General features: G+C 41.0%; 2 protein-coding genes across 2 annotated transcripts; one reads left to right on the top strand and one right to left on the bottom strand.

Moving 5' to 3' along the window:
• Positions 1 to 44,979: 44,979 nt before the first annotated feature.
• Positions 44,980 to 101,857, bottom strand: LOC114047091 (ribosome-recycling factor, mitochondrial-like). The gene is made up of 7 exons (XM_027867803.1): positions 101,787 to 101,857; positions 94,071 to 94,281; positions 92,472 to 92,627; positions 85,573 to 85,691; positions 75,617 to 75,708; positions 58,957 to 59,116; positions 44,980 to 45,715 (listed from the first exon to the last, which is right to left on the bottom strand). The coding sequence occupies exons 2-7, from the start codon at positions 94,252 to 94,254 to the stop codon at positions 45,638 to 45,640; spliced, it is 789 nt and encodes a 262-aa protein (XP_027723604.1). The 5' UTR covers positions 94,255 to 94,281; positions 101,787 to 101,857; the 3' UTR covers positions 44,980 to 45,637.
• A 38-nt stretch (positions 101,858 to 101,895) lies between these two features.
• On the top strand, positions 101,896 to 126,206 carry LOC114047092 (probable RNA-binding protein 18). Its single transcript, XM_027867804.1, has 6 exons — positions 101,896 to 102,028; positions 104,382 to 104,500; positions 113,337 to 113,463; positions 115,677 to 115,763; positions 118,394 to 118,479; positions 124,013 to 126,206. The coding sequence occupies exons 2-6, from the start codon at positions 104,388 to 104,390 to the stop codon at positions 124,170 to 124,172; spliced, it is 573 nt and encodes a 190-aa protein (XP_027723605.1). The 5' UTR covers positions 101,896 to 102,028; positions 104,382 to 104,387; the 3' UTR covers positions 124,173 to 126,206.
• Positions 126,207 to 130,536: the final 4,330 nt, after the last annotated feature.

Genomic DNA, 130,536 nt, shown 5'->3' with positions numbered 1-130,536 from the left:
TCCCGCTAAGAGCCCTCTATAAAATCAATGACTAAAGGTTGCTTGAACTCTTCCAGGAACCGGTCCTTCAGTATCTGGGAGGGCAAGAAGCTCCTTTTGTGGTTAATTTCATGTTAAATTACTTCTTTCTGCTAAGCTGAACTCTGCCTCCCGTATCTCTCACACCTCACCGTCCCCTCTTCTATACCAGGTGGTCTGGTTCTGGAATCTTTTCACTGTCTGCACTGCACGAACTATTGTTCCTAAAACAGTATCATGGAATTATAATATTTAGAACTGAAAGGAACCTTAGAGAACATCTAATCCACCATGACCCACTTTCCAGAGAAGGAAGCAAAGGCCTAGGAAGGGAAGTGACTTGCCTGAGGCCCTCCCAGCTAGTAAATAGCAAAGTCAGGATGGAAACACAGGTCTGATTCCAAACGGACAAAATAGGCATGCCTGCTTCTCATTTCTGAACCTGACCCATTCTCCTGCCTCGGTTTCCTCAGCTCCAAGCTAGAGAATAGTGAAAAGGGCACAGAATTTGAAGTAAATAAAAGAAACCTTCAGTTTGAATCCCAGCTCTATTACTTACTATCAGTGTGACCTTGGGGAAGTCACCCTTTATGGCCTCTGTTTCATCACCTGGAAAATGAGTGGGTTTGATCACATGATCTCTTCCTCCTCCAAGTCCTGCGATCATACAGGTATAGGAACAATAGGCATCCCTGAGTTGCAGTGTGTCAAGGACTCCCTTAAAGCCAACACTAAAGATCTTCTCTCTGCTGTTCCATAGTAAACCAGTGGAGAACATTGCCACAAGAAAAGGATGAGGCACCCGCTCTTCTGTCCCCACCCAGGCAACTCCCAAGCTTCTCCCTTAAAAGCCAGTGGCTCTAGGGCCTGCACAGATTTGGGAGGTGAGACAGGAGAAGGAGGAGGAGGAGGAATGGGAGACCACAAGGCACTCACCCACCTTCTGGAGAAAACAGTGACAGCCTTTCCCTCCCATTCAACCCAGAGTAAAGTTCCTCCCTCCGAGATACTGCATAGAGGAAGGTAAGGAGGCTGTCACTTCAGGAAATGAGGCATTTTATGAGGGGGGGGTTAGTGTTTTGGGTGAGGGATTTATTATGTTCTCCTATGGAAAGGAGACTTGGAACATCCTATAGTATGCTTCCTTCCCCTTCTTTCTCATAAGGAGCCAGTGCTACCACAGAAGCTTTAAAGAATGGTGCAGGAGAAACTTGCTGCTTCCTGGCCTCCTCTGTGCCTAAAGGCTTAACAATTATCCCTAGGTTTAACAATTACCTTAGCCCTACCCTTTCTCCTCCCCAAAAAGTAACATGGCATAATCTAAAGGGAACAGGATTAAAAATCTTGAGATCTCGATTCTTCGAGTCCAGACTTTGCCACTAAGTTGTGTCATGTTGGTTCAATCCATTCTCCAGACCTGTTTTCTCATCAGATAAATGAGGAAGTTGGATCAGATGATCGCTAAGGTACTTTCTACTTCTAACAGAGAATGTTATAATGACTCCCAAGCACATCCTCACCACGCAGATTTTTATCCTCAGCCATCATCATCATCTCCCTCCACTCTCAAAATCAGACTTCACCCCTGGGTCCCCTGGCCTTATCCTGACCAGAGCCAGGCTTTTACTCCATCTCCACATTGTGTTACCTTCCTGGGTTTCCTCTCCCCACTTCTCCCTCCCCTTTAGACTTTAAGTTCTTCAAGGGAAGGAATGATCTCCCTTGCCTGCACTGGCATCCCCAGCACTGAACAAAGTAAGCACTTGAGAAATGCTTCACCTATAAGTGTTCAGAGAACTCTTCCAGCTCTGACATTTGATGTACTTGGTTCTCTTTCAATACTAAGATTGTATGTTCCACAGACTAACATTCTATGCCCTAAAGTCCTTTTCAGCTTGGACATTCTTTAATATTTAGGAGGCAATATGACATAGTTAATATAAGGAGTTTGGGACCTAAAGTCAGGAGGCTTGCATCTCACCTCAGATATTGATTCTGTGTGATCACAGACCATCAATCCCTTACTCTCAGGGCCTCCATTTCTTCATCTGTAAAATGGGGATGATAATATTTCCACTACCTGCCTCATAAGGTAATTATGAGGAAAGTGCTTTGCAAACTTTAAAGTGCTATATTAATGTGAGTTATTATTATATTCCAAGGTCCCTTCCAGAAGATTTCATATTCTATGGCATATAAATGTGAGTTTATTATTATATTCTACCTTTTCTTCCAGAAGTTTTCACATTTTATGTTATATAAGTGTGATTAATTATTATATCCTAAGGTCCCTTCCAGAAGATTTCATGGTCTATGGTATATAAATGGGAGTTTTTAGTATATTCCAAGGTTCCTTCAGGAAGTTTTCATATTCTATGTTCTAAAGCTTTTTCTACCTCTAATGACCTATCATAAATCATTAGATGTCATGGAACCTCAGAATCTTGCCAGACTCCTCAATGAGATCGGCCTAGCAGTCCAAAGAGGAGAACCTAAGGAGATGAATGCATAGTTCCCAGTTTATGAATGAACTTGGATAGGCGAGCCCACGAAGAAACAAGATCAGTCGTTAGGAAACACAAAAGAAAGCATGGCCAAGAAGGAAAAACAACATCAAGAATTGACAAAGTACTGCTGAAAAACAGATAAATTAATACTCAGAAAACAAGCCAAGATTTTCAGGGGGAAACAGGAGATGGAAGAGTTGTTATGAATTGCTACAGTGAGCCTATGCTTTTGAAAGTTGAAAGATCAGGAAGAACAGTTGTTGTTTTTCTTGAAGCTGAGAAACACAAATCAAAACAACTCTGACTTCTCACCTCATACTCAGCAAATTAGTAAAGATGACATAAGAAGGAAATAGTCAATGTTGGAGGGATTATGGGAAGATAGGCACACTAATGCATTGTTGGTGGAATGATAAATTAGTCTAGCCATTTTGAAAATCTTTTTGGAAAGAAATTATGGAAATTGAGTGACTAAAAACTCCATCTTATTTTACCCAGAGAGTCTACTACTAGGTATATACCCCAAGGAGATCACTAATAAGAAAGGACTCATATATACACCAAAATATTTATAGGAGTACTTTTGGTGGTAGCAAAGAACTGGAAACAAAACAGATGCCCATCAGTTAGGGAAACAACTAAACAAATTGTGATATGTGAACATAATGGAATAATAATGTGCTGTAAGAAATGATGAATATGACAAATACATAGAAGCATGGAAAGATTTACATGAACTGATGCAGAGTGAAATAAACAGAGCCAAGAAAACAATATACACAATGACTACAACAATGTAAATGGAAAGGACAATAAATAAAAGTGAATAATACCAAATTACAAAGAACAAGTGTGACTCCAAAGAAGAGATATGAGAAAACACTTGCTCCAACTCCTTTGCAGAGATGAGAGGTCCTCAGGTCTAGATAGATAGATAGATAGATAGATAGATTAATAGATAGATAGATGGATAGATTGATTTTGTTGGTGTATTGATAAGTTTTGCTTATTATATTTTCTCTTCCCCCTTTTAAAAGGGGGAAGGATGAGGATGTGCTTTTTAAAAGGGTGAGGATGTGCTTTCTTTTAAAAAATATTCTTTCTAATATGAAATGACACTCTGGGAGGAAAGAGGGGAGGGATGCATGGGAAAATTTATTCTACATAAAAGCAAATTCTATCAATAAAAATTGATTTTTTAAAAAATCTGCTAACCATTGTTCTGATCTCTTATAGCTCTTACCCTCTGACCCTAGTAGCTATGAAACAACAAGCAGGTCATTTTATCTCTATGAGCCTCAATTTTGTCATCTGCAAAATGAAGATAAGAATAATTCTACTACCTAATTCACAGGAGTGTTGTGATAAAGCATTTTGTAAACTTTAAAATACTATATATGCATTTGAAATATTATTGCTCTCCTTTTTTTTCTAATCCCTAGTTCTCTTGGTTCATTTGGAAACCTCATAAAAGCATGATAGTGTTTTGATCCCCTAACCTGATCACTACAAAATGAGTCAGCTAGTTAACTCCAAAACTTTGCCTTTGAACCTCCACTTTGCATTGATCTCACTTTCCTCTATATCATTTTTGTATTTGGGTTATTTGTTTATTTGTTCTTCTCCCCCAGTAGACTATAAACTAATTTAGAGCTGGGCCTGTGCCATGATCATCTTGGTAACCCTAATATTCTGTTGTGCTTTGCACATAGGATGCACTTTTAAAAATGCTTCTAGAATTGAATCCATATCTGTCTCCAGTCAGTGAGCTCCATAAGGGTGGGCACCCATATATTATTTACCTCTGTGTCCCCTTCTGCCTAGAAATTGTCCTGCACAGACCCTCTAGTCAACCATAGAACCTCAGAGTTGGAAGAGACTTAAGAACATCTCACCAGAAGAAGAATGGCTCATATTTCTAGAGCAATTTAAGGTTTCTGTTCCATTCTTAACAACCTCTGTGAGCTGGGTAGTGCCAGGAAAATCGTTCCATTTTACATGAGGAAACTGTGAATCAGAAAAACAAAGTAACCTAACCAGACTCAATAGCTAATAATTATGGGAACAAGGATTTGAACATGGAGGCCTCTTGAAACCTGGAGATGCACATTTTTCCCAAAAACACACTTCCCCTCATAGATTTCATGGCATTTTGATGGTAGTTTGCTTTTTTTTTCAATTTACCAATTTTTGATCAAAGACCATGTATATTAATTTTAATAAAGTAATTGCCAAGTAATCAAGAATGTCTTATAGTAGAAAAATTAACAGACTCAGAGATCCTAGGTTCAAATCCCAGCTTTTCCACTTAATGCCTGTGTGACCTTGAGTAAGTCACTTCATCTATCTGTGACTCAGTTTCCTCATCTATAAAAATGAGGGGGTTGGACTCAGTGACCTCTAATGTCCCTTCCACCTCTAAATCTGTTTTCTTATAACAGTAAACACAAAGAAAAAATAATAAATACAAAGCAGTTATACACAAAGTAGCTTGGGAGGAAGGCCACTAGCAGGTAAAGTGAAAAAGAAAGATCTCATGTAGAAAGTGGTGCTCGAGCTTTGATTTTCCAGACAAAAAGAGAGGGATTCGTTGAGGCAGAGGTGAGGAAAGAGTGTCTTCCAGGCACATGAGATGGTCAGCCCAAAAGCACAGAGATGGGAGGTAGGTGCTGTTTGAGGAACACAGAAAAGGCCATTTTGGGTGGTTCACAGAGTGTGAGGGAGGAGTAGTGTCCACTGAGGCTGGAAAGATTAATCAGGGCCAAGTTGTGAACATTTTGAAAGCTAAACAAAGGAGTTTATAATTTATCCTAAAGATATTGAGGGCCAATGGAGTTGACTGAGTAGAGGAGTGATATTGTCAGATCTGGGCTATTTAAGGAAAATCATGTGGGCAGCAGTGTATAGGAAGGATTGGAGTGGAGAGTAACTTGAGGAAGAGAGACCAAGTTGTGATAATGAGAGGTGATCAGGACCTGAACCAAGGTGGTAGCTATGTGAGCAGAGGGAAGAGGTCAGATTCAAGAGATTGCATAGGTAGAAACAGCAAGATTTAGGAAAAGAGACGAACTCTGAGAAGAGTCTCTCCAAAGGACAGCAGAGAGATGGCAATGGAGGAGGAGGAGGAGGAGGAAGAAGAAGAGAAGGAGGACATCAGGCCCTCTGGAAGAGAAAGAAGAGCACTGGACTTGGAGTCAGAGGTCCTGGGTTTGATTTTTGACTCTTCCACTTATAGCTCTGTGTCCTTGGCCAAGTTACAATATTTAACTTCTCTAGAGCTTGAGTGTCCTTGTCTATAAAAATGACTAGGTAATTTTTAAGATCCTTTTCAACTCTAAATCTATCATCCTATGAGCCCTAACCTTGGGGAATTCAGAGTTGAGCCAAAGAGACAAAAGACACAATTAAAAAAAATATTCCGAAATCATGTATCCACAAGTGCCCAATAACTATATCTAATCAAGTATGTAAACAGTGCGAGATTACTGAGCTCTGCTCTTAGCACAAACTCCTCTGTACCCTATGCTCTGAGTTCAGGTCTTGACTCTGTCATTTATTTGTGCGAGTCACTTAGCCCCTCAGCCCTCAGTTTCTTCATCTGTAAAATGAGGGGCTTTGACTAGGTTATCTTTAAGATCCTTATCATCGCTAATATCGCATGAGTATAGTCTGAATCTGTCAGGTTTTGTCAATTTAATGTACCTGCCAAGAAATGATTTCCTAGTGGCTTGGCCTGGGGCCAGGGTATGGACAGAAGGGTGAGATTCTGTTGGGACGTAAGGTCCCTGGTATGCTTGGTTTCCAGAGAGGAAGTTAAAGGTTTTGTAGAGTAAAACTTCTCCCTCTCCTACAGGTCCAGAGCTCAAGGCTTTTTTTTTTCCTTCTAGGCAGAGAAATTCAAGTTATGATTGTTTTCTCTTGAGCCCTCTTCCCTCACACCTACCTTTTCTCTGAACTTTTTGAAATCCATTCTCCTAAAGTTTAAGATACACATCTGTAATGAGAATTCTCTCTCTTAGTTTCCGAAAATTCTAAGACGGCAGGATAACTGTGCCATGCAACTAAAAATCTTAATTACACCTTATGAGGTCATAGTTATCTCCTTGTATTAAAATTTAAATTTGCTTTATTTTCAACCCATATTCAATGCACTGGCATAAAGAAATCTGAGGCTATAGATATTGCATTTCATTTCTTCAAGTTGTTATTTTCTCTTGCAAATGACGGGATCACAAGACTAAAAGTTAGAAGAGACCTTCAAAATAGTCTATTCCAGTCTTCATTAATTTTCTCATGTTTTATGTAAGGAAACAAGCTCAGAGAAGCTTCATAAGTTGGCTAAGCTAACACAAAGAAGTAGTTAAGCAGTTGAACCTGGGACTGGAACCTCTGTCTTTTAGCTCTCAATTCAGTTTTCTTGCCACTGCTCCATGGGAGCTTCTGATAGACCAGCTGTCACTCTGAGTTTGCAATGAGTGCCATTTAGAGTGGCCAGGTGGAAGAATCAGCCAATCAACAAGCTATGTGTCAGGTACCATAACAGGGGATGGGGATACAGAGACAAAAATGAAAAAGGCCCAGCGTGTAATGAAATATCCTTGCTTATACCCCAAGATAGCTTGGTTATGATAAAGAAAAGAATGATCAGGAGGTAGAAGCTGGCATTCGCTTATTTTCATAAGCCCAGGAAAAGGAGCAAAATTATTTCATGGTGTAGTGGAAAGATCAGTGGTGTATTTGGAGTCAAAGGGCTTGAGTTTCAATTCCAGATCTGCAAATTATGACTTGTGTGACCTTGGCTAAATCAGTTACCCTCTCTGTGCATGTTCCATTTTGTGTAAATGAAGGTGTTAGACTATTTCAGCAGGTCCCAAACTACAGTCTGGAGACTTTTGAGGGTCAGTCAGTCAGTCAAAAAACATTTATCAAGTATCTACTCTGTGCCAAGCATTGTTCTAAGTGCTGCCAATACAAAGAAAGGCAAAAGAAAGTTCCTTCTCTCAAGGAGCTCGAAGAAAGACAACTATGTACAAACAAAACAGATACAGGATAAATTGTAGATATTCAACAGAGGGAAGACGCTAACCTGAAAGGGGACTGGGAAAGGAATCCTAGAGAAGGGGAGATTTTAGCTAGGACTGGAAGGAAGTCAGGGAAGCCAAGAGGCATATCCCTAAGACTTTCAGGGGATTCGCAAGGTCAAAACTATTTTCATAATAATGCTAAGATGTTTTCATTCTAATTCAGTTAATATCAATAGATATAGCCCACATAAACAAAAGCTCTTTGGGGTCCTCAGAGACCAAAGTGCTAAAGAGCTACTGAATGAGACGGTCTCTAAGATCCATTCCATGAGTATCATCCTATGATCCTGCTGGGGTAAAGGGTTACAAAAGACTTTCTGAACCCTAGGAGCCAAGCAGGCTCAGGAGGATGGATGATGCCTCACACTGAAGTTTTTAGATAGCTATGGAAGGTTTAGAAAACAGTGAAAAGAGAACTGTCTGGGATCCATTCCAAGAAGCTGGAATCCTCAGGAAGCTGACATATTAGCAAAGCCTAAGGCCCATTGCCTAATCCTTTATAACATCCTCCAACATTATACTTCTTTCTGAGTCATCTCTTTCTATTTGCCATGTCATAGTTTCCACTTTTACAATTTTGTCTGGACATTTTTCTCCCACCTTCTTCATTTTCAGTTAAAAGTGACCTTTCCCTGCAAATACTTTGCATCTCTTCTCTACCTCTGTCATCTTTTTCCTTAATCATATTTATTTGTCTCTGAGTCTCATCACTCCTATTAATATGTAATCTTGAGGTCAGGGACTGTGTGGTTTTTCCATTTTTGAATCCTTAGCACCAAATGCAGTACTTCGAATATAGCAAATCTCTTTAAAAAAAATTTTTTTTAACTTTGCTATTTCATTTTGACTGTGGTCAAATTGTTTCGTCGTGGGTGAACTTATTCTTGATCCTGCTGTCTACTAAAATAGAACTACAGCTTCACACTTTCCTAATTGCTTTCGAGTTTTTGTTTTGTTTTGTTTTTTTTATTTTTATTTTGCAGTTAAACACCAAAATAGAACATTTCCATATACACAGCAAAACATTAAAAAGAAGTTCCCCTATGAAACTTCAAATCTCCATTTCATACTATTTACCCTTTTTTTCTTTAAAATATACAGTAAATTATACATGTAGCTCTCAAAACTGCCTTGAGTATCTGTGTTTCCTTCTGAACTTCCTTATGTCTACTTCTATGCATTTAAAAAAACAGATGTTTCAATGGGCCTTTTTTTGGCATCACTATTGCTAATCTCCCTAACCTCTTCCCCTCCCTCCTCCTCCAATTAAAAAAAAAAAACCGAGAAAATGAAAGAGGAAAAAAAAACTTCTTGTAAGAAATAAAAAGAGTCAAGCAAAAATAGTACACATTGTACCCATAGCCCAAAACGTGTCTCTCTGCACCTTGCATCCATCACCTACCTCCCTGTCAGAAGGTAGTTCTATTTCATCATAGGTCTCTGGAGACATGGTTGGTCACTGCATTGGTCTTCATTCTTGAGTCTTTAAAAGTGGTTTTTCTTTACAATGGATTGCTGTCTTTGTATAAACTGCTCTCTTGGTTGTGCTCACTTGACTCTACGTCACTTCATACCATACAGGATTCTCTGAAATCATCTATTTCATCATTTCTTCCAGCACAATAATATTCTATTACATCTACTTACCACAATTTGTTCAACCATTTCCTGATTGTCTAAAAGGGTATGTAACACACTCTCTTAGATTCTAGTTCTTTGTTTTTCTGCACTTCCCCCCCGCAACTTTCTAATCTATCCTTTAGGATCAGGAAGATTGTTTTGCTTGTGACTATTAGCTCCCCGGTATTTTCCTACTTTTTAACCACACCCTCTCCAATCCCTATTTTTTTCCTTGCTGAGTTTGATGTATTTCTATTCAAACTGTTTCTGCACGTGTTCAAGTCTCTTCTATCTGTTCCAGACACGAGTAAGGTTCATTCTAGGGCATGCTGCAGCCAGTTCTCAAGAGCCAATTGGAAATCACCAGTACTATAAATTAAAACTTGATTTATTGTTTTGTTTACTGTCTAGACTTAAGGAAGTGGTGGATAAAATATCAATAATGCAGATTAAATTTAAAAGCGTTATGCAGAACCTTTTTTTGTCAGTGAGCTGGTTGCTAAACATTTACCAGCACACCCCTACATTAATACTATTCTTACGCCCCCCCATCACTTTCCCCAGGGTTGTATACTCTTTTTCTCACACATCTCAATCATATCATTGTACAGTTCCTCCCAATTGCTCAAGCAAATTTATCTTCCTAGGTTTTTCTGGACTTTTGTGTTTGCAATTCAAAGTTCTCACTCAGCAAAGGTCTTTTCATCAAATGGTTTGAGAGTCCTCTATTTCATTAAAGATTCACTTTTTTCCCCTCTAGGATTATACTCAGTTTTACAGAGTAAGTTATTCTTGATTGTAAACCTACATCTTTGACCTTTTAGAATATCCTTCTAGAATCTCTTCTGGTTTATAGTAAAAGCTTCCAGGTCTTATATGATCCTGATTGTAGTTCCTTGGTACTTACACTCCTTCTTTGGGGATTTTTTTAGTATTTTTTTCTTTGGTATGGGAGTTCTAGATTTTGGCTTGGACATTCCTGGGACTTTTCCTTTTAAGGTTCCTTTCAGGAGGTAACTAGTGGGTTCCTTCTATCTTTATTTTGTCCTCTGGTTCTAATAAATCTGGTAAATTCTCTTTTTTTATATTATTTTATTTTTTCCAATTATATGTAAAGACAATTTTTAACATTCATTTTTACAGAATGTTGAATTCCAAATTTTTCTCCCTCCCTCCTTCCCCTCCCCTTCCTAAAATGGTAAGCAATTTGATATATGTGCAATCATGTAAATATATTTCCATATTAGTCATGTTCTAAAAGAAGAAACATACCAAAAGGAGAAAAAAAACAAAAAAATAAGGAAAGTGAAAATAGTATGCTTCGATCTGCATTTAGAGTTATTTCTCTGGATGTGGATAGCATTTTCCATTATGAGTCCTTCAGAATTGTCTTGGATCATTGTATTGCTGAGAGGAGCTAAGTTATTCATAGTTATTCATCACATAATGTTGCTGTTATGGTGTACAATGTTCTCCTGGTTCTGCTCATTTCACTTTGCATCAGTTTGTATAAGTCTTTCCAGGTTTTTCTGAAATCCGCCTGCTCATCATTTCTTATACCACAATAATAGAATTCCATTACATTCATATACCACAGCTTGTCCAACAATTTCTCAATTGATGGGCATCCCCTCAATTTCTAATTTTTTTGCCACCACAAAAGAGCTGCTATTAATATATTTGTGCATGTAGATTTTATCCCTTTGTATGATCTCTTTGGGATAAAGACCTAGTAGTGATATTGCTGGATTAAAGGGTATGCACAGTTTGGTTGCCTTTGGGCATAGTTCCAAATTGTCCTCCAGAATGGCTGGATCAGTTCACAACTGCACCAATAGTACATTAGTGTCCCAAATTTCTCACATTCTCGCCAACATTTATCATTTTTCTTTTCTGTCATATTAGCCAACCTAATAGATATGAGGTGGTACCTCACAGTTGTTTCAATTTGCAGTTCTCTAATCAAAAGTGTTTTAGAGGATTTCTTCATATGACTATAGATAGCTTTGATTTCTTCACCAGAAGACTGCCTGTTCCTATCCTTTGACCATTTATCAATTAGGGAATAGGATCTGGAAAATTTTCATTCATGACATCTCATTTCTCAACTGGCTGCATTACTTTGGAACTTCTCTCACTGACTTCTCTACGATGCCCTCAAGTCAGGTACCTTCTCTTCTCCTATACATAGCTTCTCCTTGCCCCACCCCATTAGGGGGCTCTTCCTTGAGGACAAGGTCTGTTTTTCTTTTTTTGTATTTGTATCCCCAGCACTTAGCACACAGTACCTGATACACAGTAGGTGCTTAATAAATGTTTATTAACTAACTGCCTAGAAATATAGGATCCAGTCCTTTTTCTAATAATGGCTTTCAAGGAGTTCAATTGATACTTAAATTATCTTTTTCTGACCTGTTTTCAAGTCAATTGTTTTTGGTATCTTACATTTCCCCCCTATTTTTTCAATCTTTTGTTTTTGTTTGATTTATTGCTGTCTCACAGAGGCATTGACTTCGGCTTGCTCTGCTCTAGTTTTCAAGGAATCTGTTGCTTTAATAAGGTTTCCACTTTCTCTTCTAAGCTGCTTAATCTTCTTTCAATTTTTTCCTCCAAAAGTGCTATTTCATTTTTTATCTCTGGCTTCATTTTTTCCTAGGTGTTGATGTTTTGTTTGTTTATTTGTTTGGGTTTTTTTTTTTTACTATCTGCTTAGAGTAGTTACAAAGCTACTCATTCCTCCATTTAGGGAATCTTTAGATTTGCAATAATTTTTTAGGTCAGTTTTTATTTTCTTTGGTTTACTCCTCTTTCCAACTTTATTTCCTGAATTTGGGCTTTGTTCTAGGGCTAAGCTGAGGCCCCTTCTGTTCTTTTGGGTGAGGTGGTCAGCCCTGTTTTGTTTCTTCTGAGGTAACCTGGGTTCAAGTAAGAAAAGAAATCTTCAATGAGCTTCAGAAAGCAGGGCTTCTTAACTATTTTGGGTACCATGGGGCCATTTGGAAGTCTGATGAAGCCTATGGACTCCTCAGAATAATGTTTTTAAATGCACAAAATAAAATACATAGGACAACCAAGAAAACCAAAGGTTAGTGAAAATGAAGATGTGAATTTTTTTCCCTAAGTTCCCAGACTCCTTGAAATCTAGCCATATGGGTCCATGGACCCCAGGTTAAAGTCTGCATTAGAAGGTAACTGTTCCTCCTTCCTACTTCTTGGGGAGGCAGGAGTAGACCCAAGGAAGTCAAAGTGAACAGCAGGGGCCCTAGATGACCTGGAATGCCAGGAGGCTGGTATCTTAAGGATGGATCTCTCATTAATTAGCTCAACCTGTGGACGTGATGAAAAAGACTCTAGGGGCAGCTAGGTGGTGCAGTGGATAGAGCGCCGGCCCTGAAGTCAGGAAGACCTGCGTTCAAATGCGGCCTCAGACCAAACACTTGACATTTACTAGCTGTGTGACCCTGGGCAAGTCACTTAACCCCGATTGCCTAAAAAACAAACTACAACAAAAAAAAGAGACTCTAAATGCCCACCCAGAGTAGCAACTTGCTCCCACTATAAGAGGCATACAAGAACTGGATGACTGGACGACAGCAGATTCACATTTACTTCTGAAAATCTGGTCGTTACATGGATGTGCTAATTACTCATTGAATGGAGTGGAATGGAATGGCCAATACTATTTAACTACTTAAGCTTTTCTCCCTCCTCTCCTTTTCTCTCTTCCTCTCTCTTTCCCTAGTCCCTCTTACCACCTCCACCTCTCCCTCCAAGCAGCAGTAGTGAATGGCATTTGGCAAGTTAGAGAAGTCTTAACAGAATTTCTGGTGCTCTCAGAAGATAACATACCTTCTAATCAATCAAGTCAGGCCTATGGACCCTCCAAAATGGCCCCTAGACTCTAAGGACTCAGAAAGTTCAACTTGGTCCTTCTGGGGATAAGCCTCATACCTATTGTATAGTTTCAGTGGCTCACAGTCTCAACTTCTTCCCATTCTCATCTGCCACATTCTTCCACTTGCCAGTCCCATGACAGTGGTTTCAATTCCTGCCTGCTACCCCAGAATCTCTTCCTTCCTGATTTCCTTTTGAGTTATTTCTTCCATCCTGAAAAGTAACTCTTTATCATCTCTAACAAGCCAGAGTGCATGGAGAGGTTCCTTGGACACCTTGGGCTTTTCTTTCATGAGTGAGATCAGCTTATACTTAGTACACACCTGATTGGTTAATGCCTCAGGTAGACCTAATCCCTGCACAGTCCTAATCAAGTTCCCCTTGGTTTCCCTCAGTGTTGGAAGGGAAGGGTTAGGGTTAAGCTTCTCAAGTAGATTCTAGCACTTTGTGCCTTCTCCTGAAAACTCCAATGACCATTAGACTTATAAATTCCCAGGGTGGGGACTCCTGGGAGCAGGAGCAGCAGCAGGCAATGACAAGGGCCAGTGGGTACAACAGCACTTAGCCCTCCAACTTAGACAGTCCAGGCTATGGGGCTCTTAGCCCTAACTTCTCTGTCAATACCCTGTCTCTACCTTCTCTGTCTATAATAAATGAATTTACAGTTCTCTTGAGACTGACTCTAAGTATGTGGCAGATGAATGACCATGATGGAGTTTGGGAGAGAGCTAGCTATATCCCAGAGGATATAACCACAAGAGAAAACATAAAGCTCTCTGTGGCAGCAAGAAGACAAGGAGTGAACAGCTAGTCAGTTCCACTATGAATAGTCTCCCCCTTTGTGGTAGAATATAGGGTTCTCTGACCTTGGCTGTTCCCCATTATACACACACATCATCCACTCCATTTTTTCCTGGGAAGAAATCCTCCTAGTGTTGAGGTCTAGGGGTTTAGGGGTGCTGGGATTCCAAAATCACAACATGTGGGTCCTGCCCAAAATAATTCTACCCAAGCCTTCTTTCAGTCAAAGAAAAGGTTTATTAGAACATCCTTCATATTGGGCAGACTCTTAAAAAGTCTGAACATTAGTGAGCTATTGGCTAGATTATAAGAATCTGAGCACCTTAATGGAGACAAGATGGACCTTATATACAGAAAGACTTTGGGAGGGATCTAGGAGTGGCCAAGAAGTCTTCAGGAACTGTGAGGTAATACAAGGCCAGGGACCTAGACCATGGTGGCCAAGGGAGAATGAGGCGGGTGTCATAAAGAGGTAAGACAATGGGGGGTTAGGCTAGGTTATGGGTAATGGAGAATTGGGAGATTGGGAGGAGGCAATAACAAAAGGCCAGTTGGTGGGATTATGGCCTCAGGGGACAGCCAGAGATTTGGCCATGTGCAAAAGTCCAGGGTTTTTCCTTTCTGGGGTCCAGATCCCAACCCCATCACTAGGGTCCAAGACCTCCCTCTATGTTTCATTCCAAAATCTCACAATAACTCAACCAGGAAGGAGAGGCAATATAGTCAAAAGGAGCACTGAAATTGTGATTAGGAGAACTGTGTTTGAATCATGATTCTAGCACTTATCTACTTTGTGATTATGAGAAAGTTACATAGCCTCTCTGATGACATATCTTATCTACAAAATTACTGCTTACTGTGCATACTCCCTAACTCAGAATTGTGATGAAAGTGCTTTGTAAACCTTAAAATGCCTTGAAAATATTTAAGTATTAGCTTCCTGCTATCTCACCTATATCTGCCTACAGTGATATCACAAAAGAAAGGATAGCTAATGGTGGGATTTCAGGCAGTTTGGAGAGGAAAATTGTAGGTGGAGGAAGGCACTAAATTTTAGGTCACCTAACTTAGACAGTCATTCCCTGGGCCCTAAGGGAAAGGCTGGGACTGTCTGCTCAGATAAGCCTGGACCTGTAGCTACCTGGACCCAGGGCTGCTCCCAGCCAGTTGGCCCTGGAAAGAAGGAGGGGTAGAAGGCCCATTGTCCCCTGAGCTTAGGAAAGCAAAGGGTGGGGAGACCTCATTGTTCTGGGAAAATAACTCACCAGCCAGAGAGTGGAACCGGAACAGATGTAGGATTTCTCTGGGTTCAGGAACTGGAGAACTAACCGGGCATGGGAGAACTGAGGACATTTTCCCTCACTAAGCACCACCCCCCTTCAGAAGTGTGACTTGAGGGACGGTATTTGCTGCTAAAGCATTGGCTATGTTCTCCCTCTCTCCCCACCATTACAGCCACACCTATTCACTTACCCCCTCACCATAAGCTCAGTCCCCTGGGCTGTATGGCAAGACCCAAGCTGCCCCACCCTAAGGATGGGGCCACATTCCTCACCCTTTCAGAAACTAGGTCTGTCAGAGCTCCAACTAGAACCTTCCTCCACCTCCACTCCACCCCCTAGGCCTACGTTAATATTCAGTGGGAGCAAGAACACGAGCTAATTGGAGAAATACTTCCCAATCCTTCTCACAACTCAATCCTAACCCTATGCCTCTATCCTTGGCAGAGAGAGAGTCCTTTCCCAATGACCCATGACCCCCAAACTGAGCCACTAATGCTGTTTTTCTCCACAAAATTTATCTTATACTTATGGTGTGTATGTTTTATACATATATATACATATATATATGTGTGTGTGTGTATTGTCTCCCCCTGTAGAATGTAAGCTCTTTGAGGGCAAGAACTGTTTCTTTTTTGTCTTTGTATTTCCAGCACTGTACCTAGACCAGAGGTGTCAAACTCACATGTGTCTGAACCAGATTAAAATGTAATTGGGAAATATTTATCAAAGTGAAAATATGATACAGCAGAGATAATGTTAATTTGTAGTTTTCTAAGTCAGCATGTGACCTGCAGGAATCTGTTTCTGTCTGAATTTGACACCATTGGCCTAGACCTAGACAGTCTGATTGAGTGGATGGCTTAACCATGTTCCCTTCTGCTACAATGAATGAGGCTGCTCTGGAAGGACTCCCAGGCTCCCTAAAGATCTGGGATTTAGGATTTAGATATAGAGACTATCTAGTCCACCCCCTTCATTTTACAGATGAGGAAATTAAGACCCAGAGACATTAAGGGATTTGGCCAAGGACAGACAGGTAGTAAATAGCAGAGCCAAGATCTGAACCCATATTCTCTGATGACAAGACCACTAGACTGAGCTCTGGTTGACAGTCCTCCTTCTACCCATTCCCTGTAACTCGAAGAACAGGGAATGAGCTGTACTCCAGAACTTCTTCAGAGCTTTGAGAAGTCTTAAAATAGAAAGCAGAAGAAGCACATGGCTGTGGCCTGGGTGGTCAGTTGGAAGATGGAGAACTAGGTGGTGGATGGGGAGAATCAGTAACCCCAACTCTTCTTTATCAGACTACTCTCAACTCCCTCAGAACCCTCAGGACCACAGACTCTTCCTTTTTCCTGCCTGGTTCTGGCAATAACTGTGGCCCCCAAACTGGTAGAATCTCAGAATAGTAGGCGACCTTTTAGATTCTTAAATACAAACCCCCAATCCCTCCTCTGCTTTGCAGAGAGGGAGACTGAAGCCCAGAAAGGGGAACGGACTGGAAAAGGAAAGGCCCAGAAAGGCACGTGCTTAGGGTTATTTGTCAACTTGGTGGCATAGGTAGAACAAATAAGAGCTCAAGTCCCAGACTGGAAATAGTATAGAATAATGGAAACACCACTGAATTCGTCCAAAATCTCTGGCCCCAGATCTCGGGTCAGCTGTTTACTTACCTGTATGACCTGGAGCACATCACTACCTCTCTCTCTGTCTCAGTTTCCTTTAAAGACCCTTCCAAGTCTGATAATTTATGTTTGGTACAATGTAAAAAGCATGGGATGAAGACATGGCTTGGCATTTCGCCTTCCTAATTGGCTACCTATATTACCTAGAACAGGCTTTATTTTTCTGTGCTTCTGTGTCCTTAGATAAGGAAATAGGGGGTGGAGGGAGTGTTTGAACTAGATTATCTCCAAAGAAGGGGTTCTTAACCTGGAGTGCTTGAATTTCTTTCTTTTTTTTTTTTTAAAGATTTTTATAATTACATTTAAATAGAATTGTTTCCCTTTGTAATTCTATGCATCTTATTTTATCCATATATAGACATTCTGGGGAAGTGACCATAAGTTTCACCAGAATGCAAAAGAGGGGAAGTCCACGACATAAACAAGATTAAGAACCCCTGCTTGAAGGTCTCTTCAAACTTTAAAATCCATCTGATCCTGTGGTCCAGTAATTCCTGATCCAGGGGTCTTCTTTTCCCTACATTAGAGAAGGTTTCCCCTGCTCTGAGATCCCATGAGTTTGAACCCACTGTGGGTCCTGGTCCTTGCCCTTCCACAAGGAAATGACCCTTATCACCATCCACACCCAGGCTTTAACAGCAAAGAGAACAGATGCCTGTTGCCCATAGGACAAAATCTACTTGTTCCCTATCCCAGAACGTACCCTTTTCCTAATGAGGGAAGTCACCATGTCTCACCACTACCACCAACCCACTCAACTCCAGTCAGAACCTTGTATTTGAGTAAACAGTTAAGGTGTTCCTAAAATCCTCCATCCAATCTCTGAGTGTTCTCTGGGTCCCTGTCTTATACCCCATTCCCTTCCTGCTAAGAGAAACCCTGGCTCAGCCTCCACCCTTTTCCTTCCCCTCCTTTTCCCTCTCTCTCCCTCTGATCTCAGCCTGATTTTCCTTCCTTTTTCCCCAACCACCCTTCCCCTAACCTAAAGCCCGCTCCTTCCCTGGGCAGTGTCAGAGAGGTCACAGGAAGGGCACAGTGGAAAGAACACTGAACTTGGAATAGGAAGGTCTAGATCCTGGTTCTACTATTTACTAGCTGCAAGATCATGGGTATAATAATAATAATAATTTTAATATAATATTATATAATAATTTTCTTTCTCCAGTCTGTTTCCTCATCTGTAAAATGAGGGTACTGGATTCCTAAGATGGTTTTTAAGGCACCTTTCAACTCTAACACTCCATATTCTAAGACCTTTTCCAGCTTTAACATTCTGTCTGGTTGAGGTCTGACTGGTTTTAATAATAATAATTATAACAATAAATTAGCACTTAAATAGTGCTTTAAGGTTTGTGAAGTATTTTACAAATATATCTCATCTTAGTTTTGTTGCAGTCTGAGAGGTTGAGACCCCTCAAAGACCACTGTATAGGACTGGGTTGTCTGGAGTGAATTCACAGACTCAAGCGTTCTTTAAGTCAAGGTGGCAAAGATTTATTGTTATGCTTTTCAGCGGGCAAGGATTCTTAAGGAACCTGCACGAGACTGAGGATAGAGCTAGGGTTTATATGGAAAAGGGAATGGGAAAGGAATGCCAGGGACACTGATGAGGTAATCTAAAGTTCCAGGTGTCTTTGGGAGCTATGGATGAGAAAGTACAGGGAGTATACCAGACAGGAAGGGAGATGACAGAGGTATGGATCTTTGGAGTCTGGCAGGAGGAAGAGTCCTTGGGCCGGCCAAGGACAAAACTCCTTGGGCTGGGCAAGGCACCCCTCTCCCTCTGTCTTGATGAGAGAATGCATCAGCAAGGGCAAGCTTTCTCACAAGACAGGAGCTTACTAAGAATTTCTTTGGGAGGCTTCCAGAGACATGATCTGAGGGTTGGGGCCTGAGCAGCCCAGCACTCTCTCACCCAGCTTTGTGTAGCTGCACCAGGGAGAGAGATAAGGGTCTTGCTGGGGCCCACTCATGAATGACTGCTAGGCACAGTGTCCTTGGGCTGGGGAGTGGTTGTCAGAGGCAGGGTTTCTGAGACTAAGGAGAAATTGGGGTCCAAGTACAAGCACCCAAGCACCCCATCAGTTTCACAACAACCCTGGGGATAGGTGCTAATCAATCCCCATTTTACAGATGAGGAAACTGAGTACAGAGAGGTTAAATGAGTTGCCCAGGATCAAACAGCTAATAAGCATCTGAGGCTGGATTTGAACTCAGGCTTTCCTAACTCCAAGTTCAGTGCAGTACCTACTGCCACCTAGCTACCCCTCTACAAGGGGCCACAGGCCTCTGGAGAGGTGAGGGATTAGAAGTGGACAGGAGTTAGGTGTTAGAAGTGTCCCTGAGACTAAGCCTTAGGCCAAAGGTGCCTTCCTTTTGAGTTTCTATAGCACCTTTAGATTAATAACACTGGAGAGGTTGTCATAATACTATGAGATATCATCCTGATTTTATAGTCTTCTTAGCCCAGTCACATAGCGAGGATACAACTGAGCTAGTCACAACTTGAACTTGGTTCTTCTGCTTAACTATTTTTGTTTTTTAACATGAACTAACTGAAAACAGTGGACTCTAAAATTTGAGGTGCTGACAGCTAATGGCCCCTGGGAAAATCAAGATTCTAAATGTTACCTTAGTGATTATAAATCCAGATTTGATTTGGTTGAAGTATGTCTTGAAACTAAATCATGTGGTCTCATTTAAAGTGAGATGTGTTCTCCTATTAGGATAATTTGTGGTAAATCAGAACTTAATGCAAAATACATTTATTATTTGGCATTAAAGCAATATGATGGAAAAATGCATGGATCAGAAAATCCTGAGTTCAAATCTGGTCTCAGAAATTTATTAACTATGTGACATTAGCCAAGTTTATCTCTGTTTACCAAAGTTTCCTAATCTGTAAAGGAGCTAATAATAGCACCCACCTCCTAGATTTTTTGTGAGGATAAAATGACAAAATAATTGTAAAGTGCTTATGGCACATGCTAAGCACTATATACACTTTAGTAAATGTAAGTACTCTATATTGCTCTTGAATGCGATCAGTATAGAATTCGAAAATCAATAAAATAAATGATTTTCTATGTAAAATAATTTGGAAATGCATTCAACTGAATTGATGTCATCTTACTGGTAATAAAGTTTGTTTCATGTTTTAAATACATGGTATTGTATATATTATTATTGTATTTCTTAAAAATTTTTCTTATATTATGAAATTTACAAAACCATTGTATCAGAAATGCTATTAGAAAAGTAACTTCTCTCATAATCTGGATGCTGTTAGACATGAATTTAGCCACTAAAGAATGTGGTCAAAATGTTTGGAAACTGTCAAATATTTAATTGCATATATTTTGCTCTAAAACGGACGATAACAATGATAATAATAACTTAGTGTTTGGGGGGGGAAAGTAGCAAAGACTTCTTAAGTTGTCCTTATCTGTGAAGTTTTAGGACTTTCAATTTGGGCAGGGTCTTAAAATCTTATCAGTCCTGCTGGCAGAATTATGGTTAGATTCTAAAGTACTGAAGTTTGAGGGCCACACCCAGTCAGCGGTGGGAGGGGGAGTGGGAGGAAGGACCTCACAAGTTTGCCTATAGTAAAGAGTGAGCTTTAGCTAAGGTTATTTCACCTTGGCCTATACACATTGTGAAACTGCTGCTCAGTCTTGTCTGACTCTTCATGATGGCATTCAGGGTTTTCTTGGCAAAGATACCAGGAGGAAATTAAGTGACTTTCGCAGGGTCACCTAACTATTAAGAGTCTGAGGTCAGATTTAAACTCAGAGAGATGAGCTTTCCTGAATCTAGGCCCAGTACTCTATCCATTGTGCCACCTAGGCACCTATGAAATTGTACCTGTTAATAGACAGTATGTATTGAAATTGCATCTTTGAGCCAACTTAGTAACAATAGACCTTAGATTGGAAGACTTCAATTTCACCTTAGAGGTTAATAGGTAATACAGATTGGACGCTTACAGTTGCCAGAAATTTTTTGGGGATGTTGAGTCAACTATCATGTATGTGTGAAATTCCAGAATGTGGTTATTCTGGGTGCCTACAAAGGAGGGTACACCCTCCTCCTCCTCTCCACCACACACTCCCCACACACCCCTTGTGCCAATGGCCTCCACTAGGAGGGCACCAGAAAAACTTCATTGGATATACTGTCAAACATCTCCCTACCTCTTCCCCGCCAGCTCAAGTCTCCATATCAGAGCAGCTGGGGAGCTCTTGGAAAAATGATTCCAAAATGACTCCTCTCAGTTTAGACCTGGCCCCAGTGCTAATCCCTCAAGTGACCACGTGGTGGCGACACACAGCCACCAAATCAGGAAATCAGACTCCAGATGAAAGGGAGCCCGTCAGTGTCCAGTCCTCCAGTGACCCACTGTGTAGTTTCCAATACCTCTTTTTCCCCCAAGGACCCATCAGCTCCCCACAGGTGCCCCAGTGGTTCTGAGGAAATCAGGGCTTTGCCTCAGGCCCAGGAAAAGGGCCTGGATAAGAGAAGGGCTGAAGATCATTATAGAACCTTAGTGCCAGAAAGGACCTCAAAGGTCATTTTGTCCAACTTGTACCCTGTACAACATTCATGACCAGGGGTTATCCAGCCTCACTTGAAAACCCCCTGAAAAGGGGAATTTATTCCCTGAAGCAAATCCTTCCATGTTTGAATAATAATTTTAGATAATGATTGTTAGGAAGATGCTCGGATGAAGCTGTGATCTCATCAATGTAGATATCCCCATCAATAATCCATCCAAGCCTGAGCATCCTGTGGGACCATTGTCCATGTATATCGCATTTAGATTTAGGAAGATAATAGATCATTAAAACTGTAAGCCAGGTTCAACTCCCTTATCATACAGATGATCTAACCAAGTCATGTAGAGGTTAAGTCACACAGGTCATGCAGCTAGTCAGTGATATTGCCAAGAATCAAGCCCAGGTTCCTGACTCCAAAGCCAGTCTCCTTTCCACTGCTCTTTTGGGAAACTGAAATTAGATTTACAGAATCATAGCTTTAAAACTGGAAAGGACTTTTGTTGTTGTTGTTGAATTATTTTTCAGTCATGTCTGACTCTTTGTGACCACATTTGGAGTTTTCTGGGCAAAGATACTAAAGTGGTTTGCCATTTCCTTCTCCAGTTCATTTTACATGTGAGGAAACTGAGGCCAACAGGGTTGAGTGATTTGCCCAAGGTCACACAGCAAGTAAGTGTCTGAAGCCAGATTTGAACTCAGGAAGAGTTCATCCCATCAACCCATCGAATGAACCCAGTTGGCTAGCTACTAGGGTTGGAACCCTGACATCCTTGGCTTTTAGAACCACCTTCGCATTCTCAGGGCTGAGTCCCCTATTGAGTACTTTGGTTTGCATAAGTACACATATATGTGCTGGGATTGGGGCAGGGGCTGGACTCCCTAAGGGTAGACTTGGGAATGGGGAGCAATGGAAAGATCATGGGGTGGGAGGAGATAACAGCCATAGAGTCTGGGCGTCAGAGCTCTAGGAGTTAACTGAGCTAAAATGAGAGGGGACCACATTGGGGAGGATCATGGCTGGATCATGACTTATGAATTGGGACTGGGGGCTAAAGGAACCATGGGAGCTACGTAAAGGTGTGTGGGGGGGAGGATGGGGGTGCAGGCCCTGCCTCTTTCTCATTAGTAGGGCTTTGTCCAGGACAAAGACAAAAAGCCAAACTTTGGGCACCTGAATCCCCGAGTCAGAATCACTCAATTACTCTGGATTCAAGCAAAACATCCTCTCTTTGAGTACTTCCACAGCCCGCCCCAATGCATCCTGATTGCCCATAATTGAGGCCATTACAGTCCCTTCTTTCCAGTACAAAGGGGCTGCCGAAGCTGCTGCTGTTACTGATGCTGCTGCTGCCGCCACCACTGGCCGGCCAGCTCCTTCCCCTCCCACCATTCTGCTCAGCTCTCCCAGCTGCTCAGCTCCAGTTGGAAAGAGAAAGTGCCCTAAGATCAGGAAGGGGCTGGAAGGTCAGCCCCGCACCGACCTGGCCCAAGTCAGAGGCAATTACGGTCAGAATAAGGGTTCGTTCAGTGCATACATAACACAGAGCAAGAGAATCCAGAATGTCATAATTGCAAGGAATGTTAAACTATAGAATGGTGGAGGTGAGTGGAAACTCTGATTGGAGTCCGTGGTACCCAAAGCTAGCCAGCTCTGAAGGGACCCTGGGTGTGGAGCAGTGGGGTGGGGTGGGGGTGATGCTCAGTCCTCAGGACCTCAGCTGTGGCCTGCCTTCTCTTCTCCCCTGACCATCCCAGGGCTGGGGGCTGGGGGCTGGGGGCTGGGGGCATGAATAAGAAGGGTTGACAGACAGCATTTGAAAAGGCAACCGATCTGAAATGAAAAGGCCAGGCTGGACAGGAAGTCTGGTAACTTGTAACCCTATCCCCAGGAAAGGGGAATTCAGGAAGGAGCTTTTCAGCAATCATATTCATCAGGCTCAGCCTCCTGGCTCTGGGGCAGGCCAAGTTTAGCTTGGGAGGCAAGGAGGTAGGGACCTCCTGCCCAACCCACCTAGAGAAGAGAGGGAGCAAAGAGGGAGGGAGGGAGTGTTGGTGGTAGTAGTGATGGTGGTGGTGGTGGTAGAGAGATGGATAGAGGGCCAGAGGTTTTGCTTCCAGACAATAAATGGTTCCAGGCTCCTTGGGTGGATTCCATAGGTCACAAAAGCATCTGATGTCAATTACTACCCTAGTATAGGGTTCCTTGGCTTGGGGTGGGGGAAGGAGGATATGGGGGAACAGTACCTAATATGCACACCAAGGCTGAACCCTGGAGGGCCCTGGATAAGCTCCCCAAAATTCTCCTGAAGTTGGTTTAACTGTTATGGCCTGGTGGAAAGGGAGAGAGATTTGGGGGAACAAGAAGTATTTTTCAAGTCTTTTCAGGAGGTCCCCACTCAATTTGCTCTATAACCCAATAATTTCTCTGGGCTTCAGTATTCCCAGCTATAAAATGAGGGAGTTGGACTTAAAGGGCCTCTGAGGTCCCTTCCAGCTCTAGTATTCATTTCACATTCTATCTTCTAATAATTTTATGTTCTCAGGATCCTCCAGTTCTCAGGTTTGAACTACAAGTTCAAACATTTTGTGTCCTAAGGGCCCCTTCAGATACCCTCTTAAAGTCTCTTCATGCTCTAATAGTCTATGTTCTAATATTCTGTGTTCTAAAGTCCCTTCTACCTCAAATATTTTATATTTTGCATTCTGTTTTCTTATAGCCCTTTCAGCTCTGACATTCTAGAATTCTAAGTCATTTGACTTCAGCATTAACTGGAGAGACTCAGCCTCATCCTTTTTACTTCGTCCATGATGAATTGATAATACAAAAGCACTTTGAAATCCTGGATAGAATGGTGCTATGGAAACCACAGGGGTTGCTATTTTCTTAGCTCTATTTCTCTTGTTAATTACATATTAATGCCTTCAGACTATACAGACCAAGCCAAGTACATTATAATCACCTCTGCATTGCTGAGATGTTTAACTAAATCTTTCTGATGCAATAGGTGTCCCTCTCAGTGCCAATACATTGTGCATTAATATTTTAATACTGTTATTAATAATGATAGGCTTCAATACTTCAGACTACCAGGAAAAACCAGTATGAATTAGTGAAAAGTCTGTACCATAGCAAAATCATTTCAGTCCTTCAAAATACCTTGGATTTCATCCATGAGAGTGTTCCTTTCATGGGTGTAGAGTGCAACCCTACATGTCATTGTCATCATCTGAAGAAGGAAGAAGAGGAGGAGGAGGAGGAGGAGGAGGAGGAGGAGAAGAAGAAGAAGAAGAAGAAGAAGAAGAAGAAGAAGAAGAAGAAGCACTTATATGGAATTTTAAGGTTTGTAAAGTACTTTGTACATGTTAACTCACTTGATCCTCACAGCAACCCTGTGAGGTGGATGTTATTACTATTCTCATTTTACAGATGAGGAAACTGAGAAAAATAGGAAGTGATTTGTCCAGAATCACACAGTTTAAACATCTGAGGCAAGATATCAACTCAGGTCTTATTGACTCTAAGTCATTCTAACCACTGTGCTACCAAGCTGCCTAGATAATTTCATGAGTTGTTGAGAGCAAAAAAATCTATCACCTTCTACTGATAGGTTTTTCTCTACTTATCTACATTGAACCTTGGACAGCAGACACCTACCCATAGCCCATGCTCAAAGCATTTCCAGCTTATAGAAGAACCAGCAAAAACTTGTTCTCCAATGACAGAATCATCAAGAGGTGGAGTAATCTCCACACTATGAGGCATCAGAGGAGGAATTTATTAACGTTGTTATTGTTAATAACCATTTGGATATACATATAAAGATATCTTTCAAGTTTTACAAAATATTTTCATCACAACAACTCTATGAGATAGGTAAAACCGGATTATTCTTTATTTTATAGATGAAGTCAAAGAGAGGGTCACAGAGTTACGAGGTGTTAGAAATGAAATTTGAACCCATCTCTTTTCATAGTCATTGTTGGAGGGGTTGTGAGGAGACAAGCACAACGCTATTGATGGAGCTGCAAAATGATTGAACCATTCTGGAAAACAATTTGGAATTAACTAAGAAAGTCACAAAAAACTGTTCATGTTCCTTGACCCAAGTATTCCCACCTCAAGGAGGTCAAGAACAGAAAAAAAAAAGTCCTTTATATTCTAATATATTCATAGGAACACTTTTTGTAATAGCAAATGACTAGAAATAAAATGGGCACCTACTGGTTGGGGAAAAGCTGAACAAATTGCAGTACATAAAGGAATATTACTGTGCCATAAGAAATTATGAATATAAAAGATTCAGAAAAACATGGTACTATTTGTGTGAATTGATAGAGAATGAAGTAAGCAGAATCAGGAAAACAATACACATAATAGTTACAACAATGGAAAATGGAAAAGCAATAAAACAAAATTGAATGCTAAGTAATTACAATGGTCGATCTTTGCCCTGGAGATGAAGAAATACAGCTCCAGTGTGTGAGGTTAGGCATTATGGATGGGCAATGTTGCTTACCTTGTCAGACATAGTCAATGTATCAACTGGTTTGCCCCCTGCCCCAAGGGAAGATTTATGGGGATGAGATATCTGAAAATGACTATGATGTAAAGACAAGAGGTACCAATAAAACTTTTAAAAACTTAAGGTGTTATTACTTCCAATTTGTAAAGCAACTTACAAAGTGCTAAGAAAATGTTGCCATTAACAGCCAACCAAGACTGACTTTGAAAATTAGACTCCCTTGTAATCTTTGACCTCTTAGACTATTACACTATTCTCCTAACTGCTCTATCTGCCTCATGGCTCCTACCTATCCTGCCTGAGCCAACAGATTTGGCTTCTAATATGTACTCTGAGAATATACTCCTCAGTTCAGGAATCTTCAATGGCTCCCTACTACCTACTACATAAAGTCCAATATCTTCAGCCTGGCATTCATAGCCCTCCATGATATGACCCAAGCTTCTCTCTGTAGTCTCATCTTCTACTACTCGGCTTCAAGCTAACATATGGTAAACTAGAAACCTTGTAACCCCTCTGCCCACCAATATATCCCCTTGTTTCCCAATCCTGTGTGGTGATGCCATTTTCTCCAACTATAATATAATTGCTGAAACTCAACCTATCCTTTAAGACTAATACAGATACCAGTTTTCTAGGAAATCTTTCCTGATCACCTCCCAGGTAGACATGATCTCTCCTTCCTCTAAACTCCTTAAAAACTTTGCCTCTTTGTCATATCCGCTCACTCAATCAACAAGCATTTATTAGGCACTTAACTAAGGGACCAGGCACTGAGCTGAGCACTCCAGATACAAAGAAAGGCAAAAAACACAGTCCCTGACTTCAAGAAGATAACTTTCCAAAGAAGGAGTCATGTTGCTGAATGAGTACATGTAAGACACATGCAAAATAGATGAAAGATAATCTTAGAGTGGAAGACCAGCAGCATTGAAGAAATGTCTACTGAATAAATGAATGAGTACGTTAATTATAATACCTCCCATTTCTTCTTTTGTTTAACCTCTAAGATTTTTTTTAATCAATCTATAATCCTTAATAAGCACCTGTTATATGCCAGGCATTGTCTTACGCACTGAGTTTACAAATTCGAAGAATGGCCAGGAGTGGTGATGTATGTCTATAATGCCTTCTACTAGGGAAGGCTGAGGATGGTGGATTGCTTGAGCTCTGGAGTTTTGAGCAGCACTGCAATCAGCAGTGCAGACAGGTCATTTAGAAAGGGTAACCAGGTTGCATAAAGAGGGTCAAACCAATCCAGATCAGAAACAGAGTAGGTTTATGAGAAACCATTGCATTTCCAGCCTGGGTAGGATAAGGAGACCCAGTCTCAAAAAAGAAACAAACAATGAAATAATCCCTACTTACTTAGTATATTACTATATCCATTTGACAGATAAGGAAACTAGGGCTCAGAGATAGGAAATATTGCCTAGACAGACAATCTGCAAAGAGTCTGACAATAATTTCTGCTAAAGTTCTTGAAATCAGTTGACAGAGGTCCTTTTAGGCCTGCTGTAGTGATAAATGAAGCATTTGCAATTTCCAGACTAATTTGTGAAAAGGTATGCTGCAAAAGTCCTCCTTGGAAACAGCTGGTTCTGTTGAGTAGGTTAAACTCCACACTCCATTTCCCCCACTCACCCCTGCCAGCTCCCACCCTATCCATCCTTCCCTACCCTGCAATCCTAACCAAGAGTACAATGGAAAGATCACTGAACTGGAAACTAAACAGGTTGATTTCTATTTGTAGCTCTGTCATTTACTAGCCATGTGACCTTAGATACATCCCTCAAGCTCTCTGAGTCTGTTTCCTCATCTGTAAAATGGGGATAATGATACTGAACTGTTCCCCTCATAGGACAGAGAGCACAACTCCAGTGGGCTGACCACACTGTTCAAATGCCAAATGTACATTTGCCTAAAAGACTATTTTATGGAGAACTTATGTGAGGCAAGTTCTCACATGGAGGGCAGAAGAAGTAATACAAGGATACTCTCAAGGTCTCTCTGAAGAACTTTGGAATCAGTTGTGAGACATGGGAGACATTGGCACAGGACCACTCAGCATGGCATGCCCTCTTCCAAGAAGGTGCTGTGTTCTATGAGCAAAGCAGAATTACAGAAACGTGAGATGTGCAAATTTAGAGACATCACCACTCACCAAGTGTTCATATGGACTATTTGTGCCCAACCTGTGGTAGAGCCCTCTGAGCTCATATTTGTTTTCTGACCAGCCACAGTTGGACACACTGTACCTTGACCCCAACATAGTGATGTCATTTTGGTCCTCTTCGAGCACAAAGGACAACAACCACTACCATTATGAGGATGAAACAAGACAATATATGGGACTGTACTTTATAACCATAAAGTACTATACAAACATAAGGAATGATTGTGACTATCATTAATTTCCTATATGGTTCAATGGAAAATTTGAGCTCAGCCTCATGTGTATCCTCACAAAGGTAATAACAGCTCACATTTCTCTAGCACTTCAGAGACTTACCAGTTGCTTTCCCCAAAATAACAAGTGGGAAACTGCTTTGACATACTGAAAAAACCAGTAGAAGTAAGGTCAGAAGACGTGCCTTGGGTAAGTCACTGGGTTTCTTGACTAGGAGTTGGACCCAAAGTCCTCTAAGATCCTTTCTGACTCTGAATCCTCTGATACTAGGTGGTTAGTATAGCTATTGTTATCCTCATTAGATGAAATCTGAAACTTAGGCCCAGAGTAGTAAACTGCTTTTCACTAGGTCACACACCTAGCCAGAGTTAGAAACCAGACTCCAACTTGGGTCTTCAGTCTCCAAGAGTAGTGGTTTTTTACCACTGTACCATGATTTGAGCAGATTAAAGAGGGTAGCCTATAATTGATTAATGACCTGGGTTCCAAGTGGCCTACTCAGCTGAGGGAGGAAGCCACCCCTCCCCTCCCTGCTATGATCTAAATGTTTGGGGAACTGGTAGGGGATGAGGGAGGAGGTGAATAAAAAGGATGGAGATGCTAGCTGAGGATCAGGGTCGGGCTTCCTCCCTGAAAGGCAGACGCCCCAGAGCCCCACCGGCCTTGGGCCAGCTCCCCTGACTATCTCCTTTTATGTCCAACGGGGCAGAGGGAACTCCCTGGAAGGAAGCCACACTTCCCCTCCCTGTCTCCCCCCACCCCCCAAGTGAACAATGCTGCATTTCCTCCTGCTGCCTGGCCTAAGGAATCTTCAGCCCTCCCAGGTCCCCCTGCCTGGCCTGCACTGTCTCTCTAGGGGCAGAAGGTCCTCATCTGGCCAGGCCTGCCCAACCACCACGCTTCCCTCCTCTCCTGTTCAGCTCCTGTCTCCAGCCAACAGGTCAGAAACAATAGCCTTAGAGGGGAATGTTTGCCCAATGAGACCCAAAGGCCTCTGGCTTGGGGTGGGGGGAAGAAGTGAGGAAACCTGGCCAGGGCCCAAGGACAGCTGGGTGGGGAAGGAGGGTGGAGGGAGGAAAGAGGCAAAGATGGGGAATGTGGGCCTAACCACATGTGATGGGAGTGGGGGTGGGAAGTTCCTCTCATAGAATCTGCCTGTCTGCAACCTCTGGTCATCAGATTTTACAGTGGGAAGGAACCTTTAAGATCATCTCTTCCAACCTGCATATTTTACATAAGAAGAAACTAAAATGCAGAGAGAAGTAACTTGCAATATGGAGTTAATGACAGAATTGAGACTTAAACTCAGGACGTGTGACTCCAAACCCAGTTTTCTTTCCATTATGCTGTTCAGGTATAGTTTATGGGAGGCCAAGTCAACGTTTGCCTCTATCTGCCTTTCCCACAAAGCCTCAGGACTGTGAGTAAGACTTGAATGAGAACAAGGCTCATGGGCCTAGCATCATCAGGCTAAAACCCTGAGAGTCTCATTTACACTCTCTCTCTCTCTTTCTCTCTCTCCCTTTCTCTCTGTCTCTCTCTTTCTCTCTTTCTCTCTGTCTCTCTGTCTCTCTCTGTCTCTCTCTCATGAGGACCAGGCAGGCTGCTCTTTTACCACCCTGCCTAACCAGCCTACACATGTAGTCCCTATACATTTATGTATATATCACATAAATATACATCCCATTAGCTTGTGAATAGGGTTCACCCATGTGCACGTATCAAATACATCCATCCGTCTCATGTTTATGTATGATATCCTCCATGTATCACATTCATCCACTCATGAAAATTTATCACAGATATGTCCTGACACCCAAAATCTATCCTTAGGCAGCTCTCTTACTCAATTTTGCTATAATTCTACATTTGCCTACAGCCCATGTAGTTGTATAATATGCAAACACCCACCCCAACATATTTATTTTACATCTATTATTCTCATGGGTCACATATCCAAATCCCCATAAGACTGTATCAAGTGCATATAAATCCCTTTTCCACAGATCACACACATATATACTGTTAATATATACCACATTCAATTTACAGATATGTCAATTACAAAAGCAAAAAAAAAATCCCTTCACATACAGTTCATGCTACAGATTATAGCAATGGATGAATAACATATTTGCATCTTATATTAGTTTACTTCATACTTTCGCTTTCATTATCAGAATTGTAGAATTGCAAAAGCTGAAAACTGAAAGAGATCCCTGACATTGTATAGTGTGGCCTATATCTGAGTAGGAATCCTTTCCACAACATTCCAGACAACTGGTTCTCCAGCCTTTAGATCTTGGAAGATCTAAAAAAGGGGAGCTCACTACCTCCTAAGGCATTTCATTCCACTTTTAGAGAGCTCTCATTAGAAAGGTTTTCCTTACATCAAGCCCAAATTTGCCTCTCTGCAACTTCTCCCCATTTCCTGTAATTCAGCTCTTCTGGGGCAAGCAAATCAAGTCAAGTAAGTCCTTAATCTGTGCCAGGCACTGTGCTAAGCACTGGGGATACAAAGAAAGGCACAAAACAATCCCTGCCCTCAAAAGGTTCACAGTCTCATAGGTGAAGACAACATGCAAACAACTATGTATGTAGGAGATGTATACAGGGCAAATGGAGATAATCTCAAGGGGTGAGGCACTGGTATTGAGATTAGGAGGGAATTGGAAAGCCTAGCAGAAGGTGGGGTTTGAGCTAAGACCTGAAGAAAGCCACGGAAACCTGAAGGCAGAGATGAAGAGGGAGAGCATTCCCTGAATAAGGGACAGTCAGAAAAGCCAAGGGAATGGAGTACCATGTGCAGAAACATCCAGGAGGCTAGTGTCACTGGATCACAGAGTACATGGAGGAAAAAAAAGTTTAAGAAGACTGGAAAGGTAGGAAGGGGATCAGATTATGAGGGACTTCAAAAGCCAAATGGGATTTTATATTTGATCCTGGAGGTAATAGAGAGCCTGTGGACAATACTAAATAGCAGGGTGACATGGCCATAACTGAACTTTAGGAAGATCACTGACAGCTGAGTGGAGGATGGATTACACAGGGGAGAGACTTAAAGCTGAGATACTAACCAGAAGGCTACTGCAATAATCCTGAGGTGATAAAACCCATGATAGCCCTTCAAATACTTGTAAATACTGATTCTGTCTTCCCTATATCTCCTCTCTTCCAGGCTATACATCCCAGCCGAGCTCTTTCAACATACCTGCCTACAAGGTGCTCACCAGTTCATTCATTGCCATTTTTAATCCTCACAAATGAGGAGGACCTAAATGGAGAATGTATTATTATGCCAGTCTTACAGATAAGGAAACTGTTAAGTGACTTGCTCAGTCATACATCTGATAAGTAGAAGAAATGGAATTTGAATCCAGTTCCTGATTCCAAATCCTATGCTCTTTCCACTATTCCATGATGCTACACATGCCTTCACATGTATATATATATATGTATGTATATGTATGTATGTATATATCTATATCTATATATAGATATATAGATATATATACACACACATATATATGAAAAATACTCAGCCTGCTGGCAAATCAGACATAGTAAGCTAGGCTGGAAGGAGGGGGATTTTGCTTTGGGTTCAGAGGGACAGATCTTACTCCACCCACCAAGGACCCCAGGTCTTAGGTAGCCAGAAGGCTTCCTCCCTGGAAGGAAGGAGTCATTGAGCGTCAATGCCGGAAGCCAGGAAATTGTAGCAGACACCAAACCAAACCAGTCCTCCTCCCAATCCAGGTAATCAGGCCTTTCCAGGATTCGGATTGACAGTTTAAATGTTTTAATTCTGTTTCCAAGGTTCCCCTCCCCCACCAACCCCCTACACTGGCCTTCTCCCCAAACCACTCTCAAAGGAGATCCAGCCATAATTGGACACATGTTGCATTACCCTGAGATTAGACAGGTTACCGACAGGGGACATGAGCAGCTGGAAAGGAACAATCTACCTTATGGACTTATTTACCTGATTATATAGTTTATTTTATAGAAATTGCTTCAGTGTTCAAGTGTCCCCCAGGCTGGGGTGGGGGTGGGGATAGGGGGTGAGCAACATACCCAACTCTCAGGACAAGTGGTTTCTGTCTAATGTACTTAAACCTACCAAGAAGATCGCTCCCCCTTCCCCTGCCAACTTCCCATGTGGCTCCTAATTGGAAAGAGTTTTGTTCCCATTAATTAAAAAACACTTAAGAAGATTAGAGCATGGAGTGTCCGGCTGCCAGACCTCTCTGCTTCCTTTCCCAGGTGAGCAGTTGTTAGGAGGGGGCCCTGGGCAGAGGACCAGAAGAGAATCTTGTCCTAAAGCTAGGGTCTGTGTCTGATGTAATTATTCTCACCTCTGTGGGGTCACTGTTTCTCCCTGGGACACCCTGTACTTTCCTCTCAGTCAACTAAGCACATCTTCAGAATCCCACTTCTCTCTCTCCTTCTAGAAGACCCTCTTAATGGAGCCTTGTGAATCCAGAAAACATTTGACAAACCTTGGGATACTTGATGATGCTTGACAATGCCCATCAGCTTCCCCATGAAGAATCTTTTCCTATGAATTAGAATTTGCCAATAAGCCAACGGGCAGCTATGTAGTGTGGTGGATAAAGTACTGGGCATGGAATCAGCATGACTCATCTTCTTGAGTTCAAATCTGACCTCAAACACTTATGAGCTGTGTGACACTGGGCAAGGCACTTAAAAAATCTTTGCCTCAGTTTCCTCATCTGTAAAATGAGCTAGAGAAGGAAATGGCAAACCACTTCAGTATTTTTGCCAAGAAAATCCCAAATGGGGTCACAAAGAATTAGATATGATTGAAAATAACCAAACAACAACAAAATAAGCCAAGGTTGAAGCCAGAGTTAGTTTATACCATTAGTCTATTATATGAACTTGGAGGAAGTAGCTAGGAGGCACAGTGTAGAGAGTGCTGTACCTTGAGTCAGGAAAACTTGAGTTCAAATCCAGCCTCAGACACTTATTAGCTGTGTGACTCTGGGCAAGTCCCTTAATCTTTGTTTGACTCAGTTTCCTCAACTGCAAAACGAAGATGATAATAGCACTTACCTTGTAGGGTTGTTGGTAGGATCAAATGAGATAATATTTTTAAAGTGTTTGGCATATAGTAAATGCTTAATCTATGCTTATTATATTCCAAGTTATTTGCCCTCTCTGGGTCTCAGTTTTTCTTTCTGAAAAATGAGCAGACTGACCTAGAATCTAGATTAAAGGTACTTAACCTATTGCTTTTTTTTTCCTTTTTTAACTTCTGATCACTGTATTTCAACATAACTAGTTGCTTTTGTAATGCTATATATTTTATTTTATGCATTTGAAAAACATGATTCTAGGAAGGGGCTGACAGGCACCAAACTTCCAATGGGGTCCATGACACAAGCAAGGTCTAGAATAATGATCACTTAGGCCCCTTCAACCTCTAACCATCTCTTTTCTAAGGTCACTCCCAGTTCCTACTTCCTATATTCTAATATCCTGTGATCTAAGAACTCAACATTCTGAGTCCATCAATTTTGCTTTAAAATGTGATAAAATTTTGGCTGAGTCTTTAGAAGTCATAGGATCAAAGATTTAAAACTTTAGTTTGTCAAATCCAATGGCTTCATTTTATAGATGAGGAAACTGGGGCCCAGAGAGAATAATTAATGACTTGCAGGTAGTAAGTGGCCAGGTTTGGAGCCAAAGCTCACTCAATTATGCCATGCTGCCCTTCATCCAATAGAATTTTAGAAGTCCTTGGAAAGTGTTCCCTTTTATACCCTTGTCCTAAAGAGGTAGTATATAGCACAGTGGATAGAATGTGAGTCTTGTTGGGGAGTAGGGGTGAGGGGGGAGAAGAATCTGTGTTCAAATCCTGCCTCAGATGCTTACTAGTTATACAATCATGGGCAAGGCTACTAATTTCTCTCAGCTTCCAGGGCTGGTCCTGACATTATGTGCAGACAGCACCATATAAATGTAAATTATTATTATCTCACAATCCTCCAATATTCATACCACTCCAAGGGTATCCAGGGACATCATTTTATCCCTCCTCCTGCCTTTAGTCAGGAAGCAAACACTCTCTCTAGTCTTGTGCAGGTGTATGTCTTTTAAAGTCACCAGGAAGACAGTATTTGCCTGCCCAGAAATCTCTCTGTGGCCCAGTGATATAAGATCAAAAGTGGTTCAGGAAGTAATGGAACCAAATCTACTGTCCTTGGGGGATGGACTTTTGGGCTCCCACTGAGCCTCTGCTCTTGGAGAGGCCAGACAGAAACCTACCATTTCCAATTATTCACACTAATGGCCCCACCTCCAGTGGCATCAAAAGTAATCAAAAGTCGACCCTATTTCTAATCCTATCAGTGAACAAATGTAGTTTTCTCCCTTGAAAGGGAAACCAGTACCTCTTGGATTTTTCTACAACCTTATATTTGATTTCAGGCTCTCAGACTTAACTTGGTCTACCCCAGAACAGAATATCTTGGGGATTAATTTAATCAGGCTCTAAGGCTGGGCCCTATCCTAGGTCTTATCCTAAACTGTCTCTTCATACTGCCTGATTCTGCCTGCCCTCCAGTTCTCCAGGCTCTGGGAGAAGTACAGGAAATTGGAAATTAACCACTTCCCTAGAAGGCCAGGTCAAGCTGCCACTGATTCTCAAGACCTTAGTCAAGGAGGGAAGGAACTCCAGAGAAGTTAGTTAGCAAACAATCCTACAGAGTCCAGTGCTATTGTGGCCATTGTCAGGAGTTTTCAAGCTGGAAGAGACCATAAAAGGTAGAACATTGGAGCTGGAATGGCCCTCAGAACATAGAATAATAGAATGTAGAAAGACAGAGCTAGAAGGAACCTCAAAATCATCTCTAATCAACCTCTGGCATTTTCCAGCATGGAATCTGAGCCCTAGTACAAAGAAGTGACTTGTCCAAGATCACACAGCCTCAGAAAATTAGAAGATAAGGTCCTTGTTCTTGAGTTGCTTACTGTTGGGGAGTTTCAGGGCCGATTTACTCATTCATTTAACAAGAATTAGTATCTTCTATGTATTCAGCCCTGTGCTTGGATATACGGTGGACACTAAAGGAGAATATACAGCTGCTGCCCTGAAGAAGTCACAGACTAGCAGCGAGGGGGGAAGGTAGGTGTGGAGAGGCAGGGACACACATAACTATGATTCAAATGTGATATGTACAAATAGGGGTATGAGGCACCTGAGGAGGAAGTGTCCACAGAAAAAGGGACATAAGAGCTGGATCTTGAAGGATAGATAGGTAGAGTGCATGAATGGAATGAGGTGAAGAAGGACAGATCAGGTAGAGAGAACGGTAGGGTTCAAAGGCAGAAAAGCCTGGGGAGGAAGGAGTGAAGGGGAGAAAAAAAGAGGGAGTAGAGAGTGTTGGTTGGTTTAGCCTTGAATGGTAAGTATGCATAAGAGAACAGTAAGCAGTAAAGCCTGAAAAGGAGAGTGGGCAGATGGTGGATGGCCTTGAAATAACATCAGGATCATCCCTACTTAGAGGCAGCTAGGAGGTTTGGTGGATAAAGTGCAGGGAAGGAAGGAAGACCTGAGTTCAGATCCAGCCACAGACATATACTAACTGCATGACCCTAGCCTGTGTCCTTATCTATAAAATAGGGATAATAACAGCTCCTACTTCCCAGGGTTGTTGTGAGGGTCAAGTAAGATGGTATTTTTTAAAGCACCTGACACCAGCACTTAATAAATACTCATTTCCTTATCAGTGAGTATAAGAGAGCAATGCTTATTCTCTGAAGTTGGGGATGGGCAAGGAGCTAGGCCTGGCCTAAGAGGCATTGTGTGTGGCTGGGATAGGAGTCAAGAGGCTAGCTCTGTTATTCAGTCACTGTGTGACCTTGGGCAAGTCACTTTTCTTCCTTGAGACTAAGTTCTGACATCTGAGAGGGCAAGAACCTGAAAGATCTTCTAGTGCAACCTCTTCATTTTACAGATGAGGAAACTGAGGCCCAAGTTGGTGAATGGAGTTGCTTAAGATTATACCAGTGATATTTAACAGGAGTAGGATTTGAACCATGGCCCTCCAATTCCAAACCCAGCACACTGCACTAGGTGGTCTCTAAGATCTTATCTCATTCTGATATTCCGTGATACTCTGGATCACATACATCCCAGGCTGTCCTCAGGATGGGGAGCCCTGGGCAAAAGGAACCTGGGAAAAGGAAGAGGGCAGTTTCAGGTCACACAGAGAGTAAGTGCCTCACCAAAGAACAAGACAGGGAGGATAAAGAAATAAATGTCTGTTTGCCTGAGGCACCACAGAAAAGATCCTCCATGTGGAAAGCTATTCTCTCCACTCCCCTCCTCCCCCATAGAAACTCCTCTCTGGTGACCTCAGCACTGATGTATCCCAGTCGAACTCTGGGAACAGTAATAAAATGGGTTCATGAAGAGAGAAAGAGCGATGACTTTCTAGAAGCCTTTCCCCTCCCCCCATGCCATCCCAGGGGAAGAGGAGAAACTCACATTACTGGAAGATGGATGGCCAGGGGGGCTCTACCCCAGCCAGTGGGGAGGTCACTGCAATGGGGCTCCTCGAAGTTCAGAGCCTTACCCACCCCCCATTCCCCTCTTCCTAAAGGCCACTTAGACCTACAGAGGGGGGAGGTCAGCTCTCACTCAGCTACAGATACAGCAGAGAGAGCTAGAGAGACAGGCAGTTAGGCAGGCAAACAAAGGAGGCTGAGACAGAGAGAGAAAGAAAGAGAAGCAGTCAGAGATATAAAGAAGGGAGAGGGAGCAAAAAAAAAATCACTGAGTGGGAAGGAGGGATGGAAACTGAGAGAAGAAGAGAATTTGGACGGTGGTGGTAGCCCTCACTGCATAATCATAGGGTATTTCTTTATGAGCACTAGAACAGAGCTTAGAACAATAGAATGTTAGAATACAGAACACAGAATGTTTGATTTGGAAGGAAACTTGGAACACAGAATGTTAGAATTCGAAGGGACCTTAGAATAAATAGAATGTTAAAACAGAGGATATTGGAGCCAGAATGACCCTTAGAGGTGATCTAGTCTAACTTCCTAATTTTACAAAGCAAGAAACTGAGGCTCAGAGATGGAAAGTGACTTTCCCAAGACCATACAAAGACTTAGTGGCAAAACTGACACTGGAACTCAGATCTCCTGCCAGTTGAGAAATCTTTCCACCATATCATAAGCTATGACTGGTGGCCTAGTAACTAAGATTGTTCATTGTCTTAACTTTACATTGAGAATAAACTGGTTATAATGGTAATAATTCATAAGTGTCTTTGTATTAGCTTTAGTTTGCAAATGCTTTGCATACATTACTTCATTTGATTCTTACAACAACCCTATGAAGGAGCCAGGTAGGAGATAATTATCCTTCTCTTACAGAAAGGGAAACTGAGGCTCAGGGAAATGAAGTGACTTGGCACAGGTCATGCCATGAGTACCAAACTCAAACCTAGGTCTCCTGGCTCCTCATCTAGCAGCACTCTTTGCTGTGATGCCTCTCAGAGATAACAAGGAAACAGTCATCCTCTGCCAGGCTGCTGTGTCTGTAGCCATATGCAGGTGCATGCTCATTAGCATTTTCCAAAAGCTTGTAAGCATCTGTCTGTCTGGGCTCAAGACACAGCAAGGTAGCCAGGCTACTACTCATTGGAACAAGGCCTCAAAGGCTATTAGCCATCTTGGTGCTTGGAGCTTGGGGCTGCTCTATCTTAAGTCTCAGTGCTTCAGAAATCCCACTCTTGACAATTCTCTAGCTCACAGAAGGTGAAGGAAAGGGTACAGGACAATGTACTTTCAAGGCTGGGCAAATCAGCCCAATGGAAAAGTCATGTGAGGGGCCTGAGCTGCCAGGACATAGCTCAAGGGCTTACTGGCAAAGTGGAAAAGATTACCCTCTGACTTCTGGCATCAGAAGACCTAAACACAAATGCTTTCTCGGATGCTTACTGTCCATGTGACCTTGGGCAATTCACTTACCCCTGCCCTGCACTTTTAGTCTCCTCATCTGTAAAATGGGTGAGTTGGCCTAGATGGCCTCTGAGGTCCCTTCCACTTGCAAATCTACAGTCCTATGATAATCCTCAGAGGTGTCCTGGAGCTAGTTTGTACCAGTTCTTGAGCTGGTTGTTAAATTTTCAGTGTGTGCATTTGCACCTTGGAAACTGGCAAATGCTACAAACCAGGGTTTGATTTATCACTTTGTTGACTGTCTAGACTTAAATGTAATTGAGAAAAATATTAATAATTTAGATTAAACTTAAAAGTGTGTCATGTATTTTCAAAGAGCCAGTTGTTAAGCATTTACCAGCACACCCCTGATCCTTATCCTTAAAACAGAATATTCCTGGGAATGAGCAGGAAAAGAGATTTGTCTCTAGGACAGTCTCCCTGAGTTTGACACTTTGGGCCAGCATGGAATGAGTTCCAAAGTCTGAAGGATAATATATCTTGTATGTGAACTTCCTATAACTATAGGTGGCCAAGGAGAAGATGGATCAGAAATAATCTAAAAGGGCTTCTCTAAGGTCCCTTCCACCTCTGAAATCTATGTTCTAATATTTTATGTTCTTCAACATTCTATGGTCTATGTTCTAACATTCTGTTTTAAGGCCCCTTCTAGTTTGAGCATTCTATGGTCTGTGTTCTAATATCCTTTTCAGCTCTAACATTTATCATACCCACTAGTTTAGTTTGTGTTTGTACCCATCTCTATAGGCTCCTGTCTTTGCTGCAAATCCATCTCATTTACATGTGTATTGCGCCTGCCGCCATGGGTGTTGGGGTCAATTGAAACTCAAGAAAAGGGAAGAAATTTATGCAAAACTGTTGATTGCATTTGTATGTAATGAAATCATCCAATATTCATCTGACTATAGAATCTAATCTGAAAGGAGAACTGGAGGACATGAGAGTCACTGCAGAGCAGTAATGAGCCTCGGTAGTGATTAAAAAAGCACTTGAGCTTTCTGAAAATCCAGGCAGAAATAGTGTCTAATCAACACTGAATATAGGAGGCAGAGATTGGACTGATACATTTCGCAGAGCTTGCCACAGAAAATGTCTGTGAGCGGTAAACTCTGACACACCATCCGTATTCTGTTTTATACAAATCTGGGAAGCGCACAATCAGGCGAATGGCTCATCCCTGCACAAAGCAATCTTAGTGTCTCTTTTGGATCACAAGGAGCCCAATCACATCTATTTTGAAGAGCAATGTTGGTTTTTTAACCATGTCAAGAGCTTGCCAGAGTCCTAAGGGGTTTTTTTCCCCCCTGCTGTTTCCGTGGAAGGCTGTGTTCCCTGCAGGCCAGGCTTGGGGTGGGGAGAGCAGAGGGAGGGGGTGTCTCTGAACGATCCCTGTGCCACAGAAATACCTCAGGACCCAGTTATAAATGTGCTTTGGGTATCACATAGGACCACAGAATGTTAGAGCCTTAAAACATAGTATGTTATAACACAGAACATGGTTTATACAGCTGGAAGAGACCTTAAAACAAAGCCTACTGGAAAATAAAAAATATTGCTAGAGCTTAAAGGGACATTAAAACACAAAATATAAAAATATACAAGGTTAGAATTGGAAGGAAGGTTAGAACAGAGAAATAGCCATGGAAAGATCAGTGGACTTGAAGGCAAAGGACCTAGATTCGAATTCTCATCCTGCCAGTAACTTGCTGTGTGAACTCGGGCAAGTCATTTAACCTCTCAGATCTTCAATTTCCTCATATGTAAAATGAGAGGCTTCGGCTAGTTGTCCTCTAAAATCCCTACAAACTTAGAATATTAATCTAGGAACCTAGAATCTTAGACCTGAGAAAGTTCTATCTGGAAGGAATGTTAGAACATAGAATGAGCTGAAAAGTACTTTAGAACAGCACATTAGAACTGTAAAAGTCCTGCAATATTATTAGATCTAAGCCTCTCATTTTACAGGTGAGGAAACTGAGGCCCAGAAAAGTTCAATGACTCATCCAAGGTCACATGGTTGTTGGTAAAAGAGTTTGAAGATCCAGGCCTCCTTTGGCACCATAATGTTGTTTTTGTTATCTCTCACTCCACTACCTTCTGTAGCATGCAGAGCAACAACATTAATTCACCAATTGAAGTGATTGAACCCAGGACTTTTTCCTTATTAATATGATGCTGTCAGCACTAGCCTGACTGCTGGCCATGGTGCTGATATGCTTAGGTCCCAGTAGCACCTTTCAGTACCTGGATGCCATAGGAAATCAAATCCAAACATTGTTTATAGGAGGAGAGTTTCCACTTATAATAACTGAGACACATGTATTATCTATGAGACTCACCAAAACATGAAATGTTAGTGATGAAAGAAATAAAGTATTAGAGGATAAATGTAAGCATATAGAAGGAGCTTAACATAGAAAATATTAAAACAAAGCACAGAATATTAGAGCTAATATTGGTACCAGGTAAAAGATGTCAACCTGGAAAGAGATAACAATCATGTCAGCAACCAGCTCTATGAACCAGTAACTGACTTGGGTCATAACAAACAAGTTTACATTGCAGCTTGGATTAGCAATAAACAGAGTCTAGAAAAAGGCACAGTGAAAGGCATCAGGGTATAGTAGAAAGAACAATAGACTTGGAATCAGAAGACCTGGGTTTGGGTATGGAGGTGTATGGAATGCAGAGCAGCGAAGTTAAATAGATACAATAACCAGGGCACTGAGTCAATGAACAGAAAAGAGGTGATAGGAAAAATAAAACAAAACAATAATTATCATTATTACAGTAGCTATTGTTTTACTATAGTTATAAAAACATATTACATATTATTAAGTATTATAACCAATTAAAACAATAATAGCCCTCCAAAAAACCCAATCAGGAAAGTTCTTCTGAGGATAAAATAATATGACTATAGTCATCATTTCCCTTATCTGGACCTTGATTTCCTAATTTGCAAAAATGGAAACAACAATATCTGCACTACTTACTTCACACAGAATTGTGAGGACAGCACTGTTAAATGAGCTATTATCAATTCACTCTACTGCCATCTTGAATGACAGTCATCAACCAAAATCTCAAAGCTAACCGAATCAAAGAATTTAGAGTTGGAAGGAGCCTCAAAGATCTGCTGGTCCAACCACTCATTAAAAATATAGATATATACGTGTGTGTATACACATGTACATACTAAATATGTATACACACAGTTATTCTAAAGTCAATAAATATCAACAAATATAGATCCAAATACAAAGAATGAAAAAAAGAGAAATGTACACAAAAAAGTGAATCTCTATCATGTATAGGTTGGAATTTTCAGCAAATAATAAATTCAATGTTAGTTCTAAAGTTCTTGCTCATCTATGTTCCTTCTGAACTCATTCTATTTTCTTCTGTGCATTATATTAAATGCTTCACTGATCCTCTTACCATTCTTTTGTTTCTGTTTTACCATCACTAGCCACTCTCTGTTCACGCAATTCTTCTCAGCCCACCCCCCCCCAAATTTAACCTTCTTTTATAACAAAAAACAAAAACAAAACTATAGTCAAGCAAAACAAATGTACATGTTGGCCATGTTCAAAAATGTGTACCTTATTCTGCACCTCGTCTATCACTTTCTGTCATGAGGTCAATGCCCTCATTTTACATATGAGAAAACTGAGGCACAGAACGGTTAACTGACTTGTTCAAGGTCACAGTACTAGTGAGTGTCAGAACCAAGATTTGATGTCCAAATCTTGACTCCAAATCCAATGAACTTTCCACTACAACACTGCCTCTCACCAGTCTTCGAATTCAAGGCTAAGGTCTACCTTATTTTTGGTCCTTCTACCTTTTCATTATTGATTCTCTTAATGACAGATGGCAAAAAATGAACGACTGTTCATTTTGTCCTCTTGCTTAATAAAAAGTTACTTCTTAGAATTTCTCTTCCTTCATATACTTGTCAAAGCCCTTTCTTCCCCATAATTCTTTTGGCCGGATCAACAACTTCTGCTCATTTATTTCTCTTATTTCATCTTCGCAGCCTTCACCAAATCTTCATCTTGATAGGTTTATAGATTTGATTCCCTTAACAACAACCTACACTATCACTGCTGTGGGACACCACCTAGGCCTAGGGGACTACTCCTCTTCAATCCATGTACTCAGAGATTCCTGTACCTCAGCAGAACCTTCCTGATTGGTTATTGTATTTTTTTTTTCAGTGATCTCTTTTCAGCTCACCCACTCAATGCCTAAAGCCCACTCAGGTCAAACTGTCTATTTTGGCCCCCTGCCCTCCTCCCCGTGCCCCTACCCCTGGTTACTGCATCTGTTTTGTTTTAATAACCTCTCTGTATTCCATACACCCAGTATTTAAACTCTAAGAGTTTGTCTTACACTGTTAGAATGTTAGAGCTGGAAAAGATCTTAGAACACAGGATATTAGAACAAAGAACAAAGAACATAAGAGCAAGGAAAGGCCTTAGAATGAAGAATAGTATAGCTGGAAAGGATCTTAGAAGACAGAACAAAAAACATAGGAAGTAAGAGAACTTAGAAGAGAGATTACTAGCATATATACAACGAAACACCCTCATTTTACAGATAAGAAATTGAAGTCCAGAGGGGGAAGTGATTTACTCAAGGATATGCTCCTAATTAGAGGAAGTTGGGGCTTGGATCTGGATATTTTGACACCTCCCCCCCCCACCCCATTCAGTGTTCTTTACATTATAGTACACTGCTTCTCCATTCCGACCTAGCTTTTCCCCTTTTAATAAAAGCACAAAATCACTTGATCCAGAATTTCTCAGCATATTTGAGCAGGTAAAGCCTTCCAGTCCCTGCTACCCCTGCAGCACAGACACAGCGAAGGACCAAGTAACTATTTGATAAATGTCAACTAAAATAGAGTAATCAGCTGAAAGCCATTTGCTGAGCTGTCTGGACTGCCTTGGGCTCGAGGTTTTCCTTTATTCATTTATCATGATATAGAGCTCTGGCCAAAATACACACAGGGGAGAAATTGTTGACATGTGGAACCCGAGTATAGAAAATCTTTCATTTTTTTCCTGTCTGTTCACAAAATAAGTTTTTGTTTATTTAAAGACTACAGAGGACTCGGCTGTTAAGAACCAAATGCCTTTGGAGTGGAGTTACTACATAATTTATCATTTCCTCTGTTTATTAAAAAAAAAAATCCTGCATTTGGGGGAAGTATATTTGCTGTTGGAGGGCTGTTTCAGCCACTAATTAGAGGCAGTTATTGCAGAATCTCAAGGTTGGAAGGGACCTCAGAGGTCAAAGAATCCAATCTATTCCCCACCAGGAACCCCCTCTGTAACATCGAGCATTTGCTTGAAGATCTCAGATGAGACCCACTCCCACCCACGGCAGCCCATTTGACTCCAAATGGCTCTAATTGTCCCAAAGGTCCTTCTTGCATCAAGCCTAAGTTTGCCCCTCTGTCACTTCTATCCCTCACTCCTACCAAGCAGAACAAATCTAATCTGTCTTCCACATGATGTTGCCTCACTTGAAGACAACTATACTACTCCATTCCCACCTCAACCTTCTCTACAACAAAAATTCCCCCTTCCTTCAAAGCTGTGCATATAACATCTCAAAGCCTTTCATAATCCCCAATCAGCTTCCTCCAGACTCTCCTTCCTGAAATGTGGTACCCAGAACTGGGCATATTAGTGCAGACGTGGTCTGATCAAAGCAAAGTACAGTGACACTGTTACCTTCCTCACTTTGCACACTGTGCTTTTCTTAATGTACTGTAAGATTTCATTAGCTTTTTTGGCTACCATATCACAATAGCAGATTCATATGAGCTTGCAAGCCACTAAAACATCAGATCCTTTTGGGAAGAACATGTCTTATAGTTGTGACACTGAATAGAAAGCATCCATCACGTGAACTGAGGGAAGAAATTATACTTGCTCCAAGATTAGTGGGGCTCCATGGAAAGATGGCATGATGTGACTTGGATTTGAACCCTGCCTCAGACACATCTCAGTTGTGTGACCCTAGGTAAGTCACCCAATCTCTCTAAGCCTTGGTTCCCAACTCTTTAAAACTGAAGGAGTTGGATTTGATAACCTCTACGGTGCCTTGTGGCTCTAAGATTTTGTTCTGTTCTAAAATTCAATGCATTCTAACCTACCTTACAATTCTACACTCTATGCTCTTTGCTCTAACACTGTGTGTTCTGTTCCTTTTCAGCTCCAACATTGTATGTTCTAAGGACCCTTTCAGTTCTAGCATTTGGTGATTTTGAGATTCAACATTTCTGTTCCAAGCTTGAACCTCTTGTTTTTTTCCCAGGCAATTTTATCCTTTGACAAAATTCAGTAACTTGGGCAATCTTTGACAAGATTCAGTAACTTGGGCAAGTCACTTAACCTGTCTTGAAATATTTCTGTGTATATTATTTCTAAGGTCTCTTCCAGTTCTAAAATCTTCTATTTCCATGAAGGTGGGCCACTCCAATTGTTTTTATTTTTGTTTTTTAAGTTACTGGAACAAGGGTAGCTCAAGTCAAATACTAGTGGGAGATAAGAGATGGAAATGAAAGATTTCATCCTTGTTGGTTGTTTTTATTCATTTCATTTTATTTAGACCTACTTCATCAATGAAAACTCACTACAGGCAAAATACAGAGGCATTTAAAATTGGGGCCTAGCTTCAGAATATGAATTACAGGTAAAGTTCTCCAACAGTGAACATGGAGTTCAACCTCAGGAACAATTAGTAGCACAATATGCACCCACTTTCTCATTCCAAAGGAAGAAAATAAGCACACTAAAGATTCCTCGAGGTAGTGCTTAACAGAAGACAGAGAGATAGAAGGTCACAGACAGAGAAATCACACAGGGTCATAATTTACTAATACTCCTGCTCCCTTAGGAACATCAAAAGAAGGAAACTGAGCCTGGCAGGGGTATATTTCACAACTACAAGTATTTATTTAGTGAAGGCATGCCCAGCATAAAACCACTCCACATTAAGGTCACCTAAGAGTTATAATGGTCCAGTCCTATACAAGTTGATGTTGTGGTTGGAGACAGTAGACAATCTTTTGGCTTGAATAAGACATCCAAAAAGGATACTCCTAAAAGTAACACAAAAAGCATAGGAGAGAAGAATCCAGTCAAATGAAATGCTCCAAAACTTTGGCCCTAAAGTACAGCCTAGGGCATTGTTGCTTCTGCAGACTTCCCAAAGCTGGCTTCATTGGGAGTTTCCTTCTTATCCTAAGAGTTCCTTGGTCTTCAACGCCAAGTGCTTGTCCATCTCAGCTACTGTGTCATCTGCCATTTGTCCAATCTGCAGTGAGACACAACAAGAGTCAGGAATTCCAATACAAGGCAAATTCAGTGCTCCAATACAAGGATTCCCCCTGTGATGTTGTACCAACCCATGTCACGTTGTGATAACAATATGAGTACATGAAAATCCGACCCCATCCAAAGATCTCTTCTAATCCTATTTCTCCCTCTGCCTATACCCTTTGATTGGTGGAAAGCATCAAGGCTGGTCACTTAAAAAATGACTGCTGAAGATTGTAAGGATAATCAAGTTTGAAAGACTTAAGCAATAACTCTGATCCACACAATGACCAACCACAGTTACCAAGAACTCATTGATGAAATGTGCTATCCATTCCAGATAGAGAGCTGATGGACTGAGTGCAGATTGAAGCATATTTTTTTTTCCTTTTTTCTTTTTCTTTCTTTTTTTGGATGTGGCTAATGCAGGAATTTGTTTTGCATAACTATACATATTTGTAATGAGTTTTAGTTTTTTGCCTTCTAAAGGGGTCAGGAGGGGGAAGGCAGAGAGTAATAATTAGAAACTGAAAATAAAATAAAATTGAATTTTAAAAAAAGAACACAGTTGCTAAGAAGGTCCAGAGGACATGTTACTCCCCATGCCCCACTCCACCCTTGTCCCTACCTTCCCCTAAAGAGAAGAGAGGAAAGAAGAGGAGGTTCTACCAGGTAGAGATATTCTCTGTTGCAGTGGTTCTCAAAGTGTGATCTGGGGACCCCTGAAGGTCTTTGGAGATCTTTTTTTTGGGGGGGGAGTTCTGTAAGGTCGAAATTATTTTCATAATAACACTAAAACATTTTAATTTCTAATATGGTAATTATTAATTAATATATTTAGCCATATAAACAAAGATTCTTGGGAGGGGGGACTCAATAATCTTTAAGAGTATAAAGGGATCAAAAGTTTGAGGGCTGCTGTTCTATTCTATTATCATCTGGCTACACTTCTACAATACCCTTCTAACAAGTCTTCCCACCTCTACTCTTTCTCTTCTCCAATACATCCTTCATACTACTGCCAATATAATCATCTGTATGCACAGATCTGGTGAGGTCATTCTTCTGCTCAATAATCTTCAGTGGCTCCCAATGACCTATTGAGTAAATTTCAAAATCTTTTGCCTGACATTTGAGGGCACCACATAATCTGGTGACACCTAAACCTTCTAGCCTTATTACATATTACTCCCCTCTACCTATTCTATAATCCAAGCAAACTGCACTACTATATTTTCTGTACCCTCCTTACCCACCACATACCATGTTATTCCTCTTTCATTCCCCTTTGAAGGTAATGATTTTGAGAGGTTAAAAAAAAAAATCCCCTTGGACCTCCCATAGCACTTTGCACTTAAAATAAAACATGATACATTAACAGTTCCTATGTGTGTACCTCATCCTACGTGCTCTATAAGGAAAGGGAGCATGTCTTATCTCGCCTTTCTATTTCTCCCAGATCCTAGAACAGGACTATGGAAGAGAGCAGGTGCTTAATAACTATTCTGTTGAATGATCAACTAAATTACATAAATAGGGGAAAGGAGGAGAAATACAAGGAGGGGTAGGAAGATAAGAGTGAAGAAGGGAACTGAAGGCAAGAGATCCTACCAGGAAAGGAAATAAAAGAAAGAAAGTGGAATAAAAACAGGGACTCGCTGAGCTCTCCCACAAACCCCTCTGAATACCTGTAAAAACGACTCTAAACAAATTCTAGAGCAGCAGAACCCACAAAAAGACAGAATGAAACAAATTTCCAGCCCAAGACAACTTGGATGGTTGATGGGAAAGTCTGTTGCACCAGGCTGGGAGAAGAGCGCAGTTCAGCATGGGCTGCACAGGCAGCAAACCTGGAGCAGACCTCAGGGCACTGAATCACGGGCAGCTGTGGTGGTTTCCAGACTTCTCAACCCACAAACACCAAAGAAAACTCAGAAGGTCAGTAGGAAAGGTCTGTCCGACCTGGATGAGAGAGGAGCGGTGGTCCCGGCCCCAGCCTTGGTGCAGCCCTGGGGCAGTGGCAGTGGCGCTGCTCTTGGCCCACAGATGGCGGAGGCATCAAGCAGCTGATTAGAGGGGGATTGCAGGGATCTCTTTGCTGGCACTGAGGCAGGAATCTCTTTGCCCATGCTTGCATCTGGGTCATAGTCCTGAGTGGCAGTCCTGGGGCTAGGAGGAGCACTGGTGTGGCTGAACATGAGGAGGCAGTGGAGAGGGAATCCTCCTCACAGTTCCAAGGCAGAAAACAATGCTTGTGGTCACTCACAGATGAGAGCACAGGCCAGGAAAGGCCTAAACACCTCGCCCTTGATGGAACCACCCTGGAAGAACTGAAAATTCACAGGTCCCTAGAAATATCCCTGAAGACAGCTGCACAAAACCCCTGAAGCTTGAGACAGTACACCCTCCACACTGGAAGCAGACCCCTACCTTAACAAAGAGTTTAAAAGTCAAGTAATTGGCTGGGAATATGAGCAAATAGTGGAAAAATACTCAGACCATAGAATCTTACTTTGGAGACAAGGAAGATCAAAACATACACTCAGAAGAAGACAACAAAGTCAAAGCTCCTACATCAAAAGCCTCCAAGAAAAATATGAATTGGTCTCAGGCTATGGAAGAGCTCAAAAAGGATTTTGAAAATCTTCTAAAAGAAGTAGAGGAAAAATTGGGAAGAGAAATGAGAGTGATGCAAGAAAATTATGAAAAATAAGTCAACAGCTTGCAAAGGAGACCCAAAAAAATACTGAAGAAAATACACCTTAAAAAATAGCCTAACCCAAATGGCAAAAGAGGTCCAAAACACCAATGAGAAGAAGAATGTCTTAAAAAGCAGAAATGGCCAAATGGAAAAGGAAGTCCAAAAGCTCACTGAAGAAAATAATTCCTTAAAAATTAGAATGGAGCAAATGGAAGCTAATGATTTTATAAGAAATCAAGAAACAATAAAATAAAACCAAAACAATGAAAAAAATAGAAGAAAATGTGAAATATCTCATTGGAAAAACAACTGACCCGGAAAACAGATCCAGGAGAGATCATTTAAAAATTATTGGACTACCTGAAAGCCATGATCAAAAAAAGAGCCTAGACATCATCTTTCAAGAAATTATCAAGGAAAACTACCCTGATATTCTAGAACCAGAGAGTAAAATAGAAATAGAAAGAATCTACCAATCACCTCCTGAAAGAGATCCTAGGGGGGCAGCCAGGTGATGCAGTGGATAGAGCACCAGTCCTGAAGTCAGGAAGACCTGAGTTCAAATCCAGCCTCAGATCAAATACTTAACACTAGCTGTGTGACCCTGGGCAAGCCACTTAACCCCAATTGCCCCCCCCAAAAAAAGAGATTCCCAAAGGAAAACTCCTAGGAATATTGTAACCAAATTCCAGAGTTCCCAGGTCAAGGAGAAAATATTGCAAGCAGACAGAAAGAAACAATTCAAGTATTGTGGAAACACAATCAGGATAACACAAGATTTAGCAGTAGTAGATCCCTTCTACATCAAGGGATCACAGGGCTTGAAATATGATATTCTGGAGGTCAAAGGAGCTAGGATTAAAACCAAGAATCACCTACCCAGCAAAATTGAGTGTAATCCTTCAAGAGAAAAAAATGGACATTCAATGAAATAAAGGACTTTCAAGCATTCCTGATGAAAAGACCAGAGCTAAACAGAAAATCTGACTTTCAAATACAAGACTCAAGAGAAGCATGAAAAAGTAAACAGGAAAGAGAAATCATAAAGAACTTATTAAAGTTGAACTGTTTACATTCCTACATGGAAAGATGATATTTGTAACTAATGAGACCATTCTCAGTATTAGGATAGTTGGAGGGTATATATGTGTGTGTGTATATACACATATACATATATATATATATACACACACACATACATGTACATATACATACATATATATATATAGACAGAGGGCACAGGGTGAGTTGAAGATGAAGTGACGATATTTAAAAAAACAAAATTAAGGGGTGAGAGAGGAATGTACTGGGAGAAGGAGAAAGGGAGAGGTAGAATGGGGTAAATTATCTCACATAAAAGAGGCAAGAAAAAGTTTGTACAGTGAAAGGGAAGAGGGGGGAGATGAAAGAGAATGAGTGAACCTTACTCTCACTGGATTTGGCTTAAGGAGGGAATAATATACATACTCAATTGGGTATGGAAATCTATCTTACCCTACAGGAAAGTAGGGGGGAAGGGAATAAGAAAAGGGGGAATGATAGAAGGGAGGGCAGATTAGGGGAGGGGGTAATCAGAAGCAAACATTTTTGAGGAGAGACAGGGTCAAAGGAGAGAACAGAATAAACGGTGGGGCGGGACGGGATAGGATGGAGGGAAACATAGTTAGTCTTTCACAACATGACTATTATGGAAGTGTCTTGCATGATTACACATGTATAACCTATATCAAATTGCTTGCCTTCTCAATAAGGGTGAGTGGGGAGGGAGGAAGGGGGAGAAACTGGAACTCAGAGTTTTAAAAACAAATGTTAAAAATTGTTTTCACATACAACTGGGAAATAAGATATACCAGCAATGGGGTACAGAAATCTATCTTGCCCTTCAGGAAAATAGAAGGGGAAGGGGATAAGGGGACAGGGAGTGATAGAAAGGGGGGCAGATTGGGGGAAGGTGTAATCAGAATGCATACTCTTAGGGTGAGGGGAGAGATGAAGAGAAAATTTGGAACTCAAAATCTTGTGGAAGTGAATGCAGAAAACTAAAAATAAATTAAAAAAAAAAGAAAGAAGGTGAGAAAATTCTATAGGGTTACAAACTCCTTTATTCCATTCTATTCAACATACCTCTGTGAGTGTACAAGCCATTTGTGACTTCTCCAAAGTTACCTTCCTGCTACTGTGAATGTACCTTATATGTGCATAGTTATTTACATGTCATCTCCCTCATTAGATTTGAGATCCTGGAGGGAATGGATTATTACCCAGTGATAGATGGCTAGATGGCTCAGCATTTTGACTGATCCTTTTTGGCCTTGAAAATTTCCCCCTTTTTATTTTAAAATTTTATAGTACAATTTTTAGCCACCCAGGAACATATTTCCTATTGTCCCCGTATTACTAGTCCACCTAGCATCTTGTTTTCTCCCAATATTTAGTCACATGCTGAAGACGAAAGATTAAGACCTGAAACCAGCATATCTTTTCCCTAATATTCCTGAAAGGGAATATCTCACATACCAGACTCATTCCCTGGGGCCGAGGGAACTCCAAAGGCCAGCATACCCAGTTAGCAAAGTGCTGAACCCTCCCCCTGGGATAGGGAGTGGGAAGGCAGCCTAGTACAGTGGATACGTTGCTAGACTTGGAATCAGGAAGAACTGGACTTACATTCTCCCTCTCCTTCTTCCTATCTGTATGACTATAGGCTTGTGACCCAAACTATTGGAGCTTCAGTTTTCTCACCTGTAAAATGGGGCTAATAATGCCTGTAGCATCTAATTTAAAGGTGGTTGTGAAAGTTCTATATCAATGTAAGTTAATCCTAGAATATAGAGCAGAAGAAAGAATACTGGTTTAAATTCCAGGAACCCAGACTCCAACCCTAATTCTGCTACTTACTACCTGTATGACCTTAGGCAAGTAATTTTACCTCTCAAGGCCCCAATTACCTTTTCTACAAACAAAGAGGCTGAATTAAATGCTCTCTAAGATTCCTTCCAGCTCTAAAAACTCTGATCCTGTGAATCTGATTCCAAGGCTATGTGTGGACTCTTGGCCAGGATTCTGAAGCTGAAAATACGCAAAATATTCAAAGTAAGGAGAACTTGGAGCTGTTGGTGAAAGTGATGATTTCAGGCCCTCTTTCCTTAAGGACTGAGGGACACTTCTCAGGTGTCACCATTATTGCAGTCCCAGGTATTGAAATAGCTCAATTTGGCAAATCAAGTACATGAAGAAATTTATAATGTTCAGCTTTTGCCTACCAAGTTTAAATACCTTAGCCTCAAATTCCTAGGTTAGCATTATTACTAACAATACTATTTACTGCGAAGATGTATGATTTCATCATCAGTGTGGGCATTCCCTCCATTGCTGTGGATGCAAGCCCTTTGGTAAACAGTCCAGGAAGGTTGCTGTGGACAATGTCACCCTATAACCAATCAGGTGATGAATATCTCCAAACATAGCTGAGCTGGCTCTCAAAGGAGAGACACAGCCAAAGGAAAACTCTTAATGGAAGACTTTCCAGCTTGGTATGACCTGGCAGCACTTTGGTTTCACTGGACTGGTCCTCAAGGACTCAAGAATCACCTCTGTGGTTCTGGAAGACAGGGCCTTAAAGATAACAGGCTTTACAGCTGGATGAGGGCCCTACAAATTCAAGGCGGTTCCCTTAAAAATCTGGTGTCACACACTCTCTCAAGCCTCATCTCCCCTCTACCACTCCATGCTACAGCCAGGCTGGGCTACCCTGTTTCCCAAAAAAACCTCTGCATCTCCCCAAAGTCTTTGCTCAGGCTGTCCCCTGTGGCTAGGATGCAGGTGTGTGTGGGTGGGGTGGGGTGGCGTGGGGGGCATGTATTCATTCCCTGACCTGCACCTGTCAGATTCTTACCCATCCTTCAGAGCTGAATTCAAATACTACCTGTCTGACTTTGGGCAAATCATTTATAGGTTAACAGATTTAAAGTCAGAAGGGGCATTAGACATCATCTAATTGAATCCTCTATTTTGATAGATAATGAAACCGAGGCTCAGAGAGCATGACTTCCCCAAACGTCATACAGGCAGGAAGTGGTTGAGCCCAGACTTAAACCCAAGCCCTCTGACTCCAAAGTCAACACTCTTTCTGCTGCATAATACTGCCTCCCAGATAATGTATGTCCATTTAAATATACATATTCATGGTCACACACACACACACACACACACACACACACACACACACACACACACACACACCCCTCTACCTCTACCTCTAGGCTTCAGCTTCCTTTGATCCTAAATGCCACCTCCTTCAGAAAGCTTTCCTATCCCACCTCCACCCGCGCCCCCCGCCCCAAAATGGTGATGACCTTACCCTATCTCAAACTTCACACATATTTTGTCTCCAGATTTCTGATATACTGACTTTGGATTATTCTATGTTACAGTTACTTGTCTATGTGCCATATTCCCCTTCTAGACTATAAGCACTATTGAAAACAGAGACCACACCGTATTTTTCCAAGGATTCCACACTGCGCTTTGTACACAGAAAGTGCTTAATATTTAATTGAACTGTTGAATATGGTTCCTCATTAAACCTTTTAATAATATGATAAGATGCTTCTCAGCACCTCAGTAACCATGTTCTGACATCGTGGAGAACCCTTAAGAAAACATGCAGAAGTTTTGAATCAGGAAACAACTCAGAGGGCAGCAGAACAGCAGATGCAGGGGCTGAGGACACTCCCTCAGCCAATCATCACCTCCCTTTGTCCCATCCGTATTCCAGAATGCCTCCTGTGTGCCAGACCCTGAGGACAGAGAGGGCTTTGGCCAGCTTGCTTGCAATTCTGCTTTTTTTTCTCCTGTTCCACTTCTCCATCTGCCTTTTAAAAAAGATTACTCCATTCAATTCAAGTCCATTTTGCTGAATGCCTACTATAGTGTATAAAGAACACTACAGTGGGCACTGGCAGGGATATGAGGTTTAGATATGGCAAAATTCTGGCATTCAGGAGCTTACAATCCAGGAAGAGGTAGAGCAGCTCATATGTCTATGCCATTTTAAGGTTTATGAGTGTTTTTTCATCACCCTATGAAGTAGGTAATGTTCAGTATTATTATCCCCATTTTACAGCTGTAAAAACGATGATAAAGGGATGTGCTCACAACCATAAAGCTCTAAAGTGGGGGATACAATTTGAACCCAGGCCTTCAGCATCCTTTCTTCTACCTCATGTGGCTTTCATACAGAGTGAGGCCTACATTACATAATATGATATGACAAATATATCAACAGGTATAAACAAAAGGCTCTGTGAGGTCTGAGGAAGAAAGTTGTGCCCTAGAGGGGAGTTCAATTAAGGTTTCTGAGAGAAGACAGCATCTGGAGTAGATTCCAGGAAGAAAGCAAGAATAAGAATACTAGCTTCGACTTCAAGGTCCAGTTTAAAAGTTGCCTCCTCTAGCATGCTTTCCCTGACCTACTCTTCCCAACCCAACATCTTTTGTAGACAGTTAAGTGGCACAGTGGATAGGGTATTGGACCTGGATTCATAAAGACCAGAATTCAAATCCTGCTTCAGGTACTTAGTTATCTGCTTGACTCTAAGCAAGTCACTTAACTTCCCTCAACTTCAGTTTCCTTATCTTAAAATGGGAATAATAATAATTAATAATAACAATAATAATAATAATAGCACCTACCTTCCAAGGTTGTTGTGAGGACATGAAATAATGAAATGAAATAAAATAATATTTGTAAAGTGTTTTACAAACCTTAAAGCATTATATAAATACTAGCTATTAATAATAATAATAATAATAATTGACCTTTCCCACCCTTCAAATTCAATACCTTTGGTGTTCTTACTCTATTTTGTTTTACAATACAGTTTACTTTATGGCATTGCATATTTATTTCATATCATGCCAGAATGGCAGGGACCACATCGTCATTATCTCTGTACCAAAATCAACTCCAGCCCCTAACAGTGACTGGAACAGTGACTAGTACATAATAGATACTTATACATAGAAGAAGTTTCCTCATTCAGGAGATTCCCCATACCAAATCACTATCCCTATCCAATTACACAAACATATTTTAAGTACATACTCTGTGCTTAACTAGAGAAGCTAGGTGACACAGTGGATAGAGCACTGGGCCAGGAGCCAGGAAGACCTGAGTTCAAATCCAGCCACAGACACTTACCAGCTGTGTGACCCTAGGCAAGTCATTCAACTGTGTTTGCCTCAGTTCCCTCATGTGTAAAACGAGCTGGAGAAGGAAATGGCAAACCACTCCAGCATCTTTGCGAAGAAAACTCCAAAAGGGGTCACAAAGAGTCAGAAACGACTGAAACAACTGAACAATAGCAAGAAAGTACAGAATGCTGCTCTAGGGGTTAGGAAAAACACAGTTTAAGCTTAATTGTTGGTTATAGAATGAATACAAAAATACAGCTGTATATAGTGCTTTGTATTTTCAAAGCATCTTCACAAATACTATCTCATCTATCCTCATGACACCCTCATGAAACAGTCAGGGCAGGGATCACTGTCCCTGTTTTATAGATGGGGAAAGTGAAGCACAGAGGAAAGAAGCGACTTGTCCAGTGCCACACACAGTCAGGCCATGGCTGAGCTGGGACAGGAACCCAAGTTCCCTTCTCTAACTGCAAGACACCTGTTGTGCTATACTAGGGTGACAGCCCTGCTCTAGAGCGCCTGCCCCTGATCTGCTAGGGCTGGACAGCTGCTTGGAACAGAAAAGGTGAGAACTGGAGGAAAGCTCAGAGAAGGAATGTGAGAGGAGACTCTTTTTGTGGCAGAGGTGGGAACATAAAGTCACCAAGGACCCTTCCAACTCTGAAATTCTGCTTCTGTGAACAGGGCTGTAAGGGACCTCAGAGACCATCTAATCAAATCCCCACATTTTATGGGTGAGGAATCTGAGGTCCAGAGAAGAAAACTGATGTCCCAGTTCACACAGTCCCAGCTAAGTGGCAGAAAAAGACAAGAACTCAGGTTTGGAGGAACTGAGTCCTCTTTCCAGCACAGTGAAGGCTGTGCTAGGACCCCAGGGCCTTTCTGGGCTAGCCCAGGCTCAGGCACATGGCTGGGCTTCAAAGAAGGAGGGGAATGGACCACTTGAAATCCCTTCCAAAAGCAGGTCGGCCTTCAAGGCTACCTTTCCTGAAGCCTGCCTGGGAGTCAGGGGAAAGAGGAGCCCTGAGGCAAGTTCCTGGCAATCTGAATAGATGGCTTTCCTCCTTCTCTGCTTCTCAGCAGCCAGCACTCAACTTCTCTGTCCCTACTGGCAGCCTGGTTAGTTTATTTCTGAGTGGCTTCACTTCTCTGAAAGGTTTGTAGTGAAAGGTTCTTGGCCGAAGACGCCACCCGTAGCTGCCAAGTACTTTCATGTTTAGCAGGCCTGTTTCAGCAGCAGGACAGATCGAAGGTAAAACAGAAGGCCAGCAGATGTCAGAGCTAGAGAGGGGAGGACCTCAGTCCTCAATCAGCACAGCTTTGCCAGGCCAAGGGGCTGGGGGAGACTGGGAGGGAAGGAGGGAGGAGAGGGAAATTAAACCTACAGGGACACAAGTCTAGAATTGGACCTTTTCTTTCTTATAAACTCAAGAGTAGACAGTTAACTCCTTCTTCTAGAGAAATAAAGACAATCTTTCCATTGTGGAGGAAGCCAAATACTATAGAAGAAAATATTTGGAAAGGCAACACAGGGTAGTGGAAAGAGTACTAGGTTAGAGTGAGAAGACCTGAGTTGGAGTCCCAGATTGCTCCACTAACTTGCTGTGGGAGCTTAAAAAAGTCAGACCTGTTCTCTGAGTGAAGAAAATGTATTTTTTTAAAACTACAAAGTGCTACTGAAATTCAGGCTGTTAAATGAACTAACATTAGCCTCATATTAAAATTTGTGCATACATAAAGTAGATTTGGAAAGAGATTTGAAATACCCTGCAAAGATTTCGAAACACCCCACAAAGGATCCTAGCCCTTTAATGGCATTATTGCTGGCCTCTGTCTCATCAGTAAAAATTCCAACTCAATGTTTTACATGATGAATAGAGGAAATGAAACCATAAACAAAGGTATACTTCAAAAGACCCATGATTTCACCCTTGTGGGTATTCCCCACAACCAAGACAAATCAAAATTCCTCCGTGATTTAGTAGCTGTCTTCCCAAACTGCCTTGGCCAAAAAATTGGTGGTGGTGAGCCTCTCCACACGGAGAGACTGGTCTCACCAGAGGCAATTATAGACAATCACAGACTGAAGGCAGGAAGGGACCTCAGAAATCATTACCTTATCGATGAGGAAACTGGCTTAAAAGAGTCACAAACAATAGGTAGATAAGGCCTAGACTCATAATAAAGCAATACAACAGACATTTATTAGACACTTGCTGTGTGCAAAAAACATACTGCTAAATGCTGGAGGAAATAGAGCTTTGTCTTTCTAACTTGGGAGGAGCTACCAGGGCTTATACTAGACCACAGATCATCCTTCAGGTCCCTTCCAGGTCATTCCATAGTTAATGTTCTATGTTTAAAAGCCCATTCCAGGTCTATGTTCTATGTCCTGACATTTGGGGTTCTGAAGTTCCTTCCAGCAATATTTTAACATTATTTCTATATTTCTAACATGACATCCAATAGACAACAAAGCAACACAGACAGCTGACCCCTGAGCCAGGAAGAGCCAGGTTCAAGTTCTGCCTTTGACTTGGGGCAAGTCATTTAACTTCCCAATGTAAGAGGCAACTATCTAAGACTCTATGTTGGAGAAGTAGAGGGAGTTCTCTCGCCCAAGAGTATTCTTTATCAGTTAGAACATGGGTCCAGTCCCTGACGAGCTTCTTGGAGCATTTTCTCTTACCCAAGTGGCTCTCTTGCCTCTGCTGCTACTATTGTAGGCAAGAGGCCAATAAGCACAGGATAAATAAGGAAAGGCTGCCAGTCCCCAACGTTTCACGGCTTCTCACAGGAAAGCAGCAGCAATTTACTGATGCAGAGAAGGTATTGTGCAACCTCAGCAGGAGCCCTTCCTTCTCCTGCCCAAATGCCACAGAAACCCACTGGGTTCAGCTCAGGCCCTCACTTCTGCCTGATCTACAGTCCCAAGAACACTTTCTACCTTCCTTTTATGAGCCTGGTATGGTCTCTGAGCATTTGTCATTTAAATAACTAGAAGAAAGAATGAGGCAAGAGTTAAAGGAAGTAGAATCTACATGCTAGGTACATCTGGGGAAGGAAAGAAGGAAGGAAGGAAGGAAGGAAGGAAGGAAGGGAGGGAGGGAGGAAGGAAGGAAGGAAGGAAGGAAGGAAGGAAGGAAGGAAGGAAGGAGAAGAGAGGGAAGGACAGACCTCTGGGACATCAGATGACTATATTTGGTACAAATAATAACAACTCACATTTTTATAGCACTTTAAGGTTACAAAACCTTTTCTTCACAACCAGCTTGAGCTGTATCTCATACAGGTATGATTTCCCTCATTTCACAGATAGGGAAACTGAGATTCAGAGAGTTGAAGGGGCTTGCTCATATTCACAGCTAGTCTAAGTGCTAGGATTTAAGCCTAGCCTGCATCTCCTGATTCTGGGTCCAGTATCCACTGTGCTTTACTACACTGCTGGGAGAGTACAAGACCCCTGACATGAGTTCCAGCCTCCAGGATCTCCCACCTCCAACTCTCACCAACATCCAGCAAATGGGATACTAGGGGCACCAGGACCTTCCCCAGGGTACCCCTGTGTCAACACAGCTACCCCTTTCCATGACCTCCTCCTTAATTCCTTCTACAAAAGCTGTTTGATTTGACTTTAAAGTCAGGGAAGCTGGGTTCAAGTCCTGGCTCTGACACTTAGGAAGTATGTCACCATGCCAAGTCATTTAGCCTCTTTGAGGCTCAGTTTCCTCACCCAACACCCAGGATGGCTATGAGGAAGGTGCATTATAAGGCACAAAGCACTGCATAAATGTCACACAATTATTCCTCCTAAACCATGGCTTTCCTCAAAACTCTCAGATGGTCCCAAATCTAAACTCCTTCTAGCTGGAAGGCCCAGGAAATGTGTCATGAGTGAGGAGAATTGAATTTGGAGTTAGCAGCTCTGCTGCCTATTGCCTGTTCGATCTTGATAATGTCACTTTACGTTTAAGAGTCTCAGTTTCCTCAGAAGTAAAAGAGGAGGGTAGCACTAAATGACCTCTTAGGTCCCTCCCAGATCAAAAGTTCAATGATCCCTCTTCCCTCCCACACATTCCAGCCTTGACTCTAGTTCTGGCTCTGTACCTGCTTTGGGCAGATCACTTCCCCTCTATAGGCCTGTATCCTCATCTACAAAATGGGAACAATATTTGTACTACTGACTTCACTGACATGGTGTAAAGACAGCACTTTGCCACATGTAAAGCATTCTATGAGACCTATAATTACTACAGCCTTGCTTATCCCACATGGCATTTATGGCAGCTGTTACGTACAGTTTATATACATTTACATATTGATCTGAAAATCGCAATTACCTGTTTCTCTATTAGTTTAATTGTATCTTCAGCCACTGTATCCTTGGATTTCTTCAGTTTATTCATTGCATTTGTCCGCACTTTCCTCAGGACATCCTTAGCCTTGTTTGTGTTCTGTTTTGCAAGCTTGACCAGCATTTCTCTGTGTTCCCTGGTAACTCTGATCAACAAAAAAGAGGGGGGTGGGGGAGCCCCGAATTAAAAAAAAATTAGCCAAACATTTGTTATTGTATTTTAGGTGCTGCTGAAAAGATAAAAATAAGAGTTAGAAAGCTTGATCATGCCCGTGTAGAGAAACACTGGGGTTAGTATAAAGCAGTCCTGGGGCCACTTGCAATTTGCCAAAGCGGCCTGTGGCAGTATGTTGTGCAGGCTTGTTTTACATCCTATACATTTTTTGCAGGCTGCCTGAAATCTTTTGGTGGGCCACAAGTGGCGAACGGGCCACATGCTGTAAAGGTCCTGGTGTAAAGTCTAGAGAGCAACATGACCTTGGAGAAGGCCCATAACCTCTCTGGGCCTCAGTTTCAAGCACAGGTTGGATGGCCATTTCTCATATGACAGAAGAGATTTTTGACTGGGTGTGGGTGACCTTTGAGAGTACTTTGAACTCTCCATGGTTCTGTGATTCATCTTTAAAACAGGGACAAATTAGAATAAGAGCTAGAGAAGTAGGGGCTAGAGAAGAGGGGAGAAGTAGTGGAAGACAACAATCTTAGAGTCAGGAAGACCTGGGTTCAAGTCCTGCCCAAGACACATACTGGTGGTGTCACCATCTGCTTTGGTGCATGGAGTTTTCTCTCTGGGGGTAACCTATACCAATGACATTGCCACTCCGGACCAATAGCGGTGTTTATTTATTTACAGGGCTACTTCACAGCTTATACTTGACTTTCTTCACAATCACCTTCTGTGATGAGCAAGTACAAAAACTATTACTCCCATTTTACAGAGGAAGAAACTGAGATTCAGGGAGGTTAAGCTACTTTCCCAAAATCACACAACTTAGGGGCAGAGTTGGACTCCTGACTAGATTACAGCCCAGATTCCTTAATTCCCAGAACACCTGATTCTTATCATTAAATAGTATTTTACTGTACATTCTTACAGTCTGCAAAATTCCTGGATTTAAGATGTATGGTTTTTAAGATTCCCTGTGAGCTATGATGTGGGTATCTCCTTATCCTGTCTGCTACTCCTATGTTTTCATACTCTTACTCTCCCTCCTCAAAACAACCCATTCAATCTCCTTGCTAAAAGTTTAAAGGAATTTAAGGAGCAATGGAAAAGGGAGCGTTTTTGAAAAGCAAGCAGTGTACTGTACAAGGAGAATTCTGTGTCAGAATGCTCATGAGAAAGGGAAGAGGGCCTTGTACATAAATCACTTACATTTGGGCACCTAAGTTGTGCCTAAATGAGTATTCTTTAGGATTCTAGGCAGAATATACTTTCAAAGTCAAAAATATGAATCCCAGAGCTGAAGGGGGATCTAACCATCATGTCAGTAGTTTAGGAATTTGGACTGGTTCTTGTTGCCCTCATGATTTTCAATCCAATTAATGGAAATCACAATGATATTTTTCTTTTAGGTTCTATTTTTTGGCACAGCAAAAGAAACAGGGAAGGAACATGGAAATTGAAACTTGATCTACCAAGAAAAAATACAAAAAACCCCAAAACTAATCATATCACGATGCCAGGAAGAACATTATGAATAATCTGTGTCAGTGCGAAGCCACTTAAACTTCTAAACACAGACCACTGAGATATGGCAAAGAGTCTTGACTTTGGAATTAGAAGATTTGGCTCTACTACTCAGTAGTTATATGACTTTGGGGAAGTCATTTAATCTCTGGGAAAAACACTACTTGCCCTGACTTCCTCACAGGGTGCTTGTGAGGCTCCAATGAGATAAAGGTTGTAAATATAATTCCAATACTGTAAGGTGCCAAAAAGCTGGTATTATCACATCATCATCATCCATCATCATCATCATCATCATCATCATCATCATCATCACCACCACCACTATGACTTCACAATTAGAGGCAATGAAAATACTCCTGGAAGTAGGACACAAATAACTTGAATTTTTACTAAGGCATAAGTTAATAATGGCCTCCAACCTGCTGATCATGATTGATTGTTAACCTAGCTTTATCAATCACAGAGCTCCACAGAAGGAGTAAAATGGCAAAAACAGGGAAGGTTGTAGGGATTAAAGATAACCTTTTCCTATATTTCACAATTCTGCTACAAGATGGCCCCGAGTATCAGCATTTCTCTTGCCAGGGAAGAAACTATCATTACAAATTGCTGGGTTCAGTGCCCTTAGATACTAGAGACACATTTGTCTCTCACAGCATTTCAGGGATCTCATCTATCTAATCCAACAAGTATTGATTAAGTTGATAAACTGTAGAAAATGAACAGTCTGAAAAAAGTTAGAATAGATATAAATGACTTTTGGAAGAGGCTCACAACAGATAATTCATATATATATATACATATATATATATACACATATGTATATATGTACATATGTATGTATATATGTATAAGCTTATTGTATAGAAGGTATTTTATCAGTCATATTTGTTGTAATTTATTTTCTGTTATAATACAGGCCAGGAAAGAACCTGATGTAATGACAGAGAAACTAATCTTAGAATTAAAAGACCTGGGTTCAAAGGTCCTAGATATTTGGATATTTACCAGTTGTGTGTCCCTGAACTTCTCAGAACCTCAGTTTCTCATCTATAAAATGGATATAATAATACTTGTATTAGCTACTGTAAAGGGTTGTTGTAAAGAAACATGGAAATTTGTGCTATCATGTGTACTAGAGAGTTTTTGAAGAAACCATCATTCTGATAAGGAAATGGAGTTTTTCTAGGTATCCTCAGTTTTGAAAAACAAAATGTATCATCAGGTTGTTCAGGGAACTAAAAATCTACATAAAATATTGATTTTTATCATGCTGACTGAAATGGATTTATAGGTTTATCTTTCATGGACCTCTTTTTTTTTTTCTGTTCCTGAGGCTCTGAGGTACCATTAGGAGTTGATCCATAGCAGCATGATGGAGGGAATGTGGTACAGTGCAAAGTGCACTAAACATGGTCATGACTGTTTGTCCTTCTGTCCCTTGGGTTAAAATCGAATCCTTCTTCCCTGTGAGGGTCATTTATACAGTCCCTGAAGACAGATTCAATGCCTTCCTCTGTCACTCTTCATTGCCCCCTGTCCCAGATCTACAAACCCAAGGTTCTCTTCTACAGGTTAAATATCACTAGATCTTTTCTTCTCCTTTCTTTGAAGATCGAGTCTCCTCACCTCTTCCAGGCTGGAAGTGTAGTGGTCACCTATAGGCTCAATTCCATCAATGATGGACACAAGAGCCTCAACATACTCTGTTTCCTCCCTGGGCAGCTTCACCCCTGAACTAAGCCTGATGGTTCCCCAATGTTGAGGACTCACTGTACTGGTGTCAGACTTAGTTCAGACCTCCAACTGGCTCAGCCCTACTACAACTCAGAGCTCCTACATTCAAGCAATCCACTAGCCTTAGCCTCCCTGAGAGCAGGAACCAAAGACATGGGCTACTATTCCTGGCCTAGAGCTTTCAATGAGGCAGCTAGGAGGATAAAGTGCAGCAAATGGAGTTAGGAAGACCTGAGTTCAAATGCTGCTTCAGACACTAGCTGCATAACCCTCAGCAAGTCATTTAACCTCCAAGGACCACAATTTCTTTATCGGTAAAATGAAGTAGTTGGATTCAATGGTCTCTAAGGTCCTCTACAGCTCTCAGTCTATGGTCCTATGATCCTGTGAACTGAGAGGCAGAATAGTATAGGAGGAAGATCATCAGATTTGGGATCAGAGGACCTGAGCTGAAGTCCCAGCTCAGCTACAGACTATATAAAAGCTCACTTAATTTCTCTGGGCCTCAGTTTCTTCTCTTTTAACAAGGGAGCTCTGGCCTAGAAAATTTCTAAGGTTAATTCCAGCTCTAAAACCTGTGATTTCATCATCTCAAGTCTTCTCCCCATGCCAACTGTCTTCCTCTGGAAGTGCTCCAGGTTGTCAGGGTCCCTTCTCAAATGTTCTAGGCTGGCCAAAAGTAAAATCAACAGTCCAGGTGTACTTGCCAGGGCAGGTGTGTGGCGGTGCAGCAGGGCTAGCATCCCCCTCATTCCAAAAGATTCCACACACCTAGTGCAACAGGGCTCCAGAGACAGCACAGAGTCCACCCTCCAGCTGGGCCTTGTGCCAGCTGATGAATACAGCAGCCCCTTCTGTCAAGGTCAGAGATTCCCCAGGACACAATGCAAAGATTTTAACCACTCAGCAGGTTTGGCCCTGGCCACAGGGTGAGGCATTGTTTAGACAAACTCTGCTGGTTAGGTCTTCCTGATATATCCAAGACAGACACCTTCCTGGACTCCTTGAACATATCCCCTGGAACAACATGCAAAGGGCACACCCCACTCCCAACACGTGGCAGACAAGACTCCCCACGGTAAGATAAGTGCTTCCTATTATTTATACATCAGTGCGACAAATGTACACAGAGCTATCTAGCAGGTGATAAAGGAGAAGGCAACACACACAGATGGAATGACTACAAAAGATAGCTATTAGGTAGGACATTCAACTTTAAATGGTTTTCTGATTACACTTATGGGAAATGACTTCAAGTTTTCAATTCAATTCAATTAACATCTACCAAGCATCTACTATGTGCCCAAACTTGGTGTCTCCCCCGCTACCTGGCACAGTGCTTTACATACAGCAGATATTAATGTGTATATTGAATTAAATTGATTATCATAGAATTGTGCCAGGCATAAGGGATATAGTACTTAAATACTACAGGGTTCTAGGAGAGGAGTCCTTCCAACAAGACAAGACAGCCACTCCCTTTGCAACTTACTACATGGTGTTTGCGAAATGCTAGGGACAAAAGCGGCATTACAGTCAACCTGGGGAGGAGCCTCTACGACCTTGATAACTCGGTCTTCAGACAAAGACATATCTAGGGTCCTCATCAGACCCATACTTGAGAGCCTTTTCAGCTTGGTGGGGCCTACCACTTTTTACCTAACACCAATGGCAGGGCCTGTAGGAACCCAGTATCAATTCCATGTGATGAGATGCTGGAGTACAACACTGGTGGAGGGCACAATTTCAATGACATTAAAACTAATATACATTAGGTATCGACTGAGCTTATACTTCTTATCTTTCCCATCATAATATTCAGTACAAAACAGGCATTTAATAAATATTTGTTCAAATAAATTAAATTGCAAAGTGCTGTGTCAGGTGCTAAGATACAAATTCAGCCCAATTTTGCAAACATTTACTAAGTTATCTACTACATTTAAGGCAACTTATCTACTATATTTAAGGTATCTCCCCTAGGCAAGGGAGATACATCTCTGCTCTCCCCATCCTGGTTCTCTATTAAGAAGACAGAAGCCAGTCAATTAAAGAACTATGATGCAAGGAAAAAAGTAAGGAGGTCCAAGTAGCCATCAAGGCAAAATGCTACAATAAATTTAAGATGGGAGAGATCCCTTTTGGTTAGGTACGAAGGACAAGGAAGTCTCATCTTTGGTGATTCCTTCCAGAACCTTCAAAAGCCCAGGGTCACTTGTATGCCTCCAAAGATCGAAATTTGGTGTAACAATAAAAACAGGTCATTTGTGCAAGGCTTATAACCTAGCAAATACTTTCCTCAAAATACTTCTATGAAGCAACATGCTAAGAATTATCATGACAACTGTACAGAGGAGGAAACTGAGGACTGGAGAAGGACCTGCCCAAGAACATATCACTAAGTGCCAGAACTGAAGGATTCAAACCAAGATCTCCTGATCCCCAACTCAGTGATCAAGGTGATGCATGTATTCTGAAAAGTATGCAGCACTTCCCAAATGCAAGGTGTTATTATGCTTTGTTCCAGTGCACATTTTGTAACGAGGATTCTATTTTTCCTACTGACTTGCTTTAAGTCCCAGAGAAGCATTATCTACATAGATTTTCAATTAGCTCCAGGAATTTATTTATGGTTCTCCAATCCTAGACCTCACTGTCAGCTTTGCCACCCCTGGAAGGGGCCTTAAAACCAGCTTAGTCCCTTTATTTTACAGATAAGGAAACAGGCCACAAAATGTTCAATGACTTGTCCAAGGTCAACTGGTAAATAAGTGGAAGACCAGGATTCAAACCTAAATCTTCTAACATCCCAACCTGGTGTTGATGTTCTTTCTGCTGCCTATGGTGTTACCATGATGGTATGAGTCTACAAAGTAAGAGATCTTAACCTAGAGTCCAGAGACCCCTTAACTTTCTAGGGGTCCCTGACCTTAGATGGCAAAAAAAAATTACATCTTTATTTTCACTAACCTCTAACAAATTTAGCATTTCCTTCAATTATGAATGCATGCAACAAACATCATTCTGAGAAAGGGTTTATAGGTTTCCCAGACTGCCGAAGGGGCCCATATTACAAAAAAAGGTTAAGAACTCCAGCTATAATAAATCAATACTTAAATAATCTTGGTATTTTCCAGATTTCTATGACCTTTGCTACAAAAGCTTTTTATAAAGTGAAAATCCTTTTGTAAATGAATCATCATCCCTTAAGATCTGAAAATGCCTGGATACCTTCCCTTCTCTAAAGCACCCTAGCTACTGAGGCAGGAATTCAAAGAATTACGTCAACTAGCATTTATTAAGTGCCTAGGCTGTGTTCTAGGCTGTGCTAACAAAGGCAAAAGATGGTACCTGTCCTCAAGGAGTTCAGTCTAATGAAGCAGAACACCAATATATCCACTTTTTTTTTTCATTAAAGTGAAACCTTTCCTTCCCTAACTCTTTGGAAAACATACTTCGTGAGTCTCAAAATTCCTCGTCGGTTAAAAAAAAGAATCAGCCTAGATGATCTCTCTTCCAAGGTCCTTTCCAATTTTAAGTTCAACAATCTCATTAGGCTCCCTACTACCTACAGGATAAAAGACAAACTTCTAGCTCTAGTATTCAAAGCCCTCCTCAATCTGATTCCAGTCTATCTAATTTCACACTATAACCCTTTCATGCACTCTAAATTCCTGCCAAACTACACTGCTCACAGTGGCCCAATTTCATCCTGCTATCCCCTGCACCTGCATTTGAGCAGGCTGTCCTCTATTCTCTGGCAAATGTGCCCCCTTCATCTCTACCTGCTGGAACATTTCTCTTCCTTCAAGACCCAACTTAGGTAACTTTCCCCCTATATCACAAAACTCCTCTGAACAAGGTGTTTACAAACCTAGAAGGCATATTGAAATGATCCCATGTATTAAATGAGAACTGTTTAAACTGCTTAAACCTCCTAGGCCTGGGACCTGGCAAAAGAAATGATACAAATGGATTCCAAAGAAAAAGAACGTCCTGCTATTCTAGGGAAGAGGATTTTCCAGTATTTCATCTCTAACCTTCTAAGGGGCAGGGGGAAATATAGGAGTGTGAATCTAGCCATCTTCCTGCTGGGATTCTGTGAAAAGAACTCCTCCCCAGGGATGGGAAGAGCAGCACGGCAAATTTGCCATGAGCACACTCACCAGCTTTATTGTTTTCAGGCAGGGGCAGCCTGGGGACTTGGGGCTCTGAGGCCTTGAAGGAAATGTTTTTGTTTGTGCAGTGTGGCCTGATTTCCTATGCATCTTGGTTTGAGGTCACAGAGCTCATGCATCCCCATCTGTCTGACAAACACCAGTGCCATCTCCCATTTAAGTAACTGGACCTTTTGTTGGTAACCTTTGTACCCCAAAACAAAGGTAGGTTAAAAAGGGAGAAATGATCTAATTCTTGAACCTTGAAAGTCAGGGAGTCCAATCCCCTCTTTTGACAGATGAAAAAACTGAGGCTGAAAGGGGAAGCAACCTGGCCAAGGTCATGCAACTACTAAGTAGCAAAACCAAAATTTCAACATGACTCAAAATCCAGGACTCTTTCCATTATACTAAAAACAAGAAATGAGTTAGAAGGGACCCCAGAGCTCAACAACTTTTACCTCAACCTGGGGTAGTATCCACAACAAGTGGTCATCTGTCCTGTGTTTGAAGACCCTCCAGTGATGTAGGACTCATTTCACTCCTGGATTGTGTAGGAAGCCCATTCCAGTTCTGGACAAGAAGTCCTACCAGATTCCACTGAATTGAAACCTGTCTCCTTATAACTTCTTCCCCACTGGTCCTGGTTTTGCCTTTCAGGGCCAAGAAAATTAAGTCTTGACAAGTCCTCAGATACTTGAAGATGACGAGAATATCGTTCCCCAAGTCTTCTCTTCTCTAGGCTAAACACTTCCAATTTCTTCAATAAATCTTTGTATGGAATTGTCTACAGTCTCCTCCCCCAACCTAGCCAATGTCTGGACAGGCTCTGGTTTGTCAATGTCCCTCCTACAATGTGGCACCCAGAACCAAACGCTGCACTACAGCTGTGGTCTGATCAAGGTTACTGCATCCAGCCCTGCTGTAAGAGAACCGTGCTGCGACAATGCTGTGACCCCATCAGTGGTACAGGAAAATTCTGAGCTCGTGTAGATGTGTAATTAGTCATTGCTGTCCCTGTCCCTCTTCCAATCTGAGTGCAGCAGGAGGGGTGTCTGCTCAGAGGGGTTAGACACGTTAATGATGCTATCTAACCTGGAAGATTGCTGGCAACTTTCTTCGCATTTTAAATCAGTCTATTAGGTGATGGAAGAAGATATCAGAGAGAAGAGGACAGAAGTGGCCTCTTATTTATGCAACATTTTGCATAGGTGTTGGTGACAACTTTCTCTCCAGTTTCTGTTGAAAGCTCAATTCCTTTAGAAGTGTGTCTGTGAAACTGATTGCTTCTCTTTGTGTCTTTCAATCAGCAGGCAGGTGCCTAAATACTAGGTCTCCTGTCTTAGGAGTGTGCTGCAATTATACACACAAGGCAAACCATGGAAACATGTGGGCCTCTCTAGAGCTTAAATGCATGAAGTTTCTCTTGTCTTTTGGATGTGGCAAGGCCAAATAAAAGGAAGCAAGTGTCTTGCAGACTGATGGGAGGCCCACCAGATACTTGCTTTAGAAAAGCACTCTGTGTGGAAAATCATCCGACACAATGAATTACTCAGAAATGAGGAGCAATGGCTGGTATCTGAGTAGTAATGAAAGAGGTAGCAAACTCCACTATAAACAGCTGCAGTTGCTCAAAGGAAATTTGTGGGCTCTCAATCCAAAATGAGGTCTTTGAGTCATTCTTAACTGATTTTTCTCTTTAAAGAATGCCAAAGTTCCATGTATGCGTGTGTGTATGTGTGTGTAAGAGAGGATATTACCAATATTTCCTGGAATGTGTAATTCAGACACACTATCCCTCTAGCACAATCAACCACAAGACAGATATAGTAGCTGGCACATAAATGGAGGAGGGTAGCATTTAGGGCTCATCAGATGATAGGAAAATAGCTTTGGAAAGATGGAATCCAAGCTAGAGTACTTCAGCCAAGATTATAGGATTTAGAATGGGAATGGACTTTAGAACACATCTAGTCCAACCACCTCTAGGGAAACTGAGGTGCAGAGATGGAAAGGGATTCTCTCAAGGTCCCACAGGGACAAAAAGCAGTACTAGAATTTAAAACCATTTATTTTTACTCTAATGCACTGTGTTGTTTTTTTTTCCATCATACCATATGAAACTTTATGGTCAGTAACCTACCAAATGGGGGTAGAAAAGTCCTAGACAGAAGATTCTGGGTGGAATTTTCTTGATCATCAGGTCCCTCCCTCAGAGAGGCACACTGATTTCCAAATGCGCAGGGGGAATGACAGCAATTAACTGAACCGAGGCTCAAAGAATCCTTAGTGGAAAAAATGACAGAGGGGATTTTTAAAAGAACAGAACCAATAGGACCAAATCAGAGAGGTGATTTTTTTTTAAAAGAATAGGTCCAATAGGACCAAGAACAGGACCAAGGACTAACCTTTTCCTTGTCAAACAAAGAAACAAATGCATTACAAGAAACAGGATTAGTTGTTTTCATTTGGGATTTACCTGCCAGAAATTCCTTATTTCCTTAAAGTTCATATTCAAGGAACAAACTGTTATGTTTATTAAAAATCAAACTACTCTTCAGTACTCTGAGCTGAACGAATGAATGAAAAAAATTTTATTAGGCACTTATGTGACAGGCACTGTGCTAAGCTTTGGAGATACAATTCCAAAAGAGACAGTCCCTAAATTTAAGGAAGTCAGCTAGGTAGATAGAGCACTAGACACAGAGTTAAGAAAACCTGAATTCAAACCCAGCCTCAGATACTTACTAGCTCTGTGACCCTAGGCAAGGCAAGTCACTTAACTTGTCTGCCTCAGTTTCCCCAACTGTAAAATGGGGATGATAATAATAGCACCTACCTCACAAGATTGTTGTGAGGATCAGATGAGCTATTTTTTAAGTGCATAGCATAGTTCCTGGAACATGGTAAGTGCTTAATAAATGCCTGTTGCCTTCAAGGAGTTTATAATATAGTAGGAGAAAACAACACAAACAGGGGAGTGGTGGCTAGGGAAGGGAGAAATGAATAGCCAGGTGGATGGCCTGAGAGGAGAGATGGATGAGATGTGAAGGCTGAAACATGGTCTGGGATATCAGAAGCCAGATGAAGTGTGCCAATTCAAAGTAATTAGAGAGGTGATGGAAGAAGATATCAGAGAGAAGGGGACAGAAGTGGCCTCTTATTTAGAGCTCAACTTTACCTACTCCCAAAAAATGGGAGAAGGAAAAGAGACCTAGGACAAATGACGGCACGAGAAGTCATTTTAATTCTTGGTATCAGTTCTTTCATCTGTAAAATGGAGACAATGCTGTTTGTACTATCCACATCACAAGTTTATTATGAGGTGAGCACTTTACTTGTAAACTTTAAATCACTATACAAAAGAGTTATTAAAGATAGAGCTGTAGAACAGATTTATGGATACTTCAAAACAGTCTCATTTGTGTGGAGAGTACCCTTAACTGGTACAGATCACAACCTATCCAAGGCATCTCATTCTGGGTGACATTGGTCAATGTTTTTGTAAGTCTTCCAGAAAGAATCTACCCAATACACCAAAGGCCTGCCTCTGGTTCACAAACGCCAATGGAGCACCTAGGGTGTCCATTTTACTATCCCTCAGTGTCACTCTAGAACTGGTCCATCTCCTTTCCCACTTTTACACTCACACACACACACACACACAGATTCTAATACCACCAACCACTACCTCTCATCAGGTGGCCAATTCTGTGGCAACGGGCTTCTTTGCTCATGAGACAGTCCTCGAGCAGCAGAAGATGACACACGTGTATGACCATCAAAAGGACTATACTGAAAGCCTTTCCAATTTGGTGGAACTGACCAGAGCTTGTACTCCCAATGGCAAAGGCTGTGAGATGCCATGGTCACACCAGTACCAAAATAAGGCATCAGAGGAAGACCCCTATGGAGAATATGTGGGTGTATGGAAAATATATCATATGTGGGAAGATCTATTCTACAGTTCTATCTTTATTAACTCATCTGTATAGTGATTTAAAGTTTATAAGTGTGTTGGCACAATTAATTCAAAGATACCATTAAATAGATCCAAGGTAACAGAGGCTTTTCCTATACTATTAATATCTTGTATTTATATGGTTTCTACCTTCTTAGGAATTCAAAGCATTTAATACATTATCTGTATTACCCCCCAACATTATTCTTCTAGGTTACCATGTACTAGTATGCTGAGTTTACAGATGAGGTAATTGACACAAAGGACACCAATATTTTATCCACGGTTACCAGGTGAGTTAGGGGCAAAGTCACAGTAAAAGCCTAGGTCACCTTACTCCTACATCAATTTTCTTAATCATGCTATCCTGCCTTTGAGAAATCAATTTCTAGCTGGAAAATTCCCTAAAATATAATTTAGTAATGTCCTCAGGACCCTCACCTACACTGTTAAAGTGAGAAAAAAAGTATATAAAACGGAGTTTACAGAAGCAGAAAGGTTTGCTCTGTCATTTTTCTCTTGGATTACTCCCATTGCCTACTCTAATGTAACATAACAGATTCCTATGCCTTTGTAAATGGTAGTTAAACTTCCCAGTTCTTCCGTCTAAGTTACATAGTTCACACCAAAGGAATGAAGAACTCTTCTGGGACTGCAGAATTCCATAATGTGCAAATTAGACCTTTGACATAAAAATATCCTTATGAGTGGGCCTCAGCATTGGAGGATGGATCCATTACAACAATGTAACAAATTCATTCACAACAAATTCATTATATCAGACAGCCAGAGCTGCAAGAGACCTTGGAGAATATCAGAGCTTAGAGCACAGAACACTGAAGCTAGAGGAGCTCTAAAATAAAATAGTGGAGAACTGGCCACAGAGTAGAAGTACTGAAAGGACCCATAAGACCATAGCACAACTTGTTAGCTATCTCCACAACAGTCAACATCTTCATCTGCTACCCACAATCACCCTCCACAAGACAAACTTTGGACTCCTCCCCTGGGACACTGGGCTCTAGTAGGTGAGATAGGGCCTTATTTCCCCCAGAACCAGTCCTCTCCAATACTTTCTTGCTATGGCCACATCGTGCCACAGCACATGTAGCTGTATCGCATCCCACATACCCCCCCACCTCTGCATCCCCTCGTCCCCCATCACCTCACCTTCCAACTTTCCTTACTGGGTTAACTTCCCCCATTAGAATTCAGCTCTTTGAGGGCAGGGCCTATCTTCTGCATCCATAGAATTTAACACAATGTCTGGCACATAGTAAGTACTTAATAAATGTTCTGTCAGATGTTAGAACATAGAAAACAGAGTGTTAGTGCTATAAGAGATCTTGTAAGACCAAGTCTAACCAAGGGTGGGGAACCTACGGACTCAAGGCCACATGTGGCCTTCTGAGTCCAAGTTTTACAGAACAAATCCTTTTATTAAAGGGATTTGTTCTGTGAAGCTTGGATTCAGTCAAATGGCTGAACTTGAGGACCTAGAGGGCCACATGTGGCCTCAAGGCCGCAGGTTCCCCACCCCTGATCTAACCCCTCATTTTCAGAATAGGAAAATGAAGGCCAGGGAGATAAACAACTGGACCAGGACTGCCCGACCAGCTAGTTAATGGCAAAGCCACAGCTCAAAGCTGCTTCTGCTGTCTCCTAATAGAAGGCTCATCCCAGGGCAATGTGCTACTAATCCTGGCAATAATACTAATACAAAAGTACTCAGGCATCTGTTTAGAAGCTAAAATGGGGGGGAGAGAAAGAACCTGATTAGCTGTTTTTTGTGCATAAAATGAAAGAACTCTGGAATCCTGCTTTAATCTCATGAAGTCTAGAAACAATGTTCTAATTAGCTTTGCACTGGGGCAGCTAGGTGGTGCAGTGGATAGAGTACCAGCCCTGAAGTCAGGAGAACCTGAGTTCAAATCCGGCCTCAGACCAAACACTTAATACTTACTAGCTTTGTGACCCTGGGCAAGTCACTTAACCCCAATTGACTAAAAAAATAAATAAATAAGTAAAAATAAAAATAATTAGCTTTGCACCACAGCCAGCTACTATGATCATTTATAAAAATAGATGGAATGACAGGCACGTAGATGGAAAGAGCTCCAACCACAAGGATCTTAAAGTAAAGAATCCATTGATAAGTTGCTGTCTAATCCATAATGGACAAAGGCTAGCAGCTGGCCGATATGGTCATCAACACTGGACAGAGGTCAAAGAAGGCAAACAGTGTGGGTACTACTTGCTGAGGCTTTCCCACTCCCAAGAATTTGCTTACTGGTCCCAATTCCACCAACTAAAATCCTCATATGCTTTCCTTTTTATCAGACTTTCCCATCGACATAATCCCTCTTTTCTCTGACAAAGGAGAGCAGCATAAAACTGAACCCTCTTAAATTTTTTATCTGTCTTACGATATTGATCATACTCTATGAAGCACAAATGGTATAAGAGAGTAACCGACTTGGGAGTAGAAGAACTAGGTTCAAGTCCAGGCCTCTGTCACTTCCTAGCTATGTGATAATGAGTAAATCACAGAGCTTTGGTTTTGTCTATAAATGGAGATGATAAATCTTATGCTACTTATTTCAAAGAGTTGTCGTGAGGAAAGTGCTTGGTAAGTCTTAAAGGGTTAATACAAATATGAGTTATTATTATTATTATTACATTTTGCCTTGTTATTAAATGTATTTATATACTTGTCTCAACTCCCCAAACCAAACTATAACCTCTCTGAGCAAGAGTATTTCTTTTAGTTGCCACAGGGTCTTACAATCAACTCTAATTGTTTCATTGAACCGAACTGAAAATCAGCTCCACTTTTCAGAAGATGTTCTCTCTTTGAAGCATTCCATCAATTAATTAAAAAAAAAAAATCACAAGCATTTATTAAGCACTATGGACTGGGCCAGAAAAATGAGAGAGCCCTAGTCCTCTAGAGGCTTATATTTCTACTGGTAGGATATGACATGTCGACAAATAAGTAACTACAAGAATTATATACAAAATAAATACAAAGTGATTGGGAGGAAGGGCTCTAACAACTGGGGGAAATCAAGAAATGCCACTTTGAGAAGGTGGTACTTGAGCGTAGCCTTGAGGGATCAAGGGATTCTAAGAGATGAGAACATTCCAAGTATATAGGATATCCTGTGAAAAAGCATGGAAGAAAGAGACAGAGAACTATATATGAAGGCAAGCAAAGAGGCCAGTTTGGCAGTACTAGAATATGTGAAAGGTATGAATTAAAATCATCCCAGAAAGATAGGGTGGGGTCAGCTTATAAAAGGTTTTGAAAGCCAAACAGAAAAGGTTGCATTTTATTCTAGAAGGAATGTAGAACCACTGGAACTTTCTGAGTACAGAAGCAGCATGTCAGACCTGTACCTCTGGACTATCAAAAGAGCAGCTGTGGAAGACAGATTGGGGAGGGCAAAGGGTGAGAGGTTGGATGCCAAGGAGACCAATTGGGAGGCTACTACAATTGCCTATGTGAGAAGTGATAAGGATTTGAAGTGTGGTAGCTATGGGGGTGTATGGAGAGAAGGGCTTAAATACCCTTATGTATATGAGACATGTTGTGGAATTAGAATTGACCAGACTTAGCAATATATTATATATAAGGAATGGGTGAGAGTGAAAAGTTGAGTGGTAATGCTTAGGCTGAGAACCTGGTGACTGGAAGGAACAGGATGATTAGGTTCAGGAGAGAGATAATTCAGTTTCGGAAATGAGTCTGGATGCCTTTGGGATATCCAGGTGGAGCTGTCCAGCACACAGTCAGAGGTCCAGGGGTGGGATTCTATGAATTCTGTGAAGTTTGGATTCAGTCAAAGGGCTGCACTTGAGGACCTAGAGGGCCACATGTGGCCTCAAGGCCAAAGGTTCCCCACTCATGTACCTAGACTAAGGCTCAGAAGAAAAATGAGAGCTCGATAAGTCGTTTTGGAAATAATCTGTATAGAGATGATAGTTGAACCCATAAGACCTGATGAGATCATGAAGAGAAAATGTGTAAAGAGAGAAGACAGCCCAGAACAGAGTCCTGGGGTATTCCCACACAAGGGAATAAGGCATGGATAATATGCCTAACATGCCTCACAAAGCCGACATTAAAGGTTTACAAAGCACTTTATATACAACAGCTCCTTTGAAGCTCATAACAACCCTGGGATATGGACACTATTATCCATACTTTACGAATGAGGAAAATGAGGCTTAGAAATATTCAGTGACTTGCCCAGTGCCACAGGGCTAGTAAGGGCCATTAGCAGAATGGGAACCCAATTCACCTTGACTCCAACTCCAACACAATATAAAACAAGTCATATGTACAGCCTTGTTCCTTCACAACCGTGATTTCTTTCTCCTTGATTTTCACAACACTTGGCATAGACCAGATCTTATAAGATCATGTAGTCTAACCTCTACGCCACATACGGCCCTTTAAGTCCTCAAGTGTGGTCCTTTGAATGAATACAAACTTCACAGAATAAATCCCCTTAATAAAAGGATGTGTTCTATAAAACTTGGACTTAGTCAAAAGGCCGCACCCAAGAACCTAGAAGACTACATGTGGCCTCAAGGCCACAGGTTCCCCACCCCTGTGGCCTAGAATATTCCTTTGACCTTATCTCAATCCCCTCTTATATCAATGTATTTGTGTATTTGACACTGACATTAGCAACTAGAGAGCAAGGTCTGTGTCCTATTCAATCCAATTTGCTCAGTGCCTTTAACATACTGGCCACTGAATAAAGGTTTATTGAATTTACAGGAAACTTGACTCTGGGCAAGTCACCTGACATCTCTGGACCTGTTTCCTCATGCATAAAATAATATATAAAGGGATAGTTCTAAAAGACATCTTCTGATCTTAATACTGTATGTTCTAAAATCTCTTCAACATCTGACATTTTTTTCCTAAGACCCTTTCCATCTCTGACATCCTATAGATGATAAAGCCATGATGGGACAGTCCATCTATCTCTGTATGTCTAGGGTCGAACACAGGGCACTGCACTTAATAAATATTTGCTGAATTCAGCTGAATTGTATGAATTTCACCGAGAGTCACTTAACTTACATGGGAATCGGCACCCGAATTACTGTCCCATCGACTTCTGGGTTCAGATTCATTCCACTTTCTCTTATGGCCTTGATAGCTGCAGCTGTACACTGCAAACCAGATCAAACAGTGAGTAGAATTAGTAAATAATTATTGCCAGATGCAACTGCTCTGTCGACAGTTGGCGATCCATCTCAGTCGAACATGGAAACATTTAGTTCTGTTCCCCGTAAGATCAGGAAGTTACATTGGTGCAGACTGCTTTGATCAGGCTGAATAGCAAACTGTGTCCACTCTTGGTACCAGGGTACTGCAAGAGAAAAAAAGTAACAAGAAGAAAAAAAAATCTCTGCTGCTTTGAAAAGATTTCAATGGTTTGAAGCAATGCAGATCAAAACCACAATAAATCCTCCAGGGAGGGGGCTGGATTGTGCAAAGATTGGTGTAAAGACAGATGAAAGATTTTGTCTGTTAAAAATTCCAGTTGACTAGAAATCTCCCAGTGCCGATTATGAAAGATTAAATCAATTTAACTCCTTAGGTGCTAGTCTGTGTTCATGCCAAACATACTCATTCTTTTTCCTGAGTGATGAAACGCCTGCTCGTGTGTTCATGGGCACAGTGAGAATGTCTGTATTTAAGGATCCAAGGAACCCTGTCTTTGAACCCAGGGGTTGATGAACTGTCTCAAAGGGCTCCTGGAGGCTGACTGAAACACAGTCATATCCTACTAAGTGTCACAGAATTACAGCAACTTGGGAGTTGAAAGGCATCTCAGAGATCATCTAGTTCTGGGATTCTTAACCCATTTTGTGTCATGGACCCCTTTAGCAGTCTGGTGAAGTCTGAGGACTCATTCTCAGAAAAATGTTTTTAGATGCATAAAATAAAATAAAATAAAACAGATAAGATTACAAAGAAAACCAATTATATTGAAAGACAGTTATCACAATAGTTAAAAAAAAAAGTTCACAGACCCAAGGTTTAGAACTCCTGATAATCCAACTCATCTGTATCCAAACAAGCATCCACTCTATAGAATCCCTAACAAGTGGTTATCCAGGCTCCATAAATACGGAGAACGCATTACCTCCCAGCCCATTTTGGTTCAGAACAGCTCTTATCTTTGGGAAATTTTCCATTATGGATGCCCAAATCTGCCTTCCTAAGATGTTCATACACTACTCCAGGTGCTGGGGTGGAGACTTGGAATAGCTCCTTTAATGACTTTTCCTCCTGCCTAAGTAATGCTGCAACTATACCTGGTCTGCCATACTAAGGAGCAGCTCAAAACTGAAAACTTTTCATTACCTGCCTGAAAAATTCATTAAAGCAACCTTCACTGATGACATTTTCTGGGAGTTAAATTTGATAGCCAAGTCTATCCAGAATCCTACTGAAGAACTCAATACCTTAATTCCAGGTCCAGCTCCTCTTCCCCTAGATTTTCCTAAGCTCATGTTAAATGCCTTTCGCTGGGAAGGGGACAGAATAAATCAAATCCGTTCCCCTCCATTCCAAAAACAACTTTCTTCCACAGTCAACATTTATTCATGAAACATTAAGGTCTATCTGTGCAGAGCACTAATCGAGGTGCAGGTTCTATAAAAGGTGTGACTATAAAGTGAGGGGGACTCACTAACTGTTGTTGTTGATGTTTTTTTCCTTTTAATACAAAGAAACCAAAGCTTACTCGTCTGAATGACTGCTCTATCCAGTTAAGTAGTTCTCTTAGGAGATAATAATAATAATGATAATAACTTACATTTATATAATACTTTAAGATTTACAAAAAACTCTCCTCACAAAAAATTGAGTGGGAGCCAGAGCCAGGATCGAAATATAGGTCTCTTCAGAATCCTGGGCCAATATTCTTTCCACTATATGACACTGCCTTTCTCTAAACTTTTACACTTATTCCAAATATGCTGCCACTGCTCAAGCCAGTCTTAGAATGTCTCTTAAAGAATTAGGTTCAGGGTCTCAGTATATTCTGTTGAAAATCCTCAATGGTGGCAGAGCTTTGCCTTCTAACTCTTAAGTCCCAGATTACTATTTGATCTAATCCTCTGATTTTACTAAAGAAAAAAATACAGACTCAAGAGAGTGAATTGTGCAGGGTCACAAAGCAAATTAATGGCAGAGGAGGGATAAGGTCCCCAGTTTCTTGGTCCCTGGGCCAATTCACTCTCTACTACACCAAGCTGCCTGTGTCTCCTCATAATCTTTCCAGTAACAAATGTGTTGGATCAGAATGAAGAGTAGTGGTGAGGGGGTGAATCCGACACATAAATAGCCAAAAGTCATTTGAACAAATCTGGTACATATACGGTGGGTAAATGAATGATCAAGCTCTGATGTCAGGCTCTAAAAATGGTTCCCACTTCTTAGTGTGTGATCATAGACAAGTTTAGCCTCCCTGAACCTCAGTTCCCTCAACTGTAAAATAAGAATGATAACAGCTGTACTCATACCTCACAGCTAGGTGGTGCAGTGGACTTTGAATCAGGAAGACTCATCTTCATGAGTTCAAATCCAGCCTCAGAAACTTACTAGACCCTGGGCAAGTCACTTAACCCTGTTTGCCTCAGTTCATCCACAAATTAGCTGGAGAAGGAAATGGCAAACCATTCCAGTATCTTTGCCAAGAAAACCCCCAAACAGGGTCAGAGAGAGTCAGATACAACTGAAACAACTGAACAACAACAAAATACCTCACAGGCTCATTATTGTGAAGAAAATGCTCCAGAAGTCTTAAAGTGTTCTACAAGTTATTCTGCTTAGGGTCAAAATTGGGATACATCTATAAAATTATATGACCCATTTCTTTGCATGATTCATAATTTGGCCCTAAAGTCAAGGCCACAGACTACATCTTGGAATAGGCAGACAGACAATCCCAAGAGAGCTACTTTTAAGGGGACAACATCCATTTGGACATACATACCTTTATACTTTAATGGATTAGTGACTGGTATTTATGTCGCCTTGAGCAGTACAGATAACAACTCTTCTACCCTTCTTATCCTGCACAATTCTTGCCTCTGTCTGTTCTCTAAAGCCTCCATGAAGGATGTACCCAACAAACCAAAAGCTTTCTTCTGGTTCTCTTTTTTTTCTTTTTTATTATGAACTTAACAATTATCAGCAAACATTTCAATATACAAAGAATAAAAAGATTACATTTGAACTTCTGTTAGTTTATTTAACAAGGCAGTAACAAAATTGCCCCTTCTGTTTATAGGAAAAAATTCCTTCTGAATTTTTTGCTTCCTTCTGTGTATTTTTAATTTCTTATTGATGTTCCTTCCTATCTTTTTTTTTTGCACCTCTCTCACCACTTATTAACACATCCTCCTCCCAAGAAGAGCTTCGTAATATAACAAATATTGTCAAATAAAACCCACCAACACATGGGTCATGTCTGATGCAGTCTAGCCTGCTGCACTCTTAGTCTTCTAAAGTCATGACTGATCCCTGTGTCAACCAGAGTTCTGAAATCTTTCAAAGTTCCTTTTCTTTATATCATTGTGTTCATGTCCCTGGTTATTCTTTTTTAAAGTCTCCCCAATGTCATTTACCAATAGAAAAGTGGTCAACTGATAGGTTTACAAAAGATTAATTGCAAAAATTATGGTTCAGAGAAACCTAAAGCCCTAGGCTGGAAGTCCACCCCCAGAAACCTACTCTCAGGGGAACTTCTCATCTTTAAAATGGGAATAATATCAGTAGCACTCACCTCACAGGGTTGTTGTGAGAATCAAATGAGATAATGTATGTAAAATGCTTTTCAAACCTTAAAGAGCTATATCAACTATTACTATCAACAGCCATATGAAAAATGCTCCAATCAACCATAAGGTACATGAACACACTATTCATGGAGCTATGATTGGGCCAACCACTCTGGAAAGTAGTTTGGGAAAGTGATTAAACTATCCATATCCTTTGACCCAGAAATCTCACTGCTAGGCATATACCCCCCAAAAGTAAGAGACAAAGGTCACACATGCAACAAAATATTTATAGTGGCACTTTGCATAGCAGCAAAAACAAGAAATAGGGTAGATGCCCATTGACTAAGGAATAGCTAAACAAACTGTGATGTATGAATGTAAGGGAATACTGCATCACTGTACAAATGATAAATATGAAGAATGTGGAAAAGCATGGGAAAACTTACATAAAATATAAGTAAGCAGAACCAGATAAATAATATACACAATGACTATAACATGTAAAATGGAAAAAAAACAAATCCAGAATGAATGCTATATAATTACGATGACCAAGTTTGGCCAAAAAAAAAAGAGAGAGAGAGAGACAGAAATGAGAAAATACACATTGCTTTTTGCTTTGCAGAGGTGGAGGGCTATGGAAATGAAAACGTCACATATGCTATGTCTTGGTTAGTTTTGCTGAATTGCTTTTTTCCTCTCCATTTTGTTCTTTGCTATAGAAGATGGATCTCTGGGAGGAGGGATATATTTAGGGGGGAAAGACGTTCAAAAAATCAACAAAAACATTTTAAAAGGGAAAAAATGCTCCAAATCACTAATAATAAGAGAAATGCATATTTCTGCATCTGTGAGGTTTCACATCACATTATCCATAAGATTGGCAAAGATGATAAAAGATAAAAACAGTCAATATTAGAAGGGCTCTGAAAAGAAAGGGAAATTAATACACTGCTGATAGAGCTATGAGCTGTAACAAAGTTCTAAAAAAATAACTTGGAATTGTGTGAGGAAAGCCACTGAACTGTAAATACCCTTTGACCCAGCAATTCCAATACTGGGAACAAATCCCAAAGAGGGTAAGACAGAAAATTCCCACATAAAAAAATACTCGTAATAGCACTTTTCAACAAATATTCTTGTAGTAGTAGCAGCAAAAATCTGAAAACTATGTAGGTACCTATTGATTGGAGAATCCCTAAACAAGTTGTACTAGAATTCTACTGCACTGTAGAAATGACAAATATGAGGAATTCAGAGATGCATGGGAAGACTTTGGGTGAACTGATGCAGAGAGAGGAAAATTGAATCAGGAGTACAAGACACATAATGATAGTAATAATGTAAAAGAAAACATTAAAATTTAGGTTCAATTCAATGACCATCTTGATTGCAGAGAAGAGATGCTGAAACAGATTCCCCTCCTCTCAAAGGAGGAGTGGAGAACCAAGGGTACAGAAAGCTGCATACACTATCAGAAGTGGCTTCTGGGTCAACTGGTTTTGTTTAACTGTTTTTCTGTGTAGGAGAGGGAACATGGTGAGAAGTGAAGAGTGGGGTACTTCGAAAAATAATTACAGTGTAAAAGCAAAAAGCAGCAATAATTGTTTTTAAAGATTCTGACATGCTGGCTTAAAAAACATGGATAACTTTATACTTCATCTATGTAGCACCAAATAAAGTGAATTTTGTCGTTTCTGGTTCCAGTTTTCAAAACTACAATGAAAGAATTCTGATTTCACAAACAGAGAAAAGCATAATAAAAAAATAACTTTCTACTTGAGAAAGATACTTATTGCAAAATATGTAGATGGTTTTACTAAAACATTCTTGAAAATTGTTTTTAAGTCTATTGGAGCAGAACTCAGTACCTTCAAAGAGCAAGAGGAAGGTTTTATACAATATGGTATGTGGACAACTCATTTTTGACACATAAAGTACAATTTACCATTTACACACATAATACTTAGAATTTGACTACATTCATGCACAGCTAGAAGGAATTGAGTCCATACCACATTTGACATATGAGGAAATTAAGACACAGGCAGGGAAGGTGACTTGCCCAAGGTCACAGAGCTAGTAAACGGCAGGACAGAGACTAGTACATAGGTCCTCTGACTCTCAGCCAAATTCCCTCACACTGTATTGCCCTATTTAAATGCTCTTGTCCCTACTTACATACATGTTTCATGGATCATGTTAATGGGATCCCTTTGGGAGGAATCATGGAAAGACTTGGACAATGACCACATAGAGTAAGAGTGCTAAGGAGAGACAATGTGTACTGCAGAGGGAAGACCCAAACTGATGAGGTCATGGGTTGACTGGAGATCTTACCAACAGCCTCCACTAAAATCTTCCTCCAATGCCTTGTCATGGTATAGAAGCAAAACTGGGCTCTACTGAAGGCCATGACAACAGGCTGCAAGTGCTGGCAGCTCCTTCCAAGCTGAAAAGCCTCCAAGTGTGGCACAGGGGCAGCCTACACCTGCTGCTGGAGAAGTATCCCAGCCAAGGGTGAGTGATGAGCCCACGCCACCCCCTGCCAAAGGGAGGCAGACTGCACACAGGCCTCCAGGTCAGTACAGGTGGACAGCTCTCAGGGATTTCACCACCTTAAACAGATGAAATTCATTTCAAGTTGTCTCAAGTCTATTCAACTCTTAGGGTCATAGAGCTGGATGGAGACTTCAGAAATAATCTAGCGCAAATGTTTTACTTGACAGAGGAGGAAACTGAGGCTGAGCTAAGGAAACTGACTTGCCCAATATAGGACAGTGTTATCAGTGGCAGAGTCAAGCCTACAGCCCAGGTTTCTTGACTCAATCTAGTGTTCTATCATATTGTGTATACGTGTGTGTGTGCACCTACATGTTTTGATAGCATTCAAAGGCTTACAAAGAACTTTCCTCACAACCCCTAGTAGCAAACAGTACAAGTATTATGAGGTTCAGTGAGGTGAAGCAGTATGTCCAAGGTCACAAGCTAGTAATCAGCTAAGCAGAGATTGGAACCCAGGTCTTCAGACTCCAAATCCAGTGCTTTTCCCACTATTTCTAGTTAACTTCATTGCTGCAAGAGGGCAAGAACTGATTGCATTTTTTTCCTACTTGCTTTGTTTTGCTAAAATCATGCGGTGGTTTCTATTCCTCTCTTTTCCCATCATTAACTCTAGCTGCAGGCAAGTCTGTCAATGGCAGCTGGTGCTTGTATCATTTATCAGCCAAGACACGTGTTAAACAAATGCAAAAGAGGTGGGTTTTTTTGTTTGTTTGTTTGTTTTCATGGTGCAGTGGAAAGAATGCAGGGCAGGAAATCACAAGACCTGGATTCAAGTCACAATCCTGCCACAAACCCACTGTGTGACTTAGGGAGAATTACTTCTCCTCTCTAGGCCTCAATTTTCCCCTGAAAAATAAAGAATTTGCATTAGATGATCTCAAAAGTACCTTCCAGTTCTAATGAGCATCACATACTGCAAAGAGCACAGGGTTTCGAATCAAAGGATGTAAGTGAGAATCCAAGCTCCACTACTTCTATTTGGGGTGACTTGGGCAGATCACCAAGCAGCTCTGGGCCTCAGTCTCCTCCTGTGTAAAATAAGAAGGCTGGAACAGATGCCCTTAAAGGTCTGTTTCAATTCTAAATCCTATGAATTCTGACTCCATGATGTTATGTGTATATAAATTTGTGTTGCATCAACAAACATCCTTGAATTTGAAAAGAAATGAAGTCAACAGATGAGGATAGGTCAGCATGTTGAAGTTGGGAAGTTTAGTCCTTTATGTACTGTTTCTAAGTTACAGGAAGGAAATGTTTAGTTACAGCAATACTGTTTCCCAGATAACGCCAGACAACACAAAGGAATCACAAAAGGAACAAGTAACTTATATTTCCTCACGATGCCCTTGGCAACCAACTTCTGTTCCAAGTCATCTGCAAGTGCTTCTAAAGTCATCGAGTTGCAACGGGCAGAAAATGAGAGTGATCCAGCAGTAGGAAAAGATGAAGACAGTCTGATTTCAAAAAAAAATCAAGTGCTTTAATTTCTATGGGTCCTCTTCCTGCCTCCTATCACCCTGCAGTGGCCAATCAGGTTCTTCTTTTGTGAATGCCATTTTATATTTAATAACAGAAGTGGCTGGAACTGCAAAGCAATCCCACTGATGAGGTCTTCAAGCTGTGCAATTAGGAGGCCATTCCCTAAATTGGCTCTGCAGTATCGTTGGTATAAAATAAACTAGCTAGATATGGCTGAGGGGCCCAAAGGAAGCAGATATGGGAGATAGTGACCAGCTCTGAGTTTCCATACTCCTGTCTCAAAGGGGCAGATGGTGCTCATGCAAAGGCTCACCTCCACACAGGTGCTGATTATATTCCACCTCCCATGTCTTGAGCAGCACTGGTTTTATAGGCCCCAGGGGTGGCCATCAAGCAAAGGCTTTGGGGATGGGGTAGGAAAGGGTGGGGAATGGTACAGAAACTTCCTTCTATAATTGAGCCTGTCAAATGTTCTCTGGTTCAACAAGCTGGACATGTGCTCCAATGATATCACAACTGCCTTCAGAACCAAATTATAACTCACAAAAGAAAATGAGATTCATTGATTTATAATCAAAAAGTCTTAGGGTTTTGTTTTTTTTTTACTTAGAGGACTTTTTTGTGGGGGCAAGGGTGGAAAAGGAAGAAGAGAAAAGGGTTTTAGAACAGAGAGAGGATGACATAAATAATCTAGTCCAACCTCCTTATTTTGCATATGATTATACTAAGAGGTTAAGTGCCTTGTCCTAAGTCACATGGCAAACAGGCACAAGCAGAATTTAAATCCACATCTCCTGGCTCCAAATTAAGGGCACTTTCAATTATATGACAACTATATTCCCCCCTGCAAATTGCTGATTTTGAGCATATACCTTACTCAACTGATTTGGCTCCAGGTGACTTTCGGCTGTTTTCTTAAACTAACTCCCCTACCCCACATCATAGTAAAGGTTGAGGAGAGTATAGGAATAGGCAAGAAGGTATAGTAGAAAGCCTTGGAGTCAGGAGACTCTGGCTCTATTCCTATCCCTGCTACTAACTCAATGGAGCAAATGACTTCAACTCTTTGTGTTTTAATTCTTCCTTCAGTTGAATGCATGGCTTAGATTAGACGTTCTCTAAGGCAGTGGTGTCAAACTTGAATAGAAACCTGATCCCTGTGGGCCCCATACTGACTTAGAAATCCACAAATTAACATTTCTCTATGCTATACTTTACTTTGTTAAATACTTCCCAATTACATTTTAATCTGGTTGGAGAAGGGGATGGGGGCAGGGAGGAGGTTGACACCTCTGTTCTAAGATCTCATCCAATTCTATGAATCTATGATTTTCAATACATTATATAATGAATGGGCCTGGTGTTCCGCATAGGTTGAGTTCATACTGTGGAGATGACAATGGAATTTAGGAAGTAAAGAAGGAAAGAGTTTTATAGAATTTAGACCTAAAAAAGGGAAATCTGAAACTGTAAGGAACTCTCATTTTGTAAACAAAGAAAGTGGGACCTAAAAGAGTGAAGGGACTTGCCAAAAGATGCACAATTAGTAAGCAGCAGAGCTCGGACTTGGAATTAAGTCTTCTGCCTCCACAGTCAGTGCTAGTTTCCTTACTTGGCCTCAAAAAGACTGATGCCTTCTCTCTATTTTCAAATGGTCCATTTGGTCCAATTAGAAGGCAGTATTAATGATACACAGACAGCTAGACAGCTCAATAGAATGCTGGGCCTGGAGTCAGTCTTTGTGAATTCAAATTTGGCCTCAGACACTTACTAGCTGTGTGACCCTGGGCAAGTCACTTAACTTCTGTTTGCCTTAGTACACTGGAGAAGGAAATGGCAAACCACTCGAGTAGTTTGCCAAGAAAACTCCATGGACAGTGTGGTTCATTTGGTCATGAAGAGTTAGACACAACTGAACGACAACAATTAATGATGTACTTCACACCACTACGCTGTCCTATAATCAGCCAAATGGAAACTGAGCAGCATCAAGAATATTTTTCTTTATTTCCCTCCACCCCTGCAGGTTACCAGTTTTTCTAAATGTTTATTCTATTCTGTCTTCTGCTTGAACCTGAGAAAGTGATGGGGGCAGGGAAAGAAATGCTTCCTTCTCCTCTTGATCTAGCCTTTCTGCCTTCCTCCCCACTCCACCTTCAGCCTGCATGGAACTTTTGAGCAATGCAATCTTACCTCTGGGAAATTGGTCATGTTTACTAAAATCAGCTGAGGTGATTTCAGGGAGATTTGGCCGATCTGATTTAGAGCAAACTTCCCATCGCCAGTTGTCACAGTTATGTGATCCAGGGACCCTGAGAGAGAACATTCCACATTTCTCCATTACCTTGTATTACTTGGTGTAGGCTTTATTTTCACTTACTTGTACACATGTTGTAGTCCCTCCCCTCAATCCCTCCCCCCAGGAAAAAAAAAAAAAACAAGACAACAACATAAACTCCTAAAAGGCAAGGACTATTTTGATTTGAGCTTTGTATCCCCCTGGCACTCAGCACAGTTTTTTGAACATAACAGACACAGAAAAGTCTGAATTAAACTGAATTGTTGCCATTTCAAACTAATCTCTGTACTGAGTCACCACCAAGCTCACTTTTGGAAAATACCAGTGCAAAGCTTGACAATGGCAAAAACCGTCACAATTATTTACACTTTAGTACTTCACAGACTGGTGATTTCATTAGGACTGGGGTTCTCTCCCCCAACATAGATCATGGTTCCTCCAATTTTGGCCAGTCTTCTGGTGATTTCTCTCCAAACTTTAACTGGTCCTCAGATACCAGCCTTTGTCTGTCACTGAGCATATCCCCAAAGTCCTTCTACCTTGGATTGACCTACCCAAACTTATACTTTGCTGGCACAGCTGTAAAGCATCAAAGATAGTTTTTTTTTTTTTTTGGTAGAAGTACATCTATATTCAAAAGCCAGAAAAATGTTTTTCCAAATTCCCTGATTTCCTGTGCAAAATACAACTACAACACATATAGTAGGGATCATTTGCTGTTGACATCTCTTGTGACTCAGAGAGAGCTGAACAAAGCAAAAATAAATAAATAAATAAATAAATAAAGGTCACATGCAACTACATTTTAGACTACCCTGGTCCCCTTATGTTATTATAATTCAGTACCTTGCCAGGGACATAAGATCTGAGCTGAAGACTTAATCTGAAATGTTGCCTTCATCAAAAGAATGGGGACCACTGCTCTGAGTGAGTTTAGCCATTACAAAGGACTTTGCTAGTATAAAAGGAAATGAAGGAGAAAAAAAATCTGGTCAATAGATTGATGATGAAAAGGGGTTTGAATGTACCCTATGCATTGAGGGGGCTCCAATTCCACTAGGCTAATTGAATATCATGGTGAAACAAAAAAGAATGCCATACTCAGAATCAAGAGCTCTGGCATCACCAGTCCTATGAATAGTGAGCAACTGACTTCTCCCTTAGATTCCTCAGCTGTAAAATTGAGATAATTATCTATGCACTTGTCCATGGTGTGGTAGAAGGAACAGAACTGGGAAATACAGAATCACTGAATTTCAGAGATAGAAGGAATTTCAGATGCTATCTAGTCCAGCCCATACCCCAAAATAATACCAACTACAGTATCTAATAGTTGGCTATCTATTTTCTGCCTGAGAAGGAACCCCTTCCAAGACAGTCCATTCCACTTCTGAACAGTTCTAATTGTTAAGAAGATCCTCCTGATATCAAGCCTAAATCTGCCTCTGTTTCTTCCACCCACCACTCCTACGTCTGACTTCTGTGGTCACAGAGAACAATTCTAACTACTCTCTTCCACAAGACAAAGGTTCAAACCCTGGAACACAATTATCATGTTTCCCCTCCACTGGGACTGTTCTTATCCCATTCTTTCAACCAATCCTTTTACAGCATAAGCTCCAGGCCTTTCACCCATCCTGGCTGCCCTTCTCTGGACCGTTTCCAGCTTATCACTGATCTTACTAAATTGTGATGCCGAGAAACAAACACAATATCCTAGTTGTGGTCTGATCAAAACAGAATACAGCAGGATATCACCTTCTTCTTCTCAGAAGCTATGTTTGTCTTAATGTAGCCCAAGATTGAATTAGGTTTTCTTGATGACACAGCACTAGTGACTTATACTGAGCTTACAATCCCCTAAATCCCCTAGTTCTTTTTCAGACAAATTGCTAACCATGACTCCTTCCATACAATACTTGTAAAGTCTACTCTTTTTTTTTTGAAAGCAATTGGGGTTAAGTAACTTGCCCAGGGTCACGCAATTAGTAAGTATCCAAGGCTAAAATTGAACTTTGGTTCTCCTAACTCCAGAGACAGTGCTCTATCCACTGTACCACCTAGCTGCCCCTAAAGTCTGCTTTTTTGAACCCAAATGTAAAACTTTACACTTACTCCTATTATATTTCATCTTATTAGGTTCAGCCCAGTGATCTAGCCTGTTGAGATCTTTTTGGATCCCAGCTCTGTCATCCAGGGAGTTAGCTATCCTCCAAGCTTTGTGTCATATATGCCTTTATCCAAGTCATTAATATAAATGTTAAACAGCACAGAGACAAGCACAGATCTCTGTGGCACTGTACTGGAGACCTCCTGCCAAGCTGTCACTGAACCACTAAGGGCTGCTCTTTTGAGTCTGGTCACTTACCAAACTCCAGTTCAATCTAACTTTACTATTCTCTAATCTACCTCTGCCCATCTTTTCCACAAGAACAGGAGGAAAGATTTTATCAAATGTTTTGCTTAAAAAAAAAATAGGTCAGCTACATCTTCAATGTTCTTTTATGCACCAGATTAATAACTCTTTCGAAAAAGGTAATGAGGCCTACGATGTGTTCTTGATGCAAGCCTGCATCACACCTTTCTTTCACAGATGTTGGCTAACCATATCTCTAATAATGTTCTAGATATCTGCCAGGAATTGAAGTTAAGGTCACTGTCCTATGGTTTACAGACTCCATTCTCTTCCCTTTTTTGAAAACTGGAACATCTAACCTGCTCCAGTCCTGCAGCCCCTTTCCTGTTCTCCAGTCATTCAGATATTATTAACAGTGGCTCAGAAATCACATATGCTAGTTCTTTCAGGAATAGAGGAGGTAGTTTATCTGGGTCAGGTGTCCTGAATTCATTAAAGGCCGATAACATGCTCTCTAATTATTTCTTTATTATTTATTTATTTACATCTTTTAAGTCATTTCTGTCCTGTCTTCTCCAGTGCAAAGATCACTTTCCTTGGCAGAGAAAACAAGCCAAATAAGAATTAGGCAGCTATACTTTCTTTATGTAATCAGTTACCCTTGTCCCATTCACTCCAAGCAATGGTTCTTCTCTTTTCTCCAATATCACTTTTAAAACAACAACAACAAGAACAACTTATTCGTGTCCTTATTTTTCCTTGCCTGCATCATCAGCTCTAAACCTGCTGTTACAGTGCCATAAGGTCACTTCCTGGCTGTCTGCCTAACAGCTGCCATGCTACTGAATGCCTACCTTTTACTCCTCTCTTGTCCAGTTCTAGAATATAATCAAATCAATTCTGTCACTGCTCCTGAAGAGGATGTGTCCATCTAAAGCCTCTGTGGCTCCACTCCCCATTCCTGCCATTTTCAAACCAAAATATCCCTCCCTGACCACCACTCTCCTAGATGTTTTTCCTCCCCCAAACTGTAACATCTAATGGCCTTTCCTAAATGCTCATTCTCCTTGACCTCTCAGCCAGCCTCTGACACTGTGGATCACTCTCTTCTCCTTGATACTCTCTTCTCTCTAGGTTTTCGTGACACTGCTCTCTTCTAGTTTTCTCCTTCCTATCTGGCCACTTCTCGTTCTCCTTTGCTGGATCCTTATCCAGGCCATGACCGCTAAGTATGAGAGTCCATAAAAGCTTTGTCCTGGACCCTCTTCTCCCTCTATATGATTTTGCTTGATCATCAACTCCCATGGATTCAATTATCATCTCCATGCGGACAACTGTCAGATCTATTTATCCAGCCATAACCTTTCTCCAGACCTCGTTTCCTCTCTCTTGACCTCCACTTTCCCATCAGACATTGAGAACTGGATGTACTGTAGACATCTGAAACTCAACATATCCAAAAATGAACTCTGTGTCTTTCCCCCCAAATCCTCTGCTCTTCCTAACTTCCACCATTCTGCCAGTGACCAAGGCTCAGAACCTAAGTGTCATCTTTGACTTCTCTCAGTCCCTCACCCCCACTATACAATATGTTGCCAGGTCCTACCAACTGTAGAACTGATAGGATTGGAAGGTAGCTTCCAACATCTCTCATACATGCCCTCTTCTTCCCTCTGACCTTGTTACCACTCTGACGTCAGTCCTCATCACCTCATGCCTGCACCACTGCAAAAGCCTTTAAGTCAGCCTCCCTGCCTCAAGTTTCTCCCTACTCTAGTTCATCCTCCACTAAGGTATCAAAGAAAACCTTTCTGAAGCACAGGTATGACCATTTTACTCCCCTATTTAACAAACTCTAGTGGGTCCTTATTGCCGCCAGGACCAAAAGTAAAATCCTTTGTTTGACTTCTAAAATCCTTCATAAAATCCTGGCCCCTTCTTACCCTTCCAGTCTTCTGACACCATACTCCCCTCCATATATTCTATGATCTACTGACACTGGCCTCCTCACTGTTTCTCACACAAGACGTTCCATCTCCCAACTCTTGGGTCTTTTCACTGGCTTTCCCTTATGCCTGGAATTCTCCCCCTCCTCATCTCAGCCTCCTGACTTCCTTCAAGTCTCAACTAAAATCCCAACTTCTGCAAGGAGCCATTCCTTGTCCTCCTTAATGTTAGCGCCTTCCCTTTAAGATGATCTCCCATTTTTACTGTTAAATATGTTGTTTGTACAAAGTTATCTATATATTGTCTCCTCAATTAGACTGTAAGCTCCTTAAGGGCAGGGACTAGTTTTGTCTTTCTTTGTATCTCTGGACTCAGGACAGTGGCTGGCATATAGTTGGTGCTTAATAAATGCTGGTTTACTTGACTTCAGGGCAGGGACTATCTTTTGCTTTTGTATTTGTATCTCCAGTACTCAGCACATAGTAATTGCTAATTTTTCATTCATTCCTTCATTTATTTCCTACTTTGCATTAATTCTCTGTATTAATTACCTGTCCTTGTATCTATCCTCTAAATGTCTTTTTAAAATCTAAGTTGATTAGCAGGTTCTCCATGCACCCATATTGGTTGTCTGAAGAGACCAATATGCGTGTACATCAGAATTGTTCCCCCTGTAAGTCAGAGCTTGAGTTCAAATGCTGTATGTCATCTTGAGTAAATCAATTCACCTCTCTTAGACTCATTTTCTCATCTAAAATGAGAGTTGCTAATGATCTTTTAAGATTCCTTTTGGCTCTGAAACCTATGATCTTACCTCATAGGAGTATTTTGAGGAAAGAACTGTAAATTGTCAAGCTGGTGCCAGTGTGAGCTCTTATTATTATTATTACTACACAAAAATCATTCAGAAAATTAAGAAGGCGAAGGGAGAAATGCTTTCTGGTGCATCTTAATTTCACTCTGCTTATTTGTCATGAGATTCTTTGCCGAAGAAAGTACTTCGGTGATCTTGGTGGAAGTCTTTTTAAGCAGCATGGTGTGGTGAGAAGAGTAAGGAATTTGGAGTCAGGACACCTGGATTCAAGACCCAGTTCCAACACAAACTAGCTGTGACATCAGTGACAAGTCACTTAATTTCCATGGACCTTAATTTTCCCACTTGCAGACAAGAGTAGTAATCCTTGTCCCCTTACCTCAAAGGTCTGGTGAAAGGAAAGCACTTTATAAACTTCAAAGTACCACACAAACAGGTGTAATTTTTAGTCTACACTGATGACTGTTATCACCCCTTAATGCCTATCCATAGCATATTAAATTCTTCCCTGTCATCAATCCCCAGCAAAGATCTTGCTCACCTACTCCTCTTTTCTGCCCTTCACATTCCCTGAGGTTAACATTTAACAAACTAAACTCAATGGCCTCTCTCTGCCAGTCCAGCAGATCTTTTCTGGTCAAGTGGAGGAGAATTTACTGGCCAATTTTAGGTATCATATTTCTTCCAGAGCTCTCCCTCTACTTGCTCTCTGATTTTAACTACAGAATGTTGGCAGATAAAACACACCAGGGGAAGGGGCCACCTTTTATTCATTTCATAACAAAAACAATAAATAGGGTTAAAGTAAATAGTTAAAGAGATTGAATGGCATACTCTCCTGTCAGCAAAGACAGCTATGTTCCAGCTGACAAAGGTTGACAAAGGAGAAGAATGGTCTTCTTGCTCAACACTGGTTGTATCTTACAGCTCAGTGTGTATATAATGATGTTTACAAATGGAACCACATGTTTTTCTCTTTGTTTGCTCAAGAGCAACTGAATAAAATATTTTCAAATTTCTTATATAAAACAGTCTGTCCTGAAGGGGAATGGAAGGAGGGATTCCTGCCCAAACTCCCTCACCTCCAGAGATGCCAGTGAGCCTGACACTAGGCTGATGACAATTTCCAAAAGGCTCATTTAGTGGAAATTGGATTTTTCCTGCCTTGCTAACGTGTAAGCTGACAACTTGCCTCTTCGTCACATCTGCAAACAGTTCTCATAGACATTTCTGACATTTCCCACTTACAAAAAGCCATTTTCAGGAAGTTATTAACCCAAACGGATTCTTCCTGGTCAAGCCCAGGATGTAAAAACTCTTTAGCTGGAAATTTCAAGGTTATAGTCATTCAGTTCCCAGTGTGTGTTGAAAAATAATAAACCAGAAGAAATCTGAGGATGCAGATCAAAGCTCCTGGTTCTAATTACATACTGTGTGGCACATAAAAACCTGAGTTCAAATCTTATATCTGAAACATACTGGCTGTGGGGTCAAGTAACTCAACTTTTCAGTGGTCTGGGCAACTCCCTAATACTAGAAATTGCAGAGGTAGAGAAAGTTTCCTCACCCCAGAGTTCCCTATATCAATGAAACCACAGGTTAAGTCCCTATCCCTATGTATTCAATTTAAAGCAATAACATATTATAAAATGGATAGCAATATATTTGTTACTAACCTGGAGAAGTCCTTATATTGAGATTTTTGTTGAAACTATCCTTAAGGGCTTCTACCACAGACTTCATTTCCACATTTACCTCTTCCAGACAGATTATGTCCTCCACCAAGGATGCATTAATGTTGACTCGGGGTTGGGGATGTCCTTTACCTTTGGCTAGGAATCAAACACACAATGAACACAGGCAGTAGCAGCATCACTAACATCAACAAACACTGGAATTTTATTTCTTTAGAATGTAAAATCTGGGGCAGCTAGGTGGCGCAGTGGATAGAGCACCGTCCCCGGAGTCAGGAGGACCTGAGTTCAAATCCAGCCTCAGACACATAATACTTACTAGCTGACCCTAGGCAAGTTACTTAACCCCAATTGCCTCACCAAAAAAAAAAAAAAAGAATATAAGTTCCTTGAGGGCAGGAACTGATTTTGCTTTTTCTTTGTACCTTCAGTGCTTAGAACAGTTCCTGACACACAGTAATCCCTTAATAAATGCTTGTTAATTGGTTGACTGGGCTCAGAATCAAGAGACCTTGAGAGACATCAGACCTAGTCTGGGTTTCAACTCTGCCCCTTAATATCTATATATTAAGCAAATCATTTCCCCTTACTGAGCCTCAGTTTCTTCATCTGCTAAATAAGGAAAGTAATAACCTGCCAAAGAAGCAGTGTGGTATGGCAGATAAAGAGCCAAACTCAGAGTTGGGAAAACCTGGATTCAAGTCCCACCAATGACACTTCCTGGTTGTGACCCTGGACAAGTCACTCAACCTTTTAGTGCCCCAGGGAATTCTCTAGGACTTTAAATTGCCAAACATTTACTGATGGCTACTAGTAGAAGCAGCTAGTTTATACAACAGAGCTCCCTGTGCCAGTGAAACCACAGCTCCAGATAAAAAATAAAATAAAATAAAATAACTGTCCTCCCCACCCTCCAGGGATTTTTGGTAAAGAAAACACTTAGTAAACAGTAAAATACAAAGGAAATTTCATTTCTTGTCAGGGATGATCTAGAGGTGATTTTTGTTCAGATATAGGCCTGGAGTCAGGAAGACCTGACTTCAAATCTGGTCTCAGATACTTATTAGTGGTATAACCCTGGGCAAGTCACTTAATCATGTTTACCTCAGTTTCCTCATCTGTAAAAACAGGGGATAACAACAGTACCTACCTTGAAAGGTTGTTGTGAGGATAAAATGAGATCATAAATGTAAAGCTCCTGGCATAGTGCCTGGCACGTAGTAAGTGCTATATAAATGTTAGCTGTTATTAAGATGTGAGACTTCACATAAAAGCTATTCTGTATTCTATTATTCTAACATTCTGCGGCTTAGGGTCCCTTCCCACTCCAGCACTGAGTTCTAGAATTGCTTTCCATTTTAATATACTATGTTCTATTGCTCCAATATTCTATATGCTAGGGTTTCTCTCAGTTCTAACAGACTCTGTTCTAACTCTATAAATAATGAACTATAATTATCATCACGAACTATGGTCCTTCCCAACTCTGTTCTGCTGTGTTATTTCTATGACTGTATCTGAAAACAAAAAAAAAAAAAGAAGAAGAAGAAGAAGAGAAGGATTAAGGTATGGTTTCCATACCTTTGGCTTTCTTGGTAGCAAAATGTCGGATGGGCACAGTTAGATAGGCCCCACATTGCTGGCCGTCATTCCAGGTCACACTCGTATTTCTCAGCCTAACTTCTGAAACAGGCTTTGTCAAGACTGAAAGAGAGTTGCAAAACCCAGGCTGCACCCAACGAAAGCATCTTAGTCCCAAAGCCATGGTTCAAAACAGTCCTTGAGAAATCACCTATGAAAGAAAGAAAAGCCTTTCACAGATATGAAATAAGCAGTGAACACTGAGGCAAGAGGCCATTCCAGCAACCTGAACCTTGTTGACTATAATGAAATGCTTATGTGGAAAAAATATACAAAATTGTGACTATGCTGTACTGTAAACAGAGAGTACAGATTATAGGAGGTAGGTTTTAAGCTGATTTTTTTAAAACCCTCAACAGGCACAAAATGATGGGAAAAATTACATGACAGCTTTTAATTAAAATTGTCTTCTGCTCCATATGCACTGATTGCAAATTAGAATGTACTTTTCTTTGCTATGAATCTAAAGCATGGATCAGATCTGAGGCTTTTAATGTTACTGGTGCTAGAGCTCTGGAAGATGCCATTCTCCTCTGTGAACACAAGTTACTCATTATATTTCTATAGTTTTAAACCCTCAAAGATTTTCCAGCCTGCAGCTACCTCTGTGATAGAACTACATAATTGTTGAATAGCAATGTTGCATTCATAGCTTCAGAGAGAAAAGGGGGCTCTCACACAGCTGGGGAAGGCAAGGAGATAATATAACTTAGTGGGTATTTTGTTCATTTGACAAATATTTTTTGAGCACCTGCTATGTGTAAGGCACTGTTTTAGATGAATAAATTAGCCAACACCCTGAGTCTGCTATCTTTACCAATTAGTTCCAGTTTTCATCTATAGACTCCCTCTCAAAATAAATGAGTCCCTCTAAAGAAGGAATGTGATAAAGTGTAAAAGGATGACAATTGGGAAACCTGGGTTCGAGTTCTGGTTATGCCACTCACTAATTATGTCCCCCTAATAGCCATTCCCCTTCTCAGGGCCGCAGACTCCTTATCCGTAAGATGATCTCTAAGGCAACTTCCAGTTCTAACATTCTCTGTTCCAACATGTCATATTCTAAAGTCCTTTCTATTTAGAACTTTTTTTAATGCCCCAGGTTTTTTCTTTCAAAGACTCATATTTCAGTGTAAGTCAAGTACAAGTCATACAGATCTATGATTTCAGAGTGGGAGATTCTTGGATGGCAATCCATCTATGACTTAGTAGCTAGGTCCTTAAGAGGTTGCTGCCTGAGGAACATAGACGTTTCAGTAACACACACAGATTCACAAAACAAGTGTCAAGATGACCCCAGGTCTTCCAGATTCCAGCCCAACACTCTACCCTCTCTGCCATGCTGCTTTTAATAGTCACCATTAATTAAAAAATATATTTTTTTGATTGCATGGCCTTTCCAGAAATGCAAACTAATGGGTTAAACATGAATAGTTTCTCCTCCTGTTACTATGAACACATGAATTTTGTAAAAGTAATTAGCATTTCCTTAGCAGCAAAGGATGCAGGATCTTGCCCAGCTATGCAAAGAGCCAATAGGAACAAATTCTGTCGGGAATTTACACCACCAGGTACTAGCAGTAACCCTGCTCTATCTTAGCAGAGCTCTATGTAAAAGGTTGGCTTTGGGTGAGGTTTCTATATCTGGGCTTCTGCCAAATATGGTCACTGTTTAACCCATACCCATGTCCATATATGGGCTTCTAATTATGTGCAGGGGTTTTTGGGGGGGGCAGGGGGAGGTGTTAGTGAAAAGAAAAATTGTTTGAATTTTTTTCATCTATCATGTGCCTCAATCTGCCTGCTCAATTTGAGACAAGCTTCCTGGTCTCCCTGTTTATGAGTCATAATAGAACGCAGTATAGCAATAAAAACTAGAATTGGGTTAGAAATAAACAACCTTTGAAAGAAAATGCAGAGCCCAAAAGTAGAACTAGTACAAGAGAGCCGGAAAATAGCCTCTATAAAAAACCTGCATTACTGCAACATTTAAGGCTAAGATTTTAACTGCACATAAGTCAAAAAATTTGAAAGGAGAATCCCAATAACGTTACTAGCTTGTCAAGTACACAATGACACATTATTATATAGCAGACTAAAAACAATGTTTAATTACCCACGCAAAAAGAAAGAATTGTAGGAGATTTTTTTTTTTAAAATAGTATATCGAAATTAAAAGAGACCTTGTAATAACATTTTAGAAAATAGAACAAGCACTGGCTGAGGAGTCCAAACACCTTGATTCAAATCTCAGCGATGCTATCTACTTCTTGTCTGTGTAACACTGAACAAGGAAGTCATTTCATTGAGTCTCAGTGTTTTCCTCTCAAATTATTTCTAAGGTCCCTTCCAACTCCAAAGCCTGTGAAATTTAATCATATAAGAGATGGAAATAACCTTACAAAACAATGTTAAATCTGGAAGGGATCTTGCAAAAAAAATAGAGGTAATGGGATCTCAGAACATAGAACATTAGAACTTTAGAGCTGGAAATGCCCTTAGACATAAAATGTCAGAAAAAGTAAATGTCAGATCTGAAAGACATCTCAGAACATAGGAGGTTGGAACACATACAAATGCTAAAAGGGACCTCAGAACATGGAATCTTAGGTTCACTGATTTAGAGCTGGAATCATCCCCCTCAGCCCCTTTGTGTTTTAGAAGAAACGGAAGTCCACAGAAGTGAAGAGGCTTACCCAAGGCCTCACAGCTACTGGGCAAGACCCCATGCCTCCCATGCCATAGGCTAATGATCTTTCTACTATACTTCTCTGCTTTCCAGGTGTCACTTCCAAAGAAGTTCAACTTGTTACCATTTTGCTACACATAGCATTTTCTTTATACATTTTTAAAAAATCAAGACCAACTTTCAAAAAAACTCTTCTCTAAAATCCTTATTCCTAAATCATTCTTCCTCCTCTTCTAATCCTTTTTACCAACGGGGCAGATGTGGACCTATATCACTGCCTGACTCAAGTTTCACCTTCTTCCTTTCCCTCATTTTCCAATGAAGTGTTCAATAAGTTAAGAAAATAGGAAGAGACAAATAATAAGGTGGCTAAGGAATCTAAAAGAACCCAGACAGTCAAGTTGTCTTCTGAGCATCATTAGGATTATCCAATTTCAGTTTTCAACTAAGAAACAAGTTCTCATCAGAAAGACTCTGTTAATGGTAGTTTTTCCAAGTTTCTGAGCAATTGGTAAAGGAAGTAAGACAGGGTCCGTTGGAGGGGAAAAGTTCATGACTAACCAACAAAATAATATTAATACCTAGGCACTAGGCACTGAGGTTACAAAGATAAAAATGAGAGGCAGCTAGGTGGCGCAGTGGATAGAGCAACCGGGCCCTGGAGTCAGGAGAACCTGAGCTCAAATCCGGCCTCAGACACTGGACCCTGGGCAAGTCACTTAACCCCGGGCAAGTCACTTAACCCCATTGCCTAGCCAAAAACAAAAAAAACAAAAACAAAAAAAGGCAAAAAAGAAATAGTCCCTGTCCTCAGGAAATTTACTTTCTACTGGAGAAGACAACAACTACATATATAAATAAACATATTTTAAAATATACAAAACACATAAGGTAATTCAGGAGGGGAGGGAGGCATTAAGAGCTAGGGGAACCAGTAAAGGCCTCACATAGGAAATGATGTTTGAGCATTTCTGAAGGAAACTAGGGATTCTAAGAAATGCATTATAGTCACTTGTGAAGCGAAACACAGAAACGCGATGTCTGTATTCATATATTCAGCAGAGGACTGTAAAAAACCTGGCTCCAGATCTGCCTTTCCATCAAGTCTGGAACAACCTGAAGCAGCATCTCTTGCCTGGTCCCTCTCATCATTCAGTTCTTTTTGTAGAGGAGGAATTCTTCAGGGTACCACTGCCAATTTCATATAAACAAGGCTTTTTGGATCCATTTTGAATGGATCTGAAGAAGTTTCGAGAAGACAACTCAGCCTAACTTGATTGCAGAGGTGGGAGGCCAGTGGAAGTGGTACATTGCATACATTTACAGATTTTTTTTTTGATGTGCTGATCAGTTTTGCTTTTTTTTTCTTTTCCAATTTTTGCCCCTCCATAATAAATATCATTTATTATGTGGAATGGCTTTCTGAGGGTGTGGAGGAGGAATACTAGGAGAAATCCTGGTGATGGGGGGAGATAAAAAAAAAAGGAAAAAATATGCTTTAAAGAAGGCTACCATCCTTGTAAACAGTATGATTGAAATTATTTCTATGTATCTGACTATGCTTTAAATGCTTTAAATGTATCTATGTTTCTGACAATGCTTTAAAATAGATGGTCATTTGAAAAAAAAAAAGAAAAAAAAGAAATAAGATGTCTGGCCCAGGCAGTTTTGAGAACAGCAAGATCTGTTTGGCTGCAGCAGAGTGAAAGAACATATGAATAACATATAAGAAGTCTGCAAAGTATGTTGGAGTATGAAAAATGATCACCTCCATTGGCTTTAATCTCCTCACATATAAAATGAGGGTATTAGACTTCATTATCTCCAAGATCCCTGCCGTCTAAAGCAAAGAATTTGGAGCCAAAGTATATGACTTAGGACAACAAGGTCGATAACAACAGTTAACATATCACTTTAAGCTTTACAAAGGACTTTACATACATTACTGTAGAAGTAGAGGTACGGTAGGTATCACCATCTCCATTTTACAGGTGAGAAAGCTAAGGTGAAGAAAAGTCCAAGTGACTGCCTGAGTAACTTATCCACACACCAAGTAAGTATCAGAGGCATAATTTCAAGTCAGGTCTCTCCTGACTCCCAGACCAGCACACTTGGCACTACATCACCTCTAATAACTTAAATGATGGGATTGAACTGGATGAGCCCTAGAGGTGAAAAGAACCATGCAACCAATCTGAGTGGGTCCACTACAAATTTATGTTATACATCCTCAACTGGGCCCTCACTGCTACTAGATAATTCTTCCATACCTGCCTTATCAACTCACTACCCCACTTTCCACAGAGACTTCCAAACTTTTTCATCCCTCCTCAAACCTTCGCATGGCTTCCCCTCCTTGAACTCTCTCAGGTGAGAACCCCATTCATACTTTACAGATAAAAATTGAGGCCATTCACTGTGAGCTCCTTCTTCTCCCCTCTACATCATCTCCTATCACTCATATAGTGGCCTTCTGCCACTATCTCCTTCTTTACCTTTGTCTCACAAAATTCAATGGCCTTTTCTCAGTCTTCATTCATTTCAACCTCTCTGTAGCTTGTGAAACTATTTTTTTTTGGCAGCCAAAAACAAGGTTTATTGAAGATTTGCCATATTAGCTAGACTCTTAAGGAATCTGAGCATCTATGGGCTATTGGCTAGATTCTAAGAATCAGAGCGCTTTTGAAACTATTAATCACTCTTCTCCTTGATACTCTCTTTTCTCTAGGTTTTCCAGACACCACTCTCCTGGTTCTCCTTTTAGCTAGCAGACGGCTCCTTCTCAGTCTCCTTTGCTGGATCCTCCTCCAGATCATGCCCTCTAACCATAGGTGTCCCGCAAGGTTCTATCCTAGGTCCTCTTCTCTTCTTCCTCTATACTACTTCACTTGGTGATTTCATCAGTTCCCATGGATTTAATTACTACCTCTATGCTGATGATTCTCAGATCTACCTAGCCTGCCCCAACCTCTCTGTTGACCTCCAAACTTTCATCTCCAACTGCCTTTCAGACATCTCAAACTGGGTATTCAGAAAACATCTTAAATTCAACATGTCCAAAACAGAACTCATCTTTCCACCTAAACTCTCCCTCCCTTCTACTTTCTCTATTATTGTAAAGGGCACCATCATGCTCCTAGTCTTGCAGGCTTGAAACCGTGGAATCAGCCTTAGCTTCTCACTGTCTCTCACTGCCTATATCCAATCTATTGCCAAGGCCTACAGATTTCACCTTTGCAATATCTCTCACCCCTTTCTCTACTCTGACACTTTCCACCACTCTGGTGAATACCCTTGTCACCTCATACCTGGATTACTGCAATAGCCTGCTGGTAGGTCTGTCTGCCCAGTGGTCTCTCCCCACTCCAATCCATCCTCCATTCAGTGATTTTCCTGAAGCATAGGTCCAACAATGAAACCATCAATAAACTCCAGTAGTTCCCTATCACCTTCAGGATCGAATACAAAATCCTCTTTTCGCTGTTCAAAGCTCTTCATAACCTAGTCCCCTACTATCTTTCCAGTTTTTTTTATACCTTACTTCCCAACATGTACTCTTCAATCCAGCGACACTGGCCTCCTGATTGTTTCCTGAACAAAACATTCCATCTTTCACACGTGCACATTTTCTTGGGTTGTCCCCCACACTGGAATGGTCTCCTTCCTCATCTCCATCTACTATCTTCCTTGGGTTCCTTTAAGTCTCAACTAAACTCTCATCTTCGATAGGAAGTCTTTTCCAAACCCTCTTAATTCTAATGCCTTCCTTCTGCTAATTATTTCCTATTTCTCTTGCACATAGCCTGCTTGTATATATTTGTTTGTTGCCTCCTCCATTAGATAGCGAACTCCTTGAGGGCAGGGACTGTCTTTTAAAACTCTTTTTTTTATTCCCAAAGCTCAGCAAATAGTAGGCACTTAATGTTAACTAAATGAGAGAGTCTCATTTCTAGCACCAATCACATGATTCTAAGATCCTTACTAGAGACTGGTAGAAAATTATAACTTTCTTGGATTTTAATGCTCTAGGTCAGAGGTTCTCAAAGTGTGGTCCCCCTGGAGGGGAAGGTGTCCCCCAGGTCAAAACTATTTTCGTAATAATACTAAGATGTTATTTTCCTATTAAAATACTTTTTTTTCCAACTATGCATCTGTTTGAGGCAAGATTTCTTCAAATACTACAACCATAACATATCCTGGCAGACTGAATGCAGAAGCAGATATGAGAATCCAGCTGTCTTCTATTAAGCCAAATATTAGATTTGCAAAAACTAAGCAAAACAATGCCATTCTTCTCACTAGATTTTTTCTTGTTTTGGAAAATATATTTTGCATTAATATTATTTAGGCTAACACATAATGGGTTTGTTATTGCTATTTTGAAATGAATTAGACATTTTTAAATTTTCTTTTAACTTCTAATACAGTATCGACAGACATAACCTACATAAATAAAAGACCCTCGCGGTCCTCAACAATTTTTAAGAGTGTAAAATGTTTTGAGAACCGCTTCTCTAGGTCACGGATTAGGTATAAAATCCACTCCTAACCCTCAGCCTAGTTCCGTGAGTGACAAACACCGCCCCCTTCTCCCTAGACCCTCCGTAGAGAACACAGACCCCGCCCCAGCCTCGATCTGAAATAACAGACCCCGCCCCAGCCTCGATCTGAAATAACAGGCCCCGCCCCCCAGCTCAGGAGTCTTCTAAATACAGGCGAAGCCCCGCCCGCACTCCCAGCCTCACTATAGGGCGACAAGCTCCGCCCCTCACGCAAAGGTCAAATCGAACTCTTGGGGGTCGAGGTGGGGGGGTGGAGAAAGACCGGGAAATTGGGCGTGGTAATGCTTTGGACCCTGAAGCCTGCTCCTTTCGGGGCTTGAGCTCCTGAAAGCGCGTCCCTGCCTCTCTGCCTCGGCCGCGATCCCACCTGCCCAAAAGCGAAGGTGGGCCGAGGCTCGGACTCACCGGCTATGGCTTCCGCTGCCGGGGAAACGAGCTTCGGTGCTGGTCATACGTCATCAACGCAGGCCTGTGACGTCACGAAGCGGCGCAACTTGCGCAGGCGCATTTCTGGTGGCTGTGGCGGAGTCAAAGAGAAGAAGAGAGGTCGGGGTCCGGGCCTGGAGGTTGGAGTCAGGTGGTGGAATCCCGAGCTGAAGCCGCCTTGCGGCGGGAGGAGCCGAGGGGATCAAGCCTGAGCCCAGAGGGTGAGTTGAGGCCCGCCGGGAACTCCCCCGCTGATTGTCAGCCACCTCCTCCTCCTGCCCTTCCCATGCCGACTGCTCCTCCTTGCCCCCCACGCTCCTACCCCCAACCCGGCTTATCCCCCTGTCCTCTGCCCCTCCTATACCCCCTTATGGCGGCTTCCACGCACAGTTCCCTTTCCCACTCCATCTTCACCTCCTCCCTTTCTCTTCAGTTCAGTTCCCCAAGCATTTATTATATATACACCTTTTCTCCGCCACCCCCGTCTTTATTACTGCTGTGTTCTCCTACACTTTCCTACCCTTCAAATGCTGTTCCCAGTCTCCCTAATATAGCACACTGCTCTGAATGGTCTTGGCTCCTTTTACATCATCCTTTTTTTTTTTTTTTAAATCCTAACCATCCTTAAGAATCCATCTCCGACTGAAACAACACATTTCTTCGAAGATTTCCATAAACCAATTCAAGTCCACAATCATGTTTAATTGCCCACTGTGTGGCTGGCGTTGTGCAAGGCTTTCTGGATAAAAAGAGGGGGACAAAAAGAGTTTACATACTGCTGAGAACCACAGGCCCTCTTGCCTGAAATGTAGGGTGTGTCAGTCACCTTTTTAGTTCCCAGAAGTGGCATATGTGTTCTCACACCTACCAAGAAGTTTCCAGTGATCTTGAACGATGTACAACCTTGGGTAACATGGGACATTTCAAGGACTGAGGCCAGGGGAAAGAGCAAGTCCATTCCCCTATCTCTCCTCAGGTGCAAGAGTGACTGTGTCTCACACACACACACACACACACCCTACTCAAATTCCAGTGACCCCCTATTAATTTCTAGGATCAAATATAAACACCTTGTTTAGCATTTAAAGTTATTGACAACCTGGCCTCTTCCTGCCTTTCCACACTTTATACACTTTACTTACCTCTACAAATTTTATAATCCAGTCATACTGTCCTTCTTGCTATTCCTGGAACACAACATTCCATCTGCCAGCTCTGTACTTTGGTACTGGCTGTCCTCAATTCCTGGAATGGTCTTTAACCTCTCCTCCAACTCTTAAATCCCTGGCTTCCTTCAAAGCTCAAAGGTTTCAATGGGCTCAACTCAAAGCCCACTTTCTTCAGGGGGCCTTTCCTGGTTGTCCCCCTTCCTCCTGCCTCCCCAGGTTGGTAGAGCTTTCTTCTATAAAGTTATCTTCTATCTACTCTATATGTATCTTGTATGTAGCTATTTACATATTGTCTTCATCATTAGGATGTAAGCTGTATAAGGTCAGGGACTGTTTTTTGCCCTAGTGCTTAGGACAGTACCTGAGAAATAGTAAACACTTAATAAATGTTTGTTGATTTTTCCTTCAGATGCCCCACTATGCAGTCTCATCTGGAAGAAGCTTCCCCAAATCCCCATGCCAAATCCTTCACATTTGTTTTGAGTAACACTTGTTGAACTGAAATTAACTGCCCAACTAACCTTCTACTCCAGACACCAGGCTTAAGTTGTTGTTCAGTCATGTCTGACTCTTCGTGAGACCATGGACCATCCTGTCCATGGGGTTTTCTTAGCAAAGATATTAGAGTAGTTTGCCATTTCTTTCTCCAGTGGGTTAAGGCAAACAGAATAACTTGCCTAGGGTCATACAGCTAGTAGGTGTCTGAGGTCAGATTTGAACTCAGGTCTTCCTGACTCCAGGCCAGTGCTCTATCCACTGAGCTGCCTCCATAGGTTCTAATGACATTCTACCTATTCACTCTCAGTACTTCATATGGAGAGTTTCTTGGCCAGAGCTATCAAAGGAGCTGTCCTTGGGGTATTAGTGCTGAGGCCTTATGGTTAGAGTAGCTCAAATTAGTTGGTCAGTCATAACTCCTAAGAGTTGAGAGGGAACTTCAGGAAGTCATCTAGTCTTACCACTTTGTTTTGAAAGCAGTATGTTATAGTGAAAAGAGGACTGATATGGAGTTAGAGGACCTGGATTCAAATCCCAGTTCTAAAACTATGTGACCTTGAGCTAATCACTTTTCTACTCTGGACTTAATGTTGCTTCTTCCTTTAAAGAAGGGAGTTTGGACTAAGTGATTATTAAGATCCCTTTAAGGCTTAGATTAGTGATCCTGTGATCTTTAAAGTCCCTTCTAGGACTAAATCCTTTGCTCCTGTGACAATAATCTTAGAGGGACTTACCAAGGGATCAGGAAGGAAGAGACTATATTTTGGTTTCTCCTTTCTCCTTTCTCTCTCCTTCACCCTCCCTTCTCCCCACCCCACTTTCACCTTACCCACCCTCCCCCTAAAATTACGTATATCTTAGTTTCCTGACTGAATGTCCTCCCCTTGTTTCATCTAAAATTCCACAGGGATTGATGGAGGCAGAAACCAAAACTCTTCCCCTGGAGAATGCATCTATCCTTTCAGAGGGTTCTCTGCAAGAGGGGCATCGGCTATGGATCGGCAACCTGGACCCCAAGATCACAGAGTGAGTCTAAGTGTCTTTCTCCCAACAACTGTAAGTGATGATTTTAATGTGAGGAAGGGATGCTCATTGAATAAATGAGTTTTGAGCCTGCTGGGTGCAGAACACACTGCTAGGCACTGGGAGATCATAAAGATAAATAAGTCAGTTTCTGCCCTGAAGGAGTTTGCACCTATTAGGGAGAATGAAACGTGGATATAAATCAATAGACTTTACACATCTGGGCCTCAGCTTCCTTATTTATACAATGAGGGAGTTGGACTAGGTCAACCCTTGCAGCTTTCTTGCAGCTCTAAATCAGTGATTCTGTGAAAACAACACACATTCAAACGTGGTGAGTGCGTAAGCAGAGTATAAAATGCTAGATCTGATAAAAGAAAAATCCTTTCTAGCTGGCAGAGTTGGAAAGGTTTCCTGGAGGATGTGGCATTTGCTCTGCTCTTTTAAGTAGAAGTAGAATATAGAATTGAAATTGGAGTAGGGGAGGGGAACTGGAAAAGGAAGAAATGGGCAATCCAGACATAGACAGAACAACATGAGTAAAGGTGCAGAGGCAGAAATATTGATGAATTTTTTTGAAGAAAAATAAGCATTTTGGTTTTCTGAGGGTATGTCTCCTCCTCCCACCCCTAGCCCCCAGCTGCTTTGAAGATTTAATATGCATTTGGCATGTTTATTAATCCTATCTTTTGTGTAAATTTGGAGTTTTCAATGGCAAGCCAGCAGGATAGGAATCCTTAAAACTGTAGGTTCATTATGATTTAAAGTGGAAATAAACCTTAGAGGTCATTTAGTCCAAACTTTTCATTTTACAGATGAGGAAACTGAGGTCTAAAGAGATGAAGTGGCTTGTCCCAGGTCACAACTAGTAAGTAGCAGAGTCAAAATTCACAACCAGGTTTTCTGATACCAAATAAAATGTTCTTTTCACACCACACAATGCATCCCAACTGGCACACTGTGGCAAATTGTTAATTCTTTGAAAAATCTTTACTTCTGAAGGTCCTTGAAGCCAGTAAACTTCAAAAACTAATATATCTTTCACCCTTGTATCATATTCTTCCCATTCTTGATGCCCTTATTCTCTTAGAGAATTTGGATATGTTACAGATCTTTTGTATGGTTTGGGTTGGGAGACATGACTTCGACTGGTGTTCTTGTGATCTATTTTCTGTTATTGAACTTTTTTTAAAATTTTATGTTACTCTTGCTAAAGATTTTCTCCCTAGTTCTGCTACTCAGGAAAAATAATATTTATTACTCTATAGTTAAAGTGAACTATTCCTCCAGAAATATGCCCTAGGTAATGAAATCATTTCCAAAAGGAGCACATCCTCCTGCTATAAAGTGGAAAAGGGCCTTATTACCCTATCTCATAGTTCTATTAGAATACAGAACATTAAAAAATTAGAGTTGGAAAAAAGCCTTAGAGCATAGAGTTGTAGAGGGCCTAGGAAATCATAGAGTCCAATTTCCTTGTTTTACAGTGGGAGAAATTGAGACCTGGGGATAAGAAATGACTTGCTCACGTACACACAAGGTGTTGTAGAGGACCTGAGAAACGATAGGCTCCAATACCCTTGTTTTGCAGATGGGGAAACTGAGAAAGAGGGAGACTATTTTTCCCCATAAGGGATCCTTTGATTGTCGTGATAAATAATGGTCTTGGGGGGCGGGGATTCAGACCATACTGTGTGCCAGAAACAGCTCCCATTGGAAAAGGATCCCACAGTAAGGACAGTTAGGAGGAGGGGAAGGGTGAAACAGAAGAGGGCCATGCTGCAGCCAGGGTTTGAGCCAGGATCAAAAGGTACAAATGGCTAGGAAGCGATTGTATATGGGTCAGGATCCATTTTCATTTCTGTAGCACTTTCAGCCACAGGATTTAGAGCTTCTAGAGACCGCAGCAGCTATCCAGTCCAATCTCCTGGTGAAAAAGAATCTACATGGCAACACATGCAACAAATAGTTATCAAGACCTTCCTTGAAGTCCTCCGGTTAGGAGGAACCTACCACTTCCAGAAGCAGTTCATTCAACTTTTGGATAACTCTGGAGCTCTAACTTTTGAAGTTTGTCTTGTGTTTCCTAGTAATGGTGAGATGGGGACAGCAACTATATAATGACAGGAGAATGCAGCTAGCACTTACTAAGCACCTATATGCTATGCATTGGAGATACAGAGACAAAAGTGAGACAATCTCTGCCCTCAGGAAGATTGCATTCTGCTGGGGAAATACAACATGGTCCTGATTGGGCAATGGGTATTGACAACAGAGGGAATTGGGAAAAGCCTTTTGAAGGAGATGGCACTTGAGTTGAGCTTTGAAGGAATGAAATGCTGATTCAGTTCAAAAGAAGATTCAGACACCAATGTTTTTACCACTACACTATGCTGCCTTTCTGATTTTACTTCTTGTAACTTGCCCTAGTTCAAAATTGATCAATCTTAGCTATCACCAAATCACTGTAAAAGCCGTGGTAGTTTCAGTGTCAGTTGCTCTTGTGGCTTGTTAACTTCATTTATCAAGACCCTGACATGGATGCAGAGATGTAATATGGTACTGTAGGAAGCATACTAGATATGATGTCAGATAACCCAGATTCTAGTCTTAGCTCAGTATTTTACTGTGACCTCTCACTTTAGGCAAGTTCTTGACTCATTTTGGGCCTCAGTTTCTTCATCTGTAAAATGAGAAGGTTGGGCTAGATGATGTCTAAGGTTCCTTACAGCACTCAATCTTTTTATCTGATTTTTCCATCTCTATTGCTATTTCTTCTTGTGCTTTATTGACCTATTAGTGCAGTTAATGTAATATCCAACCAGGATTGTGTTAGGTGGTACTCTTGATTAATGACTGCCAATGAGAAGAGCTCTTTCCAACATACCCAGTGCTTCTCATTCCCTACTCTGCCTATATGAATGGAAATCTGAAGGGTAGAAACAGTGTCTAATATAGTTCCTTGCAATAAGGTGGTTGTTCTAAAGGTGTCCTGGTATCTAACAGGAAGGGTCCAATGGGTGTTTGCTATTTCACATGGGTCAAAAGTTGAGTCATTGAGTGTTCCTATCCATTAATGCAGCTAGCATCGATGATGCAGATTTGCCGCTTTCCCACCTTTGCACCCTAGTTCCCTTCCAGCTGATAATATTAATTATTTAGTCACCTGTACAACTTGGGGCCTGATTGGCCTAGTTAATGCATTCATTCCCAGATTTTTCCTGCTGATACTTTCTTTGTGCTTCATACTGAGTTTTGCCCTGCATGAAGTTTTCCCTTGTCACCCACAAATCACTGGCTAATTCCTGCTGCATTCTCCTTCCACATCCCCTTCTTATCTTGATTCCCTACTCATATCCTTGATCTTTTCCACACCTCTTCCTCCTCTTTTACATGAACCATGACAGATGCCCCTTCTCATTGAGTTTTGGCTCCCTGCCTGTCATTATTCTAGCATATCTTATAAACTGTGGTGTGTAAGATGGCTGTGATAGTCCCCTAAGCTCCACCCTGAAAAACCCTGTTGAAATCCTACCCATACTTTTAAAGCCCAAGTTGTATGAACAAGGGAGTATGGTGGTTTTGCTTAGCCCCAGGGGGCAGAACTAGGAGCAGTGTGCGGAAGTTACAGTGGAAATAGATTTGGGCTCAGTGAAGGGACAAACCATACTAATAATCAGATCTGTTCGAAATTGGAGTGGGCTTCCACATGAAGAATTGAGTATTCTTTTCCTGGAAGTTTTAAAGTAATGGTTGAATAACACTTGGAGGATGTTTGTAGAGCAGTGGTGTCAAACCCAAATAGAAACAGATCCCTGCAGCCTTCATATTGACTTAGAAAACCACAAATTAACGTTATCTATGCTGTATTATATTTTTTTTATTTTGTTAAACATTTCCTTATCACGTTTTAATCTGGTTTTGGCCATGCCAGGGAGTTTTGAAAGCCCCTAGTTTGATACCTGTTGTAGAGGACTTTTATTGCTTCAGTTTTGAGTAGGATTGAATGACCTCAGAGACCTCACTTCTAAACTACAATTCTTTGAAATGCTACCTCCTCTATGAAGCTGCCTTTGATGTCCAATATAGAAAATTGCCTCCTACCCCCAGTCACCCACCCCAGGGACCTCCCATAACATTTTTAAAAATTTTATCTTATTTTTGTTGATGTTTTTTGTTCATTTCTGAACATGATAGTATAATAGATAAAGCATTGGTCTCAGAAAGACCTGAATTCAAAATCTACCTCTACCACTTAGTACTCGCATGATCCTGGGTCTCTGAGCCTTAATTTCTTCATCTATAAAGGGATAGAGTTGGCCTTCTAGCTCTAAATCTTTGATCCTATGATCCTATGGTCCCTCTCCTCTGCCCATCAAGTCATCTCTTTTTAACAACTGTGTTTGACAGTATATGCAGTTTTCCATACCCCTAGTCCTCCAAATCTACAATAAAGTAGGAAGAAAGATGTAGTTTCTCAACTTTATCTTCCCCCAGACTTTGTCATCTATTGCCTTCTGTGTCTGTATTTATGTGAATGTATATACATAGAGTATCCCAAAAATTTTAGTGTGGTTGAAATTTTATTTTAAAGCTTCAGGAAATGATGGAAACTGAGGTCATTATATATGAGGAAACTAAAGCTCAGGGAAATTTAGGTAAACTTTCCCCAAATCACCTAGTAATCAGTTTTAGGACCAGGATTCAAACCCAGGTATTCTAACTCTTAACCCCCATACTCTTCTCCTATACCACACATTATCCCTATTTCACATGAGGAAAATGTAGTTCAGTGAGGTTGTGCCTTGCTCAGGTTAGCAGCTAGATATGATGAATTCGAGCCCAGAAATACCCACTCTGTGCCCTGGCAACCTTCCACTACACCAAGATATTGGCCGTTTACAATAAATAGGATACAGTTCCTTTCTAGTAGAAAGGAGGATGAGACATCTATATGAAAAGATATAAGACAAATTATAATATAAATGGAATACAAAGTACTATAAAATTAGTCACATGAGGGAAAAATCATCTTCCATTGTGAGAAATCAAGGAAGACATCATGGAGGTGTCATTTGAGTTAGGTCTTGAAGAAGACAGTAAAGTATCAGCAAGCGTTGATTGGAGGTTCACGGGGAGAGTGTTGAGGGGTACAGAGGCCCAAAAGCATATATAGGTTGTGTTCTGGAGTCAGCAGGGAATCCAGTTTGGTTGGACCAGAGAACATTTAAGAATTTGTGTGGGCTAAGACTGTAGCCAGGTTGTACAATATCACAGAAACTTCTACATCTAGCCCCACAATTGTATATTGAGAAAGTGCCAATACTGTCACCACAGGGTGAGAGACACGTTCTCTAAGGCGGTGACACAGAGCTATCTTCTGCTGTAATTCTATAGTTAAATACTGTGATGACCACAGCTCATTAAATGGAGCCAGTTTCTGATGACTAATGAGCTCTCCTTCTCCCCTTCCCCCCTCCCCACTTCATTGGCAGATAGAAGTGCTTGCAGATGTGAGAATGAGCCTCTTCAGGCTTTGTCCACTATCAGGGTTTGCAGTCCCCCATCTCCAGGAAGCTAAATGGTAAACAGTTAATTCCTTTTGTTCCAGTGTTCTGATAATTTCGAGAAATAATCAGACAAGAAAAGGATCCTGGAGCAGTTGAAAGACATAGACCTCACAGATGTTCCTGAACTCTTAAGGTCTTACTCCTTGGGCAAAATGTGTTTGTTACAGCTTTTCAAAGAATAATCTGTCGGCATGTTTCTTTCTGATTAGAATAAAATTCATTTCCTAGGAAATGCCCGTCACCTTACCTTCCTGCTACTAAGCAGAACAGAGCTGAAGAAAAGATGACCCACCTATAGTAGCTCTTGGGTCAGTTACAAACCTACCAAAAAAAAAGAAACTGCTTTGACCTGACTATACAACTGCTGGCACAAAATAGAGAGTTACTGGTAAGGCAGTGGTTTGAATGGGTGTCATATATAGAGGCTGTAGCTGAAAGCCAAGGCATTTTGGAGGCTTATATAACTCATCCGTGAAGTCTACAAACTCCACGTACAATTCATACATTTCTAGAAAAATGAGTAAAACCACCACTTATATTTAGTGTGTATAATAACTCTTTCCTTCCTCATGGGAACTTAGCTCCCACATTCTCACTAGCACATAGTATCGCAAGGGCAGTTGAGAAAAGAGGACTTAAATAGTTGTATTGCCTTTCCCAAGTACCCTGAAAGAAGATGGATTAATACCAGTTCAATTCAGCAGAAATTTTTCAAGTGCCTACTATGTGCAGAGTCCTTGTTAGGCACTGAACAACAAAGGCCAAATGGATATAGTCCCCTTGGTAGTTTGTGGTCTTGCAGGTTGAGGAAAACAAACAAGAAAAAAAGAAAGTCGAGTGTAATGGGGGAAAGAGATTGAGAGAAAGTGCTCTAGGAAAAAATGAGGAGAAAAAATCATTTCTATCCTAGTGGATCAGTGAAGGCTTCATAGAAGAGGAAGCACCTGAGGAATGTTAAAGAAAGAAAAGAATCCCCAAAGTTTAAGGTGATGGAGGTGTGGCATGCCAGAAATGGGCTATGGCCTATGTGAATACATAGAGACAGATAATGCAGAGCCTGATTGGGAACTAGATTGTTGTTCATTGGCTGGATTGTATAACAATGTGAAAAGAAATAGGCTAGAAAAGTAACCTGGAGCAGCAGTGTGCCTTGGGAGCTTGAAATCCAGTACTAGGCCTGTGTTATGTCTCCTTGCCCCCTGGGAACTCAGGAAAATGTGCTGTTCATGTCTATCAGTATCAGATTATGCAAAGGACAAAATTCCATTTTGTATCTTCCACCCTCCCTAAAGGGACCCTTACTTAGGAACCTTTTTGATGAGTTTTGCCTAGAAAAAAAAAAGAACGTAAATGAGGCTATGACAACATTACTAGCTCCCTATGGGGTAGAATTCCCAGTAATAACAGATTTAGCATGTGGTCTGATACCTTTTTAGTATCCCAGGGACAGCATTGTTTAGAGAGAGCCTTGACTCTCAGTTTGAATAGCGTGGAGGGTGCCAGGAGGAAGACCAGCGGAAAAGGAAATGGGAGAGCTGTTGGTTTGTCTCACCCTCGACATCAGATGACAGGAAGTGGAAATTGAGCTTGGCCGAGGTAACCTGTTGAGGCCACATCTGTTTGAATAACTTAAAAAGCTCTATAGAAACCAAACAGTTTCTGGAGTAAGGAGTCCAGAGAGAGGGGGTGAGGGGCAGAAGAAGCAAGCAAGAGCTTGGGGGTGAACACCCTTGTCTGGATTAAATTTCTTCCTTGGCTCTCCATGATCTCAGCTCTTCAACAGCCCATGTATCTGGCTGATTATTCAGGGATGATTCAAAGGGGCTGGCACTGTTCCCTAGCTCTACACCAAGCCAGCCACTCAGTTTGGGGCTCACTATTGTCCTGGTGTTCATTCACATCAGGGAAGAGCACTCAAACCATTATGGAAATGCTACCGATGGTGATTGGACTTTTAGAAGAGTCCTTATCTGATGGGAAAAGCTTTCTAGGGGTATGTGGGTGTGTGGGGGGTGTGTGTGTGTGTGTGTGTGTGTGTGTGTGTGTAGGGGTGTGTGTGTGTGTGTGTAGGGGGGTGTGTGTGTGTGTAGGGGAGTGAAGCTGTTTTGTTTTGTTTTGTTCTTGGTGGTATTGTAGTTATTTACAAATATCGCTCCACTGCCAAGAAATTAAAAATAAATAAATCGACACTATTTTTGAGTCCTTGTCCAAAAGGAAAACAAATGGAGCTTGCAGGCCAGACAGCTGTTGGTTGCGGGTGGGGGAGGGGGTTGTTTTTATGTTAGAACTGCAATAATTTTAGTCACAATTCCAAGTAGAGGCAAACAACTTTGTTTGCCAAACAAAATAGGACATCATTGGGCAAGGGTGGAATGTTAAGAGTCAGAAGGGTGTGGTAGAGCTGAACATAGCGTCAGAAGTTGTGGGTTCAAGTTCAGGCTTCAGAACTTAGTAGCATCAATAACCAAGCTATACCTCTCTGGGTCTTGGTTTCTTTGTCAGTAAAATGAGCATAATACTTGGACTAGAATTGCAAAATATCAGAGCTAAAGATTATTATATAATAAAGGAAATCATAAAATCATAACATTTGTAGCTGAAAGGGGCTAGAAATCATTTTGTCCGGATCTCCTCATTTTCTAGATCAGAGAAACTAAACCTGGAGAAGGGAAGTGATTTGCTCACAATCATATACATAGTAAATAACAACCGGGAATTTAACTCATGTGCTCTTCCTCTAAATCGTGTTCTTTCTCCCTCATTTTAGTGAATCCCTCCCCTGAACTGTCTTGGATTCATTTTGTATCTATTCTCTATTACTTCTATGGGTACAGACAGTCTCCCCCATTAGAATGTCAGCTCCTTGAGGCCTGGGACTTCTCTCTTTGTATCTCCAATCTTAGCACAGCACCTGACGCATAATAGGCATTTAGTAAATGCCTTTCTGTGAGAAAATTGAGACTCAGAAAACAGAAATGATTTTCCCTAGGTCACACAGGCAGTAGGTGGCAGAGTCACCTCTTGAACCCAGGTCTTCTGACTCAAAGTTTAGACCTCTTTGTATTCGCACACTTTCTAAGATTTGTCATGAGGAAAGCACTACAGAAACAGACTTTCACTGTGGATTAAGGTTGTTAGAATTGAGCATCTGTGGAGTAAATGATCTTCCTCTCAGTCCCCTTGGCCTTTTCCATTTCATAATAAGTAGCTAGTCAGAGTGTGGCATATTCTTTGCATGTTGTCCCTGACCGTTATTCTTTTCTCAACAGGTATCACCTCCTCAAACTCCTTCAGAAATTTGGCAAAGTAAAGCAATTTGACTTTCTTTTCCACAAATCTGGTGCTTTGGAAGGACAGCCCCGAGGGTATTGTTTTGTCAACTTTGAAACCAAACAGGTACCTGTGCTGTCTCTCCAGTGTGTTCATTGAAACTAATTCATTCACTTCCTGCAGGGGCACGTTTTGGACCCAAGGTCTAAGGCTACTGACCTGTTTTCCAAGTTGAATGCCAGAGGGTGTTAGTGTTTGGCATAAAACTGTCTTTTCCAGTTTTGAGGCAGTCTCAGTCATCCCTTCGAGGGCTGGCCAACAAAGCTAGTTTTGCTTTTGGGCCTTGAGGTATTAGAGTTCTGTGGGGCGCCACCCACAAACCATATTTTATTATGATTGGTTCATCATTCACTCCTTACCCCCAAGCCCTCTAGGAACATGCACAAATGTGAGTATGTGGAGAGCAAGAAACAATCTTAATTTTAGCCATGATACTTTTTTTCCCTTATGTTAAATCCTCGTTCCATTGAGAGGGCTAGCTTAGATCATGAGCTTTGCAAATAGAAACACTACACATTACAATGTTGCCGCATAAGGGACTTTGCTAAGTAATTTTTTGAGCGAGCTGAACTAAAAAAAAAAATTACCTTTTAGCAGTTATTCCTAAAAAGGAGTATACTCTAGGTCTCTTCTTGACTTTTCCCAGATATTAGAATGTGATGGGTACTTTCTTTGATTCGGAATCACTGAAAACGGCCACCATTTTGGCAAGGAAGCTGGAGAGAACACTGTCTCAGTGTTCAGAGGACATACTGCATGACTTATTGACAGTGTGTGTAGTGGAAAGAGTTCTGACCTGGAAATCTGGGACCCAGGTAAGATCCCAAAATGGTGGGCAAGTCATCTTCCCTTTCCAGGAGTCAGTTTCCCCTTGTGTAAAATGAAGGGTAGACTAGGTGGCCTCTCCAGGGTTGTTCCAACCATACATTCTGTGACTCTTTGCTTTAACCATGTGATCAGGACTAAGCCCCTTCCTCTCTTTGCCCCTCAGTTTCCTCGTCTATAAAATAGAAGTAATACCCATTTTGACTATTGTTTACTACGACTTAGGACTATAAAATGAGACAGTGAATATGAAACTACTTTCGTATCAGTGATCAATGAAAGCATTAGTATCTGTATTTTCAATACGGTATGCCAAAAGTCCTGCACAATAGTATATATAGCATAGAAGTGGACAGAGCACAGTGGCCATTCACATTATGAAGTAGAAATGAAAAACAAAGTTTCCCTTGGCTCTCTGTCTAGCCATGTGTGCTATGTGATGGGGCAAGAAGGGGTAGCATTGGCCAACTCCAGATGGTAGACAGTACTTCAGACACCCAGGAAGACAGAACTGGGACATAAGCAAAAAAAGAAAACTCTTCCGGTGCTCTATCATAACCTCTTCTTTCTCAATACTTTCCCTTCACTCAATGGATTTTTCATCCCCAGTACATACATGAAATAGGCACTTGGCTGATTGCCCTTCAGATCTTAACTTGGTCAACACATATTGGGCAAGGATGTTTGATAGAGCAGGAACATACAGCCAGGTTTCCTGGGGGTGACCTAGGCCAGCTAATATCCAGGTTCAGGAATTCCTTTCAACTTCTTTGCTCCTTGAAAAGGAAGGGTGTTTTCATTAGTTGAAAGCATTTGTTTCTGAAAACCAGGTGCAAAGATTGAGTCACACAACCACCTTCTTGCCTAGTCTCCTTGACTGACTTCTGCTTTTTCCTGCCCAGAGTTTCCTTGACTCCCACAGCATCTGAAAGCACTACTAGAATGCAAAGTATGGGTTCAGCTCTACGACAGAGTTCCCTGGCTCCCTAAGAAATATTGGCTTATAGTCTGTGAAGGGCCTCATGATAAAAATGCATGGCAGTACCACTCTTTGTTTTTGTTTTTTGATGCAGCCTTGAAGCCTAGATTTTCAATGCTGAAAGGGACCTTAGAATATGGAATGTTACTGCTGAAAAGAACTTTAGAAACTAATCCAATTCCTTCATTTTACAGATGGGGAAACTCGAGCCGGGGAGGGGGGGTGGAGTGGAGGCAAGTGTGACTTGCCTGTGGTCACAAAGGAAGTTTGCAGTCGAGCCCGGGCTAGAACCCAGGTTCCCTGAGTCCCAGGTCAGTGTTCTCTCCACTGTATCACTTTGCCATTGGTCAGTTGCTTGTTAAAAGCAGTTCTGCCAGTCATCTTCAGCTCCCCAAATTGAAGTCACCCTATGATAATAGATCTAACCAAACCTACATTTACTTTATTTACTAACATGGGTCTTTTTCCTGTATAGGAAGCAGAGCAAGCGATCCAGTGTCTCAATGGCAAGCTGGCCCTATCTAAGAAGCTGGTGGTACGATGGGCACATGCCCAAGTCAAGGTGAATCCCATTCAACAGAAACAAAAAGACATAAGCATCTCAGATGTAGAAGACTGACAACAACGGTCCAGGCGCTTTGACAGCAGGGGCAGATATTGCCATTCAAGACTAGCCAGTTATTGGTGCAGAAAAAAAAAGGGCCCAAGCCATTCATTCCTCTTTAGGAATACACCATTAACCTCTTAATTAAGCTTTTATCCTTGATGTTAGAATGTGAACTCCTGGAGGGCAGGGTCTGTCTTTCTTTCTGCTTGTATTTGTATTCCCAGTGCTTAGCACAGTACCTGGCACACAACAAGCACCAAATAAATGCTTGTTAACTGCTAGACTTGGAATCAGGAGATATAGTTCAGATTCCATTTCGGACACTGTGTTTTTTGCCATGATCCAGTCACTTCACATCTCAGAGCCTTGGTTCCCTCATCTGTTAAATAGGTAAAATGATATTTGCTATGCCTCCTCACAAGGGTGAGGAAGGCACATTATAATAACAGCTTGCATTTCCATAGCACTTCAGGATTTATAGCAAGTATTGTTAGCCCCATTTTTGTATGAGAAAACTGAGGTAACAGTATGACCATTCCACTTACTTGCTCAACAAGCTTCACTGACTCCCTTTTAATTCTAGGCTAAAATATAAACTTCTCTGTTTGACATTTAAAGGCTTTTACAATATCTCTAACCTATCTTTCTAGACTGATTTCATGTTACTTTCTCCCACATACTCTATATTACAGCCAAGCTGACCTCCTTGATGTTCCCTCTATACAACATTTCACCTCTCGTCTTTGTGCCTTAGCACAAACTGTCTCCCATGCTTGCAGTGGCCTGAAAGCTATCATAACCTCTACTTCTTGGACTAGCTCCCTCCCCCCCCCTTTAGGTTCAGCTCAAGTGCCATCCACTACATGAGGTGTTTCCTGATCACCCGTTTGTTTGTACACTCCCTCCCTGCCCCTGAAATTGTTATATTTTATATTTACTTATCTGTGTGTGTTGTTCTTGCCTTCCTCTCATAGAATTTTAACTCCTTGAGGGCAGAGATTGTGCTCTTCACTAGAGCACATTTGTTGAACTAGTGGTTATGTCCATGTTCTGCATCCTACTAAAAAATGCTAACAAGGGAAATTGTCATTTCTCTGTTTCAATTGAAAGACTCTGCTTCATAGCATTGCTTTTTCTGCATTGTGTCCCTACAACAAAAAGCTCCAAGGACTCCTGGTTTACTGTTTCACATTTTAGGATCATAAACTTAGAGCTGAAAAGAACCTTAGAGGCCATTTAGTCCAATCCCCTTATTGCGCAGATGAGAAAACTGAGGCCCAGAGAGGTTAAGTGAATTACCCACCGTCATATAAGCCACATACATGTCAAAGGCCAGATTGAAACCAGGTATTCCTGACTCCTGAGTCTAGTAAACTGTCTACTATATCATGCTATGTTTACTATTCATGGGAAAACTTTACTTATTTTCATATGGAAATTCCTCAGATATCCAGTTTCCCTCGGAGCTATGGTTTCCCAGTCTATAAAAATTGAATTCAATAAGCATTATTAAGCACCTACTATATGTAAGAGACTCTCTTAAGTGCTGGTCAGACAAAAAAAAAATGTGGACTTGAGACTCCATGACCTCTTAGGAAACCTCCAGCACTAACAGGCTATATTTTTAGATTCTTTCCAAGAGCTCATATTGTGTTCCGATATTCTTTGTCATAAGATCCCTACCAGCTGTAACAGTGTATGTTCCAGCATCTATGTGCTGAAGTCTTTTCCTGTTGTAACATTCTAAGGTCGCTTATAGCTCAAAATATTCTCTATTATAAGTCCCTCTCAACTCTGACAGTCTGATTTCTCTTTCACCATAGAATTTTTTCTAGTAACTACAGGCCTATTTCTTGTGCCTCTCCACACATCTCAAACCAGTGGAGACTTCAGGATTCAGAAAACATAGGTAAAATTCCAAGCATAATATTTCTGACCATGATTTTGAGGTGAGCTGTGAATAGACAAAGTGAATGTGGAAAGAATCCAGGTGTAACAGTATGTTAAAGTTGAAATAGTAAAATTAGAATTTAAGAATAGGATATAAGAGATGTCTGTATTGGTTTATTGGTATCATCTGTGAATTTGAAACTAAAACTTCCTAACTTCCTGCCAAAAGAAAACAGCCCATATCAAAATCAGCTTTTCATCTTGTTTCTAAAATTAATGGTTTGGAACCAGAGCAGTGTATTGTTTTGCATCTAGTCAAAATGTGAAAGAATTTTAAATTTAACTAGCATATGGGCTGGGAACTTCTTAGTTTCAGGCTTCAAATTAAAGGCAGCAAGGTAGGCATAATAAATAGATTGTTGGACTTGGAGTCAGGAAGACCTGAGTTCAAATCCTACCTCAGACACTAGTTGTGTGCCCCTGGACATGTGACTTACCCTCTCAGCCTCAGTTTCTTTACCTGTAAAGTAGGCTGCTAATAGCACATACCTCAAAGAATTGTTGTGAGGTTTAAATGAAATAATATGTGCAAGTGCTTTGCAAACCTTGAAGTACTATATCAATGCTAATTAGTATTAGTATTATATGGTAGTCATTGCTGAAATGAAATAATTCCTTTTTTTCCTTACTTTCAGAGATATGATCACAACAAGAATGACAAAATCCTTCCAATCAGTCTTGAGCCATCATCAAGCACTGAACCCACTCAGTCCAACTTAAGGTAAGGCTTTATATTTCACATTCTTGCAAAACATCATCCCCATGTTGTAGTCTGTCTTTGATATTTGTTCATGACAAAGCAAACTTTTTTTTTTTTTGCGAGGCAGTTGGGGTAAGTGACTTGCCCAGGGTCACACAGCTAGTAAGTGTCAAGTGTCTGGTCTGAGACTGGATTCGAACTCAGGTCCTTCTGACTCCAGGGCCAGTGCTCTATCAACTGCACCACCTAGCTGCCCCGACAGAGTAACTTTCCACCTCATCATAAAGAAGTATCTATTTCCTCCTCTCCATGTTGGTAACTGTTCGGTGAATATAAAGATGTCCAGATTGGTCTCTTTGTGTGTACTCTTTCCCCTCTCAATCCATCTTCCACATAGAAACAAAATTGATAGTCCCAAGACATAGGGCTGGGCATGTCACTTCACTGCTCAAGAAGCTTCAGTAGCTTCCTGTTGCCTCACATTCTGACTCTAGACTGTCCTAAAACCTATCATCAAACCACTAATCCCTCCACCCCTCAGTAATTTTTCTAGCCGTTACCCATTACTACTTTCACTTCCCCCTCTCTCCAGCCATGACCCTATAGTTATCTAATTTGATGCTATACTGCCCTCTATTCTGAAATTCCTCAACCCTGGGTCCTATCAATTCTCATCCCTTGTCATACTTTATTCCTAGCTTTTTCCTACCTTCCATTGCTTCCACTCCTACACACATGCTGTTAATTGGAACTAGATGAAGTCACTCGACCTGCTGACTAGGTACCTTATAAATGTATTTTATCCAACTTTAACTGGGCCCTTACTGAAGCAAGTTAATCCATTTATTCCTTTCTAGTTGCTTCCCTTACTCCCTGCAAAAGCTTTTCTAAGCCTTTTCTCTCCTCAGACTTCTCATACTTTCTCTTCTCCCTCTCTCTCTCTCAGGTAAGGACCTTTCCTCTTATTTTGCTGAGAAAATTGAGGCCATTCAACAAGAGCCTTTCATCCACTTTTCTGGATCTCAAAACCCCTTGACATCGTCTATCTAGTCTCACCTCCTTGCCCCAGGCTCTGAAAAAGAAGAGGCCCTTTTTTTGCCAAGGCCAAACCCTCTTCTCTAACAGATTTCAACTTTAATCACACCCTCCCCCCCCCAAATATTCAACTTCTATCTACTGGTTCCTTTCCTACTACTTTCAAACATGCCCAGGTCACCCTTATCCTTAAAAAAACTTTGACTAGGCTCTTCCATCCCCTCAAATTTTCATATCCTATACCTCACCCCCCTTTGTCAGCCAGACTCTTAGAAAAAGATGTCTATGATTCTTTCATTTACTCTTTAGCCTTTTGCAACCTGGTTTCAGACTTCATCATTTGACTGAAACTTCTCTTTCCAGTGTTCCTAATCATCTCCTGATTACTAAATATGATGGTCTTTTCCCAGTGTTCATCCTTCTTAAGCTTTTTGAAACTTTTGCGTACCTTATCTTCCTGGTTATTCTCTTCTTTCTGGTTTTTCATGACCCCACCCTGCTGACTTTCCTCCTCCCTGTTTAACCACTTCTCCAACTCTTTTGTTAGTCGATCATCCGTGTCACACTCCTAACCATAAGTGTTCCTCTAGGTTCTGTCTCCCATTCTTCTCTCTCCACCTTCTCTCTGGTGGTGACCTCTTTAGCTCCCATGGCTATAAATATCATCGTTATGTCAATAATTCCCCCAATGTTTCCCCTGAATTTCAATCTCATTTCATTAGTTGGCTATCAGGCATTTCAAACTGATTGTTCGGGAGATAACTCAAAATCAATAATGTCCCAAATTCCCTAAAGACCACCCCTCTTTCAGCCTTCCCTTTTTCTGTCAGAAGCATACCGCTAATTATTCCAGTAACCCAGGTTCATAACTTTAGCAATATCCTTGACTCCTTCATCCTGGATTACTTGCTGTTGTCCTCATCCCATTTCTGTGTCTTTTCACATCCCATCTCCCATGCGCATCTGCATGTCATCTTCCAAAGGCCTTTCCTCTTTCCCCCAGTTGTTAGTGCCTTCCCCTCTACTCCTAAGATAAATCACTTTGTGTTTATTCTTCATGTATTTATTCTATATGTGTTCAAATATTTACTTATTTGAGATCGTGTTATGTCATATTGTCCCTCTCCAGTAGAATGTAAGCTCCTTGAGGGCAAGGATTATCTTACTTTGTATTTGTATTTCTAACACCTAGCCCCATGTGTTTATTTTAAATTTCCCCACAGTATACAAGTTCCTCAAGTAGAATACCATCTCTTTTGTGTTATAATTCAGTTCAGAAATATTATTAAGCACCTCAAGTGTAGTGCTAGACGTTAGGGATACAAAGTTTAAAAAAGAGTAGTTTCTTGTATATTGTCAAATTTTTAAAAAATAATTTGTCTCTAGTTTCTTGAGAGGCAGCCAGATTGATACTAAAAAGAACCCCAAACTTGGAATCAGAAAACCTGAACTTAAGTATTGGCTCTGCTACTTACTAGCTTCCCAAAAAGCACATTATAAGCTATAAAAATGCTATATAAATGTGAGGCATTCTAGTATCATAGAATTAATTTACGGCTTGATGGAACAGATTATCTGTCCAAGTTGCTCGTTTTACATATAAGGAAAATGAGTTCCTAAGATCACATAGTTAATAAGAAGCAGGACTTGAATTCAACCCCTGTCCTGAGATTCTGAATCCAGTGGTCTTCGCATTATCCCAGGCTATCATTCTCATAAATGTCTCCCCTCTTTTTCAATCTCCAAGTCATATTTACTTTGCCTTTTAGATTTCTTTAGAGGGAGGAAATAAGGTGAAAAGGAAAGACCAGTGTCAGGAGTCAAGAGTCCTGGATCTCCCACTTAAGAGTTTCCAGGCAAGCGCTTTGTCACTATAAATAGCAATGTCGGCGTGAGCTGTTGTCATCCATACATTGCACAAATACGTAGTTACCTTATGATTTTTTTTCTACACAGAAAACATCAACTTTATCTGTCATTAAAATGCATGTATATTTATGGAGAATTGTTTGCCTGCACTTTGTATCCAAGTGGCAGAAGTTCCAGGGAAATGACATTCCCCAATTGCCCATGGATTTTTGTAGACCTATTACAGATTTATATAATATCCAAGATTGTTTTTTCAGTTCACAAGTTTGTGTTTCCTCTCCATGTAGACTCATGAGCTCACGACTCAGTTCGTATCTTAAGCTATATATCATTTAGAAGCTCAACAAAGGTAATGAATAGTTTGTCTTTCTGGTCTTTCCCAGGACTCTATCATTTGCAGAGCATTAAGTTCAGTATTAAGTACCTGCTAAGGGCAGAGTACTGGATAAATAACTCACATTTAGAAAGCACTTCAAAGTTTATGAAGCACTTTCTTTACAACTCTGTGGGAAGTAGCACAATTATTATTATACTCATGTTACAGATAAAAATATGAAGTTTAGGACATCTGTGATTTGCCTAGGATGACACAAAGAGCATACAGTCTAATAGGGATGATAATGACATGTGCACAAGTAAGTGTGATCAATATAAAGGGGAGAGGTACAACAAAGTGCTCTAAGCAAATTTGAGGAAGAAGAAATTATTTTAACCTGGAGAGTATAGGAAAGCTTCTTGGAGGAGGTGGCACCTGAGCTGGACCTTGAAAAGAGAGAGAGAGTTTTTCCATAAGTGGAATTGAAGGAGTATGACCCAAGCTCTAAGGATAGAAGACATCTACTGCTTAGTGACAGATATCCCAAAGAGACTCATTATGAACTTGGTGTTTTGACTTGTCAGATTCAGGGAAGCAGAGTCCCAGACTTGAAAGGAAATCCACAGACTGCAAGAAGTTAGCACCACATGATCTTCCTCTGTTTCTTACATAGGAGTAACCTGCTAACAGCAGAAGGAGGAGAGGTGGCAAGGCACACGGGTAAATGAGAAAATGAGTTAGAAATTCTCCAGACGGGCTCCAGTATGTTGACTTGCTTGTTGACTCAGGAAGAGACCATCATAAGACAATTAAAGTAATTCATCCAACAAATATTTATTAGGTCCTATGTGCAGAACACTGCTAGGTGCTAGTTAAGATAATAAAGTTTATCATCTAGTAGGGAGATAAGATGTTATGCAAATAGCAGTAAAAATATATTACATACACACATCTATCTACACATGTAAGTATAGATATTTTGTTATATGCAGTATTACATAAGTTCATTAAAGGGATATGAAAATCTCATGTAAGATCTGAATGGAAAAAGAAAGTTGCTAGCTAATGGGAAATCACAGGAGGCTTCCTGGAGAACATGGCATTTGAATTAGGCTTAGTCAATAATATTAGTAAAGCTTGAGGCAAGAGAGAACAGGAAATATTCCAAGGACAGTCTCATCCAGTTTTCTTGGAAGGATAAGAAGGCAGAGAGGAGGGAGAAAGGTAGAAATGTGGGATGGCACCAGATTGTGGAGGGCTTGAATGCCAAGAAGAATGGTTTGACTTTTACTAGGGAGGCACTAAAGATTTTTAAGCAGAGTACTGACAACCACATCTCTTCATAGGGAATGTTATTTTGACAGTGGTGCAAAGGATAATGGTATTCCATCTCACTGTGCTGTCATATCAGCAATCCATGATAACTATTGTTTTGCTGACCACATTTTCAATTTTTCCTGACTCCCAGGTCAAGCAACATGGTGTATCATTATCCCTGTTCAAAGTACAGTATTTCTACTCTAATAACATCTTGTTTTATATATACCTATATGAAGTCTTCCTATCTGAAAATTCCATTGCTTATGATAACTACCACATTTCCATAGTACTTGAATTTACAAAGGGGTTTCCTCACAACATTAAGAGGTAGGTCAGAGAGAAATTATTATCCCTGTTTTATAGAGGAGGATTGAGACTTAGAACAAACAAATGAGTTAATCTTAGTTATGAAACTAGTAAATGTCCAAACCAGAACTCCACCCTGGGTCTGTGGATTTCAGACTCAGTCCTGTCCTCTTCATATGTACTTTATTCTGCAATGAGAGGAAGCCGTAAAATTTGAGCCCCTTTTCCAGATAGCAGAAGCAACAGAGTAAAGTGAAAAGAAAACTGGAGTTGCAGTAGCAACACTTGAGTTGAGGCTTCAGCTCCAGCACACATTATCTTCTTGGGACTAGGAACTAAAGCTATGATCTCATTCATATGGAGATTTCCCTTTAAGGAAGAGGTTCCTCTGCTTAGATCACTGAGGGGTTAAGTGACTTGTTGGAGGTCCAGGAGCTAGTATGTTTAAGAAGTAGGACTTGAACCCAGATTTGCTTGGCTCTGAAACCAGTTCTCTATTCACTACAGCACACTGCCACTCTCTATCTGCCTGAACCTGGGCGAATCACTTTACCTCTCTTTGCCTCAGTTTTTGACATCTGTAAAATGGGAATACTAATATTTCCTGTGATGAAAGCATTTTATAAGCTTGGGTTATTATAGAAATCATAGCTCTTATTATTATCATTCCATCACTGATTCACGAACTCTTTGCTCTTCTTTTTCCAGTGTCAGTGCAAAGATAAAAGCAATCGAAGCCAAACTGAAAATGATGGCCGAAAACCCTGATGCTGAATACTCAGCAGCCCCTGTTTATTCCTATTTTAAACCACCAGATAAAAAAAGGACTAGTCCTTACTCCCGAACTGCTTGGAAGTCTCGAAGATGATGGTTGGAAAGAGCTGTAGCAGCAAAGAAAACTGCTTGATACACCTAAAATCCTCTGCCTTTGTACTTTGTAGATTTAAATGGTACTATCCAAGAGCACAATCACAACGTTAGAGTTTTGTAACATGGCATTTTAAACTTTTCTTATGGCTATTCCTTGCCCAAAGTATGTATAGAATTGAATACCATCCAGAATAGATTGGATTGCATCCAGAGCTCTGACTTTAACACAGGGATACTCTAGTTGACTGAGCTGTTTGCATTTTGTGAGTCCAAAAATATTATTCAGTATACCAGACAAAGAGAAGCTGACTATTTTAACCTAGAAAACGAAATTTGTCAAAGTACTCATTTTCTAAAGAAGTAGGGATCGGGTGGGGTGAAAAAATGTGTATTCTGCTTTGTCTAAATGTCTTCAACACCTCAGGGCAGCAGTCAGGGTGGGTGGTGAAAGGTGGCCAGAGACTACTTTTGAGGTTCTGTTTTTTAATTGTGTTCATAGGTGTCCCCAAAGTTTTACAGTATGGAAATGCCTCAGATAAGGAGTGAAAAGGAAAAGTTCTTTGCCAAAGAGAGCAGGTCCTTAATCTGTTTCAGCATTCTTTTTCTTATATTTTAAATTCCAAATAGGAAGGTATGGTGGATGTCTGAAAACTATTTTAAAGAAGATAAATCTATAGAGCCCATTGATGTTTTTTCACCAACATAACAATTCAGTCTTGAAAACCTTTTGTCAAACTAGGAATGTATCTTTTTTAAAAATACTGTTTAGCACAAGGAACTAACAACTGTAAGAATGTTAATGAGAAACTTTTAGAAATTAGAAGTCTGCCAGGGGAGTTTTATAGCATGAGAATACCTTCTTCAGAACTATATTTTGGCCATCTTCATGAGCGGTAAAATGAATTAACTCTTTTAGCAAACATGAAGGCCAAGATAGCCCTTGTCAAACACCCTCTCTACTAATCTGTCATTTTTAATTCAGTAGCAGAGATTAAGCTGTGTTGTGGGGGAAGGGAGTTGGGGATAAAGAAAGTGGAAGGAGTAGGGAGTTTGTATAATAGGTATTTCAGTCATTGGCCTAGTAATTTAGGAATTTTCTTTGATAAGAAGTGCTATATGACTTAAAATTTATTGTATTGGTCTGAATAAGCTGTATTTTTTCCTCTGAACCTAGAACACAGCCTATAATCCAGGTTGGGGGTTTTTTGTTTGTTTAGAAGAAATCTCTTTAGGAGGACAGCCTCTATTCTGGCAAATATGCTTAATTTTCATACATAGAACCCACCTGCTTGTCTTCTATTTTATTTGGATTTGAAAAGCCCTCGTGGTGAAAGATAAAAAGTTAAGTAACCGTGAAGCCAATGGGGATGGTGTTTCTGCCAGCACAATTTTAGTTATTCAGGATAAATTTTGGCCAAGTGTTTCATTGGGTAGCTTGTTCACTCCTCTAAGTCATTGATTTTTTCTGGGTGACACCTAACTTTATGGTCAAGAGCTTCCCCCTTTTTCTTTATAATAAAGCATGTTCTTTTTCTAAAGCAACACAAGCCTTCCTATATTTGTTGAATATCAGAAATGAAGCTTCTTGGCAATATAACTGCATCATGGTATAGTATAGCTTTAGGATGTATTGGATTTAGAGAAACCTTGTGTATGGGAGAGGGCTTGTTTATTTGTTTGCTTCCTGGTTAAGTGTCTCTCTTGAGCTATCTTTAGGGTAGCTCATATTGGCAATTAAGTAAAGACATCTCTTTGGTGCAAGTGATATCCCTTCTTATTCAGAAAGATGGGAGGGCTTGCCTGGCCATTGTCTTATGGATGGTATCCCCAGCAGGTTTGGGATGAAGTAGGACTTATTTAGTGCAAACCAGTCTTCTATTTTTAATAGGAATTTTGAGAATATTTGACTTTGAATTATATAGAGCTGTTTCCTTTAGAAACCAGAGCTATTTATTTGTATTGAAGGCAATGTTATGATTTATAGCAACTCTTATTTCTCTATGTGAATAAATGCAAGAAAATGTTGATACCATTTCTTTTTCTCTTGGGTCACTGGAATCAAGATTGTGAAACTGAAGTTGTCTCCCCTCACCCCTAATGCTCCCATTCCACCTCCCATGTCTCTTAAATTCTTACCTATCTTTTAAAGCTCAACTCAAATGCTGCCACTACCACTACTTCCTAAGAGAACAAGACAGGAAAGGGACCATAAAGATCATCTAGTCAGTCCAGCCTCATTTTAAAGGTGAAGAACTCGAGGCCCAGCAATTAAATGATTTAGGCAAGGTCACACAAATGATGAGTGGAGTCAGGGTTCAAACCCAGATCCTCTATCTCAAATTCACTGGTCTTTCTCTTATACTAGATGGGACTGGTATTAACTGGTGTTAACCCTGCTGCTGGAAGCACAACACATTTAGACTCGAAATTCAGGCTTGAGTCTACACTGGGTTCTGTCTCCCCTACCTCCTGCTTGGTCAAGAATGCTAGAAATGAGGTCCCTTGAGCCAGTTTTCTCCTGTACACAGATAACTTCCAGGCAACAAAGGAAGAGCACCTAGTTTTAGGTCCCAACATTGTGTATTCTGGGATCTCTTGCAGCTTTCCCATTCTGTGGATTGTAATCTAACATTCTGTTTCCTTCAAGCTCTGCCATCCTGTTCTGATTGCTAGTGTAGGGGACAAAACTTTATTACTGATACTTGGGCATAACAACCTTGCCTAGCAGCTTCAGTGGATTGCTTCTATTTCTATCTTGGCCTCACCATAAAAAAATGCCATGTGTGGGGCAGAAACTGGAGCACCATACTTGTTCCTTTGCACAATGCAACCTAATTGTTGATTAGGAGCAGTAGCTAGAAAGGAAGTCTTCTTTTGGCTGCCTCCTGTGGACTGTGGTTGCCTTAATCATCTCTGGTGAGGTTCTTCATGAACTTTATCAAAGCACTTTTCAAATTCTTTTATCTCATTTAAGCCTAATGGTAGTAGTATTGTAGTAGTGCCAATATTAATTCAGGCATGAATATCCACCGTATAAGGCCCTTTTCTGAATGACAGGTTGTTTCTATAGTGCCTGAAAATATCCAAAGTGTTTTTTTTAACTTTGTAAGGTAGTACAAATACTATTGTCTTCATTTTTCAGATCAAACATTTAACATTGTTTCAGCAATATTTTTAAAATAACTATGTGAAGGGTACCTTGCCAGCCACAGTGTGGGAGGTGATAAATTTAGATAAAAATTCCTCTTGGAGCTTATGACTTTGTAAAGGGATGACACACCAATACAGATCACCATTGTGCTCAAAATTATACGAGCCCGTTAAAGAATGCAAAGCTAAGTGTTATGTGAGGTCTAAGGGTAAAGACTTAGCTCTAGGCTCAGATCAAGAAAGACCTGATGGCTTAGTGTTGGAGATGAGCCTTAGAGGATGGGTAGGAATCCAGCAAGAGAAGAGAGAGAGAAGACATTCCAGGCATCGGGAGCACTCTGCATAAAGGCACGTGGTGGTGTAAGAGGGTACATAATGGTCAGAATGCTGACCAGTGTCGCCGAAATGTAGAATACATGGAGGGGAACGTGAGGCTAGAAAGGGAAGATGGCGCCAAATTGTGGAGTCAAGCTGAGGAATCTGAACCTTAATGGGGAAGCAAAAGGGAGTCACTTAAGTTGTTTGAGCACAGTAATGAAATGACCAGATCTATGGATAAGAAAGATCTGCCAGAATAAAAATTGTGGAGGTGGGAAAAAACCTTTTAGAATTTCATTGCGGTAGGTCACGTGAATAGCAGTAAGGGCATATACTAAGATGTTGCCGGTGGAAATTCACTTGAATAAACATTAAGTACCTGCTATGTTCTAGGACCTGGAGATAAAAAGACGAAAATGAAAAAGTCTCTTCTCTGAAGGAGCTTGAATTCTTTTGACAGGTACAATGTGTACACAGATGAATTGGAAATTTGAGGAAGAAAAGAGCACTGAAAAAAGATCACCAGGAAACGTTTCCTAAAAGAGGTGGTACCTGAGCTAAACCTGAAGGAAGCCAAGGATTCTAAGAGGCAAAGGGAAGGAGGAAGTGTCCAGACACAAATACCCAAAGGTTAAGCATCGAAGAGATCCTGAAACAGGAAGACAGATTTGACCTCGTAGATAACTGAGATTCTATAGGATGAAACCCATGGCTGGAATATGGCTCTGGGTGGGTATAACTTATTCCCAAGAAGCAGGATAGGATAACTAGTAAGAAGATGAAGAAATCCAGGAAGCAGAGAGGGAAAGTATAACGAAAACCACTCTGGTGAAAATCTATGGAAGGAAACAAAAGTGACTTTGTCATCTATATATGCTACAGACCACCTGGTCAAAATCAGGAAATAGGTGAGGAATTTGGGAAACATTACAAGCCTGGCACACAGTAGGGTAGTGATGGGGGTGGGGGAGGAATTCAATTATGGAGGCATCTGCTGGAGCTTTCCCACTGCCCAAATCAGAGCAGCTCTAGTCACTTCTTGACTAGCCTTAATAATAATTTCATCTTTCCAAAGTCAGTGAAATCAACAAGGGGAAATGTTGCTGGAGGGGAAATGAAGGAAAATTTATGGAGAACTGACCAGTCTCTCCTAGAGTTTGTGAGAGAGGACAAAAAAGCCAAGCAAAGTGTGTGATACACTCAAGATTTGGGAAAAGCAGCTTTCAGAGACTTGAGAAGAGGGTTGACAAGTGGGATTCCATGGACCAAAACACTAGAGAAGTCAGATGAGGGAGGATAAGAAACTTTAAAGAAGGAAATTCTGAAGACAAAGAAAAAATTCCTATGTGAAGGAAAAATAATAATTGTCTTAAGAGACCAGATGTGGATACACAGAGAACTCACCAAACAACTTAGATTTTTTTTTTTAAAGATATGTTTAGGAGGTAGAAGCAGTGGTAGATAAACAAGATGAAATCCAGAAGTGTGACTTGATCCTGTAAGAATGGCATTAGGACTGCTAAGGTCCAGAAGGACCTAAGGCAGGTCAGGAAAGTTGTTCTGTTCCATTCTGTTCTGTTTGATGCCCTATTGGGGGAAGAAGAAAGATCAAAGAAGATACAGACAACATTGCTGGAAGTGGAGGAGACCATGAGAACTGACAACAGAGCTGATCAATTCTACCTGTGATTGTGGTTTTTTTTTATGCTAAGAAGATGCCTTTCCTTTAGTCCCAAAAGAACAAAAATAAAAAGAGCTAAAGGGAGGGCATACCCAAGGCTAGTAAGACCACAGTAGTAAGAAAGTATGTATCTGCCCTTCATTCAGTTCACTTCAACAAGTTTTTATTAAGATCCAGCCAGACGAAAGGAAATAGATCTAATGGACAGGCCTTGGAGTTAGGAAAACCTGGATCCAAGTTCTGATTCTGACACATTAGCTGTATGATCTTAGATAAGTCATTTAACCTCTAAGCATCTGCAGACAGCTCTCTAACACTTGAAGTTATAGCTGAGGCACCACTGCATCACTGCAAATAAAACTTCTTGCCTTTAAATAGTCCAAAAGGTAGTTTTTCTGGATTCAAGTCCCCTGGCAAAAATAAACTACTTTATTGGAGATAGAAAGAACTGTTGGATATAATCACTGATCTACCGTCAATGATAACTGGAAGATCCTAAACTACAGGTGAGCAACTGCAGGATTGGAGAAAAACTGGTACCTAATTTTCATCTTAAAAGAGAGAAAAAGAATAGAGACTATGAACTATAGTCAATGAACTTGACTTCAATTCTTGGCAAAATTCTATAACCACATGGTTACTAAACATTGGGAAGAAGCAGTGAGCATAGACAGCCTGGCTTTAACCGGTTATGCCACACTAACCTCATCTTTTTTTGACAGTTATTAAACTAGAAAGTCAAGGGAATCAACCAATCAACAAGCATTTATACTGTACCTGCACTGTGCTTGGAATGCACTGAGTTGAAGAACTTACAAGAATAAGGAGGCTATAGTCCTACTGTACTCTGTCCTGGTTCGTTCACACCTAACATATCACGTTAGTTCTAGGTGCCAGAGTTGATGAGCTCCAGAGGATCCAAGAACAAGAATGGTGAATGTCCTTGAGTCCACACCAAATGAGGCTCAGTTTGAGTAATTGTTTAGCCTGGAGAAGAAAAAACTTAAAGGGGACATGATAGCTGTCTCCAAATATTTGAAGGGCTATCATATGGAAGAGGGATTATACATATTTTGTCTGGCTCCAGAAAACAGAATTAGGAGCCATGAGGAGAAGTTACAAAAAAAGCATATTTAGATTTGATCTTGAAGAAAAATGCTCTGATGATTTATTTGTAACTACCCATAAATGAAATGGGCTGCCTTTGGAAGAT

Source organism: Vombatus ursinus, unplaced genomic scaffold (genome assembly GCF_900497805.2).
Source record: "Vombatus ursinus unplaced genomic scaffold, bare-nosed wombat genome assembly UNPS02014786.1, whole genome shotgun sequence".
Lineage (NCBI taxonomy): Eukaryota > Metazoa > Chordata > Mammalia > Diprotodontia > Vombatidae > Vombatus > Vombatus ursinus.
This window is presented reverse-complemented; position numbering and strand designations above follow the sequence as displayed.

What these genes read in the sequence shown, in the direction of transcription:
- LOC114047091 (XM_027867803.1), bottom strand. Translation starts at nt 94,254, where the DNA reads ATGGCTTTGGGACTAAGATGCTTTCGTTGGGTGCAGCCTGGGTTTTGC. An exon ending in TGCTACCAAGAAAGCCAAAG is followed by an intron (nt 92,628 to 94,070) that starts GTATGGAAACCA and finishes TTTGATTCCTAG; the next exon opens with CCAAAGGTAAAGGACATCCC. An exon ending in TTAAACTAATAGAGAAACAG is followed by an intron (nt 45,716 to 58,956) that starts GTAATTGCGATT and finishes GTCTCACTGCAG; the next exon opens with ATTGGACAAATGGCAGATGA.
- LOC114047092 (XM_027867804.1), top strand. Translation starts at nt 104,388, where the DNA reads ATGGAGGCAGAAACCAAAACTCTTCCCCTGGAGAATGCATCTATCCTT. An exon ending in GGGCACATGCCCAAGTCAAG is followed by an intron (nt 115,764 to 118,393) that starts GTGAATCCCATT and finishes CCTTACTTTCAG; the next exon opens with AGATATGATCACAACAAGAA. An exon ending in CCCACTCAGTCCAACTTAAG is followed by an intron (nt 118,480 to 124,012) that starts GTAAGGCTTTAT and finishes TTCTTTTTCCAG; the next exon opens with TGTCAGTGCAAAGATAAAAG.